This window comes from Panthera tigris, chromosome X (genome assembly GCF_018350195.1).
Source record: "Panthera tigris isolate Pti1 chromosome X, P.tigris_Pti1_mat1.1, whole genome shotgun sequence".
Lineage (NCBI taxonomy): Eukaryota > Metazoa > Chordata > Mammalia > Carnivora > Felidae > Panthera > Panthera tigris.
In genome coordinates this window covers 19,776,432-19,920,610 of record NC_056677.1, presented here as the reverse complement: position 1 = coordinate 19,920,610, position 144,179 = coordinate 19,776,432, and the positions used below count along the sequence as shown (strand labels likewise).

The window sequence follows — 144,179 nt, the reverse complement described above, 5'->3', positions numbered from 1 at the left end:
CTCCCTAGCTAGCCTGCCACACAGAGCCCTTCATCTTTTGCTACCTTTGTACCTGTTCCGTCTTTTATACCCCATACTCTAGCTAGGCAAACTACTTGGAGCTCCCTGAATATACCATGTTTTCTCCAGCCTCTTGGACTTTGCACATGCTCCTCCCCTCTTCCTTGCCCGGCTAAGCCTTCCTTGGCCTTCAAGAACCAGCCTGGACATGATGGCCTTTGTCAAGTCTTCTTTCACACCTTGGGCCGGATTAACTGTGCCGTTGGTCTTCCTACAGCATCTTGTGGATGCCTGCATGCCGCCACCTCTGACGCTCAGTTATAACTCTTCTCCGTCGTGCCCTTAACTGTACTCCTTGAGGGCAAATACTGTGTCTTTATTTACCAAGAGCCTTACTTAAGCCAGGCACATGGGAAGTCCTCCTTAAAGAAACACAGAACCCAGAAACTTGGAAGGTTACCAATGAAATGCTCCCGGTGAGGACGGGCAGCTGTATTAGCTTGATTGTCCACAGAAATTGACCTCACTGAGGGATTTCCCTCCATTCATTTCCACTACCACCATTCCCATGTCTAGAAGGTTGATGCATCCAGCTGTCATAGTTGTGAACATACTTCTTCCCCTAACATCTCCGTATTTCTTACCCAGGCAGAAAATTTCAAGTAAAACACACCGAAGGGTATTTTGAAGATCGGCAATCCCTTGAAGTGGGGGGGGGGGGGGGGGAAGTTCATTGGTCACAGTGTTGAGAAAACACTACCTATTTTCTTTCCTAGAGAATCTCAACAAACAGCATATTAAAAGGCTCTGAGAAGTCCTGATGTTGACTCCTTTTGATTTTGTTTAGCTTAACGTAAATCAAATGTTGACCATAGAGCTTTTTTTCTTTTCTTGGAATGTAATGATCCTTGAATGCTAAGGAATAAGTGGAAGAAAACAAGTACGGAGGACCACTAATCCAGGTGCTCTGGTCTGCACAGTTGGACTTTCTCCTGCAGATCCCGTTAGTTTCCAGGCTGAAGACACTTTGCCAAGGTGACATTACCCTGGGGATTTCATGTCCCAAGGAAGGTCCCACTTTCTCCCTCAAGAAGAAGGATGAATTTGTATAATTTGTACAACTTGTGTGGTTTACAGAGCAGGACTTCCAGAGTGGCCAGTTAAGGAGCTCAGCCAATCCTCTCCCTTAAAAGCAATGGTAAAGTTAAGCAAACTTGTCCAAAAAATGTAGACTCTGGAAATTGACCAAAGGCATACAACAAATCAGAGAAGCATTTATTCAAGATGTGCTGAACCTGTAAGAACAGTGGGAGTCTGGGATGTTTCAGCCAGGGGCTGTTCCCATCTCAGCTCCCCTTCCCCCAGCCATGTGGCACAGAGGTTCTACCAGGCCCTCAGAGGGGCCTGCCTTTATTTGGTATGGACAATCCCATGTCATTGTTGCCAACTCTGCAGCTAGCCTGGGGGTCTCAGTAGGGATTGGTTTTGAAGAGTGGCAGAGAGACCAGCCAGAAATTTAACAGACCTTGGGAATGAGACAGCCTACTTTATCCCTGGTGGTCCAGAGAAGGCTGTGTTCACGGACAAGGCTGTGTGCACCTAACGGGAGACTGAAGAGGGCCCTAGCGAGCTACTGGTCCGCGAATGGATGTGAAACCTTGCAGACCCAAAACAAAGACTGGAATAGGGTTGGAAACTACTCAGAGTTTGAGTGCATTCCCCAGGCCACACACAAATTCATTAGCAAAAGATGGGAGCCTTACTGGCTCAAGGTGTTGAAGTGTAGCTTCTGCTTAACCGCTGGCTGACCACTAAGCTATGCAAACTCGGGCGGTGCGTGGGAATCCAGGCTTAAAAATAAAAAATTTAAAAACCCAAACTGAGCAGACATAAATCAATGGCCATACACCGTAGGGGAGGGGAAAGGGTGGGGAAAAGACCACAGAATTCGTCGAGGCAAATCACAAAACACACTACAAACCAAAAAATAGCAAAAACACCACACACAATCCAGAGTTGCTACGATACATTATCTAAAATGTCAAGTTTCCAACAAAAAATTATGGGACATGCAAAGAAACAGGAAAGTGTGACCCAGGAAGATAAGGAGCCAATAGAAAACTATCCCTAAGGGATCAGAGTGTTAATGGAAATCAGTATAATTATAATTTTGTATCCCGTATTTCACGTAAAATTGTATTAGAAATAATTTCACCAGTCATTGAAATTTCTTTGAAATTAATATTTTTAGTGATTGTTTAGTGTTCCATAATATAGTTATACCATAATTGATCTAAACATGCCTCTGTTGTGAGACGTAACTACATTTTTAAACTTCTTTACACACACACACACATGCACACACTGTCCAAATTTAGGATTATTTCCTTAATATAATTTCCTAAAGATGAAGTTTTAAAATGAACCATTTAAAGTCCCTGGCAAATATTACTAGAATAAGCTCCAGGAAAGTTGTACAATATTATACCCACATCAGCAGTGAATATGAGTTTCTTTATTACACCTTGACACCTTGTACTTTAATAAAGAGGAATAAGCAATGTAATAGGTGAACACTGTAGTTTAATTTCAGCTTTGATTATTGTGATTGTTGAGTAATTTTTCACATCTATTTGCTATGTATGTCCTATGACCTTTTTCAATGTCATTTTTTTCACTGGCATTTTGATATTTGATTATGGATTTGGAAGAATTCCTCATCAACTATGCCTTGCCACACTTGAGCATATTATTCCAAATGATGACTAGGTATCTTTAATTACTGGGGCAATTTAAAAAACCGTACAATCAAATTTCATTAAATGTGAAAAGCAAAACAGAATTTAGAGAAAAGAGATGGAAATTGCACTGATGGAGCAAAATGATTAAGAATCGAATGTATCTGAGAGATAGCAGCTGATAAAGATAGTGAGAGGCATGGTGTACATTACAGATTTTTAAAAACCCATTCAAAAGTTAACAAATAGCATTCTTAGATCTGGAGTATGAGAGGTTTCTCTGTTATGGAAACATACATTCAGACTTTTACTGAATACCTGCAGTGTGTGCTGGTAGGAGTGGAGTTAGGTGGGAGTGAAAACAAGATCCACTCTGCTCTCAGTCTGATGGGGAAATAATTAAAAATCACTTAAGGCAAGAAAAGGTGCTAAATAGAGGAAAAAGCAGGCTGCTATCAGAGCTCAAAATTACAATTACTATTGATGAGAATCAGGAAAAGGTTTATGGAGGAACTGGCATTTCTACTTCATTATAGAGATTAAGATTTCTCTAGGTGGGGAATATAAAAAAGGGTTCTCAAGAAAGGATGTGCAAAAAAAAGTACAGGAGGTCACATGAGGCAGGAGGTTCTGACGCAGGCATGCACCCAAATCAAATCTATCAGTCTTCAAGTGGATTCTAGTACTGGTAGGAATAAACATAAAAGAGCGCCTACAATAGTTGCTGTGAATGAACAAAAAAATGGCTGAAGACTCATTTTAACTCAGTAACAAAATGTTTGACTCTGAGAATTTAAAAAACCCTGACTGGGTGCCTGGCTGGCTCAGTGGGTTAAGCGTCTGACTTCATCTTAGGTCATGCTCTCACAGTTAGTGGGTTCGAGCCCTGCGCCGCCGACAGCTCAGAGCCTGGAGCCTAGAGCCTGCTTCCGATGCCGTGTCTCCCTCTCTCTCTGTGCCTCTCTCTGCCCCTCCCCCGCTCGCACTCTGTCTCTTGAAAATAAATACATGTTAAAAACGTTTTTTTTACAACACCGACCATGGAAGATTTAGACCCCATAAAAATAACACAATAAAACTGTCAATAGCAAAACTTTATACAATTACATTTGTAGCCTTAAGTTGGGGTCCCTGGAAGCTGACTTCTAGAGGAGAATCAGAGTATAAGTAATTAAGAGGTCATTTCAGAAAGCATCAGTAGGGTGGGGGAATTAAGACAGATGAGGATGAGCCAGTTAAGGGTACATCATCAAGCAGCTTTCGACCAGAGGTAACTGGCTTCTATACCACCCCCCCCCCCCCGGCCCGCCCCACCCCCACACCCCAGGGAACTAGGAAAAACCAAGTAGAACATAGCTAAGAGTCATCCCCCCACCCCCAGGACATGGAAGCTGGGGTGTTTACCCTCCAACTTGCCTCTGTCATTGGCTGATTGTCCCCGGGGCACATCAGCTCCCCAGCACTTCTGGCCTGGCTGGGGTGTCGGGCTCTGAGAACGCCCGCAGGTGGGGGGTCGCAGGTGTTTGCACTCAGAAGCCAACCACCGTTCCTGTGTACTGAAGGGTGGGTGCCAAGGGGGCCTGGGGGGGGGATCACTACTACCTGCTACATTTGTTAGCGATTCAAAACACTTGGAAGAACCACATTTTCTTGGGGCGCCCGGGTGGCTCAGTGGGTGAAGCATCCCGACTCTTGACTTTGGCTCAGGTCATGATCTCCGGTAGGAGAGTTGGGAGCCCCTCTTAGGTCTCCGCACTCACAGCCTGCTTGGGATTCTCTCTCTCCCTCTCTGTCCTTCCCCAGCTTGCACCCATTCTCCCTCTCTCTCTCTCTCTCTCTCAAAATAAATACAGAAACTTAAAAAACTCACATTTTCTTAAAAAATTTTTTTAATGTTTATTTTTGAGAGGGAGAGAGAGAGAGAGAGAGAGTGTGTGTGTGAGTGGGGGAGGGGCAGAGAGAGAGGGAGACACAGAAGCAGAAGCAGGCTGCAGGTTCCGAGCTGTCAGCACAGAGCCCGACGTGAGCCTCGAACCCACAAACCGTGAGATCATGACCTGAGCCGAAGTGGGACGCTCAACCGACTGAGCCACCCAGGCGCCCCCAAACTCACATTTTCTTGACAAAATTTAGGCCCACAAAATTCACAACATGGGAAACTGGCAGACCTAATTGCCACAGAAGTAAACTCACTCGAAAGAGGTTAAAATGTAAAAATTTTGATTTAGACAAGTTTTCAAACAGATCACAGTGACATTTTTATGAATAAGAATTTTCCAGATGAAAATAATTTCATTCACATAAAAGCAAATAAAAAACACTAGAAATGCTTTATCTGCATTAGGTAGAAAATTGATATTAAGGAATTAAAGTGATTTGAGATTGCTTGGGAAAATATGTTCTTCATAAAATTTCTTCAATGTTGGCGCGATTCTGATTAGAATGTTTGTACTAACAAACATGGAGTCACGGTGTCCTCGGGCTCAAAACAAGCGGAGGATCGAAACATCCTGTTCTTGAGTTGCTAGAGGCCAAAAACTGAAGAGGATTTGTGCCAGGGGAAATTGCACGGGTAAATGCAGAGTGGAAAAGCATATGGAATGCTTTGGGAATGATGAATTCCTTACTGACAGAGCTATGGGAGCAGATGTGAAGCAAAAAAAAAAAAATTATATTCATGAATATTCTGTAGATCTGCAGATTTCTTTGTTGAAGGAGGAGAAGAGAAAAATTGGATCTACAGTCCACCAGTAAACTCCTCACAGCTTTCCATTAAAACATCCCATGTCCTCATAGAAAAATAATAAAAATCCATTAAAATAATGAGAGTTTGACAGACAACATAATATAAAATTGTGAACGGCCTTGAAAATAATTGTAAGGCAAATAGAGTTTGAGAAAAAGGGACACATACTTCACCGAATGGAGCACTCGGGCTTCCTTTCATGAAAGAGAGCAACTGGGGATAGATTCAAACAAACAAACAAAAAGGTACATTGTTCTTGCTACACCTATTGTGTCCTGACTCAGAAATTGGGGCCTTTACTCGCCAGAAGACTGCGCATTCATAGCTCTTGATCCCAAGGAACTATACTGTCATGCAGGAAGTCTTGTTCCTGAGTTTTGCCCCTTGTCTGGAAACCCCTCTGTGTCCTCTGCCCACCTCGAGTCCCCATCCTCTCTGTCCCCTCTTGTCCCCCAGTCCCCCACAACCTCCAGTCTACCCACTGCATTTTTACATTTTTACATTGAAACAGAACGACCTTGGGGAATTTTTTTGTTATTTATTTTTTTAACGTTCATCTGTTTTTGAAAGAGTCAGAGTGTGAGCGGGGGAGGGGAAGACACACACACACACACACACACACACAGAATCTGAAGCAGGTTCTGGGCTCCGAGCTGTCAGCACAGAGCTCAACGTGGGGCTTGAACTCAGGAACCTCGAGATCATGACCTGAGCCAAAGTTGGACGCCCCACCGACTGAGCCAGTCACCCCGAAACAGAACAACCTGGTTAATCAACTAGGTAGGAAGTAAGGGCAGACTGGCTGTGGCATAAAACGTATCCTCCCCCATTACTCACTCACTGTAGGTGACCACAGACATAGGAAGAACCGTTTCGCTTACTGTCATTGGGTTCCAGTACCACAGACGGAGACAATAAGAGGAAGGTGATAACCACAGGAGAACAAGGAGGTACAAAAAGGGAAGGCCTGTTAGAAGCTGGAACGTGGACAGGAGGCCATGCCCATCAACTAACTCACTTTGCAGCCGCAGATATCAAAGGGTTGGAAGCCCTGCCCAAACGCATACAAGCTGGGACTAAAGGCAACCCGCACATTCTATTGACACACTAAGTCTGGAAGGGTCTTAGATCTACAACCAAAGACAATGGGATAAAAGAAACAGTAGGAAGACTCAAAGAAAGGAAAGACTTGTGGAAAATTATTGGCTTTCAGAGACAGAAGGAAAAATCAAACTATTTGGCCTCTTCAAAAGATTGCAAATAACCATAACTTCTGTGCATGAGAAGCAAAAGGTCATAGGTAGACGAAGAGCAAAAGTTGACAAGGTAGTTGACTCAAAGAAGACTGGAAGAAAATTCGTAAGGCATCAACAAAATTAAAAGCCATATAGTCAGTAAGGAATAGAAAGGCTGACGTGAAAAACATCCTTGAGATACTTTCCCAGAATGCAGGTGAAAATGACAGAGACGATCCGTTCTTCACCACACGCTTCGTGAGCACCTACTAGGTGCCAGTTACATCCAGGTACTGGACCCAAAGACCCTCACGTTCTTTGTCATCAGAGTGGGAGAGGCAGCATTTGAACACAAATTAACATATAACTGCAAATTACGGTGGTTGCCACAACTAAAAACTGGCACTATGAAGATTGCCTGGGAGAAGCTAGTTCTGATGGGGGGGTTAGGGAGTGTCTCTCTAAAGAAGGAGTAGATAAAAAAAAAAGAAGGAGTAGATAGCTGGAGATACAAAGGATGAGTAAGAGAGGACGAAACAATAGAAAATGGGCAGGGGTGTGTAGCCTTGCAGCAGAAAAGCATGTGGGGCAGCAGAGAGACTGAAAGGGGACCGGGGCACCTGGCTGAGGAGAGGAAGGCGGGGAATGTGGTGCAAGGTGTGGCGGACAAATACGAGGGCCACATCACACAAGGCCACCGAGGCTGGGTGAGAAGTCTGTATTTTACTCCAAGGGAAAAGGGAAGTCATCGAAGGGCTCTAAGTAGGTGGCGGATGTGATTTATGTTTTCAGAGGTCCTCTGGTCCCTGAAAGGGGGCAGCATAAAATCGGAAAGCTCACCGAAGCAGGCAGGGCCGTGTAAAGGGTGATGGCAACTTGGACGATGGTGGTGGCTGACACTGCAGGCAGAGAAGAGAATGGCATTCGGACACGCTCTGGAGATTACAGCTGGCAGAACCTGGCAGTGAATTGGTTATACGAGGTAACAGAGAAGAGATGGCACCCAAACGACTCCTGGGTCCCTCTTGAACACAGGGAGTGTGATGATGCTCTTAGCTCTGGTGGGAAAGACAGGAGAGCGGTTGGGGAAGGGGTAGCAGGAGTGCAGGTCCCGGCCCATCAGGTCTCAGAAGTCTGTGAGGTGTTCAAGAGTGAAGAAGTCAGAAATGTCACCAGATATGCCAATCTAGATGAAACGGAGAAGGAAGTCCAGAACTGGAGAGATACATTGGCCAGCCATCTGCCATGACAGATAGTACTTAATCGTTTTGACTCCGTGTCCCTTTCCCTTATGGAAATATTCAAAGAAGTAGACAAAATAGTACGCTGAATCTTTACCCATCAAAGTACAAATAATATTTTGCCATGAGAGTGCTAAGTGTCCTGAAGAGAATGAGAAAGATTCCAATTCCCACCGACTGCTCCAGCCTGAGCTTCCTCGTCTGAAAAATGAGAATATTTCAGCCCACCTCAGGGAGTTCTGGTGACAATAAAAGAGAGGAATGATGTCAACGGTGTGTGGTAACCAATGTTAAACATTAATATTGTAAAAAAAAAACCCATTAATATTGTTATTGTTGAGTGGGCAATATTGATCCAAAGTACATCAAAGTTCGTGAGTGGAAGCTCAGGGGAGAGTATTGAGATCAGGGAGCTCTTACGGAGAGAAGAACGAACAAAACAGAAGCTGCGGACACAACTCTGGCAAGTTTGGGGTTCTCTGAGGGGTGAAGGGAGCCGAGGACACGGCAGGAATGTGACGGAATAAAATTAAGGTTGCAATGAAGTGTGAATTGTGCACGTAAGACTCAGGCGATGGGCAACGGAGTCCCCAGTTTATGGTCATGAAACTCCACATGAAAATGCAGTAAGAAGTAGTCAGAGCCTGACATGATCTGGTCTGGTGAGGAGTTGGGAAGGTTTTCCCCGTAAAGAAAGACCCCGTGAGTAGCCAGAAAACAAACGGATTATGAATCAAAGGGTTACCGAGTCCCGTGCTCTGGAGCACAGCCTCTGCAACTTTAAGGCGCACACAACCCCCACCCCGCACCCCCCCCCCCCAGCCCCCACCACCGGGGGCGTCGTGAACGTGCTGTTCCGCTGCAGCAGCGGGGCCAGGACCTCCCGGAGGCTCTGCATTTCCAGCAAGCCCCTAGGCCGGGCCTCTGGGCTGAGCAGCGGGGGTTCCTGGGATCGCCCGCGCGGTCGGTGGCTCCTCGCGCTGACCGCTCAAGCGTGTCGCTGAGAAGTCGTGTGCCGCTGCCAGAAGGACAGTGGGCCGGGCGAGGGGCAGAAACTCATTCCCTAAGCGGCCGGGCCGGGGGCGGCCGGTGCCTTGTAGGCCCTTCCAGGGCCTCAGGGCCCAGGAGGCTGGGAGGAAGCCCTCCGGAGATCAATACCGGCACCCACGTCCCCGCCCCCGGGAACTCAACGTTCGGAGGTGGGGAGGGATGGTAGAGACGGGGAACACAGACCGTCGCCCACAGGCAGGTGCTCGCCGCTCCTAGCCAAGAGGCGCAATAACGAAAGCTCGTCGGGGAACCAAGGTTTTCCTAAGCTTGGGGAAGATCTCTCTCTCTCTCTCTCTCTCTCTCTCTCTGTGCAGGCTGAAAGAGCTCCCCGCACTTCGGGGAAAATCACCTACCCACGCACAGACACAGTTGGCAACAATCTGTAACCACAACTTGGAACTACAAAAAGCCCCGCAACCACTGAGGCGGGAGGAAACCGTCGTTCGCTGAGGGCTCAGCCCGTGTTCTGCACGCTACTCGCGGCTCTACTGAATTCTCTCCCCTAAACCTCACGGCTTCCAACCAAGCCGCGCGCGGCGCCCGCCTTGACGTCGACTGGCCTCGGGAACCCTGAGCGAGTCTGGCGGGAGCCCTGTGCGCTCCAGCCGCCTCCGCTGTCCTCCAGCCCTTGCCGGAGCAGACGGGCGCCTCTGGGCTCCCCGCGGCCCAGTCACCCTGGACGAAAGAGAGTGTGTCTTCGGTCTCGCCGCGGAACCGCTCGCTCGGTTGTCTCTCTGCCGCGTGCGTGCCCTCGGGTCGGTGGCGGAGGCCGAGAGGCCGGAGTGAGATGACTGGCCAGAGGCTGAGGCCGCTACGGTTAGAAGCCCTGGCAGAATGAAAAGGTCGGAGTGAGGGAAAACGAGCCGATGGAAGGGAGGAAGGATGGCTTGGCCAGCATGTGCAAAGGGCCCAAGGCGGGGAGGCCTAGGACTTGCCCCGCTTTACACACGATGCGGGCAAGGACTGCAGAGGTCAAGTAACTTGCCCAGAGTCACACATCCAGAGCTCTCCACCGCTAGGCTAGAAGGCAACAAAGTCAGTTTGATGTCAGGCTTCTCTGCAACATCAGTCTTCGGAAGAAAATGGACCAACAGCTAGGGTTTTTAGAGAACAGGGTTATACCGGAGGATTCCTACTCGCGGCCAAATGGTCTTTCGCAGTAATGGCTGGCAAATCCTAAGCACACACTGGCAGGCACTCTTCTAAGTGCTTTGTATATATTGACTCATTCACTCCACCAACCCCCGTCATTTTACAGAGGAGAGAGCTGAGAGTTTAGGGAACTTATCTAAGAGCCAGGACGGGGCCCAGGCAGTCAGGGCGTCTGCGCCCCTGCTATGAACTGCTCTTCCCTACTGCCAGGGTTCAAATGTGTATCATCAACACCCACTTCCTGAAAAAATTTAATACACACCATAATAACAAGAGATTAAAAAATAGTTCAAAACTGAGAAAATTGTGTGAAAATGACAGTTTTTAAAAGTCTAAATGATTACTCTGTATCAAAATCTAACATTTTAGTAACAAAGACAAGAGGGAGGAGAGTAAGAGTGAGCTCAACTTGGCCAAATCAGGAGGAATGAAAAGATGACCATTTTGGGGCACCTGGAGGGCTCAGTCAGTTAAACGTCCAAGTCTTCATTTCAGTTCAGGTCGTGATGTCACGGGGGTGATGTGGACCTTTGTGCTGGGTGCAGAGCCTGCTTAAGATTCTCTTTCCCTCTCCCTCCTCCTCTACTCATCCCCTGAGCACACACTGCCATTTCGCTTAAAAAATACTGATAATTTGGGGCGCCTGGGTGGCTCAGTCGGTTGAGCGCCGACTTCGGCTCAGGTCATGATCTCGCGGTCCGTGAGTTTGAGCCCCGCATCGGGCTCTGTGCTGACAGCTCAGAGCCCGGAGCCTGTTTCAGATTCTGTGTCTCCCTCTCTCTGACCCTCCCCCATTCATGCTCTGTCTCTCTCTGTCTCAAAAATAAATAAACATTAAAAAAAATTAAAAAAAAATACTGATAATTTAAGAAATATAGGCCACAGAACGCTTTTTCAAACTGTTGTCCCATGTCAATATTTTATTTAGCAGTTTTCCAAATACAGCTGGTGCCATAAACTCCTCTAAAGGAAAACAATAAAGTTTTTGTCTTTTTTTAAGGGTAGATGGTAAGGGTTTTTTTGTTTTTTGGTTTTTTTTTTTTTTTGGTAATATGGACTCACAGATTTACCCTTATGTCATGTGTTTCAAACCACTGCAATTATGTTTACTGATGCTCTAATTATCCCAACTGGGCAGGGGGTACTTTGAGTCCTTTTGCCATGTCTTCGTGTCTCTGATAGATTTATTGCCATCAAAACATCTTGTATGTGTTCTTCCCCAGACCCACAGAAAGCTTAAAGCCCATACCTACCAGTCCTAAAAGGAGTGTATATGCCTTCCAAAGCAATGAAGTAGATAAAAACAAAGAAAATACTCATGAGAGAGAAACAAATCATAAAACAAAGGAAATGGCAAAGAAGCATTTAAAAACAGCATAGAAGAAGATGAAACGTAATATACTAAATATATTCATTATAATGATAAATATCAATGGAACCTACTTTTATATTTAAAAATAAAATTTCCCACACTGGATTTTTAAAAATCAGTTCTATGTTAATTTAAAAAAATCACACAACTGGGGCGCCTGGGTGGCTCAGTCGGTTAAGCAGCTGACTTCGGCTCAGGTCATGATCTCACGGTCCGTGAGTTTGAGCCCCGCGTCAGGCTCTGTGCTGACAGCTCGGAGCCTGGAGCCTGCTTCAGATTCTGTGTCTCCCTCTCTCTGACCCTCCCCCGTTCATGCTCTGTCTCTCTCTGTCTCAAAAATAAATAAATGTTAAAAAAAAAAAATCACACAACTGGGATGAGCACTGGGTGTTGTATGGAGACCAATTTGACAATAAATTTCATATATTAAAAAAAAAGAATATTAAAAAAATAAAAAATAAAAAAAATAAAAAATCACACAACTGCACAAAAAAGATCAGTGTAAGAGAATGGGAAAAAATACGAGAAGCAGACACAAAGGAAAACAAAGGATCAAAATACTTAAATTAGTAGAATTTGAGACAAAAAACTAAGCAAAATGGCATGAAATGTATACAATCAAAATATGAAGGACAGAGATTCACTCACTTACTGATAAAATCAATGTCTTATTTAAAAGCTTCCTGGAAAAAAGACATGTATATGTACTAGACAATATGACTTTTTTCCTAGTGCCCATGGGACACTTACAAAACTTGAATATATATGTGCACTAACAGTGGCACTTAACCGGGGTTCAACTGCTGAAGAATATACGCAGGTCCCAAAATGACAAAGCCTACAAAGGTACAGTTTATTACAGGGAAAAGACATGCTATGGCAAAAGCCTGAACGTCAGAATATACATCACAGCCTATGGCTCACAGTAGGGGTCTGCCGCAGCCAGGTGCAGGTTCCTAACGTCCCCTTTCTGTAATGGCCAGGCCAGATGTCTCCTGGATTGGGAACCACTGACGTGTGCACAGAACCCTTCAGACCCAGGCAGACTAAAATGAAGTATCTGCTGACGTTGTGTATTCTATGCTGGTCACCGAGGCACATTCTGGCTGCAGAACCAGCAGAGCCCTGGGGTGGGGGCTGGGGAGGATCACTCCAAGACCAGGTGCAAGTCTTCAATCTCATTGTTATTAATAAACAATGCCTACGAGCTGTGTCAGACTGCTCTGAAACTCTTTGGACTCATGGTTACAGAGACGCTCTACATCATTGTTTCGTGCTTTGACCAGGAGTCGTGTCAAGCAGGAGCTTTAATTTAAGCAAACAGCTCAGGTTAATTACAGAACTGCTGTGATTAACCTTTACAGCACAGTAGCAAAACACTAAATGTATCTCAATAATTTGCAACATGCTGAAACCATACAAACCCTATTTTTGGGCCATAATTCAAAAAATGAATAAATGTGATGAATACAAAGTAATCAAAATGCTGATTAAAACCAGGTACTTTTCAAAGAATGCAAGTCTGATGGAAATTAATAAGAATGTTAATATCGAGGGTCAGCAAGGATCTAGGGGAACTAGGCCTCTTCAATCACTGCTCCTGGAAACATACATTAGTAGAACTTTCCCTGGTACGTCATGGTAATCTGTATCTTAAAAAGGTACATTCTCTTGACCCAGAAGTCACATATTTGGCATTTCATCCTGAGCAAATAATTGAGGATATGGGCACACTTGGATGTTTATCACAGCGCAGTGGATAATAGCAGAATATTGGCAACGATCAAAACCTCCAGAAAAATGGGCCTGCTTCAGTAAGTTATATCCATATATCATTCAAAATAATTTTGTAGAGATCTATTTGTGGCAGGCTATGTTAGATGCATGTGTAAATTCCTTTGTATCTTTTCTATACTAACAGAACCCAGATACTATTCATGGGAGCAATGTTCACTGCTCCAGGCACAAAATCATGAAAATTCAGTCCCCACCTTCCCAGCTTCCCTCTTACCTGGCAGTGACCATGTGATACATTTCTGGTCAATGAAATGTAAGGAGAAGTCTACTACGGGCTTTGAGAAAGTTTTTTTTTTTTTTTTTGCTTTCCTAATGAAAGAGAAAGATGACGTTGATGCCAAAAATCATCTACTGCAGACCTTATATTAAGTGAGAATAAGTAGCTATTTGTTAAGCAAGAGTTGGTTGGATTTTCTGTTATTTGGAGCCCCAAGTGTCCCTCGCTGGGGTGGACATTATGACGTTCTTCCCCAGATCCCCCTTGGGGACTTCCAGATTCTGAGAGTGCTGCAGGCTGACAATCGTCATCTGTCTGGTGTCTCCAGGAATTGCATGCAGTAGAAGTTGGCTGCCTTGCCTTCCCAGGGACAGCCCACATCAAATTCCACAGGAGTAAGAAGGCCCAGCCTTCTTTCTTCAGTTTAGGATAAGGCTGCAGGGCCCCTTCCAGATTCAGAGCTGAAGCCTTGGGACTGATAACTGCATCACTGCCTAACGTCCCCCTGAACCGACTTAACTCCTTCCCTGGTGGCGTTGATCTTAAAAATACTCCTTAATAAACTTCCTGCACTCAAGTCTCTGTCTCAGAGTCTGTTTCCTGCACCCAGAGCATCAGTGACACATTTATTTACATAAACAGTTGTTCAAAATATGTTGCTAAATGACAACAGGTTAGAAAGCACTATGCATGGTGTTTTCTTATTATACAAATCATACATCTGCATAGGAAAATTTTCTGCAAAGGAAAACACTAATATTTTAACAGTAGGACTTGTGTTTGCAACAATATGCTGGCTAGATGTTTGGAGAAACTTCCTTCTAGTTCAGAAAACAGTAAATGCCAAAGAAAGGAGTTTTAATATTTCAGTCTGTAGAGTAGTGGTGGGAAAGTAAAGGAATTCCTGGGAGGGGGGTGGGGCAGAAATGATAGGAAAGCACAAATCCACAAGACCTACAGATCATATTTTCTCTGGAAGCATCTGCTGATTCGTGGTAGTCTAGAGCCAGGTTCTGACAAGCTATCACTGTGGGGGACAGTCGACAAATCACAGAGCCCAAGCAGTGTGAGAGGTCAGCTTGGAGACCCTCTCATAAAGGCAGGAGAGCCCAAGAGCACCAGCTTCAAGAAGTTCAATTGGAAAAAGCCCACCCTGCAGGCAGAGCCATAAGAAGCAAAGTCTATGGGAATATCCAAATACAAGCAAATTGACACAGGTGTGGGCCAGGTCCAAACCAGAATCTCTGTGACCCAAAATGAACCCTGTGTCAAAAGCAGAGTTCAAAGTGGACCTTGGTAGTACCCATAGAAAACTGCCAGAAGAAAACAGAAATTTTTCTTTGGAGGAATACATTTACAGACTTCAAAGAATTACCATAAAGTTACAAACTCAGAATTTAAAAAAAAATCACTAAACCCCCAAGGGTCCGCATAAACATCAAACATCAGCATCAAACATCAAACAGAATCAGGCACGCAGACACAAACACCAAACCATAGACAGTGGGATATTCAAATACAGAGTATAAAACAACGACGTTAATTGTGTATAAGGGATTCAAGATAGGGTTGCTAGAATAAGGATGCAGGGAGTATGAACACTGGACAGATTTGAAAGAACATCTAATAGGAGTTTATACGATAAAAAGTAATAATTTAAGGTAGAAACTCAAAGGATGCTATAAGTAGCAGACAGGACTAAAAGGAAAATTAAAGAATTAGAAGATCGATCTAAATAAATTACCAATACAGGGCAAAAAGTCAGAATGATAGAAAACAGTATTAGGAGTGAAGAGAAATAGAGTATAGATAAGGTTCAATGTATGTTCCAAGTAGAGCTCTAGAAGGAGAGAAAAACAATCGAGGAAAAGGCAACATACAAAGAGGTAAGGTTTCAAAAATTATGAAAGACACCAATCTTCAGATGTAGAAACCCAAGAATTCCAAGGAAGGTAATTAAAATAAACCCATATTTAAGTACATAAACCTGCAGGATAACAAAGACAAGCAGAAGACTTTCCAGTAACAGTAGCCGGGAGACAAAGGAATGGTATCTTTGAAGTGGCAAGACGAGTATCAAGCTAGAATGCTAAACCCAGCAAATAAACTCTTATGAGTGAGGGTGAACTAAAGGTATTTTCAGACACAAAAAGATGTCATTAAAAGAACTTTTTATTTTAGAAAGAGCACGTGCCGGGATGGGGGACAGAGAGAGTGAGAGAGAGAATCTTAAGCAGGCTCCAATCACAGCTCTGAGCCCGTCGCAGGGCTCGATTCCACGACTGTGAGATCATGACCTGAGCCAAAACTAAGAGTCAGACGCTCAAGCAACTGAGCCACCCAGGCGCCCCATCTTCCAGAAGGCTAAAAATGATTCTGGGAAGAGCACCTGAGACATAAGAAGGAACAGTGAACAATATTCGACACTGGACCGGGAGTCCTAGCTACCAAAAAAAGGCAAGAAAAAGAAAAGGCACACATATCAGAAAAGAAATGAAACTTTCTATTGACAAACAACTTGCCTATGTAGAAAAATCCAAGGAGTTTACCAAAAAACTACTAGAACTAAAAAGTGGCTTTACCCAGGCCATAGGACATGAGGTCATTTTTGTATACAAAAATCAACTGCATTTCTGTATGCTAGCAATTAACAATTTGAAATTCTTTGAAATTCAAAATTTTAAATAGTGTGGGGCACCTGGGTGGCTCAGTCAGTTAAGTGTCTGCTTTTGGCTTGGGCCCTGATCTCAGGGTTCATGAGTTCAAGCCCTGCGTCAGGCTCTCTGCTGTCTGCATAGAGCCCATTTTAAATCCTCAGTCCCACTATCTCTCTGCCCCTCCCCACTCGAGCACTCTCTCTCTCTCTCTCTCAAAAATAACATAACATAACATAACATAACATAACATAACATAAAAATTTTAAATAGTGCTATTTACAAAAGTACCAGAAACATGAAATCCTTAGGTATGATTCTTTTTAATGTTTATTTTGAGAGAAAAAGAGAGAGAGCATGTCCGAGCACATGAGCGGGGGAGGGACAGAGAGAGGGAGGGAGAGAATCCCAACCAGGCTCCACGCTGTCAGCATAGAGCCCAATCCGGGGCTCAATCACACAAACTGTGAGATCATGACCTGAGCAGAAATCAAGAGCTGGACGCTTAACCTACACAGCTACCCAGGTGCCCCCTCAGGTCAGATTCTTACAAAATACGTGCAAGATATGTATGCTGAAATTTCAAAACATCAATGAAAAAAATCAAAGATGACCTAGACAAATAATGTCTTCATACATTGTAAGACTCATTGTTAGAACGTCTGTGGTAGGCAGCCTTTGAGATGGCCCATAATGGGGGGGGTCCCTGGGTGGCTCGGTCGGTTAAGCGTCTGACTTTGGCTCAGGTCATGATCTCACGGTTCATGGGTTTGAGCCCCACGTCGGGCTCTGTGCTGACAGCTCAGAGCCTGGAGCCTGCTTGGATTCTGTGTCTCCCTCTCTCTCTGTACCCACCACTGCCCCCCCCACCCCGCTGGTGCGCTCTCTCTCTCTCTCAAAAATAAACATTAAAAAAATTCTTTTTAAAAGATGGCCCGTAAAGGTCCCTACCTTCTGGCATTCATGCCCTTGCATAACTCCCTTCCCTGGAAGGTAAGCTATATCTAGTCATGCACTTCTACTAAAAAAAAGTTGGCAAAAATGATGTTGCTTCCTAAATGAGATTGTAAAGGGTCTATGACTTTGGCCTTGAGCACTCTCTCACTCTCTTGCTCTCAAGAAGGCTAGGTGCCATGTCGTCAGCTGCTCTGCTCTACAGAGAGGCCCACAGGTCGAGGAACTGAGGTAGGATTCCAGTCAATAGCCTTCAAGGAACTGAATCTTACCAACAACCATGTGAGTGAGTTTGGAAGCAAAACTTCCCCTAGTTGAGCCTTCACCTCGGCCCTGGCTGACAACTTGATCACAACGCTGTGAAAGGCCTTAAGGCAGAGGCACCCAGCTAAGCTACTTCCAGATTCCTGACCCACAGAATCTGTGAGATCATAAATATTTTCTGTTGTAGACTGCTTATTTTGGGGCTCGTTTGTTATGCAATAACAGATAACACACTGTCAATTCTTCCCAAATTGATAGGTAGATTCCATCCCAGAAAGATTTTTTGTAGAAATTGTGAAGCTGCCTCTAAGCTTTATATGGTAAAGCAAAGGAACTAGAAGAGTGAGAACAGTTTTGGAAAAGAACAAAGTTGGAAGACTCACAGTGCCTGATTTCAAGCTGTGATATAAAGCGGGAGTAATCAAGACAGTGTGGCAAAGGTAGACCCATGGGTATGTGGAATAAAACAGAGAGTCCAGAAATAAACACACACATATATGGCCAAACTGATTTTTGACCAATGTGAAGGTGCAATTTCTAGAAAGATAATGTCTTCAACAGATGTTGTTGGAACCACTGGACTTTCATATGCAAAACAAACAAACGAGAACTTCACTTGGCACCTCACATCACGTGCACAGATAAACTAAGTATAGATCACAGACGTACGTGTAAAACCCAAGACGATAAAACTTTTATTTACGTACTTATTTATTTATTTATTTATTTACTTATTGTATTTATTATTTATTTATTTACATCCAAGTTGGTTAGCATATGGTGCAACAATGATTTCAGGAGTAGATTCCTTAATGTCCCTTACCCATTTAGCCCACCCCCCTCCCACAACCCCTCCAGCAACCCTGTTTGTTCTCTGTATTTAAGAGTCTCTTCTGTTTTGTCCCCCTCCCTGTTTTTACATTATTCTTGCTTCTCTTCCCTTATGTTCATCTGTTTTGTATCTTCAAGTCCTCATATGAGTGAAGTCATATGATATTTGTCTTTCTCTAATTTCACTTAGCTTAATACCCTCTAGTTCCATCCATGTCGTTGCAAATGGCAAGATTTCATTTTTTTTTTTGATTGCTGAGTAATAGTCCACTGTGTATATATGTCACGTCTTCTTTACCCATTCATCCACTGATGGACATTTGGGCTCTTTCCATACTTTGGCTATTGTTGATAGTGCTGCTATAAACATCAAGGTGCATGTGCCCCTTCAAAACAGCACTCCTGTATCCTTTGGACAAATACGTAGTAGAGCAATTGGTCGTAGGGTAGTTCTATTTTTAATTTTTTAAGGAACCTCCATACTGTTTTCCAGAATGGCTGCACCAGCTTTCATTGCCACCAACAATGCAGAAGAGATCTTCTTTCTCCGCATCCTCACCAACATCTGTTGTTGCCTGAGTTGTTCATGTTAGCCATTCTGACAGGTGGGAGGTGGTATTCTCATTGTGGTTTTAATTTGTATTTCTCTGATAGTGAGTGATGTTGAGCATTTTTTCATGTGTCTTTTGGCCATCTGGATGTCTTCTTTGGAGAAGTGTCTATTCATGTCTTTTGCCCATTTCTTCACTGGATGATATGTTTTTTGGGTGTTGAGTGTGGTAAGTTCTTTATAAATTTTGGATACTAACCCTTTATGTGATATGTAAGACAATAAAACTTTTACAAGAAAACACAGAAGAAAATCTTTGTGACTTGGGTTGGACAAAGATGTCATCTCTGACACTATAAGGACAGTCCATGAAAAACTGATAAATAGGGCTTCATCAAAATTTTGCTCTTGCAAAAACAGTTATTAAGAAAAGGAAAAGAAAAAATAAGAAAAGGTAAAAGGCAAATCACAGCCTGAGAAAAATCTTTGCAAAACACATATCTGATAAAAATGTTGTAAGCAGAATACATGATGAACTCTCAAAACTCAATAATATGAACCCAAACAACCCAACTGAAAAACAGTAAAAAAAACAAATTGTAACAGGGGCGCCTGGGCGGCTCAGTCAGTTAAGCATCGGACTCTGGATTTTGGCTCAGGTCATGATCTCACGGGTTTGTGGGATCGAGCCCTGAGTGGGGCTCTTCACTGTCAGTGCAGAGCCCCCTTGGGATTCTCTCTCTCTCCCTTTCTCTGTTCCCCTCCCCCACTTGCGCTCTTCCGTATGCACACAAGCTCTCTCCCTCTCTCTCAAAATAAATAAACATTTAAAAAGCTGTAAGAGATAACTTCACTAAATAAGATGTATGGATGACAAAAAATACCAGGAAAGTTGCTTGACATCATTAGTCATTAGGGAAACGGAAATTAAAACTGTAATGAAACACCACCCCATTCCCTCTATAATGGCTAAGATGAAAAAACTGATAATATCAAGGGCAAAGCAAGGATGTAGGGCAACTAGAACTTTCATATGTTGCTGATGGGAAATGCAAAATGTTACAGCCCCTTTGGAAACCAGCTGGGCAATTTCTTACAAAGTTAAACACACGTAGGCTAAATCATAGCCCCCCAGATATACCCACATCTAATCCCTGGCCTTTGTTAAAGTCCCTTTATATGGTAAAAAGAACAAGCCGCGGGTGTGATTCAGTCAAGGATACTGAACCGAGGAGATTATCTTGGATCATCCGGTGGGACTGATGTAATCACAATGGTTCTTATAAGAGGGATACAAGGAGTCAGAGTAAGAGGAAGTGACGTGATGACGGAAGCAGAGATTGGAGTGATACGCTGTGAAGATGGAAGGGTCTCCATTCATCCTCCTGTGTATTCCACCTAAAAAAGAAATGCAAGTGACCACTAGAAGCTGGAAAAGGCAAGGGAAAGGAGTCTTCACGCAGAGCCCTGAAGGAATCAGCCCTAATGACACCTGGATTTTAGCCACTTAAGATTCCATGCTGGACTTCTGACCTCCAGAACTGTAAGAGAATAAATTTGTGTTGCTCGAAGCCACTAAGTTTGTGGTAATTTGTTGTAGCAGCAATAGGAAACTAATACACCTTGCCACACCACTCAGCAATCCCACTCCCATTTATCCAAGAGAAATGAAAACGTGTTTAGACAAAAGGCCGCACGCTAATGCGTATGGGAGCTTTATTCAGAATAGTAAAAAACTGGATACAACCCAGATATCCTTCAACTAGTGAGTGGGTACACACACTGTGGTACATCAGTAAGATGGAATAATATTCATCATTAAAAAGGAATGAGTTACTGAAGCATGCAACAATGTGGAAGAACGTCAAATACGTTATGGTAAGTGAAAGAAGCAAGGCTCGGAAAGCTGCAGACTGTGTGATTCTATTTACGTGGCACTCTGGAAAAAGGCAAAACTATAAAGACAAGAGAGATCAGTGGTTTCCAGAGGTAGGGAGTTAAGGTTGGACACAAATATTCATAGCAGCACTACTCCTTAGAGTCAAAAAGTAAAAACTATCCAAATGTCCATCAGCTGATGAACAGATAAATAAAATGTGGTCTATCCAGACAATGGAATACTACTCAGATGAACCATTGATATGTGCCACGACAAGATGAATCTCAAAGTTCTGTTGAGCGAAAGAAGCCAGACCAAAAAAGAGCACTTGCTATTTGATTCCATTTATACAGAACTCTAGAAAATGCAAATTCATTTATACTGACAGAAAGCACATGAGAGGCTGCTTGGAGGTGGGGGCGGGGAAAGGCAGAAGGGAGGGACTAAAGGAGCACAAGGACACTTACGTGGATGCTGGAGGATATGTTCACTATTTTGATTGTGGTGATCGTTTTATGGCTATGCACATATGTTTGAAACTTACCGAATTGTGTCCTTTCACTACATGCAATTTACTGTATGTCCATTACACTTCAACAACGCAGTTGAATTTTTTAAATTAAAATTTGTATATTGTGTATTATGTATTGAGAATATTTTTCCCTGGCCCAATTTTCTATGTGAAGATTGTAATCACAGTCATGCTTGACTAGGCACCCACCATTTATCAGTTATCAGAAGCAGAAAAATAGGGATTAAAAGGCTGTTATGTTTCTTCTCTTTGAAAACTATTCACCTTTTACTCACAGAATTAAATTTCTTCAGTCACTGCCCTTCAACTTTTGGCTAAGATGTGTACCGTTTTAGTAAAGTCAGGGAGGAAATAAATAAAAGGTGAGAAAACATAAAACTTAAATTTAAAAAGCCCTTTCAGTACTGCTTTGTCCGTTATCATCGTTGATCTCTCATCTCAGTCTGACCAAAATACTATTAAGTATTATTAATTTCACCAGGATGGACCTTCAAGTCTGAAACCAAAGGAGAGAAAACATGGAGTTTTGTCAAAAAAGTAATGTGACTCTGTAAGTCAGCCCCTGTTCCAGCTATTCTTCATGGGCAAAGGCAAACATTTTTGGACATTTAAGCAGTCATGTCCCTTCTTAAAAGATTACTGGAAGCACTATTAATGGCATATGAAAAATTAACGAGAATGAGACAAGCTCCAAATAAGAGAAACACTGGTGTGAGGTCCAAGTTAATGTTCTTCCCCACCCCCGTTACGGATGTCCAGTTGTTTAAGCACCATTTGTTGAAAAGACTATTCTTCCTCCATTGAATTGCTTATTCCTGTTTGGCAAAAACCAATCTGGTGGATTTTTTCGGTCTATTTCTGGGTTCTATTCTGTTCCACGGATCTGTGTGTCTCTCCTCCACCAACATCACACTGTCGTGAGTACTGTGGCTATAGAGCGTATCAACATCTGATACAGCGATTGTTCCCACTTTATTTCTCTTTTTCAAAATTGTTTTAGCTATTCGAGTTCCTTTGCCTTTCCGCATAACTTTTAGAGTGAGCTGGTCTATATCTATTAAAAAGTCTTGCTGGGATTTTGATAGGAATTGTGTTAGACTTGTGTATCAGTTGGGAGAGAACCGACATCTTTACTATATTGTCTGCCAATTCATGAATACGGTATGTCACTCCATTTATTTAAATCTTTGGTTTCAGCAACATTTAAAACCTTTCAGCATACAGATCCTTTACATGTTTTTTGGTTTTTTTTGTTTTGTTTTGTTTTTTTTTTAGATTCCTACCTAGTTTGGGTTTTTTTTTTTTTTTTTGAAGGGGTAGTGATTTTAAGCAATATATATTTATTTTGAGAGAAAGAGAGAGAGAGAGAGAGAAAACGAGTGGGGAAGGGACAGAGAGAAGGAGAGAGAGAAAATCCCAAGCAGGCTCTGCACCATCAGCAAGGGACCTGATGCGGGGCTCGAACCCATGAACCTTGAGATCACAATCCAAGCCGAAATCGAGAGTCAGACACCCAACTGACTGAGCCACTCAGGTGCCCCTGTTTTAATTCTCAGTTTGCACATGTTTATTGCTAGTTTACAGGAATAGATGGATTTTTTTAAAAAAGAATAGATGGATTTTTGTCTGTCTCGTACTCTGCAGCCTGGCTGAACTCATTAGTACAAGTGTTGTGTAAGAGTCCTTCGGATTGTATATGTAGACAATAATGCCATCTCAAACAGCCCAGTTCCAATCTTTCTTTTTGATCTTATTTCTTTCCTTTTCTTTTTTTTCAGTAAAGCACTGGCTGGGACTCCCAGTACTGTGCTTAATAAGAGTAGTGAAAGTGATCCATTCATGATAAAAACCCTCAGCAAAGTAGGTTTAGAGGGAACATACCTCAACATAATAAAGGCCATCCATGAAAAACCCACAACGAACCCATCCTTAATGGGGAAAAACTGAGAGCTTTTCCCCTAAGGTCAGGAATAAGACAAGGATGTCTACTCTCACTACTTCTATTCCACATAGTGCTGGAAGTCCCAGCCACAGCAATCAGACAACAAAAAGAAACAAAAGGCATCCAAATCAGTAAGGAAGAAGTAAAACTTTCGCTATTTGTAGATGACATACTATATATAGAAAACCCTAAAGAGTGCATAAAAACAACTGCTAGAACTGATAAGTTCAGTCAAGTCGCAGGATATAAAATCACTGTACCGAAATCTGTTGCATTTCTGTACACCAGTAATGAAGCAGCGGCAAGAGAAATTAAGAAAAACAATCCCATGTACAATTTCACCAACAATACTAAGATACCTGGGAATAAGCCTAACCAAAGGGATGAGAGACCTGGACTCTGAAAACCATAAAACACTGATGAAAGAAATTGAAGAGGACACAAAGAAATGGTAAAATATTTCATGTTCATGGGTTGGAAGAACAAATATTGTTAAAATGTCTATACTACCCAAAGCAATTGACGCATTTAATGCAATCTCTGTCAAAATAACAACAGCATTTTTCACAGAAGTAGAACAAATAATTCTAAAATGTGTATGGAACCAAAAGACTCCAAACAGACATAACAATCTTGCAAAAGAAAAGCAAAGCTAGAGGCGTCACAATTCTGAACTTCAAGTCATATTACAAAGCTGTAATTATCAAAACAGTATGGTACTGGGGGGCCTGGGAGGCCCAGTCAGTGAAACGTCTGACTCTTGATTTCAGCTCAAGTCGTGATCTCATGGTCCATGGGATCAAGCCCCACATGTGCTCCATGCTGACAGCATGGAGCCTGCTTGGGATTCTTTCTGTCTCTCTCTCTCTCTGTCCCTCCCCCATTCTCTCTCTCTCTCTCTCTCTCAAAAATAAATAAATAAATAAATAAATAAACAAACAAACAAACAAACTAAAAAAACCCAGCATGGTACTGGCACAAACATAGACACATAGATCAAAAGGACAGAATGGAAAACCCACAATTATATAGTCAATTAATCTTTGACAAAGGAAGAAAGAGTATCCAATGGAAAAAGGACAGTCTATTCAACAAATGGTGTTGGGAAAACTGAACAGCAACATGCAAAAGAAAGAAACTGGACCACTTTTTTACACCATTCACAAAAATAGATTCAAAATAGATGAAAGACCTAAATGTGAGACCTGAAACTACAAAAATCCTGGAGGAGAACACAGGCAGCAACTTCTCTGACATCAGCTGTAGCAACATTTTTCTAGATATGTCTCCTGAGGCAAGGGAAACAAAAGCAAAAATAAACCATTGGGACTACATCAAAGTAAAAAGCTTCTGCACAGCAAAGGAAACAATCAACAAACCTAAAGGCATCTATGGAATGGGAGAAGATTATTTGCAAATGATGTGTCTGATGAGTGGTTAGTATCCCAAATGTATAGAGAACTTATACAACTCGACACCCAAAAAACAAATAATCCAATTTAAAAAATGGGCACAAGACATGAATAGGCGTTTTTCCCAAAAAGACACACAGATGGCTAACAGACGCATGAAAAGATGCTCAACCTCACTTACCATCAGGGAAGTGCATATCAAAACCACAATGAGAATCACTTACACCTGCCAGAATGGCTAAAATCAATAACACAAGAAACACCAGGTGATGGCAAAGATGTGGAGAAAAAGGAACGCTTGAGTAAATGCAAACTGGTGCAGCCACTGTGGAAAACAGTATGGAGGCTCCTAAAAAGTTAAAAATAGAACTATCCTATGATCCAGCAATTGCAATGCTGGGTATTAACCCAAAGAATACAAAAACACTAATTTAAAGGGACACACACACCCCTATGTTTATAGCAGCATTATTTACAATAGCCAAGATATGGAAGGAACTTAAGTGTCCATTAATTGATAAGTGGATAAGGAAGATGTGGTATATATACATATATATATATATATATATATATGCACACACATACACACACAATGAAATATTATTCAGCCATAGAAAAGAACGAAATCTTGCCATTTGCAATGACATGGATGGAGCTACAGAGTATATTGCTAAGTGAAATAAGTCATTCAGAGAAAGATGAATATCATATGATTTCACTCATATGTGGAATTTAAGAAACAAAACAAACGGAGGCACCAGGGTGGCTCAGTCATTTAAGCATCTGACTTTGACTCAGGTCACAATCTCACAGTCCATGAGTTTCAGTCTCGCATCGGGCTCTGTGTTGACAGTGTGGAGCCTGCTTGGGATTCTCTGTCTCTCCCTCTCTCTCTGCCCTTCCCCTGCTCTTGTTCTCTCTCTCTCAAAATAAATAAATAAAGTTAAAAAAAGAAACAAATGAGCAAAGGGGAAAAAAACAGAGAGAGAAGCAAACCAAGAAACAGGCTCTTAGCTATAGAGAACAAACTGATGGTTACCAAGGGAAGACAGGTCAGGGGATGGGATAAATGGCTGATGGGCATTAAGGAGGGCACTTGAATGTCTGGAAATGTTGAATCACTGTATTGTACACCTGAAACTAACATTACACTGTATGTTAACTAACCGGAATATAAATAAAAACTGTTTTTAAAAAAAAAAGAGTGGTTAGGGGCACCTGGCTGACTCAGTCGGTTGAGCGGCTGACTTCAGCTCAGGTCACGATCTCATGGTTCATGAGTTCCAGCCCCGCATCAGGCTCTGTGCTGACCAGCTCAGAGCCTGGAGCCTGCTTTGGATTCTGTGTCTCCCCCTCTCTCGCTGCCCCTCCACTCCCCCGTCTCTCCAAAGTGAATAAACATTTTTAAAAATGGTGAGAGTAGACATTCTTGCCGTATTCCTGATCTTAAGAGGAAAGTCTTTTACCATTAAGTATGAGGTTAGCTATAGAATTGGGTTTTTTTAGAATGCTCTTTATGAAATTGAGGAAGTTCCCCTATTTCCTAATCTGCTCAGAGTGTTTATTATGAATGAGTGTTTGATTTTGTTAAATGCTTTCTCTGCATCAATTATGTCATCATGTAATTATTCTCCTTTAGCAAGTTGATATGATAGATTACACTAATTGATTTGTGAACACTGAACCTTTACATAAACTCTACTTGGTCATGGTGTATTCTTCTTTTTATACATGGCTGGATTTGATTTGCTACTTTTTTTTTGAAGATTTTTGTGTCTAAGTTCATGAGCGATACTGTTCTGTAGTTTTCTTTTTTGTACTGCTTTTGTGTGGTTTGGCTACTCTATTGTCCTCGAAATGAGTTGGGAAGTATTCCCTCCTTTTCAATTTTCAAGAATAGTTGCTATAGAATTGGTGCTAAGACTCATAGAATTTTAAATCTGGAGGACACCTGTGAAACCACCAAGTGCTGATTGCGACCTTGATATGACTATAGAGACACCAGAGACTCCATTTTTTTTTCTCTCTAGGTAGCCAAATCCAATTGTAGATATCTATACCTTGGAGGATTAGCAAAGGAATTAAAGTGACTATTTTTGACACAGAGTAAAAAGAAGATAGGATGGTCAGAAGGAGCTGAAGAGTCATTTCCTAACTAAGTTGACATTTGCTCTCTTCACTGCCTTATAAACTCAGGAAATGACAACTGAATTCAAATACTGAGGAAAGAATGAGCCAAAGCAGTAACGGCTGGTGAGCCTTAGGTCCGTTTTCCCCAGAAGCTGACTCTAAGGATTCCAGTGCAAGTAGTTTATTTGGAAGGTACAAAAACACACAAACGAAAATCTCAGTAGGGGAATGAGGAAGTTACTAGAGAAGTAAGACAAGGAAGACAAGACAGCCAATAGTATGCGTTAAGTTTGTTACCACTAAGGGTGACTAGAATTTAATGTGCTGGGGAGGTTCTAAGAACCAGTATCTCACACACACACACACACACACACACACACACCCCTCAGTTACTCCACCGAAGACAGAAAGAGCTGGGATATTTACACACCGACTCATTTCAAGCACTGAGGGAGAGCCCCTCCAGAGGGGTATAAATTGGCACTTTGTGGCTTGCTGCGTAAAAACCAGAAGCAGTGGGCTCCAGTGGGAAAATGCCCTGAACAAACGTTGGTCTGCTTACCACCAACCACACCAGTTTTACCGTTGCTCCCAGTATTTATTTCTTTTCCAGGTTTTGCATTTGTCTTTCAATCCACTCTTGTCTACTTTTTGTGGCTGTCTATGCTGACAATTTACAAAATCACAATTTCCCAGGTTTAAACTTAAGAGCGAGGCCATTAAATATGTATACAGAATTTTATGAATAAGGAAAGAAAGGCAGCCAGGGCTGGTAAGCTGGCAGTTAGGCTGTGTGTACCAAAGTAGTAAAGGCAGAGGGACATGGGCAGCATGTCTACAGCACCTGCCCCAGCTGGGTAGGGGAATTGCATTTTGGAGACAGAGAGAAAAATTACCTTCCAGGGGAAGAGTTGTATTTTTTTAGGAGGAAAATATGAGCACCATGATTTCATTTATTCCGAAACTGTTGAAGCTGTAGAGATATATTCCTAGGAGTGACACCCTAACATTTTTGTCAAAAATAATATTCATTTGATGCCATGCTTTCAGAAATAATTGGGCAAGGCAAAAAGAGACTGGCGATGCATGGTCTCTGCATACAGCATTTTTTCTTACTTGAAACTGATATAACCTGATTATCATGCTCTGATCCTACTGTCTTTAGTATGTTACAAGAATTACATTAACTTACTTGTGCTAAATGAGAAAGCATTCTCAATGAGAAAAAAAAAGTAATGGATTGCATGCTGAGAATAACCTAAGGATTAATATTTAAAGTTTCTCCAGAGATGATGTCATAATAAACCTCACCGGGACAGATAGTATCATGGCACTAGTCATGGACTTCCGGAAATGCTGATCCAACATCTTTGAACACTGGAGGCCTTTTATTTATAGAAACCCGTAATAATTATTGATCCCAAATAAGCTCAGGTTGTGTTTGATTCTTTCTTAATATTCCATGATGGAATGGTGTAATTTGTGCCATTTATTTTTTCAGTCTGGTCCATAACTATCATATCTCAATATTTTCACTTTCAGAAGTTTGCATATCTCTGCACGTGTTAGAGAATTTTGGAGAATATAATTTGACAGGTTAATTTGCATGCCAAGGATTGTCATAATTTAATATTATGAGGCAGAAATGAATATTCACTTTTCCAAAAATACAGAAGGAAATGACTTCCTCTTGGAGAACTTTAAAAAATGATACACATGAATATTTTAAACTTAATGTCATTTCTATGAATCATAGCTGAAGATAATACTGTAAAATGATAGAGTAGGGTTGAAACATTTGAGGTTTTGGGCAATCTTCACTCTTTCCTATCTTCTCAGTCCACAAATCTGAACATCTTACCTTACTTGCAAGCAAAGATTTAATAGTACAAGTGAAATAAGCTTGTGTTCCTAAAGCCTCATTAATTTTATAAACATTATATATGTATATGTATACGTATATGTATATGTATATGTATATGTATATATAAGATACTCACTAGGAAACTGCGAAAATAAGCCAGAAATCTATTTTAAATTAAACTACAGTTAAAATACTTTACTCAAGTACTGTTCATAAGCAGGAAGCCTTGATGTTTGATTTTAAGCAAATCAACGTTTCTTCAAGTTGTATTATTCTAGAAGTAATTAGCATTAAAGAGACTACTATTGCTTTATCATAGGAAAAAGTTGTAGAGAGCAGCAAGTTATAGAATCTTATTATTCGGTGTCCTTTTTTAAACTTAAGATTCTGATTATTTAGAAATATATAATGAAATTTCCTCCTCTTCTTTTTTTGTAATTAAAAAAAATCTTTATTTATTTTTGAGAGAGAGACAGAGTGTGAGCGGGGGAGGAACAGAGGGAGAAGGAGACACAGAATCTGAAGCAGGCTCCAGGCTGTCAGCACAGAGCCTGACGCGGGGCTTGAACCCACGAACTGTCAGATCATGATCTGAGCCGAAGTCGGACACTCAACCAACTGAGCCACCCAGGTGCCCCTCCTCCTTTTCTTTTTAAAAATCCTTTATTGCTGAGTCCCTACAAATAGTTCCTATGAAATTTGCAATCATCGGCAGCAGTGCCTGGCAAATGTACTAGCGCTAAAATCAGCCTTGAAAACAGAGGTTTCTGTACAAGCGGTTCAACAGTTAATAATTTCTTCGGGGAGGCATTGCTGCACGAATTCTATACTATTACCAAGATTCCCTTTGTTAGTTAATATATGTTTTGCACATAAGGCCTACCGCTTTTGGAGATGCCTTCTGATTTGGCAACCAAGCTAACGTTACAGCGTGAACTGTAACAATTTGTCCCTCAAGAAGATTCTGTCAGTTGCCTGAAATAATGAAAGTCTTTAAAAAATTACTTAAAAAATAAAAAGATTTTCATAGTGCCCCATTCAGACATTTAATAAATGTTCAGTACATAGTTGCTGAATTAGTATTTTGGTTGTCATTGTTGTTAATAATAAAGAGCAAGTGTCTAGAAACACCTACCAAGTCACCGGAAACACAGAGGGCAGAAGAACATGTTAAGCTATCCCAGAAGAATTCAATCAGCAAAATTCAGATCACGGGAGACGCTACAGATAAACAATCCAGTTTGTCAATAAACTGTAAGGGGGGAAAAGAGGTGGATGGGGGACCCACAGATTAAGAAGAGGTAAAAGCCATATAAAAATAATAGGTGAAACAAAAGCGTAGTGTTTGTCATTTGTGGATGCATGTTTACATGACGAAACTATAAAGCAATGACATGATTACCATCAAAGTCAGAATTGTGACTACTCGCAGGAGATGGGGAGCAAGTGGGGAGCTGCCGGGGTGGTCAGCCATGGTGCTTTTGCCGACATGGGTGGCACTTACAAAGTTCTGTTGCCTTACAGTAATTCATTAAACTGTGTATTTGTTTTACACGGTTTTCTACAAATGTGTTATACTTAACTAAAAAGTTTAAGAAATCAGCAGCCAACATGAGAGCACAACACAGAAGGGAGAAGAGATGTCCAATAGCACGCTGTTTTGGCATTTCTACCAGACAGATGCAATACATATAAACGACATTGAGATTAGAGGGTCATAGTAAAATGTAGTAAAATAATTAGCAAGTGATGAGTTTTGAATAACTAACTGTTATTTAATATGATAGTTTACTTCATTGTAAGTTTATACAATGTCATTTTTAATAATGGCTGTATTTAACAAGTGGCTTATGAAATTTCCAGAAGCTTCACAACCAGCTTGAGCCAGCTGAGCATGACCTACTCTGGCACACTCATGTCTTCGTCCCAACAATTCTGCTTTCTTGTGTTAATTTTTTTTTTGTTTTTGTTTTTAAAATCAAATGCATACTTGCAGAGAGTTTTAAATGTCAAACAGCTCTACGATGATAAGTGTAAAATCTACTAGACTCTGCCTCTCTTTCCACCATTTCCTGATCCTTAGAGGCAACCATTTCAATTCCTACTTTAACTGATTCTGTTGAAGATACCAGTCCTAATGGATGAGGGGCCCACCCTACTGTAGTATGACCTCATCTTAACTAATGACATCTGCCACACCTCTCTTTCCAAGTAAGGTCACATTCTGAGGTAATGAGGGTTAGGACTTCAAAATATCTTTTCTGGGGGAGAGGACGGGACACATTTCAACCCATAACAGGGACTTGGAGTTCTAATTGCTTACACAGATTTTCAGCCAAGTCCTTTTCCTTCACCCTTCACTTCCAAAGGTAACTAGTTTGTTACTGCCAATTCCTGAGTCTTGCGGGGGGTCCCATGGTATAAAGTGCTTTGTTTCTTAGCTTTCCTCAAGGTCAGTTTAAGATAGAGTTTCTCAGGCCTGCCACGTCAACTACCACTTGTAAGTTTTCCAACCGACAAAATTTTGTCGCTCTTCTCTCTGCTATTATTATTGAAGGTTTACGCCTTAAAAAATCTCTTTACTGTTATTTTATTGGGGTTTGAGGGTGGAGCTGAAACTAAGATAGATAGTAAAGCCAGCATTATTAACCAGAAGTTCTTCTATATGCATCTTCATTCTCTCCTTCTCAAATGATGCCTTCTTTCGTAATTCTCTCGCATCTCAAAGCACAACAAAACTTTTTAGGAAAGAATTTCTCTAATCTCTATACGTGTGACTAGTGGATGGATAGATAAAGATGGGATGAGGAGAGGGAGAGCCAAATTTGGTTGACTTAAAGCCCATCTTCTTTGATACCACTCTGCCTCCGTGAAGTGGATAAACAAACAAATATAGTGGTCACCACTCACAAAGAGAATGGCTTGGAAAGCCATCCGACAATGCGTATGAACAGCTATAAGAATGTTTAAAATCTCTGATGCGGTAAGTAGTGCCACTCTCAAGATTTTATCCTGAGGATAGAATTCAATAGAATGAAGCGACGATGTGGACTTTCACTAATGAGAAAATGGTGGGCTAAATATTCTGAACCATTCCACCGCAAAAACCATAGAAAGTCAAAAAAAATACAGAAAAAAAACCCATCTTTTTTTTTAAAGGTCAACTTTTCTTTTTTAACGTTTATTTATTTTTGAGAGACAGAGCACGAGCAGAGGAGGGGTAGAGAGAGACGGAGACACAGAATCCAAAGCAGTCTCCAGGCTCCAAGCTGCCAGCACAGAGCCCGACACGGGGCTCGAACTCCTGAACTGTGAGATGAGGACTTGAGCCAAAGTCAGATGCTTAACCGACCGAGCTACCCAGGCGCCCCCAGAAAAAGCATCTTTTAACATGTATTGTTGGGCTTGTAAAGAAGGAAAATCCTCAGGAGTGAAAAAAACAGAGGGAGCTCCAAACTAACTATGGTCATGACTGATGACTACAAACACATTCGCCACTCTCAGGAACCTAAAGTCTTGGGTTTTAATGACCTCATGTGTGTGGGAGACAAGATGCTGGACTCAGGGAAGGTAGTGAATTGGGATGGAGACTTCTGCATAAAGGACCTCTGTCTCAAAGGACAGTAAAGTAAGACAAAATGGAGGTAGAAGAGAGAGAATGCAGAAGAATCAATCTGTAGCATAACTGAAGAGCACAAGGTACAAACAGAAAAATTTTAAGCTTGTCAGAGAGAAAGGAGAGATCATCTAAAAGGAACAATAACTAGTCTGGCAGCAACAACTAGACTGGTTTGCTGAGAGAAAACCATTGTCTAGGTAGAATTTGATACCTACTTAAATTATGTATTTAAGAATAGGGTGAAATGAAGGCATTTTTCAGAAAACCCAAACCTGAGAGTTATCACCAAAAGAGGCTCATTAAGGGAACTTTTAAAAGTATACATTAGGATAAAGAAAAACACGATCCCAGGAGGACAGTCTGAGATTTGTACAACAACAATAATGTCTGATTTGGAAGTTAATAAGATGGCTAAAATATTGAGTAACAATAACTTTTAGGACAAAAGGATGGTGATTAGCCATCCTAAGGCCCCTGGATAGTTTGGGACGGAGGGCGGAGCTGTTGACTTAGATTTTCAGTACACATGCTGAAATTTAACAATAATCACTAACAAGAGAAAAAGAGTGTCTTACTTCCAAAACAATAGAGGAGAAATGTGGAATCAAAACAATAATCTAAGAGAAAATAAGAAGGGGGGGAAGATATAGAAAAAGCAGGATAGAGATTACAAAGTAAATTGGCAAACAGAATTCCACATACCGACAATTAATTAAAACCACAAAAAAGTGTAAATGATCTAAACTCACCAGTGAAAAGAAAGATATCCTCAGATTGGACTAAAATGAAACAAAACAAAACAATCCAGATATCTGCTATATCCTAGAGAACTTAAAATACAAAGACATTGGTATATCAGAAATAATTAATGGGGCACCTGGGTGGCCCAGTCGGGTAAGTGTCCGACTCTTGGTTTCGGCTCAGGTCATGACCTCACAGATTGTGAGATCAAGCCCTGCATCGGGCTCTGCACCGGCAGTGCAGAGCCTGCTTGGGATTTTTTTCTCTGCCCCTCCCCAGCTCACGCTGTCTCTGTCTCTCTCAAAATACATAAATAAACTCTTAAAAAATTAAAATGTTTTTAATGTGTCTTTATTTTTTTTGAGAGAGAGAAAGAGAGAGAGAGCATGAGCAGGGGAGGGGCAGAGAGAGAGGGAGACGCAGAATCTGAAGCAGGCTCCAGGCTCTGAACTGTCAACACACAGCCCGACGCGGGGCTCGAACCCACGAACTGTGAAATCACGACCGGAGGTGAAGTCGGATGCTTAACCAACTGAGCCACCCAGGGGCCCCTAAAAACATTTTTTTTTAATTAATATTACCTGCTGGAATAAACAACCCCTAAGATCACTGGGGCTTAACACAACAAGGTTTAAGTTTTGCTCACATCATAGTTCATTAGGCCAGGTTGCTGCTCTGGCTGTCATTCCTTCCATCAGTGACATAGGAATCTGGGATCTGTTGATCCTAGTTCTGCCATCTTGGAGTTCTTTGCCTTTGCCTTGCCTTATATGAGAGAGCACATATAAGTCTATGCATGACATTTTAGGGGCCAAGCCTAGAAGTGGCATAGATCTCTTCTGCCCACATGCCTCAGTGGTCCCAACATAACTGCAGAGAGCTGGGCAATGTGGTCCTGTGTTTTCCCAGGAAGAAGAAATGGAATGGGTGAGCGTCTAGCCAGGCCCTGACACATAAAAAGGTTGAAAATACAAAAATATGGAAAATGATATTCCAGGTAGACACTAAGCAGAAGAAAGCTGGAGTGACTGTCCATATTTGGCAAAATTGTCCTCAAAGCAAATGTGTTATTAAGAATAAAGATAGTAACTACATAAAGATAATGTTCAACTTGCCAGGAAGAGACACTCATTCTGAAATTATAGATGTATCCGATGATATCTTTAAGTAACATAAAGCAGAAATTGACAGAATTATGAGGAGAAAACACTGATATATACCTTGCTCACTAATTGTTGTCATGCAGACCAAAAATTAGTAGTATATAGAAAATGTAAATAATACAATTAACAACCTCAATCAAAAGGACACAAATAGAAACTTGTATCCAACTACAGAAAATGTGCACTTTTTTCTTTTTTTTTTCTTTTTTTAACATATATTTATTATTGAGAGACACAGAGAGACAGAGCATGAGCAGCGGAGGGGCTGAGAGACGGGGAGACACAGAATCTGAAGCAGGCTCCAGCTCTGAGCTGTCAGCACAGAGCCCGACGCGGGGCTCAAACTCACAAACCGCGAGATCATGACCTGAGCCGAAGTCAGATGCTCAACCGACGGAGCCACCCAGGAGCCCCTGCACTTTTTTCTTAAGAGTGCAAGAAACATGAATGAAAACTGACCATGTACTTGGCTATAAAGTCAGTAAGTTTCCCAGAATTGGTATCAAATTATGTTCTCTGATTACAGGGCAATTAGGTTAAAAATAAGTAACAGAAAGATAACCAAAAGTAAAAAGATTGTATGAACATGTTCACTCTAGTGTTAATCACCAACAACAGTGAAAAATTAGAATCACTGAAATATCCAATGATATGGGTATGGTTAAGTACATTATGCCACATCAACCCAATGGGCTACCATGTGGCCATTAACAATTATTTTTTAAATGCACCATGTTTAGATATAATATTAAGTAAAAATTTTAAATCTGTAAGTTACTTATGATTACCACCATGTGAACATATGTGTGTATTTATTTTGTAAGTTATTCATTTATTTTGAGAAAGAGAGAGAGAGTGAGAGAGAGTCCCAAGCAGGCTCCTCACCACCAGCACAGAGCCCTATGTGTAGCTCGAACTCACAAACTGTGAGATCATGACCTGAGCTGAAACCAAGAGTCACACACTTAATCTACTGAGCCACCCAGGTGCCCCCAAATATGTGTGTATTTAGATTAGAAAGATAAAAGCAAATGAAAACAGTTGTTATAGTGATGAGATCATGTGTAATTCTACCTTTAAAAAGATTTTCTGTGATGTGGTTACACTGTTTAATGTGAGTTAAGATAATCAATAGAAGACATGATCTCTGTCTGGCAGCTGATGCTACTTATGCCTTAATATCCATTATCCTTTTCTTTTATAACAATAGAATTTTAGTTGGGTACATATCTGCCCCAAACAAGTGTACATTTCCCAGTCTCCCTTGTAGTGAGGCATTGCAGTGGGACAAAGTCAGAGCCAATGAAATAGGAGAAGTGGGTGCCCTGAAATGTAAAGACTCTGTCCTTCCTTTGTCTTCTTCTTTCATCTTGTTATCTCAAATCTTCCTTAGTTTTGTTGTTACACATACTATGGATAGACTGAACCGGATATACATTTGATTGAATGAGGGACTGCCTCCCAATTTAATGAATGACAGTACATATGACTCATGAGGACAAATATGTGTTTTCTATTCAACCAGTGTCTAGTACAAGGTCTGAAAACAAGGGGATTGTCCATCCTAATTTTGGATATCAAATGATAATATATTATAGTGAAGAGTACATGTTTATATTAAATATATTCTAGTGGGAATCATATGCATTTACTCCAATATTCCTTATCATTTAAGAGAACGTTTTAACAGGGGTACCTGGATGGCTTAGTCCGTTAGGCATCCGACTCTTGATTTTGGCTCAGATCATGCTCTTACGGTTTGTGACTTCGAGCCCCATATCAGGCTTTGTGCCGACAGCACGGAGCCTGCTTGGTATTCTCTCTCTCTGCCGATCCTCATCTCGTGCTCTCTCAAAATAAGTAAATGAACATTTAAAAAAAGAGAGAGAGAATGTTTATGGGGCACCTGAGTGGTTCATTCCGTTAAGCATCTGACTTCGGCTCAGGTCATGATCTCGCAGTTTGTGAGTTCGAGCTCCCCGTCGGGCTCTGTGCTGACAGCTCGGAGCCTGGAGCCTGCTTTGGATTCTGTGTCTCCCTCTCTCTCTGTCCCTCCCACACTCATGCTCTGTCTCTGTCTCAAGAATAAACATTTAAAAAATTTTTTAAAAAGAGAGGATGTTTTAAAAGCAAATGAGATCCATTTATAGGCTGCTTTGCCTGAGTTAAATCAGCAGTCGATCTTCACATTTTAAATTTTAAACCAAATAAAAAATTGTATTTTTATAGTTCAATAAAGAATACACTTTGTTTAATTATCATAGCTGCTGGTAAGGTTTGATATAATCCAATAGCCTAGATCACAAGAAGTATCAATAATTTATACTATATCAGGAATAAAATTATCAATTCAAAAGGAAATTGATGAATATTCCTCAAAACAATTTTAATATTTGAAAAATATTCACATACAACTTGAAAGCATGCACAACGTTCTGCCCCAGGTCCTTAGGATCCTGGATAATGATTAGATATGCTATGTCATGCCTACTGTAGCAAAAAATTCATTATTATTTTTATTATAATTTAGAATAGGTCTATCACAAGGTGCTCTGTGAAGACAACATGCCAGTTTAAAAAAAAAAAAAGGAACTGGAAGCTGACTCAAGAGCAACCTTTTCTTCTGTGAATTCTGATATTTATGCTAAGCATGACCTGTTCAGATGCTTTTCAAAAATGAAGGAAAATCAAAATTGAATAAAAATTCCAGGGACTAATTTGCACATCATTTCTTGACTCAAACTGTATACAGCTAGTTCGAGGGCATCTACTAGAAATAATTTATTCAGATTAAAATTTTGTCAGTAAAAAATATTTGTACTTCTAGTAATACAAAAAGGGCTTAAGAATCGGTCACACATTTATTTGGTTAAGAGAGCATCCCGAGGGCTTGTGGACATTTCATTGTCCTTTAATACTCATATTAGCAAGACAAGCACATTGTTAAATGATTTGGGTTTCTATCAGTTAGCTGTGCATTGATATGATGGAGAACTATTAATACACAAGCCTTGACACCAGGCAAATAATTCCTTTTCTTCTTTTTTCAATTCCTCATCTGACATGGGTTCAACTTTCATGATGTCAGAAGATGGGGAGGAGAAGATGACTGTCTTTTTTTGCTTTGTACGTGATGTATCTGTCTGTGGTTCCTAGGAAGAATTATAAATAAAAGACGGAAAAAAAACTGGTTTTTACTACTTTGTTTTTATAGTGACTGTTTATACTTAGCCTCCTGGTAAAAAACTTAGAGCAGATTCTTTAAGAATTACAAAGTAACACATCAATACGTGCTGGTAGGAATATACTGAGGGCGACTTTACACATACCGCTTTTGTAAGTTTAGATAGAAATGGATTTTGTTTTGACAAAATCACCATTAGCATCGTGCTAAATCGACAGCGTCAACGTACAGAGACGACAGTTTTTCATTGCTGCTGTTGTCGTTCACCACCTCATACTTATGCGGAGCCCAAACAGCCAATATTTATCAGGTTAGCTCTATTGTTGAAGAATTTTTAAAACATGGGGCACCAAGAGGAACATAGCTTTAGACTATCTAAGTAGATACCAAAGGCATTTCAACCTTCACCTTGGAGATAAGGAAAATTCTACTTATAGAAGTAGAATTACTTACAGTTTGAATAGTGTACAAAACAATGAATTCAGTACAAGTTCAACTTACAGTCCCCACAGAAGCATTTTTTTCTTTAGCCATCTTGTAAGCTTTTTTCATTTTTTCAACCTTCATTTGAGCTTGCTTAGATCGACGACCCAGATGTTGAATTTGACTCTGCTGTTGGTAGGGCCCATACAAAGGTTGGATAGTTGGAAAGGATGAAGGGCATCTAGAAAAGATTTGTATTATAGACAGAAAAAAATGCACAAAATAACATTTAAATGTAAAGCAAGTTCCCTATTTTTTTAAAGCATCTTCCAGCAAATGTATCATAGACCTCAGTTTTTGGAGCAGTACTGCATGTAACTTTTTAGGCCAAAGTTATCATTTCTGCTTAAATTCCACAGCACAGTTCCTTATCTGTCACCTATGAAGGTGTATAAATGAGGACGTGGACCACAATGATGGTGAAAATGATAAAACATGGTATCAATCTAAAATCCGTTTTCCTGGAAAATAGCATGTAGTAGCCACTTGAATCTTTTTTAACACACCATATACTAACACCAAAAAACGAGTAAATTTCATAATGGCCGAAAACAAGCTGTTTTTATCAGTGCTGGGATCAGATACAGGTGGTGCCACGCCCTACGCCTTACCACTGCAAAGCACATAGGCCCAGCTTCCAACTGACAGCATTGGCCTCACTCAGCCCGAGGGCTTGCTTGCGAAAACAAGAGCCCATGTGTGGAGAAAGTGCCCCAGAATTACTACCTCACCTCCTAAGCAGTCCTTAGCCAATGACTGCTGCACATTGGCGTATACATATCCCAGCTCCCTTGCCCCTGCAGGATAAGTTGAGTCACGTGTTCTACAATGGCTTGGACATTCCCGGGAGGGATTAAACTCCACTTACCCGCAGAGATAACCTATTTGCTGACACACACTGTTTCGGCAGCCTGCCCCTCCCTGTTTCCCTTCCATGGATGGTTCTGGGGTCACCTCCCAGATAAGCTACTCATATTCAAATCTTTGATCTCCCAGGAGATCCCAAACTAATACTGCGTTCATAGAAACCTGTAAGAAAATACTTTTACCTCTTTAATTGATTTAGAATTTGGCTACTTAATTTGGCTCTTCCAGTGACTCATCTTAGCCAATCAATGGCAAGGGTTCAAATAGCAAGGAGCCGAGGGTATACATCATTTATTTGGCCTTGGTGGTAATAGGGTTAAGTTCTATATTCAGTGTTTATATGGATGAGTTAGAGAAAGTCTATTTCATGATGACAGACTGCCCCCTACACCAGGCCATCTGTCTGGCAAATGTATACCCTTGATCATAAAATATATGGGCTAAATTATATTATTGGGGCAGCACCACTCATCTCTAGCCCTGAAAAAATCCAGCGCATTTGCCTGATACTGGGTCACCAGTGTCTTCTTCATGTACTGAGTATTTTTTTCCTTTCAAGTATGACTCTGTGGAAATTGACTACCAATACATCCTCTTCAATCTGATTACCTCTTTCTTTTTCTTAAGAAAGAAAGCTCTTCACTTGTAAATAAGATGGGCTAGGTGAAACTTGGAAAGAAAAAAGGAATATAATGAGAGCAGTCGTATTCTGTCCATACTGTTTCAGATCATAATACAGTCTATTTTGCTACAACATGAGTTTCTATAATGTGAATTGGCTCACATGTTATTGCTAAAGAAGGGAATAATGTCACTGTAATTTATATGCAATTTGTCCTCAGCAAGGAGAGCCGGGATAGCAAGAGAATTATAACCTTCGGCAGAAAAGGAAAGAAGGTCCTCAGCCCTGTGTGCCACAGGCAACGGGAGCCCTTTTGGCTGTATTTATGAAAACGAGAATTAGCACCTGCATCTAGGGCCTCTCCCCAGAGTGGCACCCCTCAGCCCACGATCCACCCTTACGGCGCTCCACCATACTCCCCACCTTGAGGGGGTTTCGGTTATTGGCAGGTTGCCCGGCCTCTCGTGTCCGCTTACAAGGCAACCACACTAGCCCAGGGCCACACTTCCGTCTGCGCTAGCACCGTGCCCACTACCCGCTCTAATTAAAGAGATGCCAGCATTTCCACTCGATCGTTCTACATGTTTTATATTTTCTGTGCTGGCCTCCAGCCATCCTGAGCTGCCTGTCTGCTGGTGCAAGTTATCTCCCCAGGTTCCAATTGTCCTTTTTGTTAGTGTTCTGTTTACAAAGATGCAGAAGTTTGGAGCAATCTGCCCCAACCCTGTTTTTCCCATATGCCATATTATGATCTTTCATGAGCTATTTGGCAGAAAGTGAACATTTTCAGAAATGCCCCTAGTATCGCAACCCAGGTAAAATGTCACTTTTACCTAACTTCAGAAACAATCCGTAGCTGGTGCTTACGCATCTCTTCCGTTTGTGGCTTCTGTAACAGATACTTCATTTCTTTTTGTAGACGGTGTGAGATTATTCCAGACTCTGCAAAATGAACTATGTCATATATTATCATCGTCCTGGGGATGTTTTTGAGGTTTAATTTTCGCCAGTAGTTATTTCTGCCACCATAGGATGCAGGAGTCTCATCCAGAAGACTGGAGTACTATATGGAAACAACAGGTAAGAATGATTGGTTGTGGGTACTCTAGAATGTTTTTAGACACATTTCTCAAGGTTCACGTGTCCAATGTCACTTCATCAAAAAGCATTCCCTGATCCCATCTCTGAACCTTATCAGCAACGTTCTTCTATGGCTTCTTACCGACTACTTGATGTTTTAGTTATCTGTGTACTTAGCTCCCCACCGGAAGTGCGCAGGGTCCTTGTCACGCAGCATCATGTACACAGTACCACACTCACTAACTCTTTATTTAATGCATAAACATTTTAATGGCAAATATATGATCTGCATACCTGGTGGTACTTGTTCCTAACATGCTTAGGTTGAGAGGACATTTGCATAAGCCTTTTCAGAAATAATGAGTTCATCTCTGGTACTAAGGGGCGAATTTCACTATTTTCATTTATAGTATTCGTAGAAATCCCACTGCTATTTATTTTTTGAATTTAAAATATCAAATTAGGAAGGTTAAAATTCAAATATATATAATCAATTCAACCTTATAAAATGTTCATTTAAGAAATAAAAATAGGGGAGATGCTCTAGCAACTGCCCGTACCACGGCAGCCATGATCTCCCTAACGGACACCCAGAACGTTGGAATGGTATTAACAAGATTTGGAGTGTTTTTCCTGTTCTTTGGAATGATTCTCTTTTTTTTTTTTAATTTTTTTTAATGTTTATTTATTTTTGAGAGAGAGACAGAATGCGAGTGGGTTAGGGGCAGAGAGAGAGGGAGACACAGAAGCAGAAGCAGGCTCCAGGCTCTGAGCTGTCAGCACAGAGCCCGACGCGGGGCTTGAACTCACAGACCTCGAGATCATGACCTGAGCCTAAGTCGGACGCCCAACCGACTGAGCCACCCAGGCGCCCCATGATTCTCTTTTTTGACAAAGCACTACTGGCTATTGTAAATGGGCTTCTTTCCTGTGGTCACTGGCTTTATTAGAAGAGTGCCAATCCTTGGATCCCTTTTGAATTTACCTGGAATTAGATCATTTGTAGATAAAGTTGGTAGCAACAATATGGTATAACAACAAGTGAACTGAAGACTCATTTAAAATATTGTATTATATATAAATCCTTTGAGGAATATTCAGCACAAAATGAAATGACATGAAATAGCTTGTAATGTTCTTTACAGAAGTTTAAAACGTACAGTCTACAAAGTACCCATAGCAGTTAACAAAGAAGAACTGAGAACAGGCTTCTAATCAAGTGATTTGAGAAGTCAGCGAGCAAACTAAAGGAGATTAAATCTATGTTACAATACTTATTGAAACTCTTGAAGGCGATTTTTATTGTTTATCCACAATGTGTGAAACACAGCTGTCCTTGGAGAACTGCAGTGCCTGTTTCTTTCCTTTTTATTTTGAGGGTGCAGGAACACGCACAGGCATTTGCTTTTTAGAAATATCCACTGGAATGGCAAAAATATTTCTAGTTGCACTGTGTCTCTGAAAGTGATGCATGAGTTAGCTTGGATTATGTCATTTTAATGTATTAAACCCAAGGAAAACCCAGTTTTGATGGATGAATCACCTTTTTTAAATATATAAACGTATGGCTAAAATAAAACATTGGTGGTTCTTCTGATCCCTAATATTTTAAAGCCAGATGAAAATCTGAACTAGATATTCACTGTTGGAATACACAAAGGTCATTTATTCTTTATAAACGAACACTCAGAACTACTCATGTGTCTTGAGAGTCTGACTTGAATATCTGTATCCTACATTATATGTAAGCATCTAACAAAAAGAGTTCTTGACCATGAAGTAGTCTGTTACATTGGATAGTCTTTTATTTAAGATACTAAATGATGCAAACCTAATGGATTTTTCCATGTCACGGTGTTTTCCTTCCTTTCTTTCTTTCTTTTTCTTTCTTTCTTTCTTTTTTTATTTTAGCAGTGGTTTTACTATTTTGCTTTTCATAAATCGAATAACTATTGGTAATGTTTACTTTAAGATGTAATATGTTAAAAGGTTAAACTTATAGGTATTTGTTAAGGGCTTTTCATGTAAGGCCGAGTTTTCCTTTATTTTTAGCCTTTTCATAACATAAAAATCAATACACATGATGAATGCTTCATAAGATGCTTCGTCTTGAGTTCATGGAGAAAATATCTGAATTCACATGCTAAAGTTAGTTTACAGTAATTAAATGGGCTATAGTTTCTTAAAAACATGACACTAAAAAAATGTGTTGTTTTTTCTACTATTGATGCTTGACTGGCAGTAAGAAACAGTAGTTGTTTCTTGGTAGTTTTCCAAGCTGGCAGCTTTTCTGGTAGATGTAAGAACACATTTCAACAGCCATAGTACTGTTTGTTTTACCACTAATGACTGCACTATTTACCTTTTTTTTTAACAGTTGCAAAGCTTTTTAATGCACAAAATTATAATTTAAATCTGTGATTTTTATTTACAAACATGTCTAAAAAATATATCATAGATTGCATTATTTTTGTATGCACAATGCACAAAGAACTCCCATTTTTGCTTGTCAAAAGAAGGAAAGACTTGGTCCACAGTTTAATAGTTCAGTCTTGTGGATTACTGTCTTTTGGTACTGGCATTTGACTTATGACATAATCAGTGAAACTAGATGATATTGACAAAATGAGACTCCTACCTCAATAGTTCATGGAATAATAAAAGACCTAGTGTTGTGTCTAATGTTCTTCAAAAAAGTAATATCCTCATTTGGAGAGTGTCAGATATATACATATTTTGGGGATCGACTTAAACAAGTTGCCCTGTAGGACTCTTCTACATATTTTTGACTGATCCATATTATTTTCAGTGGCTAGATAATTCTACCTTTTTAGAACAAGAACAGTATCTGTTAATGTAATGAACATTTGTATTATTTAGCTCCTTTGTAGACATGAATTTCTACCAAAATGTTCTTTGCACCGTAACAGATAACTTTTTCAAAATCTTATTTCATAAGCATTATTAGAAGTTGTGTAAAGGATTTGATAATTTCCCAGTCCTTAGTAAGATCGAGGGGCTGGAGCAGTTTTCAGTTTTCAAAGAGCCAACAGTTAATCTCAAATTTGAGTTTGGGACTGCTTGGCAGCGCTATTTCTTATTCAGAACCACTGATGAGGCTCTATTTTTAAACATATTAGTCTTCTGACAGAAATCACTGTACATTGTATTGTTTCTTCCTTTCCAAAATGAGCCTTCTTTGTGACAAAAATGTACTTTGATTATTGCTATACAGATGGAGGAAAAGGTCTAATACTACCTAGCCTTAAGTGTACCTGGCACTGTTCAGATGTATTTTCTGTAACACAAACATTCTTGCAATGGTTTTCTTTTCCCCTTATAAATTGTAATTCCTGGAATAGTGCTGCTTTAAAAAGTCTCAGAGTCATTTTATATGATCTAACAATGGAATATTGTAAATACACTAGTCTTACCTCTCAATAAAAGGGTACTTTTCTGTCAAAGAAAGAAAGAAAGAAAGAGAAAAAAAAGAAAGAAAGAAAGAAAGAAAAATAGGGCCAGGGGAGCCCAGGTGGCTCAGTTGGTTAGGTGTCCAACTTTGGCTCAAGTCATGATCTCGCGGTTCGTGGGTTCGAGCCCCGCATCAGACTCTCTGCTGTCAGTGGAGCCTGCTTCACATCCTCTGTCCCCCTCTCTCTCTGTCCCTCCCCAACTTGTGTACCCACACTCTTCTCAAAAATAAATTTAAAACTTAAAAAAAAACTTTAAACAAACAAATAAATAAGTAAATAAATGGAATAGGGCCAAAGGATCTACAATGCTGGGAAATAGAATATCAGCTAGGCATTTAGGGTATCTCTCTCTCTCTCTCTCTCTCTCTCTCTCTCACACACACACACACACACACACACACAAGCAGTCTTTCTTTTGATTATTTAGGCAGGTACAAATTTTAATTACTACCATTTGATTGAATAAGCCCAGTCCTCCAACAACACTTTCAATTTCAGTTTCCATAGTGTAAGTTAGTAATTGTATAAAATGCAAACTTTGCTGAGAGCTCTTCAGTCCATAGGTCACTACATAAATAACAGATGTGTGTAGTGATTAGTGACAAATCAGGTCGCTTCTTCCAAAATGTGTCACTGATTGGTCACCGAGGATCTGTTTTGTTCAGTTCACACAGAGACAGCAAAGTATGTAGTTGTATCACCTCTTTGTCTCCCGGTGATAAACCCATGTGACATTTACCCAAAAAATATATATATAATAAAACAAAAATAAAAGATAATCAAAAGAACAGGCCAACAGAGAAACACAAAGTGATAATGTTGGAAATGTAAATGGAGTTCTACAAGAAATAGGTGACCAAGGGGATACTGACATTGCCATCATTCAAGAGCTTGTGGCTGGGCAGCTAGAGGAACTTGGTGAAGGTGAATTTACCAGCATAAATGAGGAAAGTGGTTGTGACAACAAGGATGAAGCTGGCCCAGAGGAAGTGACACTGAAAAAAAGATACTTCACATTACAAGAACTCTGAGATTTCACAACATTTAAAGCGTAGGGGTGCCCGGGTGGCTCAGTCGGTTAGGCGTCCGACTTCAGCTCAGGTCATGATCTCATGGTTCATGGGTTCATGCCCCATGCCGGGCTCTGTGCTGACAGCTCAGAGCCTGGAGCCTGCTTCAGATTCTGTGTCTCCCTCTCTCTCTGCCCTTCCCCCATTCATGCTCTGTCTCTCTGTGTCTCTCAAAAATGAATAAATGTTAAAAAAATTTTTTTAAAGTGCAAAGGACAGGGGCACCTGGGTGGCTCAGTCGGTTGAGCGTCTGACTCTTGATTGCAGCTCAGGTCGTGATCGAGCCCCATGCCAGGTTCTGCGCTAACAGTGTGGAGCCTGCTTGGGATTCTCTCTCTCTATCCCTACCCCGCTCTCTCTCTTTCTCAAAATAAAGAAACAAACATAAAAATTTTTAAAAATAAAGTGCAAAGGATAAAATGTTGGTAGGTAATCTAAACTTAGGAAGGAGTAGGACAATTCACCAAGGCATAGAAAAGATGCTCACTCCGTATTGTAAGTTACACGAGAAGAAGAAGAGGCAAGTGCAGTTGAAACTACTGCTGATAAACTGTTTTTTAAAGCTTTATTGGGATTCACATCCCATACAATTCACCTATTTAAAGTATATAATGCAATGGTTTTTAGTATATTTACAGTTTATATGTTTTTTACAAAGAAATGAAACACTCTTGATCCTCAATGTTCCTAATGTTTTAAATTATAGGGTGATAAATGTTTTGCTTTTTTTCCATTTTCCTATATAACAGATAGCAAGAGAGTTTTTAATGTTTTGATAAGATTTAAAAAAATTTTTTTTAATGTTTATTTTTGAGAGAGAGAGAGAGAGAGAGAGCGCAACAGCAGGGGAGGGGCAGAGAGAGAGGGAGACACAGAATCTGAAGCAGGCTCCAGGCTCCGAGCTGTCAACAGAGCCCGACGAGGGGCTCGAACCCACATACTGTGAGATCATGACCTGAGCCGAAGTCAGACGCTTAACCAACTGAGCCACCCAGGTGGCCCATTGAGAAGATTTTTTTTAAAGGCATGGCACAATCATGATTTTTCCCATTGATTATTAAATTTGCTTTGCACAGTTTCAGCTTGCACGATCTTTTTTTTAAAAAGATTTTATCATTAAGAAATTTCTACACCCGATGTGGGGCTCGAACATACAACCCCGAGATTAAGAGTTGCATGCTCCACCAACCAACCAGCCAGGCACCCGTGCATGGTCATTTTTAGGGCCCCGCACTACGGTGTGAAGTGAGCACTGTTTTACTTGCTGAGAGTGGAGCAGTAAAATGGGTAGACACCTCAGAACCATCAGTGACCTGCTCTAAACTTAGCTATGTGACCTTGGGCAAGTTTTTAAAAATCTTGTTAAACTCCATGTTTCTCATCTGTTAAAGGGTCACATAATTCACAAATTTGAAGATTGAAGGAGATAATAAGCAAATGAAGAGCTAAAAACAGTGCTGTGTCCATAAAGGGCTCAAAAAATGTCAGCAATCATCATGTCTCTCTCTCCCAATATGTCTATCTGGGGACTTCTTTCTATGACACCAATCCTTGGCTTAGCCACAGTCTGCAAGTACGTGACCCACGTCCTTAGCAAAGACAGTCGGCATCCCCAAGCACTACTTATTTCCCGGTTCAATTCTCTCATTTTCCAGGTTAAGGCTCTAAAGGAAAGAAAACACAACTGGGAGTCTCTAAGGCACGGCAGTAATTTCATGTGTCACACTGACACAAGTGAGTGAATAGTTAAGTTATTATTATGAGCCAGAATTTTGGGATCCCTTGTTTCTTTAGGACTTGTAAAATGGCGGTAATAATAGTACCTACCTCTTAGGATTGTTATGAGAACAAAAGGAGTTGGTATTACAGTAGCGTTTGCTATTATTATTATTTAGGTATCTAGTTTACGTTCACTGATTTAGCACTGCTGTCCAACCTGTTATGCAGACCAGAAACCGAGGAGCCATGCCCGGCACCTTCCCTTAGCTTGCCTCCCTGTCACCAAGGCTCCACTCATTTTATTCTCTAACTATCTCTTGTGTCTCTAGCCTCACGGCCCTCAACCAAGAGACCACCATCTCTCCTGAAGTACAGCAGAAGCATCCAAACTAGGAGAAAGCTCTTGCTGTCTGTCCTCAAATCCATCCTGTACACTGCAGCCGCATGGGTCTCTTCACTTACTAGATTAGATTACCTCATTTCTTAACACACTGTACCAGCTTCTAGTTGGACACGGGATGAAAGAAAAGAAAAACACCTCACTATGGTCCAAAGGCCTGCCTGAAGCTCTCTTACCAGCCCTCCGGGCCACCGACATACCAAACCCTCTGCTCTCTCTTCTCCAGCCCCACAGACCTGCTTTCAGGCCCTGCATTTCTTCCTGCCACAGAGTCTCTGCCTGGGGCGCAGCACCTGCTCAGCCCCAGACTGAGGCTGTGACACATTGTTGATTGCCTGCCCGTCAAGCATTTCCCACTTCTCCCTTGCCTCCAGAGCCCTGTTTTGTTTTGTTTTGTTTTGTTTTGTTTTGTTTTGTTTTGTTTTGTTTTTCCAAGTATGGAACAGTAATATGTTCCAGGAAGGAGGGCCCCAGCATATGAACCATGATTGTTCTAAGTCAATCATGGAAAACGGTCCCAAGTCCCTTTATCAGTGATTAGTTTAGGGGGAGCATGTGATCCAGTTCTGACCAAAGAAACCAGAGGGGAAGTCTGCTGGGGGCTTCTGGCAAAGATTTTTCTTCTTGAGATAAAAAGGAGAATTACGCTTAGGAGTCCCCTTGTTCCTGCCTTTGAAGGAGGTTGAGAACGTGATAGGCATCTTGTTACCATGTGAAGGAAGAGAAGAGCACTGGAATGAGCTGACCCAGAGCCCTGACGTCCTGGGGCTGCTGCATTAGCTAGCCCAGGACCCACCTACCTGTGCACTTCGGACATGGGACAATAAACGTCCTTTGTTGTCTAAGCCTCTTGTGGCTGGGAACATTCTGTTACTAGCAGCACACAGCATCCAAACAATAATCGGACCATTCATTACCAGGCCAAATCTCCATCTTGCACTATTTTAGCACCATGTATTTGAGTTTTTGACTTTTTTACTGAGATAAAATTCACGTAATCTAAAATTCACCATTTTAACCATTTTAAACTATACAATTCAGTCTAAATAAACATTGTATCACTACTATCTAACCACAAAACATTTCCATCACCCCCAAAAGAAAGGCCACATTCAGTAGCTATCACTCCCCAAATGTAAAAAGCCAAATATTATACGATTCCATTAATAGAAACTACCCAGAATAGGCAAAGCAGAGACAGGGAGACAGAAAGCAGATCCGTGGTTGATAAGGGCTGGAATGATGGAAGAATGGGGAGTGACAGCTTAATAGATACGAACTTTCCCTTTGGGGTGACAAAAAGGTTCTGGAACTAGATGGGGGTGGTGTTTGCACAACATCATGAATGCACTTAATACCAGTGAATTGTACCATTTAAAATGGTAAATTTTGGGGGTGCCTGGGTGGCTCAGTTGGTTAAGCATTCAACTCTTGATTTTGGCTCAGGTCATGATCTCACAGTTTGTGAGTTCAAGCCCCATGTCGGGCTCTGCAATGACAGTGTGGAACCTGCTTGCAATTCTCTCTCTCTCCCTCTCTCCCTGCCCCAACCGCCCTCGCTCACTCACACGCGCTCGCTCTCTCTTTCAAAATAAATCAACAATAAAATGATAAAATGGTAAATTTTATATTGTGTGTATCTTGTTACAGTGAAAAACATGTATGATCCTTTCTTCTTGGAGTACAAGGCCAGAGCCTTTTTTTAATTGTTGTTTCTAATATCTAAATCTCAATTCCTTACTTGCATGTAATCTTGCAGGGTGACAATATCAATTTCATCAGTTATTTTGAACTTCTGGAAAAAACGTTCCTCTTCCATAACTTGATGACAAAATCTCCTTTTCCCCATTATTTTGCAAGCATCGGCCACTGCCTATAAAGAGAATAGAAAATAGACTTTTAAAACAGTAGTATAATAGCAGTAATTACCAGTGCATGATTCACATATTGCTTCTGACAAACACATCAAATGTTGTTCCTTCCTTCTGGCAGCTTTCTGGTCAATAAAAATACTGTATTTACAAAGAAAAGACTGTATAGGAATTTTTAAACCACTTAAAATTTGTTTCCATAACCATGTCTACATAGTTTTAAAACGTAGGTGGAGCAGTAATGAGTTTACAATTCTCAGAGAAACACGTTTTTTTTTTTAATCTGTTTTTCCCCCTCAAAAAAACCCCATTCTTTTCCCTTAAAAAAACACAACAAAACAAATCTCTAACGTCACTCATGCTGTCAAGGCAAAGAAAACGTCCTTGGTTGTTACATAGGTCGCCCTGGGAACTGCTCTGAAAGGTGTCACCGGGTGCCTCTCTTTCATGTGTTAGCTAATCCCTCACCCCCAAATGGAAACACGGACGTTTCAGATTGCTTAGACTTCCCTCTGTTTCACACTTCATTCTCAGGGGCCAGAGAGTAGCAAAGCAGTTGTTTTTCAGTCCGAACTGTCAGCATTTTATACTCAAGGAAAGCACCTGAGAGGGCAGAGGTACAGGAATGACAGTAAGTGCAGAGGACCAGATCCCATCCGGCCCTATTTGCACCGTACCCTTCCACATACACCCATCCTTTGCTAAGCGCTATACATAGACTGTGAGTAGAGACTTAAGTACTCCCCACCCTTGTTCCCACCCCCCATAAGTATGTGCTGACTCTTCTAACACATATTTATATTACATATCTGTGCTTCTGGCCACAAAGCATATGCTTATGAGAAGGGAGACTGGTGTAGATGAAAATCCAAATATCTTTAGATTCCAGATTAGTCTCTCCTTTCCTTTGTATCTCAGGATGTGTATTTGTGAAAGCATGGGAACTCCGTGTTATAAGGCTGATAGGAGGGTGGCTGAGATGAGATGGAAATTTGGAATCTCTGTTCTTTTTTACTTAACATACAATGTAACAATGAGCCTGAATGTATTTCCCATTTCAATTTTTACTTTTGGTATTGAGAATATTCCTTTTTAAGTTTTTCTAATTCCAAAGCTTAAAACACAGACACGTATGGAAAAGGAAAGAATATTCAAATGGTTGTAGTTTTATTCCTAATGCGCTATCTGCAAGGGACAGAAACAGCTTATGTGATGGAACCTTCCTTTAGGCAGATCATCTTTGTTTTCCATTTCATTAGTTTCTTTATACACCATGCCTCTAAAGAGAAGGCAGTATTGGCACGTATCTCCATTATGCTTTCTTGCAATTAATTTCCTGTGGGTTCTCATTAACCATCCTCACAGTGATACTAGAGGTAAAAGCAAATAAATTGTACAGTGAACAAGTCTGAAAGCCATATAATTTCTGCTCTGAGGATTTCTTTAGATACAACTATATTTTACTTTAGCTCAAGTTACTTAGTAAGGGTATTTCTTGTCAGTTCTTCCCCACTCTACTCCACTCAGCCACCACCCACAATCCCTCCCAGCCCTGGTTTCCTTATTTGCACAGCGCCTCAGCTGTGTGGCTCAGCTGTGTCGGGCCCAGCCCAGTATCCAGCCAAAAAAACCCTATGCCTGGCAGCGCAGGGCAGGCTCGCTGCCCACTTGCGACAGGGGTTTGAAAAAAGTTTGCCCTCCGACGGCCAGGATGTTCTTTCTCAGGCATCTGCCGCGTAAGGCCAGATTCGGGAAAGTACTTCTGGGTAGGAAGGGATGGGAGAGAAGAGCCCAGACCCAGGTGAAGGGGAAGGGCGGAAACTGGGCAAGAAGCCCAGGACAGCAGCCAATCAGACTAGAATTCAAGAGGCAGGTTCCATTCTTAGTGGGTGACTCAAAAGGCCCAAGAGGGGCATCTCTAAATGTGACACCTCCCCTGATACCTGGCATCACTGTGGCTCAGAAGCCCCCACAGCCCTGCCGCTGGCCCAGATCCACACCTGCGCTTGTCAAGTTACTCTGCTATCTGAAGTCACTTCCCCGGCCGCCTGGAAATTGACACTCTCGAAACTAGCAAAAGCTGGCATCCCTGCACGGGAACCGTGTTTCTGGTTTGGAGCAGTACAGTGATATACAGGCTCAGAATTGATAAAACCACCACAACCGCTGGTGTTGTTTCAACCTCAAAGTGTGCACAGGGCAGCGGACAGACTGAGAGTATGCAAGCCTCAGCTCTGCCCCTGACAAGCCCCTCCAAGTTCCAGCTTCGTTGCAGTCAGAATGGGAGTAACATGCACCTCACCAGAGTTATCGGGGGGCCGTGGAAGAGAACACATTTAGCAGGCCTCCTGACTCAAGATTGGTTAAGAACGCAGGCTCTGGAGTCAGGATTACTGGGTCTTGATAACGGTTCCTTCGCTTTCTAGATGTGGGACCTTTGGCAAGTTACTTAGTCTTTTAAAACTGAGGATAACAACAGGCTGTACATTCTAGAGTTTATGAGAATGCAATGATAATGCACACGAAATGTTTAACATAGTACTTGATAGTGCTCAATAAGGGCAGCTAATATTAATAATAATGTTTTTCCTTTTTATCTAAATGCCCAATCCTCAAAAAGAACAGGGATCTTCAGTTGAAACTAATGGTTGCTGGATATTAATGTGTGAGAACGGGCAATTACTCAGAGGCATTCCAGGCCATGGTGTGTGCAGCGGGCAACTTTAGTGCTTGTCAGACTCCATTGTACGTAGGGTCATCTGGGGGTGGGGGTCTTGTTAAAATCCAGGTGTTGATTCAGTGGGTCTGGGGTGGGGGCTGACATTCTGCATTGCTAATAAGTTCCAGGGGATGCCGGTGCTGCGGGTCTGTAGATCACACTCTGAGTAGCAAAGCTTTAGAATATTCTAAATATAGTTGGGAGGATGAACTATAGTGACAACCCTCTGAAAATAAGCATTGCTCTGAAAATAGATCATCGAAGTAGGTAACTGAAATGAGATCTCTTTTTGGTACACGTGGCTATCTGATTGTTCTAGCACCATTTGAACTGACTTGGTACCTTTGATGAAAATCAATTGATCATCTATGAGCGGGTGTATTTCTGAATTCTCTATCTTATCTCATTGATCTGTGCATCTCTTTATGCCATCACGACACTGTCAGGATCATTTTAGCTTTTTAAATCTTGAAATCAGCTAATGTAAATCTTTGTCCTTCTCTAAAGTGGTTTAGGCTATTCTACATCCTTTCACTTGTTTTTACTTGTGTGTGTGTGTGTGTGTGTGTGTGTGAGAATACGTGAGAAATACCATTGGGAAATGGTAAGGAAATGAAACTAGAAATGGAAATAACAACTAGGGAAAAGACAGAACAATAACAAAACTCTGTGAAACTCCCCTTCTTCATAAGTGAACTTAGATTACATGTCTGAACTAAAACTGACTTGTTTATTTCATATTAAGAAGTAAGTGGGGGCACCTGGCTGGCTGAGTTGGTAGAGCATGTGACTCTTGATCTTCGGGTCATGGGTTCGAACCCCATGTTGGGTATAGAGATTACTCCAAAATAAAATCTTAAGGAGCACCTGGGTGGCTCAGTCATTCGAGTATCTGACTTGGGCTCAGGTCATGATCTCACGGTGAGTGAGTTCAAGCCCTGCATCAGGCTCTGTGCTGAGAGCTCAGAGCCCAGAGCCTGCTTTGGATTCTGTGTCTCCCTCTCTCTCTGCCCCTCCCCCGCTCTCTCCCTCTCTCTCAAAAATAAATAAACATTTAAATAATAATAATAATAATAAAATCTTTAAAACAAGAGAAAGTGAACTTAGAAAAGTTGGATCAGTTTGCTAAACACACAATTTCTACATTCAAAGGACCTGAGTAGACTTATAGTGAGAAAAATTCTACTCCTACAGGTTTTCTATCAACCATGTATCCAAGTGTTAGCAGAGTTTGTTACAAAGTTGAACTAAAGGGAAAAAGGAATTCTAAACTGTTCTCTTGTGTTCTGATCATTTAAATCCCCTTAGAATATTTAGTGAAAAACTCAAACTAAATAGTGCTATCACATTTTTATAATAAGATCAAATATTTTTAAAAATATATTTGTGTGAGTATTTTTTATGGAAAAAAAGGAGACACAGTAAACTATTAACAGTGATCACCCCAGGAAAGTGAAAGTCACAGCACAGAGAGAAAAGGCATGAGGTGGTTTTCTTTTTAAAAAAATCTCTGTGCTATGGAGCGCCTGGGTGGCTCAGTCGGTTGAGCGTCCGACTTCAGCTCAGGTCACGATCTCACGGTTCGTGAGTTCGAGCCCCGCGTCAGGCTCTGGGCTGATGGCTCAGAGCCTGGAGCCTGCTTCCGATTCTGTGTCTCCCTCTCTCTCTGCCCCTCCCCCATTCATGCTCTGTCTCTCTCTGTCTCAAAAATAAATAAACATTAAAAAAAAATTAAAAAAAAATCTCTGTGCTATTTCCTTTTTCCCCCAACAGTTACTTTGTAATTTAAATAAAAATTGAATTTATTATACAGCATTTTAATGAGTTTTAATATACACACAGTGCTTTCCAGTCACGAACTCTAAGTTTTTCATTTGCTCCAGCTTGTGGACAGTAGGGGCCACCAAGGGCAGATCCAAGAGAATTTCAGTTCCTGGAAAAGTCTCATTATGTAACCTCAGAAAACCAAGAATTGATGATATTTTATAGGAACAACGACAAGCTCATTCTGTACATAAATGTAGCACAACTTTATTCCTCAAGATGTAGGATAAATATCAACTTTTGCATTTGAAGTTATTCTATATAAATGAACAAATATTGTTTCCGGAACACCATATTCCATATGAAAACACACAGTCCATTTGATACATTCTGAAACTGAATTAAATTTTCTCTGATATTGCCTGAGAACACAGAGAAAAGCAGTCTCTTTTTATTTTCTTTTTTTTTTTTTTCAACGTTTTTTATTTATTTTTGGGACAGAGAGAGACAGAGCATGAACGGGGGAGGGGCAGAGAGAGAGGGAGACACAGAATCGGAAACAGGCTCCAGGCTCCGAGCCATCAGCCCAGAGCCTGATGCGGGGCTCGAACTCACAGACCGCGAGATCGTGACCTGGCTGAAGTCGGACGCTTAACCGACTGCGCCACCCAGGCGCCCCCTCTTTTTATTTTCTAATATTCTTCAGAGAATAAATGCCGTACATCCTGAATCTGATCAGAAACTCCCAGGGGCACCTGGGTGGCTCAGTTGGTTGAGCATCTGACTCTTGATTTCGGCTCAGGTCATGATCTCACAGTTTGTGGGTTTGAGGCCCGCATACGGCTCTATGTTGACAGTGCAGAGCCTGCTTGGGATTCTCTCTCTCCCTCTCTGCGCCCCCCCTTCCTCAAAATAAATGCATAAATATATTTAAAAAAAAAAAAAAGAAAACTCCCAGGCTGTATGGTCTTCTATCCTGAACACATTCCATTACTGACGATTTCAGATGGACCATACTTTTCATGTAAACTATTTCCAGAAGGCTACAGGAAAATAACCTTTGATGTATGGTTTATAAAAGGCTAAATATAAGAATGCACATGTTTTTCTCAATCATTGTCGTGTATAAAGGCCAAAGGAGCAAAACCTACACTGTAGATCCTTGTTATTAAAAGTAGGGTCCGTGGGCCAGCAGTAGTGGCAGCACCTAGGAACTGGTTAGAAATGCAGAATCACACATCCTGTCCCAGAGCTAATGAATCAGAAATTACATTTTTGAAGTTTATTTATTTATTTGGGGGGGAGAGAAGAAGTGGGGGAGAGGTGGAGAACGAGGGGAACAGGGGACTCAAAGCAGGCTCTGTGCTGACAGCAGAGAGCCTGATGCGGGGCTCAAACTCACAAACTGTGAGATCATGACCTGAGCTGAAGTCAGACGCTTAACCAACTGAGCCACCCAGGCACCTCAGAAACTACATTTTAACAAGATTCTCAGATGATTCCTATGCTGTAGATAGAATTACTGTATATATACTGGTATATATACCCAGAACTCAGGGCATTGCAGGGCTCGAACCCATGAACCGTGAGATCACGACCTGAGCTGAAGTCAGACGCTTAAGTGACTGAGCCACGTAGGCGCCCCCAAAATTTTAATACAAAGAAAAGTGATGAGTATTTTTAGAGCCTTATATAAGGAATTCATTCCAAATATTTTTTAGCTGATAAACAGAGACCCTCTTGAAACATAATGCTTAAAAAAATATTACCCGCCTGCTGGGCTGTTTAATGGTGAAATAACTTAGTCTGTACATTTCAAGGGCAATTTAGATACTACATAGATGTTAAGAAGCTAAAGCAACATAAAATGTATATTGTGAAAGAAACATCACCTCACTCGATGGCTTTAAGAATTTTTTTCCACTGAAATAGTTGTAACCATGTCCTTCGGTATGAAGAAAAATTTTAAATACGATGACAGGCGGAAATGTTTCACCACTAAATCTGAAATAAAGACCCAACATTAGTCATCTGGCATCAGGCTTGGGGCTGAGTTACTTCTCCTCCGTAACAGGTAACAAAATGGATTACAGAGGTGAAAGAGTCACACTTTGGTGTGTGGGCTCACAACTATTCTCATTCGTGTGTCAGATTGGATACATCATGGAAAAGGAGCCACTCTCAAGGCAACTTGTGGCCCAAGAGTCATGTCTCTGTTTCTCCACATAATAAATGAAAATAAGAACAACACATTTACTCTGTAATTATACCCTGAGAACTTATGAGGACTTAAGAAAATAAATTTCTAAGGTTTCTTCATTTTAACTAAGTACTTCTTGAAATAAATCAGTATAGAAATATTACCTGAATCTAACTTTACACTTCATGCTAGGATCTTTCACAAGCTCAGCCTCTAAGGGGCTCACTTCCTTCAGTATTTGATGTGTCACATGAAGTTCCTGAAATAGATGATGATGCTATCAATGAAAAATGGTACCCTGCCCAGACGTAATTTACTGAAAATAACAGAGGTGGCATGGTGAAGTGAACAGCACACCAGACTTGATGTTCTAAAGACCCAGGTTCTAGTCTTGGCTCCTCCGTTTATTACCTGTGTAGCCTTGAGTCAGTTACTTCATCCTTTTAGCCTCCAAGTTTGAGTAGGTGTCCCTCCTTGAGATCCCAGGCACTGTTCTTTCCCTCTGACAACACTTTTCACAATGTACTCTAATTAACTATAAACTAATCTGTGTCTTCCACTAGACTGTAAGGGGCGTGAAGGTACGGGATACTGTCTTTTTACTCTATCATGTGTTCTCAGCATTTAATACAGTCCTTGGAATACAGCAGGTGGTTAACAAATATTTGATATTGAATGAATCACTGTAAAATGAGGAAAATAACTGTAATGTCACTAGCTTTTAAGCACCTTTTATATACCACATGCTCTGTTAACGCCTTATATACATAACCTCATTTAATCTTTACACCTCAGCAATATTATTCAAAGATTATTGTTCTCAGCTTTCCAATGAGCAGGCTGAAACTCTGGGAGTGTCTGTAATTTATTCAAAGGCACGCGGGTAATAAATGGACAAGCCAGGATGCAAACATAGATCTCTTTGGCTCTAAAGCCCCCACCCCCTGCCCCCATATGACCCGGCCAACCTTTATGCCTATGACAATCACATAAAAAAGTACACCAAAGGCCTTTTATAATGACAAATCATTATTAATGTAAGGTAGGATCTTGAAATGTCAGGACAACAGATTTTTTTAAAAAAGAATTAATTTCCTTTTTTCTGTTACCCTAAGCATCTACAGTTATACCAAAACCAGTATTATGATAATTAAATGCCAGTGCCATACATGAAGACAATGAACGGGTAATGGACCTGAACCGGCACCCACTTACCTGAGTGGGTTTTCCCTGAGGTATTCTGCTTACTGGCATCAGAAATGGGTCTGTGGCTCAGATGGTGAAGAAGTGTACAAGCTGCTCAGAGCTGCTAAAACTCCCTTAATGTGACTATCACTAATTACAGACTACTGTAATCAGGGGTGATATGCTTAGAATACTTGGTACTGCATGAAGGAAAGCTTAATACTCCGCTGGCGTTGCCAGAGTTGTTCTTTTGGAGAGTGGAGGTGGGGCATGCCCACCTTTGGGGTGTTTTTGTTTTTGCTTTCGTTTCTGTTTTGTACTTAAATAGGACCATATTACTCACACTGCCCTGCACTTGCCTTTTTTCACTAATGAGCTATCTTAGCTGCCTTTGTTTGTATTGCAGAACCACATGCGAGGCTGCGAGGTTTAACACTACGAAAGCACCAAGGCTTATTTAACTAGCATCCCACAGGTGAACACTCTATGGTTTACTTTCTTTGCTGTTACAAACAATACTGCGATGAAACTGTACACGTGTTGTAGAATGCATTCCTAGAAGTGAGATTGCTGGCTGGAAGGTAAGGGCACTTTTAATTCAGAGATTTTTCTTGTTGATGATCACTGGCCCACATCTTCAAATAAGAAATCGAAATTTTTAAAAGATCTTATTTTGGTTTCAGAAAAGGAAATGATAGGCACGTCATTTACAAATAAATCCAGAAATATTCATTTAGGGCAATCCTAGAACCGCATGCGTTATTATTAGGTTCAAATAGGACATCAAAAAAAGGTTACATGTTCTATCTTTACTTCACACACCTTTTAGCTTGTAAGTAATTAAATCTTCCAGAGAAAACAAAAAGCAAAATACATACTGCTGCACGAATCGTGTGCTTTAGGAGTTGAAATATTGTTTTGTCCATATGAGATAACCAAGCTCTCTGTATCCTTTGGGCTGAAATATCTTTATTAGTTCTGAGAGGGAACAAAAAGAGGTTAAGATGAGTGAAGTAGTTTCCATTTTCCTAAAATCTTGGGGAACTATGAATTTCTGCTTCTTCCCCCTGTACCATCCCATCCCCCACCCTAAGACTGACCTATGAGGAACATTTTGATGTGGTAATTGGAACTGGTCATTTGCAGAATCTAGTCAGAATGAGGATATAAAATATTTGAGAATATTTCCCTTGAGATCAAAAAAAAAGTCCCAGCTAAAACTGTATCATCAAAAGCATATATATTATAAATAAAAACGTGTGAAGGGACAAATCTGCTTTCTTGAAACATCCATGACCTAAAATGATTCCATTACAGTTAGTTCTTTAAAACACTGTCCAACTAGTCCAAGTCAATGAAAATAGCATGCGGAATACTCAAAGTTACGGTAGGTCCAATTTTCTTCTGGGAACAGACAACCATGCCCCAAAAAGAGAAACTCCCTTCTTTGATCTTTGCTTGAACCAGGCTCATCCCGTCAGGTCAGGTAAAAGAATTATTTTACTTTTGATCATGTGTCAGTACTAGCGAATTGTAGGGACCACCCTTTCCCAACCCCCACCCCCCCATCCCATCATTACCCCTCACAAGGCTTCATGTAAAGAGAAGCAGGTACTCTTATATAAAGTCACCATTAGCTGGCGAATGCAGACTACAAGACGCAGAGTTGAAAAGGCCTGGAGTATGGAAACAAAGCTTTAAATCCTAGCTGATGCCATTCATTAGCTAGTTAACCTTATGCAAATCACTTACCTTCTCCCAGTGGCTGCTTCCTCACTTATAAAATGTAATAATAAGACTGCTTCACAGTTGTCAGGATCAAAGAAATGTGTGTTAGCATGCTTTGCAAATTATGAAATACCATAATTATTATAATTACTATTCAATTCAAAAGTAATTTTAAAACAGACAAAAAACCCCTCTAATTTATAAAACAAGAAGTGTTTGATGTTAGCTGGGTAAATACCGTATGGAAACTGACCCGTGGTGGAAAATGATAAAGGACGAAAGACAGCTACTTACTGTTGTGCTGCCGTTCCCTTTACAGTATTTGACAAATGCACTTTGTGGTCTTTTCCTGAGCATGGCTTATCTGGTTTCAGAACATCAGTAAGTGATGCCTTTGAGAAGCACTTCCAGTGCTTCATTTTCCTGACGAAGTACTCTGAAAGTACACAGATTCGGCATTTGAGGTCATAATCTATATTATTGCACTGTTTGGACAAAACTGAACTGCCATATGGTTGTTGGGCTAATAACAGAACCCTTTACAAAGGAAGGCAACATGGATCTTAATGTTGCTTACAGTTTGCATGCTTTATGTACTGAAAATATTGAGGTATATGGAAAAGACAAGTGGATCTATCCATAGCCTTCTAACTGGCCTTCAGTCTCCAGTCTGTGTGTCCTTCTGGGTTCCTCCACACTGCAGCTGAGTTAATCCCGTAGAGCAATAATCTAGCCTTCTCACTCCCTAACTTAAAATCTTTCAGGGACACTTCATTTCCTCCACATTGAAGTCCACACTCCTTAGAATGGTGTTCCAGACTTTTCTGTCTAGTGTCCAATCTCTCAAACATCAAAATACCAACTTTCATCAGCATTCCTCTCTAGACTGTGAGAACAAGAACTTGTCCCCAAAATTAGTCAATGTCTTACACACCTGTACCACTGATCATGCCATTTCCTCTCCCTGCAGTGACGTCTCCACCACCAGCAAACATGAACTCAGGCTCCAAGACGCCAGCTAATTGATGCCTCTTCTCTGAAGTTTTCCACCCTCTCTTTTTCATACAACTGCTCACCCTGTTTCCAAGGTCCCATAATACCATACACGTTTTTCTTTTACAGTACTTCTCATATTGCATCATAATTTGTTTTCTTGGCGGTCACCCCAATAAGTTTGTTGAGGGCCGGAGGCATCTTGCTAACTATGGAATCTTCCGTGCCTACCGAGAGTGCAGGGTTTTTACATGCTTGCCTGAGAACTTTCTGTCCTGGTTTTATCATGAAATAGCAGTGAGACTTTGGGCAAGTTCCTTAACCTCTCCATAGCTGAGCTCCCTCCATGGTAAAGTGAGAGGGTGTATACTAAATGATTCCACCTTTGGAATCATTGTCAAAGGTTTTCCATCCTTTGACACATTACTCCAATTTGAATGTAGTTCTGAAATTTGAAGTCACTGCTTAGTCTCTTCTACTGAAGCAGGGACTCTTTATCCTTTCTTCTGGTGCCATGGACCCGTATGGACAGACTCTTTTTTTTTTTTTTTTAGAGAGAGAGACAGAGCATGAGTTGGGGAGAGGGGCAGAGGGAGAGAGAGAGAATTTCAGGCAGGCTCCATCCCATGACTCTGATATCATGACCTGAGTCAAAATCAGGAGTCAGATGCTTAACTGACTGTGCCAACCAATCGCCCCTGGACAGACTCCTTCTAAGAATTATGTTATTTTTTTTAAGTTTATTTGTTTTGAGAGAGAGAGAGTGTGTGCACACGTGGAGGAGCAGAAAGAGAGAGAGAGAGAGAGAGAGAGAGAGAGGAGAGAGAATCCCTAGCAGTCTCTGTGCGTGGGGCTCGAACTCACAAGCCATGAAATTATGACCTGAGCTGAAATCAAGAGTCAGTTGCTTAACTGACTAAGCCACCCAGGCACCCCTAAGAATTATGTTTTATAAATTTATAACATAAAACACGTACGATCACAAAGGACTCCACAATTATATTGAAATCACTGTCAAAACATTTTCAAAATCAAAACTATAGGAATTTGTCCTCTTTATGCATTAAATAAAATGAGAGTTCTCAAAACTACTGTACTCGTCAAGAGGTAATGAGCAGAAATGCTATGTCAAGATGTCTGCTACGACTGTACCATTATATGAAAATATCTGTACTTTCTACTGGGGAGAAAGTCGCCAGTACTGCTGATGCTACTGTGCTTTACTGCCTACACTATAATTGAAAGAAATGCTAAAGTTCAGCTACAGATGAGTGAAAATAAAGTTGTAATTTTTTCCCCATCTAAGTTCATACACCCCCTGAATTAAGAACTCCTACCCTAATTTATCACTATACTTCACACTTTTATATACACGTGACATTCCATTACTGATACAGAGCCTTCAGAGGCTTTTCAATATTTGTCCTTGGGGATATGGATGGGGATGGCTTGGAATATACAAATGTCTGGATCAAGAGAAAATCAGCCCATAACATCTGGGAGTTGGCCTGACACTCACAGCTGGGCTTTGGTGTTACCCTGGCTTCCTAACAACACCCATACCAGAGCAAAGCCGGGCTTCCTTGAATTCGCTCCCACATGACCCAACCAAAGCCCAAATCTTATTATACATCTTTCTAGCACCCCCTTAGTGAGATGCCCCGTTGTGCCAAGTTGTGAGTTTTCCTCGCAGCAATCAGAGATATACTCAACTTGTACAACTACAAGTGGTTGAACACTTGTCTTTGGTCTTGGGCTGGAAGGCAGCGACATGCCACCACACAAACCACAAAAATCTTCCAGATGCCTGCCTGGATGAATTTACACTTTCTATGGGGTGAGGAAGCATAATACAGATTGAAATATGAAACCCTCATTATGAGACACTATAACAATTATTAGGCGAGATCACAGGTTTTAAAGGCAGACTACCTAGGTTTGGATCCCGGGTTCCCACTTTTTCGGTGTGGCCTTGTACAAATTACTTCTCTGTGCCTCGGTTTCCTAATCTACTAAACTGGGACTAATAATCATACTCATCTACCTGGGTTGTTGGAAAGATTAGATGAATATGTGTAAGGAGCTTAGATTAGAGCTGAGCACATAGTAAACACTACGTTAGTTTCTGCTATTCTTGTTAATAAGTATTCTCATTATTACCTATTTCTAGTAGTATGAAGGGACATGTGATTCCCAGGGACGGGTATACGCTTAAGTATTTTAAAGGGAAAAAAGTCAGGGCCTTTCGAGGGCCTAAAGGACATGGCAAATTATATTAGATTTAAAACCTTAGGAACTTCCACCCCACGGTAAAAAAAAAAAAAAAAAAAAAAATCTGAAAACCTTTTGTGAGATAAATCCAGGCCCCAGAGGTCGGCGACTTCCGGCCATGAGACTTTCTCGAAGCCGCTCGATACCCGTCGAGCGCCCCCGCCCGGCGTCCTCGGAGCAGAGGATTCCCAGCCCAAGTCGCTGGGCGCCCAATCGCGGCAGCGAAGGCCGATTCCCAGCGCGGCGCGGTGCCCGGCACCTCCCTCCTCGCGCCCCCGCGTGTCGCCCACACGGAGCTCGCGCTTTCCTGCCGCCTAGCAACGGCTGGCGCAGGGGCGGAGCCTCCTGGAGGCGGGGCTTGCGTTCCCAGGCAGTCTGAGGAGCGACGCGCTGCAGCTCGGCGACGCCGCTACCAGACCAGGCTTCCGAACTAAGCCTTCGCGGGATCGAATTGGCTGTACGGCAGTCACCCGAACCGCGGCCCGCTTGCGGTCAGAGGAATCAGGGCCCTACCCGGCCGCCGTAGCGACCTCTCTGTAGTGGGCGGGGCCGAGGCCGGGGTGACCCCGCGGGAGCCACCTCTGCCAGCAACATGTTCAAGGTGAGAGCGTGGAGCCGGGTCACAACTGTCACCGCCCTCTCCCGGCCTTGTGGAGCCCTGCCCGCGCTCTCGTGGGCCTCTCCGGGGGCCAGGCCCGGCTCGCCCTGAGGCTTTTCTCGCCTCTGGGCCAGCTGCGTCCCGACCCAGCGGTTCTTTCACCGGTCACCTAGGAGCGAAAGGTTGCTGGGCGGAGGCGTGAGATCCCGGGATGGGTGGGTGGGCCCTGTGGGTCTTGCTCTCGGGAATAAAACACTTTGAAAAGTTAAAGTCCCCCCCAAAATAATCACACACACCCCCGATGGTGCCCTCGGGTTCGTGTGTAAGGAGAGGCCAGCTCAGGGCACTGCAGAGTTCGGCTTTGGTTGCCTGGCAGGATCAGGTTTCAGAACCTGACGTGTGAATGGGGGAGGGTCACCTTCGGAGAAGCTGCTGCAGGATTTGGGGAAGCTAGTATGGCAATGTGGGAATGGCTGGAAGGGTGGTATGCTGCAACTTTGTTCCCCTCTCAAGTGAACATTATTTGGTACAGACAAGTCGACCCCATTGTTTTACATTTTACAAGTTCATTTCCTTTGAAAGAGATCGCCTTTCAGAGTGAAGACTTTGTTTCAAAAATCTGCATTTTAAACTTGAAGCCATCATTCTATTTAAAAAAAAAATAAATGATGTTTTCTATCGTGAAAAACAAATCATAAGCTCCCAGAAGTTAGTGTACAACATTGAGTCTTCAAGAAGCACAGCACCTGTAAAATAGTGCTAATGAAATCTCAAAATTGTATTACTCATTTAGAAGTTTTATTGTGCTTCTGCAATGTGCTTAGGGCACATTAGGACACGCTATAAAATCAGAACATGGATTCAGCCTTCCAGTCTTGGCATTGCCACTTTCCAGCTGGGTGACCTTGGGCACATCCCTTAACCTTTCTGTGCCTGTTTTCCTGTCTGTAAAGTTGGGGGAATAGCATATACTTCATAGGGTTGTTATAAGGAGTAAATAAGTATGTTTAAAGCACTTGGAAGAGCCTTTGGCATATAGAAGTGCCATCTAAGTGTTTGCTTTTAGTTTGTTTTCAGGCAGCTCACAGTTTAGTTACGGGACAGATCCCATAAGCAGTTTACATTCATTTGATAAATTTGTGTTGAACACCTATTGTGTGCAAGGAGTTCAGCTCAGTTTTAGTGTTGCAACAACAAAAGATGTGCTGTGATCCGTTTATATGGGTATCACCAATCTACTGTGGTAGTAGAAAGGAGAGCAGGATCTCCTCTGCCTCGGGGGTTCCCCTCTGTACCAAGTGTTCTTAACCTGTGGTCTTCAGCCCCTCCGAGGGTCTGTAGATAGAATTCAGGGAAGTCCCTAAACGCTGATGTGAAAAAACTTCATTTTCACCAATTGCCAACTGAAATGTAGCATTTCCTTCAGTTACAAGTGTATGTAACTGTATCAGTTAGCTTTTGTTAGGTAACAAGCCAATGCAAACCAGTGCCTTAAAAGTATAATGATTTGTTATGTCTCACGGTCAGTGGGTCTGCCTGGGCGGTTCTGCTGGCATCCCCCATTGGCTGAATTCGGCTGGTGGCTAGACTGTAAGGTGGCCTTATTGTCATGTGTGAGGGCTTGGTGCCTCCATTGTGCCTACCTTGGGCTTCCTCACATGGTCACTAGGTCCTAAGAGGGCAAGTCTGATTGTGCAAACACTTACCTGCTTGCATCACATGTGCTGATGTCAAAACAAGTCACGTGGCCAAGCCCAGAGTCAATATGGGAACATTACTCAAGAGTCTGGCTATGAGGAGATGTGGTTCATTGGGAGCGATTAACTTAATAAGCTAGTACAGCAATAAAGCACACTAGTATTAGCAATACTCATCATCAGTGGAAGTCACAGGACCAATACATATCATAGACATTTTCGTAGCACAGTTATTGCAGATCTCAAGGTATCAATCATTTGTGATCATCACGACTTCAATATTACAGTAGTTATAAGACTCACTGTTAAGTCTTTTTATTTAATGAGCTAATAAGCCTATATTCCTATATCTGATTTTGAGTTTTAAAAATGTTTTTCTAACTATTGAAGTATAGTTGGCATTTTATACAGTTAGAAGCATTATTTTGAGTAGTGGTCCATAGGGCTCACCAGACTGCCAAGGAGATGTATGGCACAACAAAAGGGCATAGAACCCCTGGGGACTTCAGGGGAAGCTTCACAGAAGAGACATTTACATTTAGGTTTGAAAGCCAAGTAGGAAGTACTAGTATATCTCAGGTTAAATTAGTCAAACACATAGTTTGAGTAGAAAAGATCACAACAAACCTTGGCAGACACCTAAGTGTAAGGAATAGGCAGAGGAAGAGGGGAGGCTAGAAATCTGGTAAGTAGGTGTACAAAAGGGTGACGTTTAGAAAATCAAGGGAAAAAAGTTTCATGGACAGGCTATGTTAGGATGCTTTCAGCTGGGAGAACCCACTTGGTTAAATAGTAAGGAGAATTCTCTCACAAAGTCTAGAGGATGGGTGGACTCCAGTGGGTCAACAATGTCATCAAGGACCTGGTCCTTTTCTTGGCTTTTCATAGTAAGATTGATTTCCCTTATGGTTGCAGCGTAACAGGCAGTAGTAACACGTTTTCTCATTCACTAGAGCAAGGGAGAGGACAGAACTCCCATGCTTGGGTCACCCTCTTCCTTCAGTCTGATTGGACCAACTTCAGTCACATGTCTGCCCCTCAGCTGATAACCATTGCCAGGGCAATGCCATGCTCTGATTGGCCGAGACTAACAAAATCAACTGGGGATGGGGTCAATTTATCTCAATCACCGGGGAGAAAAATGAATTTATGAACACAGCGGGGAATGGAATTCAGATGTGCAGTCAACAATGTCCATTACAGAGAGATAAGTTCGATGAATTTGGAGAAGTGCTCATTAATTTGGGCAATTTGGAAAGCTTCCATGACCTTTATACATGTGGGTTTACTGATAGAAGTGAAAGCTATATTAACGTGGGCTGGTTACTGAGACATGAGTAAATGGACACATTGTTGGTGGGGTTGATAAGTTTGATTTTCTCCTTTAAGGGAAGGAGAGAGGAATATGGTAGGTAACTGGAGAGGCCTGTTAGGTCAAGATTATAGAGTTGTTTTTGTGGTTGTTCCACTATTCAAGATTTGACAGTGTTTATGGCCTTAGGGAGGAATGTAGGGAGGAGCCTTTTCTTTTTTTTCTATATATATAAACTAAAAAAATTTTTTTAATGTTTATTTATTTTTGAAAGAGAGAGAGAGAGAGAGAGAGAACATGAGCGGGGGAAGGACAGAGAGAGAGGGAGACACAGAATCTGAAGTGGGCTCCAGACTCTGAGCTGTCAGCACAGAGCCTGACACGGGGGCTTGAATTCACGAACTGCAAGATCATGACCTGAGCCGAAGTTGGACGCTTAACCGCTTAACTGAGCCACCCAGGCGCCCCAGGGAGGAGGCTTTTCTAAGAGAGAATCCCTCAGCTTCAAAAAGGAGGAAAGATGTTGCCTTCCTCCTGTGAGGTAGAAGGAAAAGGGTGGGAGTGATGGTGGACCAGTGGTTCTCAGCTGGACAGGACCACCCAATTGGGATACATTTTGGGAACTCGGATTGTGCTGCACATGTTTAATTTAGTTGTGTTGAGCATTTATATACTGAAATATAATTCCTATTATAAATCTTTTCCTTTTGTTCTCCATTATGTTACCATCAAATCAGGATACTGGCCTCTCTTTTTTTCGACTTATGCGTGTAGTGGGTGATGAATTTTATTTCAAGATAGCAAAGCAGTCACTTAGAAAAATAGTTGTCATAAAATGGCGATGTCAGGTTTAGTAGTTGAGGAAGGTGAGAACCAGTGCCTCTCAAAATTTAATGTATGTGCAACTCTGATTCGGTAGATCTGGGGTGGGGCCTCAGAGTCTCCCTTTTTTAACACACTTCTGGATGGTATAGATGCTGCTGCTCCCCCATCATACTTTGAATAGCATAAAGTGAGGCAGGTTGGTAGATGAATGGTTTCTTGTGTTTTCCAAAGGTGAGTGGTTTTATGAATGTGGTGGGATTTGGAAGAGGCAGTGACCAAGGAACAAAAAAGATCAGTAAGAGGCTTTGATTGCTCTGCTGAGAGCTGCTTTCGTGAGCTCTATCATGATTGCTTCCTGGGAAGTGGAGACTAGCAACTGGTAGGATTGATCTGGGTTTGAGAGTTATCAGCTTGGGTCAGCCAGGACTGAAGGGAATAGGGATTGATAGTATAGGTGTTGGTGGAAAAAGTACTGTGTGTGTGTGTGTGTGTGTGTGTGTGTGTGTGCGTGTTTGTGAGAGACTAGTTGTGCACACATACAATTAAAATATTTGAACTGTAACCATTGTTTTGATTTAGTTATCCATCTTCAGGTCAGTAGGGGGCACTGGTGGATTAAAAAAACACGTTTGAAAAGCTGCCCAGTGCGTATTTTCATTCTATTCGAGGAAGTACTTTTTCTGGGTGCTGCTGCTGGAATTGAATATATACACCCCATCCCCAGATTCGTGTTACTAGATTTCATTCATTACCCAAATGTTTATCATAGTCCAGCTATGGTGAGCACCGTGCTACACCCTGGTGGGTACAAATGAAAACTCCCAGTTCTTACCTAGGAGACAATTTGCAGATTTGGCTGCACACAAGAATTATTTGAGAGACATTTTCCAGGGCCCTGCGTCCATGGGTCTGATTTACCTTTTTTTAAAATTTTTTTTTAATGTTTATTTATTTTTGAGAGAGAGCGTGCGAGCGGGAGAGGGGCAGAGAAAAGGGGAGACACAGAATCAGAAGCAGGCTCCAGGCTCTGAGCTGTCAGCACAGACCCTGATGCAGCGCTTGAACACAAGAACTGGGAGATCATGACCTGAGCCGAAGTCGGACACTTAACTGACTGAGCCACCCAGGCGCGCCAAGGGTCTGATTTACTTTTTAAGTGAGGTCCTGGAACCTCTGGTTGAAAAAGCTCCATCCCCACCCCAACCCCACCAGGTGAGTGAAACTTAAGGTTAGTGGCTCAGAAACTGCCCATTCTGATGTCTTGTAGTAAGTGCTCTGATGTAAAAGGGTTGGGAGAGATAGAGAGCAGTAGATCACAACTTTGGCTCCACATTAGAATCATCTAGAGGGCAAGTCCTGCTGCCTGGGCTGCAGCCAGACCAATGCCATCAGGATCTCTAGGACTGGGATGTGGGCACCTACTTTGTAGGGTTAGTAGCCAACTTTGACAGCTACTAACTTAGAGGAATGAGCACCAGCAGGGGGCATCAGGAGACTTTGTAGAGGAGTACATGCTTGTTCTGACCTCTGGAGCTGGGCAGAGGGACACAACTTGAAGGGCCTTCCCAGCAGAGCAGAAAACCAAGGACACAGAAGTAAAAGTTCCGCATCGTGTTAAGACAGGTTTCCCCGTGTTAACTATGGGCAAGAAAGATACTCAAGTTCTCTGTAGCTGTCTCCTCGTCTGTAAAAAACAAGGCTAAGACTAGTACCAGCCTCACATTTTTGTGCGGATTAAGTTAACTCAGACCCAGGCACAGTGCTTGGCATAAAGTAAGGGCTTGATAAATGTGAGCTGTTACTTTTAGTTGGCTTCTTGTAGGAGGCTGCTGCAGTAGTGTTATGGTGGTGCACAGTCTTGGGGCTTTCCAAAAGTATTTTTTAATTTCAAATTTTGGTTGTTGATTAGATGTGGCACAGGAGGGAAAAGGAGAATCTAAGGGTGCTGCCCAGGCTTTTAGCTTGGAAAATTGAGTGGCTGTTAGAACTACTCAGGGAGATGGGAACGTAGAAGAAGGCTGATGTGGATTTGGGGGAGGGAGGTGATCATTTGATTTTGAAGAGATTGGACTCGTTGAAGTGTCTGGACATTATTATGCAGTGACCAGTTGACATGGAATCCAAGGGTATGGACATTGGTTGAGAGACGAGGGTTGGAGATGGAATCATCAGACGCCTTGAGGGAGAGAATTTGGCCTCCTGAAAACTGTGGCAGTTTCTTCCCGAAGGGCAAAAATGTGACCTGCCCTCAGAGCTCCCTGCTTAGAACAGCCTGAGGTGACTGTGTCCTTAGTTGTAGGGCATTATTACCTCACATACTCTTTGTGACTGTTTGGTCTTGATGTAATGCCTCTATTGCCCATCTTATTTTCTGAAATTAGTTTTCTTATCATGAATAGTATATCAGTAGTACAAAATGAGGGGAGTGGGCACCTGGGTGGTTCATTCGGTTAAGCGTCTGACTTGATTTCCACTCAGGTCAGGATCTCATGTTTTGTGAGATCGAGTCCCCAGCCCACACAGTGGGCTTTGCACTCACAGTGCGGAGTCTGCTTGGGATTCTTTCCCTCTTTCTCTCACTGCCCCTCTCCCCACTCTCTCAAAAATAAATAAATTAAAAAAAAAAAAACTGAGGGGAGAATACTACTACTAAATGGAAAAGGAAAATCACCTGTAGATTATAAAAGAAATGCTGCAACTTTATTTTACTTGAATATTATTTTAAATGGCACATATTTTGAAAGATAATAAAGATTCCCTCCTACAATTTAAGCATCTCCAAAGGTCTTCTTGAGAAATTATAGTGAATACATATATTTATACATACACACATATATATTTACTGTGTACATATGTATATATATAATGCATACATATTTACTCATGTAAATACATATTTATGTGCAAGATTAATTGGATTCTTTCCCGTTTGTTACCCTTCAAAGATGTCACATGGTAGATCACAAAGAAGAAAAACTACCCAGCCCTTGATGCAGTCAGAAAGCACGGGCTCAGGTTCTAATTTATCGTTGTTTCTGGTTTCTGGCTAATCAATTTGAATGAGGTTTCTTAGTTTCTGAGTCCCCTTTTCATGGTACTGTAGGGACAGTAATATGCCCCTCCATTTTGCACATGATTGTTGGGGGCTTCAAATAAGATCACGTGTGACAAGAATGGTAAATGAAGCGCTGTATGAACGTAAGCTGTTTTCAGCCCCTCCTGTATCACATCTGTCTACTGAAGTGATCTAGAGTTTCAGATTAGCATCCTGAATTTAGGACTGTCACAAGTAGATGAAACTTGGATAAATTCACTTCTCATTTAGAACTGAATTCTGCTCAGGACACTGTAACACTCTTCCTTCTAAAATGCTAATGGCCCCCTGTATGCAGCTAACACTGGAAGAGGAGAAGGAAGAAGTAGATGAATTGTACCTTAAAAGAATGGGGAGCAGAGACAGAGAACAGTAGATAATGGACTAGACATTTATGATAAATGAATTTATTACCCTGTGAGGCCTATGCAGATTTGTAGACATTTATGATTAGAGGATCTCTATGTATACCTGCTCAAGACCTATGTCTTTTCTAGGCTACACTGGAACTTTTTAGAAGCTAAGAAATGAACTTTGACATTTGTTTATATGGTACGTTTAAAATTACTGCAAGTAATTAGATGCATAAGACATCTCTATAGCAAAGAAACGTATCTGTTTCCAAAACTTGGCACTTGACTTATTTATAATATGACAGGAAAGTGCCAAAAGATTTTTGAAATGAAAGAATTAAAGAGTTGATTTTCCCCAATAATGCTTAAGTGGAATTTTATGGTTCGTGCATGCAACATGAAGGTTTATGTAGATATTTTCGGGGGAAAGACATTTCAGTCTGAAGTTCAGTCAGACTTAGAATTTGGAAGTTACTTGTTTTTTTACTTTGAGTTTTTCCTAATTTGTGCGTGGCTCCATGCCAGTTCTATTAGAAAACAGTGCCAACTTCTTAACGTAGCGGGTTTTAAAACTTGTGTTCGTTGTATACTAAAATAGTTGTAGAAGCAAGAATTTAGAGCGAGGGTTGGAGAGTTTTTGACATGCTAAGAGACTCTAACTTTGAATATTAAGCTGAGTTTTTATGATAATAGCATTATAATACAGTTGTATTTTGAATATTGTTTTACAGGCACTTTAAATAGTCACCCTTTGTCTTCCTACTTCTTTCTGACTCTTTGAAGCAACTCCGTGTGTTTTATTCAAAGCCCACACTGGCTCCGACTTAAGGATGTCTTTGTTTGGCTGGGTGACAATGAGGAGCCAGAGATAGATTCACAAGTGTGTATTAATAGCTCCGGTTGGGAAGGGATATCCATCGGTTTCTTTTTTCAGATATGTCTGTTCATTCGTTTAGCGGTCTTTTTAAATAGGATAAATGAAAATAGTAAAGGTTTCTTTTTCTTTTCTCCCCCATCCCACAGATGTCAGTCCTTGTGAAATAACAGAATGTTTTTCTTTGTGCTTGCTGAAATGAATCTTCTCTCCCCTTAGAGGTGCTGATTCACGTGTCGTATTATGACACGGGTTAAACTGGCAAGTAAGTAAGCACCAAATGATACGAGGACTCCAACAAGCTTCCTGAATCCTCTGTTGATGACTTACCTCACTTGGCAAATATTGACCCTGAGCCTGTTTGTGGACTTGCCTCGTTGGGGAGCACTGTTAGAAGTTGCTGTGTATAGTCCAAATATTGACTTTTCTTGTTTTTGTTCCGTGTTTTTGCAGAGATTTTCATTATGAATCCGGATTATCATCAGCTGAATAGAGCCTAACACAGCAGCTTTTTTTTTCCCCCATAAAACAGTTTTGCAGTTTTTCCCTTAAGGACGAAAATGCCGTGAATAAATGAGATGAGCTTGAAGGCAGTTGTCGTCAGTGGGTTCCGGTGTCCCTCGTGCGCACAGTGGTTTCTGAGGAAATGAAACCTGGGTTTAGATAGACTTTGCTTTGACAGAATAGCCCTTCCTCTTAGAAAGTGTAGATTTTTTTTTTAGTTACTTTAAAACAGAAGCGTTTGAAAGACAATTCTTGAAATAAATTGTTCCCTCTGATTTTTTTCTTACCTGTATCCCTTTAACTTGGGATTGAAAAGATTCATCTTGGGGTGCCTTCCGAGAGAGAGAGAGAGAGAGAGAGAGAGAGAGAGAAAATATCTATGGGGGTTTAGGTAAGCAGTGGTAAATTTCTGTCTGAATGAGGAAGTTCAAGATAAATTTGAAACGTGGTAGATTACATGTCATGTGTGTTCTAAGACTCAAAACCTGCCTGAAGGAACAGTGATCTCACTCATTGGCCTTGAGGTTTCCTTCCTATTTATCAGACAAGTTTATTATTTTTGCATGAATTTAACAAAAACCGGTAACTATTTTTAAAGAGTAGAATATGAAACAGTTGCCAATGAAACATAGTTGCTTTGCTGACCTAATTTTGTGGTGAACTCTACCCTCCAAAGATAAAATAGATGTTGGTTTTATGTTAGGCAAAGATAATGTTAATCTTGAAGAAGACAGCCTTATCTCCTTGGATCACAGTTTGTTTATAGTGGATGAGGAAGAACTGGGAGATACCAGTTACTCTACTACAGAATTACAGAAATGAGTTTCTCATAAAATAGTTCTGTGTTTGTCATGGTTGGAAAACCTTTTTTCTCTTTGTAGGTTCAAGTCTGAACTCTTAAAATACTAGCTTCCTAACCCGTTTACTATGAAACAGACTGAAATGATTGCGGTTTCTGTTGTTGGGAAAGTGTAAACGCTCCCAAATTTATACATGCAAATAAATGCCCATCCACGTGGCCGTTTTGGAAGGACAGATTCATTTCTCCTGTCAATATATTTCTTCCAAAACGTGGCATCACTGATCGATAGATTTATTAAAAAAAATGTCTTCACGGATCAAAATATTTTTGTCCCTCTTCATTTGGAGTTACCTTCATCCTTTGTGGCAAATTCTTTAGAATATACTCAGGAACAGCCACTTTTGTTCTTTGCATAATACCAAATAAACCAATGTATGTTGTGAAAACGATAGGAAATACAGAAAATACTGAAGAATCACCCTTAATCCCACCACTTGTACAGCTAACCACTGTTCGCATCTTTTCAGATCTGTTTCTGGGCATACTTACACATTCCCTCAGTTTCACATTTTCAAAACACTGACAAATCCCTCTTCCCCTTTAAACAGTGCCATTTTCTAATCTCCTTCTCTCGCTTTTATTTCAAATATACAGAGGCTGCTTTTCCTTCAGGCTCACAATTTGATCTGAAAGCATTTAGAAGTGTAAGCCGTATGATCATATATCAAAAGTAAATTCCCTTTATTAATTTCTTATATAAATAGTTGCACTAAATTCTCACTCACTATTTGACCTGTCAGAGTTACTACTTTGAAGAGAAAACATTTTTGAGGAGGCATACTGTTTATTTTTCTTTCTGGCTGCGTTGATCTTCTGTAATTAAAAAAAAAAATTTTAATCTGTATTTGTTTTTGAAAGAGAGAGAGAGAGAGAGTGAGAGTGGGGGAGGGGTAGTGAGAGAGGGAGGCACAGAATCTGAAGCAGGCTCCAGGCTCTGAACTGTCAGCACAGAGCCTGACGCAGGGCTCGAACTTACAAACTGTGACGTCATGACCTGAGCCAAAGTTGGACCCTTAACCAAACTGAGCCACCCAGGCGCTCCTGATTTATTTATTTATTTATTTATTTTTTATCATCTTAACCAGTTTTTTTATTTTCATTTTTTTGGTATTGTGGTAAAAAAGAAACCCCACACATAACAAAAACCCTACCTTCCTAACCATTTTTAACTGTACAGTTCAGCAGTGCTAAATATATTCACATGGATACATAATAATCTCCGGAACTTTTTTATCTTGGGAAACTGGAAGTCTATATCCATTAAACCATTCCCCATTTCCTCTTCCCCGAGCCCCTGGTAACCACCATTTTACTTTTTGTTTCTGTGAATTTGACTACTCTAGATACCTCGTATAAATGAAATCATACAATATTTGTCTTTGGTGACAGGTTTATTTTATCTAGCATAATGTCCTTGACAGTTGGGTTGCTTCTACTTTTTGGCTATTGTGAATAATGCTGCTGTGAACGCCGAGTGTGCAAGTATACCCTCGAGACCCTGCTTTCACTTTTTTGGGTTAAATATCCAGGCATGGAATGCTGGATCATATGGTAACTCTATTTTTAATTTTCGTGAGGAACCTCCACACTGTTTTCCTGAGTGGTTGTACCATTTTACAGTCACGCCCAGAGGGCACAAGGGATCCATTGACTCTATGTCCTTGCCAACATTTGCTGCTTTCTTGTTTTTTGATAGTGGCCATCCTAAGGGATAGGGGGTGAGAAAATACCTATTTTTTAAAAATAGTGTATAAGTTAATACTGAGTAACTGTTCCTTTTATTTATTTTTTTAGATGTTTATTTAGGAGTGCCTGGGTGCCTCAGTTGTTTAAGCATCTGACGCTTGATTTTGGCTCAGTTCATGATCTCACTGTTCGTGAGTTCGAGCACCACATCTGGCTCTGCACTGTGTCAGTGAGGAGCCTGCTTGGAAGTCTCTCTCTGTCTCTGTCTCTCTCTGTCTCTCTCTGTCTCTCTCTCTCTCTCTCTCTGTGCCTACCCTGTGTGTGTGCACTCTGTTTCTCAAAATAAACTTAAAATTTTTTTTTAAATAAGATGTTTATTTATTTTGAGAGACAGCATGGGAAATGTCCCCACATGCATTTATTTTCCATGGTGACAGGTATAAAAATGGTCTTGTGTATTAACTTTGGAAGCAGTTGCACATTTTAATGGATAGGTTATATGACCGCTAATTTATAATAGCTAAAAATGTAATAATTAAAACATCAGGTTTATTTATGCAGTTTTCTAAAGTTTATTTATTTATTTTTGAGAGAGAGAGAGAGAGAGAGAGAGAGAGAGAGAGAGCATGAGCAGAGGAGGGCAGAAAGAGAGGAATAGTGAGAATCCCAAGCAGGCTCCATGCTGTCAGTGCAGAGCGCAAACAGGGATCGATACCACAAACCCGTGAGATCATGACCTGAGCTGAAATCGAGAGTCAGACACTCAACTGGACTGAGCCATCCAGGCGCCCCAACTGTTCTTTTTCAAGTCAAAACAGTAAAGATAAATTTCAGGATCCCATTGTCTGTATTCTTCTAGCCCCTTCTCAGAGAAAGAAAGCCTCTATTATCAGTTTGTGTGTGGCCTTTCAGATGAGAAAGGATTGCTATATAAAAGCAGGTACTATAGAATGCTCATTACGGCAAGAAGACATTTTTTTTTTTATTTCACGAATAAAGACTCATTTAATTTCTCTTTATTTGTAATTCAGTTTACAACACATTACTAAGGGCAGCAATGTAGCCTGATTTGGGCAAAATTGTTGATTGTTTTCATCATTTTGTTTTACCCTAAATTCTTTCACATAGTTTATTTTTCATTTTATGTTCTTTTTTTTTTTTTTTTGAAACAAGAATTTCCTCAAAAGTATTGTTAGTTTTCATAGGCCTTTTTTAAAAAATCCACTTCAGATTTTTATCTCTGAAACAACTGAAAAGAATCAGATTAAAAGCATTTTGTTTTTAATGAAAAATATTTTCAGATGGAAATTCTTGCAGAAAGGTTGATCGAAGATCAAAGAGCTGGTGTAACTTTTGGAGGAAAAATACATAATTATGCCTCATTTCCTATAAATAGGAGAATATCTAATTTTAAATGACATTTACTGTAAAAATGTCCCCACGTGCACTTATTTTCCACAGTGACTGGTATAAAAATGGTCTTGTGTAATAACTTTGAAAGCAGCTGCACATGTTGGTGTACAGGTTGCATGACCCCTGAGTTATATAATAGCTAAAATGTAATAATTAAAACACTGGGTTTATTTATGCAGTTTTTAAGAGTTTACTTATTTTTGAGAGAGAGAAAGAGCATGAGCAGGGGAGGGGCAGAGAGGGAAGGAGAGAGAATCCCAAGCAGGCTCTGTGCCACCAGCGCAGAGCCCGACATGGGGCTCCAGCTCCCAAACCGTGAGATCATGACCTGAGCCGAAACCCAGAGTCAGATGCTTACCTGACTGAACTCCAGTCACCCCTATTTATGCAGTTTTTGATGCCAAATTATTTTGAGTATGTTATCAAAACCACATCTGACTTTGATATTAAAAGGGAACTTCTTGATATAGAACATTTTTTATATTATTAAAGCAGCAGCCATGGTTTATGGTTCTGTATTTGCTCTGTTTAGAGATCATATCTACTCATGTGTATAGCTGGAAAGATAGTAGTGTGTCAAATCATCTGCACGTTCCAAACTTTTGATTTCTTTTGTTACTACTTTTTACAGAGGCTGGTCCTAATCACAGTAAGTCTTAAGTCTGTTGGGTGGCTGCTGAAGGAAAGAAATGTGTAAACTTTCTGATTATTTAGGTTGCCTTCTCTCTGCAGTGGTTTTCCAGAATTTCCAGTTGTGGTACATTATTCTTTTCTCTGTGTTCCTCCTGTCCTTTGTCGGTTAGTATGCTCATCACAAGTGGTATAATTATTTGTCCACTGTTTTAGATTGTGGAGGCAGCAACCACATCTTACCGTCTTTGAAGTCTGTTTTCATTGTTTCATTAAAGAGTTGCTTTGATGTTATCCTTCGTGTGGCTTGTAGGACCATTAAATGAGGTGGGGAAACTCGGAGAAAAACAGGGTTTTGGAGAAAGGACGTTCATTATGAGGTAGCAATGAAACACTTGCTGAAGATGTTCTTGGGGAGTCCCACACATGCCTGAGGCTTAGTGAGGGGCTGGGATTGGGAATACAGATTTGGGCATCAGTAGCTGTAGGGTGGAAGTTAAATACTTAGATTTAAATGAAATTGCTCTAGAGCGAGAAGGAGAGAGGGTTAAGGTTTTACTCTGACTGACCAACCTTGAAATGGGCAGAGGAAGAGAAGGTCCAAAAGAAGAGGGAAGGAGTGCCCTACAAAGCATGTACAATGGAGCTACATTAGAATCCTGGCAACTGAAGGAAGACAGTATGAAGATGATGGAGGGGTCACCAGTTTCGGGGTGCATCCAGGATGCCAGATGTCCATTGGAGTTTCGTAACTGGGAGGCCACTGGTGGGCTTGGGAAGGACAATTTCAGGTACCTTGCATAGTAAAGGGAGGAGGGAATGGAGTAGAGGAAGCAAGTAAGAGTCTATTTTTCTAACTTTGTATTGAAATCTTACATACAGAAAAGTGCACAGATCACAAGTGAATTTCTACAAATTGACCATACTAGCATACCTAGTACTCTAGAAGCCCTCATGGCCCTTCTGGTCACTCCCCATCTTGCTATGGGTATCCACTGTTCTTTTTTTGAAAATATTTATTTAAGTAATCTCTATATCCAACATGGGGCTCGAACTCATGACCCTGAGATCGAGTCGCATGCCCTTCTGACTGGGCCAGCCAGGCACCCCAGTGGTATCCACTATTTTGCCTCCTAACCATAGACTGTTTTTAAAGTAAATTTGTCAATGAAGAAAGAGAAGGATGGGTGGTAGAATGAGAATTAGGGGTGGAGGGTATTGGTTGTGTGGTGTTTAAGATGGGAAACATTTTCTTCAATGTAAAGAAATTCCATAACTTCTCCAGTAGGTGGCCAGTCACTGTTTCTTTTTATGTTTAGGACAGTTTTCATTTAATTCTTTCAAATGTTTTTAAAGGTAAGTATATTTGAGTGTTTATACAAACTTAAGTTTAATAACTGTTCCCCAAACATCTGCTTGTGAAATACTGATTTCCTAAACTTGGCTGATTGTGGGAATAGATTCTTCAGCCCCCCAGAGGTTTACTGAATCAGACACTGGGTGGGGGGCAGGGCAGGGAGGGAATGTGTTGGAATCTATACTCCTAAAAAAAGACTCCCCAAGTGATTCTGAAGTCTCTTGTGTACACAGGCCTGCAAAGTGAGGCTTACATTTTATCAAAAAAGGAAACTGGTATATATTTTAAATGAAGAGCCTAATAAAATAATAGATCTGTAATTTGGGAAGAAGGGAAGATCACCCTTCTCAAAAATGGGAGAGACTATATACTGGATTCTCCATAAAGTTTAAAAAGAAAGTAAGTTGTCAGGGTGTGAGCCCTACCATTCATGAGCACGCTTGAGTAATTCTCAAAGTGGCTTATTTAGCTTGAGGTTTTTATTTGTCTTTAAAGCAGTTTTAGGGGCGTCTGGGTGGCTCGGTCGGTTAAGTGTCTGACTTCGGCTCAGGTCATGATCTCACAGTTTGTGGGTTCAAGTCCCGCGTCAGGCTCTGTGCTGACAGCTCAGAGCCTGGAGCCTACTTCAGGTTCTGTGTCTCCCTCTCTCTCTGTCCTTCCCCGCTCACACTCTGTCTCTCTCTGTTTCTCAAAAATAATAAATTTAAAAATGTTAAAAAATAATTTAAGGCAGTTTTACTGGGACGCAATCAGAAAGTGGTTCTGGAGCTACAGAGTCCAGGGTAGTCCACTTTTATTTGCAAAACAAGGACAGTTTAGCTTTCTGGGCACCCATTATGAGCTGAGTGTTTATGACCTCACCAGTTTCATATTTTGGTTGACTGTGTCCAAGAATCTCCTTTGCTGCTGTAGCTGAAGGATAAACTCAATCTTAGGCCTGAGGGGTTTTGTTTTTGTTTTGTAATTTATTTTTAAAATTGTGACCCTAGTCTTTTTGAGTAAACTCATTACCTTCCCGGAAACTCTGTAAGGCAAGGACCGTGACTGCTTAAGTGTTGTGGCATATTTAGCACTGTGCCTACATGGAGTAGGTATGCAATAAATACTTGTTTTTGAAATAAGATCGTCGTTGAGCTCCTCTAATCGTTAGAGCTCATGTACCCCTGCTTCCGCAACCAGATTTGTTTTGCTCTCCTCTGTTTTTGATGACCTTCAGTGGAAAGAGTAAGAAGCAGAAAGGCTGTAAGGCAATGGTGGCCCTACCCCATTTACAACACTTCTTTGTTAGGGCCCCATCCAACCAACTGCCAATCCTAGTGGTCAGTTTACATTGATGAGTAACCCTCTCTGGGCTATGGAAAACCAAATGTTGAAAGACAACGCAAATGTCTAAGTTGGAGAATATACCTTAATGAGGGAGAGTTTAAGGTCTCTTGCTGGGGAGGGGCACCTGGGTGGCTCAGTGTCCGACTCTTGACAGTCGGCAGTTTGTGGGTTTGAGTCCTCCATCGGGGCTTTGTGCTGACAGTGCGGAGCCTGCTTGGGATTCTCTCCCTACCCCCTCTCCCTTCCCCTACCTCATGTGCTCTCCCTCTCTCAAAATAAATAAATAAACTTTTTAAATAAATAAATAAATAAATAAATAAATAAATAAATAAATAAAATTTAAAAAGATATCTTGCTGGGGAATAGAATCAGAAAGAAGGTTTAGCCGCACGAGCCAGGGAACTCCAAACCCCCCTGAGGTTTGCAAAGCTAGGGGTCACTAGCTCACCCTTATCTGAGTCAAATTTTAGTTTTCTCTAAGACTGAGGGTCTCTTACAGCTGTATTCAGAACCTCAGACAAGCCAACACATTGCAGTCCTTACTTTGAGACCCCCATCTAACAGGATAGGTTGGATCTAAAGCAGTGAAGCTATTGCATCTAGTTAGTCTGTAGCTCTAGCTTAGTACTCATTGAAGAAGCAGCTCTAACAGAGTGGGCTTGACTTCAGTTTATCAAGCCAAAGTCATCTAATCTGAATTAGAGCATGTCTGATCTCTTGGAAGGGGCATATGTACCCATTTTCTGAGCTAAGCTGTCTGCCCTGGGTAGAGAGTGAACCTTGCAAACAAAATTCTCGAGGACTCTCACTTGGGACAGTGGTGCTTAGGCCAGGTGTAGGTACAGCCTAGAGGTTCCAGCTCCTCGTCAGAAAAGATCCACGGAGGATCTCACTTCTCAGGAGGTATTTTCAGTCTGGTTGTACCATAATGGGTCCAGACCTGTCATGGAGAGAGAATACGTTGTGTTCCTGTCTCACACGAGGCAACCCAACAGTAGTGTCTGTGGGAGAAAAGGTGATAAAGTCAGAGCTTTAGTGATTATGACCCAGACCTTGGAAGTTGATTACACCTTTCTTCAAGACACCTAACTTCCAGATTAGTGTTCTTTTTCTCCCTTGGGGAACAGAAGATTCTTCTTTGACTCCTCTTTCGCTCTTATACTTTCCTGGAGTGATCTCTGCCCACTTAAACAGCCTTTCCCTTCTCAAATTCTTACATCAAATGGGTTGGCCTGAATACTCAATATGAGCTCTAACAAGTTATGACAGCCACCTGGCAGCCCCCCCTCCAGAATCCCCATATGTGATAACATCTGGTCTGGACAAGGCAAGATGGGGTAAGTCTCTCACTAACAGGAGCATCAGGCTCGTCTGCCTGTGCACCTGTTATCGAGGCTCCTTAGGTGGGTTTGTGTCACAAAGGTCACTAGCACCTGGTTCCTTACCATGGTCAGATATCCTTAGGAATCGCCCTTGGCCCGCAGTTCCCACTCATTTTGGCACAAACGTGGTGCGGTTTGGGTGCACGTGGGTTTTTTGAGATATAGTTTACATATAGTGAGATGCACAGATGTTAAGTTGTACGGATCTTACAGTAATTTGAGTTTTAACAAATGTATATATACCTTTTGTGACCCAAACCCCAGTCAAGGTATGGATCATTTCTGTCATCCCGGAATGTTCCTTTGTACCCCTTCTCAGTAAGTCCATCCCCTCCCCATGCTTCACCTCCCAGGCAAGACTATTCTGATATCTATCACTGTGTATTATATCTGAGGCCTTGGCTTAAAAAAAATGTTTTTTTAATGTTTATTTATTTTTGAGAGAGTGTGAGTGGGGGAGGGGCAGAGAGAGGGAGACACAGAAATCCGAAGCAGGCTCCAGGCTCTGAGCTGAGAGCACAGAGCCCGACGGAGGCTTGAACCCACAAATGGTGAGATCATGACCTGAGCCGAAGTCAGACGCTTAACTGACTGAGCCACCCAGGTGCCCCCGAGGCCCTGGATTTTTAACATACGGATTTTCTTGAAGTCTGGTTGGTGAGAGATGTCAGAAAATAATATTTGTTCCAGCAAATCAGTGCTTCTCAATGTGGTGGTGGGGGCTGTGAGGTGGGATGCCCCCCAGGTGTCTCTCGCAGTGTCTGGAGACCGTTTTGAGTCATGACTGGGAGGGGTGCTATTGGCATCCAGTAGGTAAAGGCCAGGAATGTGGAGAAGCCCATAGTGCACAGGACAGCCCTCACATCAAAGAATGATCTAGCCCCCAGTGTTAGTAATGCTGAAATTGAGAAACCCTGAAGTAAATTATGTGCTCTCTGCTAAGAGAATTGTGGCCCTAGGGAGTGTTAATCTGTAGATCTCCCAAGTCTCCTGGGGTGAGGTTTGTTTTTTCTTTGTTTTATTTGTTAAGACCCTGGGGGAAACTGAAAGAGCAGCTGCTGGAGGGGCCTTGCTTGGTTGCTACACCCTTGTGTCCACAGTGCTTGCTGTGGGATGGGTGGGAGTGAAGGTGGTTATGGAGGGGGCGGAAGACTGATGGGAGAAGAGGAAGAAAGCAACTTGAGCAATAAAGAGCCAGTCTTTGCTTAATATTAAAACTAGAAAAGTGGATGAGAGAGAAAAATAAATAAAGTCAGAGTAATCAAGAGTCCAATAAAATGTTAAAAAGTAAACACCATGAGATTGAAAAGATGAAAGGGAGTGATAATAATCACTGAGAACGTAAAGGTGGAGACCCGAATTGAAACAACAGAAGGCCAAGGGGTGAAAAATGAAATATGTGAGAGGTAGATAGGATTAAGGACTGAAAGCTGGAATTTAGAATTAAAAAGGTCAACGTGAGGCATTACATCAAACAAAGATGAAGGTAGAGGACAGTATGAACCCCAAATGCTTGGAGGCCCCAGTGCTGGATGGGCAGTGGGAAAGGGCGAGGCACCAGCTCTTGCCGATAGGAAGGGAATCAAAGTCCGGGGTGGGGCTGGCTGGCTCAGTGGAAAGTCCCCAGTTCAAAGTAGCATTGTCAGACCCAGGGGGCAGAGAGCACTGAGTTGGCACCTCCAGATATCAGCAGCCTAACAGTCACTCTGCTGGGGTGCCAGGAGCAACCACACTGACTTTTACCCTGGAAGCAAAAGAAATTTGTGGCAATATTGCCTTGAAATTAAGCCCTTTCAAGGTGAATACTTAACTACTTCAGGGTATGTTAACTATTTTTAAACCAGTTAAAGTCACAACATTCTTTTTTTATTTTTTTTTTTAAATTTCATTTTGGAGAGAGTGAGAGTGCGAGCAGGGGAGGGGGCAGAGGGGGAGAGAGAGAGACAGAGAATGAATCTCAAGCAGGCTCCACACTCAGCACGGACACAGGGCTTGATCCCACCACCCTGGGATCATGACCTCAGCTGAAATCAAGAGTAGGGTGCTCGACCAACTGAGCCACTCAGTCGCCCCATAGTCACTCTTTTCAATAGCGCTTAGCTCTTTATTTGCTTCTGAAATGTGAGAATTTCCCTTTTTGTGTATAACTCCAGGCATACATTTCAACAGGTATTTTTGTTACTTTTTTAGCATCGTATGTTTTGTGAATATTATGGAATAGCCTAGTCTTTCACATTGCAGGCACTGCAAATCTCAGTAATATGATTTCCATGTGGCTAAATCATGCCTATGTAGTGAGAACAAGTCAATCACTCTTTTTTTTCCCACCTCTCTTCCATCTTTTCATGCAGGCAGTAAACAGTTACTGAGCATTTCTTATGTCCTAGGCACAGTCACGGGCACTAGGGAGACAGAGTAAGACACAGCACCACAGTGAAAGGGCTTCTAATCTAGTAGGGAGAACTTGGTAGACATAAATAAATGGATAAATAAGGGGAAAAGAAAGAAAAAAAGCTATGTATCTCCCTGCTGTTAGGCAGTTGTGCAGAAAGACACAGCAAATATAAGACATTCCAGGTAGAGCAACCAGCGTGTTTAAACCCAGGAAGCTGGGCAACAGCATGGGAGAAATCTAGGGAGTTTGTATGCTGCGGGAGAAGGCAGAGTGGCAGAGAGATGAAGTGACAGAAGGTCGTTAGGATTGGATCATAATGGGCCTGATTTGGCCCCATAGAAGTCCTAGATAATAAATAACAAAGGATCTCAAATAAGAGTAGAAGATAATCAGTTTGTAGTTTACAAAGATCATCCTTGTGTATTGTAGTGGTTTGAGTCATCAGAGGGCTAGGTGAGTAGTTAGAATGCAGCTAAAACCATCCAAGAAAAAAAATGAGGGCCCAAGGGAAGATTGTACCGGAGGGGATAAAGTGGAGAGAGTGAATTGAGATCATTTAATAGTCAGAATGAACAGGACTTAATGACCAATTGGATGGGCTGGTGGTAGTGAAGATGACCTCATAGTTTCCAATCGGGTGGTCGGGTTAGGTGGTGACACCATGCCTGAGAGGAAGTAGGGGAAGAAGGGGGCAAGTCTGGGGTAAAGATGCTAGATAGTCAAGTGCTGTGTAAACGTAGGGGTTTATTACTGGGGGAAAAAAAGCCTTCTGACTTCATTCCACAGCAGACACCCGTCAGGCCAAGTGTGGAGTTGGAGACACAGACACGATCCTGACGAGTCCATTTTGGACCTGCTTGTGAAAAAGTAGAAATGTCCGGGAATAATCGGATAAACTGGTTGGGAGCTCGGGAAGGAGCTCTGGGCTGGGACTGCAAATCTGGGAGTCACTGGCTTCACGTTGAAGCCCCGGGTGTGAGTGACCCAGTGAGGGAGAGCAAGGTGCAAAAAGATACTGAGTTGGGGAACTGAGATCAGGGGAGAATCTGAATGGGAATGGAAAGGGAAAGCTTGTCAAAGTTTACTTATTAGAATTACAGAAATAATCTTTGCTGTGCTCAATGAATCACTAGGTAAGATCATTAGAAACCTCTTCCATTGTTCGGACGCCTGGGTGTCTCGCTCAGTTGAGTGTCCAACTCTTGATTTCAGTTCAGGCCATGACCCTAGGGTCATGGGATGGAGCCCCACGTCCGGCTGTATGCAGAGCATGGAACCTGCTTGGGATTCTGTCTCTCTCCCTCTGCCCCTTTCCCCCAGCTCACTCTCTTTCTCTTTCTCTCTCTCTCTCTCTCTCTCTCTCTCTCTGTCTGCCTCTCAAATAAAGAAATCTAGAAACCTCTTCCATTGTTGTTGGTGGAGGGTACATGTATGTGAGAGAGACTATTCTATAATTTTAAATTCATTCCATAGCATTTCTCTGTTATTTTTTTTATGTTTTATGTTTCTTTTTTTTTTTTTTTTTTGAGAGGTGGGGAGGGGCAGAGAGGGAGGGGGACACAGAATCCAAAGCAGGCTCCAGGCTCCAAGCTCTCAGCACAGAGCCCGATGTGGGGCTTGAACCCACAAACCGTGAGCCATGACCTGAGCCAAAGTCGGACACTTAATTGGCTAAGCTACCCAGGTGCCCCTCTCTGTTATTTTTTAAAGTGCACACGTGTGTGTGTGTGTGTGTCTTTTATTTTACTTGACAGGCTAAGTAGAAAAACTTAGGAACTACTGTCTTGGAAATTAAGGTAAAGGTGAGCTAAAATTTGAAGTCCATGAGTGCGCATTTTTAGTTTCTGACTTCCATCAAACTTCAGGAATACGTCTATTTCTCATAAAGCACAATAAGCCTTCCGGGGGCAGAAGTTGCTGAGTTTACAAAAATGCTCATGTTATGCACATTCAGTTTGTTGCATTGATAGAAGGCTTAAGACTGCTTCTGTGTTTCAGGTAATTCAGAGGTCTGTGGGGCCAGCCAGCCTGAGTCTGCTCACCTTCAAAGTCTATGCATCACCTAAAAAGGATTCACCTCACAAAACTTCCGTGAAGGTTAATGAGGTAACATGCCATTCGTGTTGTGATATATTTTGAACATCTGCTTTAGTTACCATAGGAAGTATGCAAATGGTCTGTCAGGAGATCTGACAGTTCAGAGGACATGTAAAAGGAGGAAATATATTTCCTTACAGCTTTTCTTCATGGGAAGCTACTAAAGTATAGCTTTTTCAAAAAATAAACTTTAATTAACGGTACTTAGCTAAGGGCATAATTAAAGAATAGTGCCTAATTTTTTTTTTTTTTTTTGTGGGGAATCTGCTATGTCCCAGTAGATTGTAAGCACAACTCGGCTCTAAGTGATCTGCCTCATCCTAGACTGCTTTACAAGCCAAGAAAACATTTGCATTTTTCCCTTTCTAACAAATTAAAGACCTGGGTTCATTCTTCTTCGTGGCCAGATTAGTGGCTCATAAATAAATGCTTAATAAATATTGGATAAATAAAACAAGAAATCTTCTCTCCATTGTTTATATTCTTTTTTGTCTTTACTTCCCACTGATTATTTTGGGTATTTGGTTTCTGTTGACTTAGTGTATAGTCACATAAAGATATACCTCTAATCATGGGCCAGGTTACTTGAACGGTATTTACCTAAAGCTAATTAGTTTATCTTTTGCCCTTTACACTCTTCTTCTCAGACCTTGGGACATTGGCAACATTGGCATTTTTTGAGGGTGAAGAAGGCAACCATTGTGTGGGGCAACCCCATTGGGTAGGGAAGAAACTTACTGTCCTGCTTAGATTAGCACCAGACTGATCACTTGAACTCAATTTTTAAGCGCCCCCCCCCCCACGTTAGAGTAATAGAACTGTTTTTCCAAACTGAACCTAAGGTGAAATCCCAAATGCCAGTATGTAAAATGGATGAAGGGGGTTGCTTTGTCTGCCACCGCTAGAATGGGAGGAAGGTAGGGATACCTCATAGTCCTGTCTTCTTGGCCTTGTCCTTACTCATAAGTGCGAAGATCCTCTGAAGGAAGTTTCAGGGCGCATGTAACCCTTAGAGCCACTGCAGTCTGAATTATTAGAAACATGATGTTTACCAGGGCACCTGGGTGGCTCATTTGGTTAAGTGCCTGACTCTTAATTTCAGCTCAGGTCATGATCTCAAGGTTTGTGGGTTCAAGCCCCACGTTGGGTTCTGTGCTGACAGTGAAGAGCCTGCTTGAGATTCTCTGTCTCTCCTTCTCTGCTTCTACCCCGCTTGTGCTCATTCTCTCTCTCTCTCTCTCTCTCTCTCAAAATAAATAAATAAACTTAAGAAAAATGTTTTTAAAAAGAAAAAAGGGAATATGATGGTTACTGATTTGCCAACTGATTACATTCTCTCATGGCTGTATGTACCTTTCTGTTTCTATTTGTTTTGTTTTTTAATATATGCAGCTTTCACTCTACTCCGTTCCTGAGAGTCCATCTAAATATGTGGATGAGCCAAGGACCCAACTTGAAGAAAGCATCTCACATATCCGACATTATTGCGAGCCATACACAAGTTGGTGTCAGGTACAGCTGTTCTGAAAGTGGAGTGACGCTTTATTTAGAGTCAGTAGTGAAATCTCTAGATTGTCTGCGTGTTTTCAGAAAAAGGCACAATAGAGGACTCTAACTTAGGATGCCTCACTGACAGCGTTCACCAGTGCCATCTCTGAGGGGGACAGAGAGCCCTAGCTTCCTGGTGGCAGCTGTTGCCATAGCTGCAGAGAGGATTTCCCTCCTACCGGGCAGGGTGTAGGACCTTGGCTAGAGAGTGGGCTGGCAACTATCTTCTTGGTCACAGCTATGAAAACATCATTGTCTCCCAGAGGGAGATTTGGGGCTGGAACTCGAGTAGAAGGAAAAGGATATAGTGTAAACATTTATATCAGAATTAGAAAGTTTTTCTCCCCCTCGAGATTCTACAAGTGAGTACCATTTTAACAGGAATGGTTACACAACATCTTGAATGCTATAATCAGAGGGTAGATAACCAAAAATGTGTGGGATTACATATTTGAGTACTGAACTGTTTGCCCCAGCCACCGAAGAGCTACATATGCAGATTGGCTTCCGTCACTGCTCAGGTTTTAGATCAGGCCCTTGTTATTATGTTCGTGGAAGCACTTTTGCAGTTTTTAACATCTGAGATGAAAGTTTACACTCTACAGAACACTTTTGTGGGCTTTGATACTTAAAGTATTTGTCATACGTGATCTGGATTTCAAAAATTGATAATAGATTAGTAGAAAGTGTGTTAGATGTGTGTGACATGGTCTAGGTTTACTTTGCTTGAGATTTACAAACTGAAGTTTCATCTAGAACGTGTTTTAAAATTTTTAATTCCACTGTCTGTGCCAGTGCTGAATTCTTTTCACCAATTTAGAAGAAAATAGTAAGCATAGACTCTATCACCAATATAAATTAAGCCAGTATACTTAAGTATCATAACCATATTATTGAGTTATGAATATCTGAAGACTTTTACATAACATGTTGTAAAAAGCTTAGACTTTATTCTCTTGTTCTAGAAGATTTTTAAACCATCTGGTTAAGATAAGGTCAGCAAATTTGTGCAAATATTTTTGTATCATGTAGACATGACTACTCTTTTTTTAAAGCTTTTTTTTTAATGTTTATTTTTGACAGAGAGAGAGAGACAGACAGACAGACAGACAGAACATGAACAGGGGAGAGGCAGAGAGAGAGGGAGACACAGAATCAGAAGCAGGCTCCAGGCTCTGAGCTGTCAGCACAGAGCCCGATGCGGGGCTCAAACTCACACTGTGAGATCATGACCTGAGCCGAGGTTCGATGCTCAACCGACTGAGCCACCCAGGCGCCCCACATGACTACTCTTATTTCATGCTCTTTTTTTTTTTTTTTGGTTATAAAAGTACTTTGTCTCTTAACCTTTCAACTTAAGATTGCCTTTTGTTTTTTACTTTTTCACCTGTGCATGATGCTCAGTGCAGCAAAATACCTCTCTAGATGATAGAATAGTTATCAACATGTTTGTTTGCATGACTTCTATATAAAAAGACTGTTTTGTGATTACAGTAGCTTTATTTTTATACAGAATGAAGCCTTATTCAATAAATATATTTCTAATTCCTGGCTCCTTTTTCAGCCCAACAATTTCTAGTCCCTTTATTTAAGAACAAATTTAATTTTCCTTAATGGTGAAAAGATTATGTGAACAAAAGAAATAGGTCATCACTCTGGATATTTATCTATAGCTGTTCTTTCTTTTTATGGGCATAAAATACCAATAATTGATTTTAATGAAGCAGTATTCAACTTTTTCATGTTCTTTATGTCCTCCTCTGAATTCAGTATTTATTGTTTTTTGTTAATTTTCCTACTAATCTGTAAGTATATTTTATTTATTTTTCTTCAAATTTTTATTTAAATTCCAACTAGTTAGGGGCGCCTGGGTGGCTCAGTCGGTTGAGCGTCCGACTTCGGCCCAGGTCATGATCTCGCGGTCCGTGGGTTCAAGCCCCGCATCGGGCTCTGTGCTGACAGCTCGGAGCCCGGAGCCTGTTTCAGATTCTGTGTCTCCCTCTCTCTCTGACCCTCCCCTGTTCGTGCTCTGTCTCTCTCTGTCTCAAAAATAAATAAACATTAAAATAAATAAATAAATAAATAAATAAATAAATAAATAAATAAATAGATTCCAGCTAGTTAACATACAGTGCAATATTGGTTTCAGGAGTAGAATTCAGTAGTTCATCACTTACTGTTTAAGGGCATTTAATAGTATTAGGTTAACTTGTTCTGACTTGGACCAAATTAAATAAAGCAAATCCTTTTCCAGGTGGCAGCTGGTTCTGATACCTTCTGATACCCCTGTGTCTCTTTTCCTGTCTTTATTGTAGACTTCTTAAAGGTGGGGTACCTTCTAGCTAGTCCCTTGTTTTCTTTAGGATATATGATGTTCATGTACAAAGCCATGTTGTTGTTGTTGTTGTTGTTGTTGTTGTTGTTGTCATTGTTATTAAGAGAATGTTAATACTTCATTTACTCCAGGATTGGGGTGTCTCTCAAAACATGGATACAGACTCCCTTGTCCTTTTCAAACTGGTCATTCCTGCTCCAGATGGGCAGTTTTCACATACAGACTCTAAAATCATAGTGTATCAGGAAATGGACTTAATATGAAAGACAAATTTAATCTCACAGGAAAAAATTGCCACTTTGATTATCAAGGGGATTGATTTTTGCCTGTCTCTCAGAATGTAATAGAAGAATAAAAAGGCTGGGTTTGTTGAAATCACTCTACGTGAAATCTCCTTCCTGTGGTAATAATAAACTGTTCTCCTGAACAATTTGTGGTGAAGGGGAAATTACAAAAGAAAAAAAGAACATAAAAATACCCAGATGGACACTATATCCCTTTGTTCAAAAAGTGTTATTGGGGCAGCAGGGTGGCTCAGTCAGATAAGTGTCTGACTCTTGATTTCAGCTCAGGTCATGATCTTGCAGTTTGTAGGTTCAAGCCCCACATCAGGCTCTATGTTGACAGTGCAGAGTCTGCTTGGGATTCTCTTTCTCACCCTCTTTCTCTGTTCCTCCCCTACTTGTGCTCGCTCTCTCTCTTTCTCTCTCAAAATAAATAAATAACCTTTTTTTTTTTAAAAAAAGAAAGCTTCTCTTTAAAAAAAAGTGTTATTAACATGAGAATTTATTCAGTAAAGACGATTATATTTGTTGCTTCTCTGTAATCAGCATATCCTTCTCACTCATTTTCTTTTCACCTCTTTAGGAAATGTACTCACAAACTAAACCCAAGATGCAGAGCTTGGTTCAGTGGGGGTTAGGTAAGTTGATTTTTAATTAGGCATAATCAGTTTCTTCATTAACATTGGACTTTTTAACTGGGATCCCATGGATGGGCTCCAAGAGATCTGGAATTCCTTAAAGTTGTATGCAGAATATTAGAGCTATGTGGATTTTTCTGGAAAGAAGATCTATTGTTTTCATCAGATTTCAGAGAACTAGTGTCCCGTAAACATTTGGGAAGTCTCTTCAGGATCTCTTCAAGGATCGTTGGGCTAACAAGTTCAGATACACTGGATTTTACTTTTTCTTTACATCTGTTTCCAAGTGCAATGCCCTAACTCACACTAACCCATACTGACTCATCAGTAGGTTTTCAGAATCAGGTTAGCTCCTGTGTATGGCTGTTAATACATGTTACAGAACTTTAGAGGCAAGAAGGAACTAGACTGGTGTGCCTAGGGAAGGCCTTATTGCATAAGTAGTGTTCTTATATTTTTTCATTGGGTTTTTATTGTCCTTGATTGTTTTTCACATCAGCTTATGCCGTACACTTATAAACTAGGTTCATAGTCTATATTCTGACTAGTGTCCATCAGAAACCAGTGAATTAATAGACATTGATCTTATTTCATTCTCCTTACTGGGCATCTCAGCAAAGAAAAACTCATGTTTTTGCAAGTGTTTGTTTCTATGACTGAATAAAACAAGCACGAATATGGTTTATTTCCTTGAGAGGATCATTGTAGAGTGTTGATGTGCTGATATGTGATTACTAACATCCATGAATAATATCATGTATGAGTGACATCTTAATTTTATTAATTTTATAAACACTTATTTAGTTTTTATTACATGCCAGGAACTAGTCTAAGTGCTTTAAAATATTAATTAATGTATAATCCTCATAACCCTAACAGTTGTGTGCTTTTCTTATCTTCATTTTTAATCTGAAGAAACTAAAGAACTCCTGTGATTGAGGAGATCTTTCCATTGTTACCTGTCACTTCCCAGTGACTCATAGCAGTAGGCATTATTGGCAGCGTAAGTCTTGTTTTCCTTCTCTTGGACTGGTTACTACAAAAGCTCTTCAGAAGAAACATTCCATTATGAGTTGTGTTGTCGTCTGCCAAGGCGATCTGTCCATTTCCCGGCAGTCGCAGCCAAGACATGTTACCAGAAGCTGGGCTGTGGCTTCACTGCAGTCTCTTAGCTTATCTCCTTTTCCGTTTCTTTGTGATTTACCCACTTCACCTCAGCTCACCAAGGCCATCTGGGTGCCCTTCTATCAACTGCTCCGTGTGCACATCTCAAATTGAAAACTCCGTGCTGGTAGGCAAAAAAAAAAAAAAAAAAAAGGGAGGGGGAGTAGAACATTGCTTCAGATGACCCAGACAAAAAGATGGAAAGTGAAAACTAGGTTAAAGGCAAAATAAATAAAAGGCCAGACAGGAATCCATGCAAATAGCACAAGCCGTAGAGTAGTATTTAAAATGATCACTGCATTTCCCAGATAACCTAGGAAATGGAAAACTGGCATGTATCTGCTCTTTTTCGGGGGAGAAAATTACCAAGTGTTCTGGTTAGTTCAGTTCCGTGTACATTTACTAAGTCACCATCACAGCAGGCATTGAAGATCACGGCCAATTAAGACAGTGGTCACAGCCACTGAGGCACATATCATCAATTACTCACCACTGGCACAAATACAGAGACCGTCACAGAGCACTGTTGAAGGGGCAGAGGAAGGAGACTAGTTTGGTGGAGATTGGAGGGATGGGAAGAGTCAGGGAAGAATTTCTGAGATGAATCTTGGAATAGAGTTAGCCACACCAAGATGTGCGGGTGGAACTTGGGTAGCATTCCGCACAGAGGGCACAGCATGATCAAGGCTTGGAGGAGTGACTCAGTGTTCCATGTCCCGGAAACCGGAAGCAGATAGGGAATGCTCTAGATGGGGTTGAGAGAGAGACGTGAAGGCTTTTTAAGTTACAGCCTCTCTGAAACCCATTTGCTAATTCATTCAGTATCCATCAACACGTAGCAGTGCTTTTAGTAAATATCTGTGGGATGAACATCCACTATTAGCACTGAGGGAATATAACATAGAAGTCTAAGCGATCCACCATTCAGGAGCATACGTTCTCCTTGAGGAGACATAAAACACACCCCTGAATAATTAAACACAAGGTGCCGTAGGATTACGTACCAAATGATGATGGTACAGAGAAAAACTATGATGGGATATCAGAGGAGAGAGAGAGGCGTGGTCTGATAAGTATAATAGGAAAGGCTTTTCTGAGGAGGTTAGGAATACAGATGGCCCTTATTTGGTGAGACTGGCTCAGTGGACAGGAGAGGAAGCATCATTTCAAATGAAGCCATAAGGCATGTTGAGGCCTGACACACAGGCTCACATATTGCATTTATTTGTGTTCGTTTCTTCTATCACCATTGACTATTTCCCACGTATACTTGCACTACAAGTGTCCTTCATTGTCCAAATGTATTCTATACTTGAGTTCAGATAATGAATTCACATAGCAAAGGACACATTAGTCCCTGAGAGTCTCATGTGTTTGGTTCCTGACTTTTAGAGAACTTGAAGCAAAGCTTCAAGATAGCGACAGATCTGTCCAAGTCTATTCTGTTTCTGTGTTTGGACAACAAGGAATCCCTGTATTGGTATTTCTTCCCTTGTGAATAGTTGATTCAAATCTGTTACATCCAGGGATATGAAGGTAATTGGACATTTCTTTATTGTCAGTAGGTCATCAGACCAGAAGTGTTTGAAAATTGAATACTTGCCATGTGAATAGTAAATCACATTTATATATCGCATAAAAAGAATGTGTTGGGAAAAAAAAGCATATTAAAATAAAGCAAAGAACACATTATCTGAGAAGCATTTGATACTATGTATACTAGTTATATGTAAGATTTTTTTGTTTTGTAATGGGCAATTTATGGAACTGTTTCCTGGTCTGATTCTATTGTAGACAGCTATGAATATCTCCAAAATGCACCTCCTGGATTTTTTCCAAGACTTGGTGTTATTGGTTTTGCTGGCATTCTTGGACTTCTTTTGGCTAGAGGTAGGTGCAATTTTGTGTGTGTGTTTTTTAAACAGCTCATAAAGGATAGATAAGAGGTATTTGGTTCTTTCTTTTCATTTGCCAGTTGTCAGAATAATGAGTTGGTTCCTGAAATATATATATGTAAATTTAAAATTCAGTTGGTTCCTGAATATATAATATAATATAATATATATATATAATTGATATGGTTATTTTCTCCACTATATTTGATTTTAAGCATATATGGAAATTATAAAAATATGAAATGGAAGAAATTATATACTCTTGGTTAAAAAAAGAATATCATTATCCTTTATAGGCACATTTTCTTTTTCTTTTTATTTTTTTTAATGTTTAATTTTGAGAGAGAGAGAGAGAGAGAGAGAGAGAGAGAATGTGAGCAGGAGAGGGGCAGAGAGAGAGGGAGACACAGAATCGGAAGCAGGCTCCAGGTTCTGAGCTGTCAGCACAGAGCCCAACCTGGGGCTGGAACCCACGAACTGTGAGATTATGACCTGAGCCGAAGTCAGCTGCTCAACTGACTGAGCCGCCCAGGCGCCCCTATAGGCACATTTTCTTGATCAGATTACTGTCTTTCTTTGCTACACAAAGAGTGAATTTTTGTTAACCGAAGTCTGTCACACCTGAGTAACTGTTTCTGTTTATTTCACTATTGGGTATGGGTATTAATCACAGTATAAATAGAACAGTGATTTTGTTAATTTCTTGATGTATCATAGTTTTGGTTATCAGTGATGCTATTAAAACTTTTAAAACTTTAAAAACATTTAAAAGCTAACGAATGTCAACTGAAATATATTACTACACCATACTGCTGGATTGCAAAACATTTATAGGAAATAAAGGATGATAAGGTACTTCACTATAATGAGATGAATGTGTTACAAACTACTGAAGTTTCACTGACTATAAAATTCAGACTTTACAGAATTTCCAAAATAGAGAGTTTATGAACCCTATGATCAGACCCTCATAAAAGATTAACTACAGTGACTGCTTTGGTACCCATTCCTCCTATTTTAAAAAGCTTTTCTGGGGGTGTCTGGGTGGCTCAGTCGGTTAAGTGTCCAAATCTTGATCTCAGCTCAGGTCTTGATCTCACGGTCCTGAGTTCAAGCCCCATGTTGGGTCTGCGCTGGGCATGAAGCTCACTTAAAAAAGAACCATTTAAAAAGTTTTTCTGTACATGCCTTGACTGTCATTTTAGAATCTAGAGACAACCTGTGGAATGAAGTCCTGTTGTAGTTTCCATGCCTTCCTCCCATCTTGTGCAGAATATGTAAGAACTAAAGTTAGAGTTCATTTTTACTAATCGACTTGAAAAAGAGTTGAACCAATTTTTTTCCCCCAAACTTCTTTCCCCTCCTTTTTGTAAAGCTGTCCAAAAAAGCATTCCTGTCTTATTTAGACAGTGTTTGGAAATTATGAAGATCCCAAGGCCAGGGTTCTGGAATCTTGGCTACTGTTAGGGAGTCAGGAATGTGGAATCAAGTGAGATTAGCCCCCCGCCCCCCACATGGTTAGAGCATGGCCCTAAATAAAGCCTCCTCCGCCGGGCGTGTTGCTGTGCTCCCTAGCGTTTATCCCCCTGCACATCCACTGGGATGATCATCCCGAGGAGAACTGCGGACTACGCTCTCCTGGGCACAACAGCAGCATAAGGACACCCACTGCTGCGGGTTCTATTCCTTTGTTTTTGCTTGCTGGTTTGTTTGTTCTTCTCTCCTTTTCCTTCTCCTGGGAGGGCTCAGTAGGTTTAACATAATGTGACACCCTAATTCGTTTTCAGAAAAGTACATGTGCACGTACACATTCCCACACATGTACTCGACAATGGGCCTTTTCCTCAGGGTGCTGGGGTAGAAGGGCCTGACGTGAGCAGTATCAGGTGGTCACTCAGTAAGATGAGCGGGATGGTAGGTATGTTTAGTGGATGGTCGGTGGTTTGGGGCCCCTCGGGTAGATGGTCCCCTATTCTGGCAGCAGCAGGGTGGGCCCAGAAGAGCCCTCCTGGTGGGATTTCTTTTCTTTTCTTTTCTTTTTTTGTCTTTTTAAAAATTTTATTTTTTAATAAAAATTATATACATTCAAGGTGTACAACATGACATTTTGATAGATTTACATGGTGAAACGATTACTCCATTCAGGCTAATTAATATATCTTCTGTCATAATTACCTTTTCTTGAGATGAAAGCACCTGTAATCTCTGTTAGTTAATTTCCAAGGTTCAATATTATTAACTATAGTCATTATGCCGTACATTACTCTTTAGACTTATTCTTTCTACGTAACTGCAACTTTGTACCCTGTGACCAACATCTCCCCATTTCCTCCACCTTTCTGCTCCTAGTAACCGCCCTTCTGCTGTCTGCTTCGATGCATTTGACTTAAAAAAAAATTTTTTTAATGTTTTATGTATTTTTGAGAGTGAGGGTGTGAACCAGGGAGGGACAAGGAGAGAGGGGAACGTAGGATCTGAAGCAGGCTTTTTGCTGACAGCGGCAAGCCCCATGTGGGGCTCGAGCTCACAAACTGTGAGATCATGACCTGAGCGGATGTCGGACGCTCAACCAACTGAGCCACCCAGGCGCCCCTGCATTTGACATTTTAAGATTCCATGTATCAGTGAGATCATGCAGTTTTTGTTCTTTCTCTTTTTGGTTTATTTTACATAGTATAATGTCATCCAGGTTCATCCATGTTGTTGCAAATGACAGGGTCTCTTTTTTTTAAAGCTGAATAATATTCCATTCATATGGTTACCACAGTTTCTTTACCCACTCCTCCATTGACACATTGTTTCCACATCTTGGCTGTTGTGACTAATGCTGCAGTGAACATGGGAGCCCAGATACCTCTTTGGGCTCCCGATTTCATTTCCTTCAGGTGTATACCCAGAAGAGGGACTGCTGGGTCATATCATAGGGTTTCTTGAGCATAACTGCTAAGATAGTCCGCCTCAGCTGATGAGGATGGCCATGGCTGGTGGCGACAAGAGGCACCTCTCTCGGAAGAGAGGTGAGTGGTTGATCGTTCAGAGGAAGTGGACTTGGCCTGGTCACTCACGGGTGGCAGGCAGTCATTGCCCACTGTCATTGCCTTCTGTGGCTCCTCCCTGCACCCTCAGCTTTGGCAGACATTGCTTTTCCCCTGGCAGTGCTGATAGTTACAGCCCACACCACTGGCCTCCTGGGAGCTCTGGGCACGGAGACGAGGGCGGAGGCAGGGGATCGTGCTTCCTTCATGAACTTCTGGGGCCCTCAGCTCATTGTGGGTTCCCATCAGGAGCTAGAGGTTCAAGAGCTGCCGCGTGCCAGTTTTCCCTAGATGACCGAAAAATGGCTGGATGTCGGGTTTGCTGCCCTTCACCTGGTCCCCATTTGTGTGAGCTGCTCGGGAACTTAAAGCTTCGAGCTTACAGGTGGGACACCGGGGATATAACAGCATTTTCTCTTCTAGAGTTATTATGTCCTTTCAATCCAAGAAGAGTCTATATTAATAACATTTGTCTCCTGTGACCCTAGTTCCATCTTTGGAGACATGTCTTTTTAAAGTTTCAAACCAATAGGGGCGCCTGGGTGGCTTAGTTGGTTGGGCAACCAACTTCAGCTCAGGTTACGATCTGGCAGTTTGTGAGTTCGAGCCCCGCGTTGGGGGCTCTGTGCTGACAGCTCAGAGCCTGGAGCCTGCTTTGGATTCTGTGTCTCCCCCCTCTCTCTGTCCCTCCCCTGCTCACGCTCTGTGTCTCTCAGTAATAAATAAACATAAAAAAAAATTAAAGTTTCAGACCAATAAGCAACACTTAGGTTATTCTTACTGCATAAGTGTCAATAACATACATTGTGCTTGCATCTATCCGTGGCCCTTGTCAAAAACCCTGTGCCTCTCAGCAGAGACTTTCTAGGTCCAAGTTCATTTCTAGAGAATTCTCCTGTTTCACTCTCCACTAGTTTTCTTAACCTCATTCTCAGGTTTCTCCCGGTTCTGCATGCTGCTTCTATTCTGCCCGTTCCCCTTTTCCCAGGGCTCTACGCGTAGCCGGGACGCAAGGGTGCAAGAGTGCCTGTCTTCGGGGGTCATAAACACACCAGGTTCAGTTACTCTCCACTGACAAAATCCATAGGAAGAGAGATGAACGGTGGTGAAACAAAGGAATTTATTTAAGTGAGGCTGACACTGGAAAGATAGCAGACTAGCATCTCAGAGACTGTCTCCAAAGTGCTGAAAATGCTTCCAGGTTTACGTAAGGGAAATGTGGAGCAAAGGTCGGTGGATAAGTGCAGGTAGTCAGTAAGGGTCAAGGCGGTGTCTTGCGGTCAGTCACATGGGGTCTTGCTGGCTCAGGGGGGTCCGTATTGCTTAAGGGGGTAGCTTCCATATTCCCATCAGAGGATGCTTTGCTCAGAGTCTTTTGCCTGAATTAAGAGATAAGCTGGAAAGAGGAATTTAATCAATTAGAAAGTGCAGGCTGAGGGTCACCTGGCTGGCTCCATTGGTAGAGCATGTGACTCTTAATCTCAGGGTTGTAGTTCAAGCCCCAAGTTGGGTGTAGAGATAACTTAAAAGCAAAATCTTAAAAAAAAAAAAAAGGCAAGTGCAGACTGAGGTCAAAATGGAGGTAGTTGAAGGCCTCTCTCATACATCGTCTTGCAGTCTGGACTGAAGCTCAACACAGCTGTGGTCTTGGGACATGGCTTCCTGCTTTCTTGGATTTGACCCCCTTTTTTTGGGTTCCATGCCATCTTCTCCTTGGTTTTCTTTGCCATGTTGTTGAACTACGTGGTCAAGTCACTTTCAAAAAAGCCCTTGTTGGAGGGAAACTTTCCAAATTCTTCCAAGTCTGAAAATTAGTTTCTCTTTACTCTTATTCTTTTTCCTCCCTGAACTCATTAATTAGCAGTGGAGCTGTTTAAACAACCCTAAATATCTCTTTTATTATCTTATTATTTTATTTTACTCCTTTTGATTTTTTTTTTACTTTTGTCATTTCCAAGTACCTCTTTCTTGTTCTCTGAATGTTTCTTTTTCATAGAACTCTTTTTTCTTTTAATTGGGGTAGCTTGTTGAATTTATCAAATTCATTCAGTGATACTTAATAACACGTTTAGCTTGGTTTTTAAGTTCTTTTGTTTCCTACCAGGTCATTTTTTCCCCCTTCTTGCTTGTCTTGATCTCCTCTTTTATGTTGCAGGCTTTCCTCAAATGACTGGTGGTCCTTGGTTGTACAGTCATGTTTAAGAGCAAGGTGATTGAAATGCTATTAAGAACTTTTAGGGTAGGGGTACCTGGGTGGCTCAGTTGGTTAAGTGTCCAACTTCAGCTCAGGTCATGATCTCGCGGTTTGTGAGTTCAAGCCCCACATCGGGCTCTGTGCTGACAGCTCGGAGCCTGGAGCCTGCTTTGGATTCTGTGTCTTCCTCTCTGTCTGCCCCTCCCCAACTTGTGCTCGCTCGCTCGCTCTCTCTCTCAAAAATAAATTTTTAAAAATGTAAAAAATAAAAACAAGAACTTTTAGTGTATAGATGAGGCTTGCTGGCCAGCAAGTTCTACCTCAGGGTGAGCTGGAAGGGAACTGCCTCTCTATGTAGGGTGCCTCTACCCAGGGCCCACCTGAGGAGGGCTCTACTCTTGGGCACAAACTGTCATGTGCACGCACACGAGCTATCTTGGTTCTCAGCAGGAAACTCATGGCATTCCTTTAGAGATACTTCTCCACCTTTCTGAAAGTCTGCCTGGTTAGACTGGCCACAGGCAGTTTTGCACTAAGATGGCACGGAGGAAGGAGAGAGTCACCTAGGCTGTGCACAGGACTCGCCTTTGTGTCTGTCCGAAATCCCCCCATCCCCCTGCCCCATCTCTCCCGAGCCCCCACCCCCGCATCTTGATGCTTGGCTGCCTTCTCCATCCTTCACAGGACCTGCCATGTCTGGGCTGCAGGGGACACTCTGCTCCCTTCACTGCAGCGCCTCCTCAGGACTTCACAGCCGTGTGTCCTCTTGCTTCTGTTCGCCCACCATTTCTGGAAAATTAGATGACACTTCGGGAATACTATGAAAAATTATATGCCAGCAAATTGGACAACCTGGAAGAAATGGACAAATTTCTAAACACCCACACTCTTCCAAAACTCAATCAGGAGGAAATAGAAAGCTTGAACAGACCCATAACCAGCGAAGAAATTGAATCGGTTATCAAAAATCTCCCAACAAATAAGAGTCCAGGACCAGATGGCTTCCCAGGGGAGTTCTACCAGACGTTTAAAGCAGAGATAATACCTATCCTTCTCAAGCTATTCCAAGAAATAGAAAGGGAAGGAAAACTTCCAGACTCATTCTATGAAGCCAGTATTACTTTGATTCCCAAACCAGACAGAGACCCAGTAAAAAAAGAGAACTACAGGCCAATATCCCTGATGAATATGGATGCAAAAATTCTTAATAAGATACTAGCAAATCGAATTCAACAGCATATAAAAAGAATTATTCACCATGATCAAGTGGGATTCATTCCTGGGATGCAGGGCTGGTTCAACATTCTCAAATCGATCAACGTGATACATCACATTAACAAAAAAAAAGAGAAGAACCATATGATCCTGTCAATCGATGCAGAAAAGGCCTTTGACAAAATCCAGCACCCTTTCTTAATAAAAACCCTTGAGAAAGTCGGGATAGAAGGAACATACTTAAAGATCATAAAGGCCATTTATGAAAAGCCCACAGCTAACATCATCCTCAACGGGGAAAAACTGAGAGCTTTTTCCCTGAGATCAGGAACACGACAGGGATGCCCACTGTCACCGCTGTTGTTTAATATAGTGCTGGAAGTTCTAGCATCAGCAATCAGACAACAAAAGGAAATCAAAGGCATCAAAATTGGCAAAGATGAAGTCAAGCTTTCGCTTTTTGCAGATGACATGATATTATACATGGAAAATCCGATAGACTCCACCAAAAGTCTGCTAGAACTGATACATGAATTCAGCAAAGTTGCAGGATACAAAATCAATGTGCAGAAATCAGTTGCATTCTTATACACTAACAATGAAGCAACAGAAAGACAAATGAAGAAACTGATCCCATTCACAATTGCACCAAGAAGCATAAAATACCTAGGAATAAATCTAACCAAAGATGTAAAAGATCTGTATGCTGAAAACTATAGAAAGCTTATGCAGGTAATTGAAGAAAATATAAAGAAATGGAAAGACATTCCCTGCTCATGGATTGGAAGAATAAATATTGTCAAAATGTCAATACTACCCAAAGCTATCTACACATTCAATGCAATCCCAATCAAAATTGCACCAGCATTCTTCTCGAAACTAGAACAAGCAATCCTAAAATTCATATGGAACCACAAAAGGCCCCAAATAGCCAAAGTAATTTTGAAGAAGAAGACCAAAGCAGGAGGCATCACAATCCCAGACTTTAGCCTCTACTACAAAGCTGTCATCATCAAGACAGCATGGTATTGGCATAAAAACAGACACATAGACCAATGGAATAGAATAGAAACCCCAGAACTAGACCCACAAACGTATGGCCAACTCATCTTTGACAAAGCAGGAAAGAACATCCAATGGAAAAAAGACAGTCTCTTTAACAAATGGTGCTGGGAGAACTGGACAGCAACATGCAGAAGGTTGAAACTAGACCACTTTCTCACACCATTCACAAAAATAAACTCAAAATGGATAAAGGACCTGAATGTGAGACAGGAAACCATCAAAACCTTAGAGGAGAAAGCAGGAAAAGACCTCTCTGACCTCAGCCGTAGCAATCTCTTACTCGGCACATCCCCAAAGGCAAGGGAATTAAAAGCAAAAGTGAATTACTGGGACCTTATGAAGATAAAAAGCTTCTGCACAGCAAAGGAAACAACCAACAAAACTAAAAGGCAACCAACGGAATGGGAAAAGATATTTGCAAATGACACATCGGACAAAGGGCTAGTATCCAAAATCTATAAAGAGCTCATCAAACTCCACACCCGAAAAACAAATAACCCAGTGAAGAAATGGGCAGAAAACATGAATAGACACTTCTCTAAAGAAGACATCCGGATGGCCAACAGGCACATGAAAAGATGTTCAACGTCGCTCCTTATCAGGGAAATACAAATCAAAACCACACTCAGATACCACCTCACGCCAGTCAGAGTGGCCAAAATGAAGAAATCAGGAGACTATAGATGCTGGAGAGGATGTGGAGAAACAGGAACCCTCTTGCACTGTTGGTGGGAATGCAAATTGGTGCAGCCGCTCTGGAAAGCAGTGTGGAGGTTCCTCAGAAAATTAAAAATAGACCTACCCTATGACCCAGCAATAGCACTGCTAGGAATTTATCCAAGGGATACAGGAGTACTGATGCATAGGGGCACCTGTACCCCAATGTTTATAGCGGCACTCTCAACAATAGCCAAATTATGGAAAGAGCCTAAATGTCCATCAACTGATGAATGGATAAAGAAATTGTGGTTTATATACACAATGGAATACTACGTGGCAATGAGAAAAAATGAAATATGGCCTTTTGTAGCAACATGGATGGAACTGGAGAGTGTGATGCTAAGTGAAATAAGCCATACAGAGAAAGACAGATACCATATGGTTTCACTCTTATGTGGATCCTGAGAAACATAACAGAAACCCATGGGGGAGGGGAAGGAAAAAAAAAAAAGAGGTTAGAGTGGGAGAGAGCCAAAGCATAAGAGACTGTTAAAAACTGAGAACAAACTGAGGGTTGATGGGGGGTGGGAGGGAGGGCAGGGTGGGAGGGAGGGCAGGGTGGGTGATGGGTATTGAGGAGGGCACCTTTTGGGATGAGCACTGGGTGTTGTATGGAAACCAATTTGACAGTAAATTTCATATATTAAAAAAAAAAAAAATTAGATGACACTTCTTATCTCCCAGTGGCCCCTCCACACATTTCCTTTTTGTTGTGGATTTATTATCTGTATTTTATTCTTTTACTGTTATTTTCATGGAGCATTAGAAAGAAGAGGAAGGCAGTAGTTGTGTTCGGTACTTAATAAGAAGCCAGTTTACTGTAAAAGAACATAAACCTTAGAAACCAAAGTGCTGTGTGCTGCTTTTCAGATCAGTCTTTGTTTCTGCTTCCTTAGAAGCGGTGGTTTTCTTGAAAACATTGTGCAGATGAAAGAAGCCAGTCACAGAGGACCACATATTATAGCTGCATTTATGTGAAATGTCCAGAGTAAGCAAACATGTAGAGACAGAAAGTACATTAGTGCTTCCCTAGGGATGGGGATAATGGGGGAATATGGAGAGTGACTGCTAATGGATATGGGGTTTATTTTGGGGGTGATGAAAATATTCTAGAATTGATTGTAGTGATGGGCTGCACATCTCTGTGAATACATCAGAAGCCATTGAATATACACTTTAAATGGGTGAGTTGTGTGAATTATATCTCAGTAGAGCTATGAAAATGTGTGGTTCTCTCCAGTGCATATGACATTTTGGGGCACATTCTCTGTTAATGTAGGACCAAAGAAAAGAAGTCATATTCAGTGTTAGATATCCAGGGCAAATTGTGATGGTAAGGATAATGACTCATCTGATGGTATCTACAACTTTTATTTAATAGGTTCAAAAATAAAGAAGTTGGTGTATCCCCCTGGGTTCATGGGATTAGCTGCCTCTCTTTATTATCCACAACAAGCCATCGTGTTTGTCCAGGTAAGTAGGCCCAGTAAGCTGGGGTGTGCTTTATTCTTGCTTATGTCTGTTTAGGTTTATTGCTTAATTTTCTTATTTTGCAGCTTTTATAGCAGTAGGCTAAAATTTCTTTGCACACATAGATGAACTACCACCAATTTAAATGTTTTTCTCCACTACATGCCTCAGTTCTGGCCCTCCTTCCAATCACGTCACTGTTCAGAGAATGCACACTCATTTGAATATTAGTCAAAGAAAATGAGGATAACTTTTCTTGGCATAGTTACATGGAAGTCTAAAGACTCAGACTCCAAAGCTGATAGTTACGGGTCATTCTCCATTTGGATGTGTCTGGTCACAGCCTGTCCTCCTTGGAGCTGCAGGCATAAGCCTGTGCTCTGGCCCCCCGCACCCTCTTCCTGGTCCTGGTGCCATCCTCCCTTGCCTTGCTGGAGGCTTCAAGCAAGGCAGTCCCTTCTGCTGGGAGTGCCCTTCCCGGGGCTCTCAGTTGGCTGCTTCTTTCTTTCCCTTCAGGCCTCAGCTTGGTGGCATCCTGTCAAGTAGGAGAACAGAGTGGCAGGCGAGATGGGTAAAGCTACGTTTTAGTCTTCTCAAGGTCCCATAACAACATACCATAGACTGGAGGGCTTGAACAACAGAAACTTATTTTCTCACTGTTCTGGAGGCTGGAAGTCCAAGATCAAGGTGTTGGTAGGATTGGCTTCTCCTAGATCCTCTCTCCTTGGCTTGCAGATGGCCACCATTTCACAGTGTGTCTTATAATGTGTCTTATAATAACACCGTTCATATTGGATTAGAGCCCTACTCTTATTACCTCATTTAACCTTAATTACAGGCCCTGTCTCCACATACAGTCACATTGTGGGTTAGGACTTCAGCATGAATTTTCAGGGACACAATTCAGTCTATAACAGCTAGACTAGCCACTTGCAAAGTGTGATTCCTAGACCATCAGCATCAGAATCACCTGGCTCGTTAGAAATACACATTCCCGGGGCGCCTGGGTGGCCCAGTCGGTTAAACGTCCATCTTTGGGTCAGGTCATGATCTCATGGTTTGTGAGTTCAGGCCCTGCATCGGGCTCTGTGCTATCAGCATGGTGCCTGCTTCAGATCCTCGGTCTCCCTCTCTCTCTGCACCTTCCACACTTGCTCTCTCTCTCTCTCCAAAATAAACTTAAAAAAAGAAATGTACATTCTTGGCCCCAACCCTGACAGACTGACTCAGACACTCTGAGTGTTAGGGCCAGCCACCTGTGTTTTAGCAAGCCCTCCAGGGGATTTGAATGTCCGAGATGTTTGAGAACCACCGATGTAGACTGGACTTCCTCAGGGTGGTAGTGTCTGGACTTAGTGGAACTCTAGACATAGAGTCTCTTGGAAAACTGGAAAGAACAAGACAGGCTGTAGGTTTTCAACTCCTCGACAGCATATGGAGACGGGGACCCAGTTGCTAGAGGTGCCCTATCACGTGGAGACTTAGTCCCAGGAGGAGCAGCAGTACGGTCATTACATTTGGGCTCTCGGGGCTCTGAGCCAGACTGATCTGACGTTGAGGTTCTGGAGTAGTCTTCATGACAGGACTGAGTCTGGATTCCTGGATTGTGCTGCAGTTGTAGGTGGGAGGCCAGTGCCTCCAGCTATGAGAAATTGGTGGCTTTAGGAGCAGATGCCAATAAGATCTCTCTTTTTTTAAATGTTTTTATTTTTGAGAGAGTGCACGTCGGGGAGGGGCAGAGAGAGGGGTACAGAGGATCCAAAGCAGGCTCTGTGCTGACAGCAACAAGCTCGATGTAGGGCTTGAACTCATGAACTGTGAGATCATGACCTGCGCCACCCAAGTGCCCCCAGTAAGATCGTTACAGCATGGGCTTGACATTGTTTATAGCAGTCCTGGAGGCAGACAGTTAACATCCCTCTGCCTGCTTCAGCTCCAGCTCAGGAACAGTGAATTATGTCTGCCTGCCCTGTGTCACAAAAACAATCATATATCATCTCAGTCTCTTGTGGTTTCAACAGTAAATGGATAGGGTCTGGACAGTAGGCTTGGCTGCTGGTTGAGAAGCATATGTGGCTTCCCCCTGAGTAGAGGCCTTTTTTATCTTAGGTGCCACAGCATATGTTGCAAAAGATCTTTTGTATTCACAGCCAAGATAGTGGAATGAAAATATGAGTTGTATTCTAATTTATTTTTAAAGTCAGTGGGAAGGAGTTTTGTCTTTTATTTTGTGCTTAGAGTAAGCCAGAACAAAACCATTGACTTTATTTTCACTAGATATAAAACATTAGTGATCTGTTTGAGGTGATGAGAAAGTTCTGGAAATGGATAATGGTGATGGTTTTTAATGGTTAAAATGGTAAATTGTACATATATTTGGCTATAATAAAACAAAAAGAGACACCAGTGATTGAAAGAGATCTTCTGTAACTGTTTTAATGTCATTTAATTCTGCTTTCACAGTTTAAAGTTTGTGTATGAATACCCTGACCTTGGACCAGCCACTTAATTGCTCACGTTTTTTGTTCAGTAGCATTTGGGTAGAAGTACTGTAATAAAACCCTTTTTAAATGGCAAATCTTGTTTTCCTCTCAGAAATTTAAAACACCAAGAATTGTGTTATATACATGGTAAATGCTCGATGGGTCTGAGAGTATCATATATTTTAAGAACAATTAGAAGAACTAGAAGACTCTAAGTTATAAGAAACCAGCTAGTAAAACCACTGGATTTCCTAACACTGTGACCTTAGTTAGACAAGTCACTTGGCCTCTGAATATTTCCTTAAAATCTTTGCCTATTTACTGCACAGGGCTATTATTTAGAATAGAGATAATTCATGTGAAAGTACTTTGTAAACTAAAATGCTATACGTAGATCAATGATTATAACAATTAGAAAGGGAATAATAACTGCTTTCAGAAATTTGAAGAAGAAATTTCACGTGGAAGAGTAATCAACATCATATGTCATGTATAGGACCAATGAATGCAAATTCCTAGAAGCATATTTTTTAAGTAGGCTCCACACCCCACATAGGGCTCGAACTCACAACCCTGAGGTCAAGAGTCATACCCTCTACTGACTGAGCCAGCCAGGTGCCCCACTAGAAGCATTTTTTAAAGAAAACTCAATACTAGGGGCACCTGGGTGGCTCAGTTGGTTAAGCCTCTGACTTAGGCTCAGGTCATGATCTCACGGTTTGTGGGTTTGAGCCCCGCATCGGGCTCTGTGCTGACAGCCCAGAGCCTGGAGCCTGCTTCGGATTCTGTGTCTCCCTCTCTCTCTCTGCCCCTCCCCTGCTCACGCTCTGTCTCTCTCTGTCTCTCAAAAATAAATAAAAACATTTAAAAACAAAAAAGAAAACTCAATACTAGGGGCATCTGAGTGTCTCAGTCATTTGAGTGTCTGACTCTCGGTTTCGGCCCGGGTCATGATCTCACAGTTCATGAGTTCAAACCCCACATCGAACTCCACGCTGATAGTGTGGTGCCATGCTATTACAATATCATATTAAGTAGTGAGTTCCTTGGCCCCAAAGTATTTTCTGACCCTGGGACCTACCTCTCAGGATGTTGTAGAAGGGATCTTGGATCAAGAGGCAAAATCCCTATAGAAACTTGAAGCCTTTTGTTTTGGGTGACCTGGAAGAACTATGAACATCTTTCATTGGGCTCACCTATTTTTTACCTCAGCCCCTACAATGAATGAGTGATTTTCAGCTGGGCCAATGTGACTTGGTTGGCCATGATGCACTAGATGAGATAGGCAGAAGCCTTCTTTCTGTGTCTCACTTTCAGGAATTTCATATACCAGCAGCTGACCTCCTACATTTTTGTCCTTATACGCCTGTAATTTATGGCAAATTATTTTAAACAATAACTGCACAACCAAACTATGTTTTCTTCTTATGCTACAATTCTTACTCGTTTTATTTGCTTATGTTGCACAGTTTTAATGTGTATGTCCAAAGACTTCTGGGGTCGTCATATGCTTAAATACAGCTCTTTTGAAAAGAGTAAAAAGGAAAATGGAAGATTCTGGTTCTAACCAGTCATGTATGGAATAGCAATGGATCTTTTATATTTTGTTTCAAGGTCAGCGGGGAGAAATTATATGACTGGGGTTTACGAGGATACATAGTCGTAGAAGATTTGTGGAAGGAGAACTTTCAAAAGGTGAGAAAGATCTTTTTCATTATCTTCCTTTTGGTGTAAATATATGGTTTTCTAGGATTTTGTAAAATTCTTGATAACCTGGGTGCCTGCTCTTGCTTCTGCTGTTTGTTTTCATTTTGCTTCTAGCTCAGATTCTCTTTTGGTGGCCTTTGTCGGAGAGCAATAAAAATCTCCGTGCATCCGGCTATTATCAGCAGGGCTGAATAAGTGGTGACCATAAAATGCATTCCACTGCAGTCTTAGATCATAATTTCCACTCTATCATATTTATAATGTGCTCAAAGTGTAGCGTATTATCTGAAAGTTTTATCAAAACTGCATTCAAAGGGAACATACTGTGCTCCCAGGCAAAAAACAACTAACCAAACAAGGCTCCTCCTCTTGCTATTTCACTTGTTATAGGCCCCCTCCTTTCCCTGAGCAGGACTGTATCCCTTCATCCCCTAGCCTTCTTGGCCCAGTTCAGGGCATGAGCTGTGGCGTAGTGGGGATCAGCCTCCAGCTACAGACCAAATTCTCTGTGCTGACTCATGGGTGGATAAGCGGAAGAGGAAGGAGGTTGTGTAATTGTAAGGTGTCGTCTTTCGTCTCTTCTTGCAGCTACATAGCTGACTGAATGTTGCCCATGTTTGCTGGAACACTCTACTCTGATAATGAAGAACGGGTATAGAACAAGGCATGGTGTTTCCTCCAAGCTCTTGGAGGCATTGCGCAAGAAGGAAGAACTAGGGTTCTTACGTTAATAGACCTTCTACATTATAGATTGAAGAATGTTCTTTTTGACTTCTCTCATCTCAAATAAAAAAACTCTTTGAAAATATGAAGAACTATCTCCAAATTGAAATCCAGAATTTTGAACTGGAACTTGGATGTAACATTATAGAATAAATTATAAGCCCCTCTCGTTGTTTACATAAATCATCTTCCAATGAAATCTTAAGACTTATTTTTGTATTAGTGGTATCTACAGGAATTAGTCTCTATTGAGCCTGTTCAAGCTAGCTTTGGCGAGGAAGTTCTGTATTAATATCAAGTGCCTTTTGGCAATTCCCTTTAAAGAATAAACACTCTTAGTTTTGTTTTCATTCCTCTGATATTTTTTTTGGAAGCTTGCTTTCCTGTTTAAAGAATTCCTTAAGTCCACACTGAGTTTTATATGGGAAAGGAAATAGAATGTCAGGTAAGCTATACACAGCCCTAGAAAGAAAGGTGGAAAATGAAACTCATCCTCCGTTCCAAGTGGTCACTGTGGTGTTAGCACAGATACACGTGAACTGAAGCCATTGGGGGGGGGTGTCTCCTGGGAGCCTCCGAGTGCTCACTTGAGGTGCCCGTTGGCAGCCCAGACTCACTGCAGATGAAAGCCGAGGAGGGGATCCCCACAGAGCCGCTAGCTTGGAAAGAGCTTTTTCTGCTCTAGAATCCAGCCCAGGGCAGAAACAACGGGACTGTGGCTGGAATGCAAGTCAAACAGGCCAGCATTTTATGGTAATTTGAAAACGTTAGATGTTAACACTACTCACATTTATATGCGAGTCTTTGGGGAGTGAGATAGTAAAGATGTGTAATTAGCTCATGGCTGGTCTGCCTTTTTACCTCTGGTCTTCTGTGCCCTTGCCCTCTCCAGAGTCCTTGAGAATGTAATGTTCTTGCATTTGTTTACTCTGAAAGCCTAATTTTCCTGATGGTTGTCTTTTCTCAGTAGAAGGTAATAAAATTGATGTTGACTCAACATTTAACACCAATTGTAGATGAAGAACAGAAGGCTCTAATCAAAATTTGATATACTTAGATTTCGGGAACTGTTTGATAGTGAAATGCCATTGTTTTTCATTGATTGCTCTTCACCCTCCTTCTTGGATTTTGTGGCTTTTGGTCGTTTTTGTTTTATTGCTGAGAGCAAAGATTTAAGCTACTCTGGAAGAGGAATCCTTTGGGGCTCAGGGACTGTCTCTTTGAAGGGACCTGGGGCACACTTTATGATTGAGTTTTTTGTTTGTTTATTCCTTAGCTTATTTGGAAATTGGTTTTCAAGTCAGGCTTGAAATTAGCAGTCTCAATTAGATGTAGTCTTATGCATGGTTGTGCTTAGTTATCCCTGTAGTGATCTCACAAATGTACGTGCTTGTGATTCTTTTTGTGTTTTTTTTTATGTTTTTATTTTATTTTTGAGAGAGAGAGACACAGTGAGAGCAGGGGAGGGGCAGAGAGAGATAGAGACAGAATCTGATGTGCTTGTGATACTCAACTAGTCAAAGAAATTTGTGGACATTATATTTCAAACAGGGCCCTGCAATCTTCAGTGGTATTAATGATGGATGGCCCAGTTCTCCATTATATTATTTGCCATGGAGCTGTCTTACTCTCAAAGACCCTAAATAAGTCTGTGGTATTTTTCTGCTCTCCTACATCCCTTTTGCCTTTTAGGAATTAATACTAAGTGTTTGCACTGAGTCTTCGACCGGTAAAGTTTAGATCAGGTGGTCTTTCAGTTTTGTCATTGTCTTTGGTCAGTTAAGAGAAATTTATCGGCTTCAGCTAAAATAAACTCTCTGTCAGAACTGTGCAGAAACGACGGGTGTGTCCAGAAATAATATTATCATCCTAGTGTGGTCTAGGGTGTTGTTTTTTGTTTTCGGGTTTTTTTTTTTTTTTTGAGATAGACAGTATCTGTTGGATTTTAAACTCTCTTTACAGGGACACCTGGCTGGCTCATTTGAGCATGCAACTCTTGATCTCGGGGTGGTGAGTTCGAGCACCACATTGGGTATAGAGATTACCTTAAAAAAAATCTTTGGAAAAATAAATAAACTCTGTTTACAGACATGCACACAGAGTTTAAAATCCAACAGTATAATGACCACATATATACCAACCATCCATCTACCTTTTAAAAGATAGGAAATTGCCCATGTCTTCCAAGTTCTCCATGCCCTCCATGTCCTGCCCTGTCTCCCCAGAGGGAACTACTCTCCAGAATTTTGTTTTTCATTTCCTGTTTTTTTTTTAATTTTTTTTTAACATTTATTTATTTTTGAGACAGAGAGAGACAGAGCATGAATGGGGGAGGGGCAGAGAGAGGGAGACACAGAATCCGAAACAGGCTCCAGGCTCTGAGCCATCAGCCCAGAGCCTGACGCGGGGCTCAAACTCACGGACCGCGAAATCGTGACCTGAGCTGAAGTCGGACGCTTAACCGACTGAGCCACCCAGGCGCCCCACATTCCCTGTTTTTCATAAAACACTGTAGTTGAACTTGTCTGTTTTTTGCCTTTAAAATATAAAGATATCAAATATACATACAAATAAATATAAAGAGTATATCTAGATGGAGTCTTAACTATATGTACTCTTTTGTAACTTGTTTTGTCCCCTTATTACGGGCCATATATAGCTATAGTTTATTCATTTTCACTGCTGTAGAATATTCCTTTGGGGGAAAATACCTATGTTGATGACTAGTTTGGTGGTTTTCAGTATATCGTTTCACACACAGCTCTGAACATTTTTGTACATGTGTCATGGTTTATTCAGAGCTTTCTTGGTTCATAGGGTCTGCACATCCATTTTACTAGATGATACCAAGTAGTCTTACAAAGCGGTTGCCACTGTGGTAGCTTTAAAATAGTTCTTCACTCTGGGGTGTGTGTGTGTGTGTGTGTGTGTGTGTGTGTGTGTGTGTTGCTTTATTCTCCAATTTTATTTAAAAAAATTTCAAAACTACAGAACAGTTGCAAAAATAGTATACAATGACTCTACCCTTGGTTTAGATTTAGCAATTAGCATTTTGCTACATTTGCTTTGCCTCTTACTTTGCATGTGTGTAGGCACTCACACATGCCTATATTTTCTTTTTCTGAACTATTTGAGAGTTGGTTGTAGTTATCATTGCCCTTGCCACTCATACCTAATTCAGCATGTATTTCCAAATAACATGAGCATTCACTAATATAATCACAATATCATTATCACACTGAGGAAAGGTACATAAATATTTACATAAATACTACCTAGTTATGCAGTCCATATTCAGGTTTCCCTGGTTGCCCCAATAATGTGTGTTCTTGCAACAACTTTTCAGTTCATTTCTTATAGGGTGTCAGGATGGCCGAGTGGTCTAAGGCGCCAGATTCAAGGTGCTCAATTCATTTCTTACAGCTTAGTGAGTTAGTATAAGGCAAACACCCTTGTGACCATCATGTAAGAACAAAAAAAAAAAAAGAACTTTACCAACCACCCCAGAACCCCCTCCATGTAGCCCACTCCAGTTACAGTCCTCTCCCTCCATCCAAAATTACCTAGTACCCTTTTAGAGTAATAACTTCCTTATCTTCCTTTGTGGTTTTATCACCTTGTCACTTTAGTTTTGCCTGTTAGTGTTTCTGACTTTATATAAACCCTTTTAAGTCTTTTTCCCCCCCTCTTTTTAAATCACTTTAAATCTACAGGTTCCCCTTCCACCTTTTTATTTTCCTAACAACATATCTATTAAAAGAACCTGGCAGGGGGTGCCTGAGTGGCTTAGTTGGTTAAGCATATGACTTTGGCTTAGGTCCTGATCTCACGGTTCATGGGTTTGAGCCCCACATCGGGCTCTGCGTTAACAGTTGAGAGCCTGCTTGGGATTCTCTCTCCCTCTCTCTCTGTGTCCCTCCCCCACTTGTTCTCTCTCTCTCTCTCTCTCTCTCTCTCTCTCTCTCTCTCTCTCAAATAAGTAAACTTAAAAGAACTTGGCATATTGGACCTAAAGAGTTTCCATTGGTTTAAGCTTTGCTGATGTCACACATAAGGTGCAGTTGACCATGTTCCTGTCTTCTCTGCACTTCCTGCAGATTGGCAGCTGGATCCAGATGATTGCTTGATGAGGTTCGTGTTTGAACCTGTTGGCAAGGCTGTAGGTCTATGTAGGCACATAAGTCTAGTTTTTGCTTTGCTGTTTTGGTGTTAGCAATGCCGAGACCCTTTGATTCACTGGGGGTTAGAAAATGGCTATATTCTACCTCTGCCATGTCATTTTTCACATATTAGCTGGAATACTTAAATAAAGAACCACTTCCCTCATCTACCATTTAGTTACCCAGTTATAGGAAAGACAGGACAAATGCTTCATTTTTTGTTATGTTTCCAATTTTCAAAATAATGAATTGGTTCCCACTCATCCTCAGAAGGTCACCAGTTAGTTGGGGTTTTTTTAAATATAATGTATTGTCAAGTTGGCTAACATACAGTGACCAGTTAATTTTTTTAATATCATCATAAATTTATTGCTTTATACATTTTTGATTTGAATGTTTTGTAATTCTTATTCCTTATTAAAATTCAAATCGTCCCTCTGGCTAGTAGAAGTTGGCTTTGAGCGCTTTTGACATGAGCCCCAAGTAGTCTGTGATAGTTTCCTTGATATCTGGCATGTCAGAATCATCTCAGAATTTCTTTTTTTTTAATGTTTGTTTATTTTATTTCTTTTTTCCTTTTTTAAATTTAAATCCAAGTTCGTTAACGTATAGCATAATAATGATTTCAGGGATAGAATTTAGTGATTCATCACTTACATATAACACCCAGTGTTCATCCCAACAAGTGCCCTTCTTGATGCCCATCTCCCATTTAGCCCATTGTTTGTTTATTTTTGAGAGAGAGTGAGTGCAGGAGGGGCAGAGAGACCGTGAGACTGAGAATCCCAAACAGGCTGCACTGTCAGCACAGAGCCTGGTGCAAGGCTAGAACTCATGAACCAAACCGTGAGATCATGACTTGACCTGAAATCAGGAGTCAGACGCTTAGCTGACTGAGCCACCCAGGCGCTCCTCAGAATTTCTGGTTGTAGTTTTAATGTACATTTCCTTGATCACTAATGAGGTTGAGCATCTTTTCACGTTTATTGGTTTCTTCTTCTTGAAACACCTACTCATGTCTTTTGGCCATTTATTGTATGACTGATTTGTTCCTTTCTTAATGATTTATAAGGGTTCTTTATTTTTTTCCTAGATGCTAATGTTTTTGGTCACATGTTTGCAGATGTCTTCTCCTAGTTTGAGGCTTGTCCTTTCAGTTCAGGTGTCTTTTGAGCATCAGAAGTTCTTAATATAGTTGGTTTTATTGACTTTTTTTTCCCATTGTGGTTTTCACTCTTTGAATCTAGGAGCTTAATAAAAGCCTGCAACTATTTGCTGATTGTCCATTGCTAATATGAAACCCTTTCAGATTAGTATCAGCCCAACGTCTGAGTGTCCGAGATGGAAGCCAGTCGTGGGTGCGAGGCCCCAGGCCCACAGATGGCCCTTTTGGAGTTCTTCTCTAATTAGCCAAACACAGCAGTGTGTCTCGGCAAATGGCATGTTTAGTTTTCACTGGGTTTCTAAAAAGATGTAACAAGTTACTATGAAGGAATTGTAGAATGACTGTTAAAGGCCAACAATAACTAAAAAGTAAAATCTTCATAATTCGTTAAAGGGCAGGAAAACACATGAAGAAATATAAACCTGTTACTAATGTGAAAACTGAGCAGAACTTCTGAACTGGGCTTTTAATAGTTGTGTTCAGTCCCCTGCTGGCTCAGCAGGAAAATGAAAGGGAAGCAGCAACCACCACCCTGAGTAAATATGCCCTGCTTTCTCTTCCTCCATTCCAAATTCCTCAGCTTGCTAAGCACACTCAAGTCTTGCTCTGAGTAAGTTACGTGGTTTCAAAATGATCCTCTTGGATATTTCTATCACTAACGGAGAAATACTGCATGATTCAACTTATATGAAGTATCTAAAATAGACTCGTAGGACCAGAGAGCAGAATGGTGGTTGCCAGGGGCCGGGGGGGAAGGAAAATGGGGGGGTCACTCTTCAACGGCTATAACGTCTCAGTCACCCACGATGAATATGTTCTAGGGATCTGCTCTACAACATAGTGCTTATAGTCAACAGTACCGTATCAGACACTTAAAAATTTGTCAGGAGGGGCGCCTGGGTGGCTCAGTCGGTTAAGCGTCCGACTTCGGCTCAGGTCATGATCTCACGGTCCGTGAGTTCGAGCCCCGAGTCGGGCTCTGGGCTGATGGCTCAAAGCCTGGAGCCTGTTTCAGATTCTGTGTCTCCCTCTCTCTCTGCCCCTCCCCCATTCATGCTCTGTCTCTCTCTGTCTCAAAAATAAATAAACGTTAAAAAAAAAATTAAAAAAAAAAAAATTTGTCAGGAGAGTAAATCTCATGTTAAGTGTCCTCAACACAATAAAATAAAAATAAAAATAAGGGCAATATGGTGGGTTTTCCATAAAGCTAAATTTGTTCTGATTTTGTGCCTTCTTTAGCTTTTGCTATTAAAAATTCTAAGAAATAAAAGTACCAGGCACTGATTTTTCTTTTTTTTTTTTTTAAGCTTCATTACTTAGCAAAATAAAAAGTTGGAAATACTGGGTGGTGGGGAGCATCTCCTTTTATTGAAAGGCGTAACACTTTGGTATCAGAAAGGTGGACAAGGCAGAATGCAGCATAGCCTGATGGCCAAGAAAGTGGACTCTGGAGTAGGCACTCCAGGCTCCGCCCTGCCCCGCCTCGCCCCGCCCCGCCCTGCCTCTTACAAGGTTACCTTGGAACCTTGGGAAATAGCTGCGGCACTCTGGGAAATGGGAGTAGTATTTCATGGTACCATTTTGAGGACTAAATTAATTTATCCATGTCAGAAACCCATCAAATAACTCTAGCACATGCTAGCCATGATAGATGTCATGTGACACTGCACATTTTTGCTTCTGCTTGAGAAGATAGTATCTCTTGATGGAAAATGGAACCATTGGGCTTATGTGCATTAGCCAAGAGACCCCCCCCCCACCAGTGTTTTGGTTTCCTATTCCTGCCACAACCAATGGCCACAAATTGGCTCAAAGTAATACAGATTTACATTATCTTAGACTCCATAGGTCAGAAGTCTGGCGGCTCCAGGGGAGAATCCATCTCCTCCTTCATTCAGGTTGTTGACAGAATTCACTTCAGTTCCTTGGGGTTGTAGGATCAAGATCTGTTTTGCTGGCTGCCAGCTGAGGGCTGTTCCTAGCTTCTAGAGGCTGCAGCTTTCTGTGGCTCACAGCCCTCCTCCTCCATTTTCAAAGCCAACCAACTGCAAGTTGAGTCCTTTTCACGTTCCATTTCTCTGACCCTGTCTCCTGCCTCCTTCTTTGACTATAGGAACCCATGTGATAATCCAAAATAATCTCCCCATTGAAAGGTCAGCTGATTAGCAGCCTGAATCCCAATGCCATGTTAATTCTCCTTTGCTGTGGAAAGTAGCAGTCACAGTTTCTAGGATTAGGATGCAGACATGTTTGGGGGAGGCATGATTTTGCCTATACCATATCCAGTGAACTGGAATGTCACTGGAGTCTTTAACAGGTCATTTATCCTTACCTTTTATTTCTTCTAAGTGACCTTTTACATAGGATAGGTAATGATTATTGAGCACTTGCTGTGAGCTTGGCCCTGGGTACTAAACTCTTTATGCACAAAGAGTCTGTGAGGCAGGTTCTATTATTATCCCCATTTTACAAATGAGGAAACTGCATTTGGGGAAGTTAAGTAATTGATCAAAATAATCAACTGACGAGGGGCTCAGACATTTCAGTGGGCTGCTGTACCCTCGAGGTTTATCTGGAAATCTCTTTTCACATGGCAGTGCATACTAATTAGCAATGCATGTTTTGATTAAAATAAATGTTTTGATTTTGGTAATAGAAATTAACATCCATGTTCATGGATGTGGTAAGAAAATTTTCTTCTGTAGCCTAGCCAAGTTGACACATAAAACTAACCATCACAGTGCTATTTAGTTTATTCCTCTAGCCCTATATTGTCCAATATGGCAGCCACTAGCTATTGAGTACTTGAAATATAGCTGGTCTGAATTGAGGCGTGTGCTGTGAATAGAAATTCACAGCAAATTTAGAAGACATGGTACAAATAAAAAGATCGTAAACTATCTCATTTTTGTGTTGATTATATGATGAAATGATAGTATTTTAGATATGTTGTCTTAAATAAAATGTATTAATTACTTTAAAAAATATTGAAACCTGATAGGTATTAAAATTAACTCATAAGGAGAATGAGTTATAAAATATTTCAAATACAGTTGTCCGAAAATGTAAAAACAAATTTAATTTCTGGCTTGTGCTAAATCACAATCTGTCTTTTGAAGTCAGCATGTTGTTTTTTTCTGAGATCATGGCAGTTACTGCCAAGAGAGGTCTGATTTGTGATAGGGTGGAAGGCCTCAATATTTCTTTAGTCATGTTTTGTTACACTGTAAGTGATACGTAACCAAACAAGAAAAATTTCCTAGCAACAGAGTTGTTTTCCTCAACTAGAAGAATATTTTATGTGCTCCTTTTCTTAATGTCCAAAAGATAAAAAAGCTTATGTATTTAGCATCTTAGATTTTTGAGATTGAGATGTTGGTGAATATAGATAGTAGAATGTATAAGACTATCACTACAAGTACTTGGCGAGCATTAGGTTAAGGTAATTCAGACCTAAAATATATTTAACTAGGTAGAGAACTCTTTGGTTTTTATGACAGACCCAATTGCTGGACATGGTACTTAGCTTCATAAGCCTCTTTTTTTTAAGTCTCTTTTTGTTCTTCATTAATTACATACCCAAACTTTTTTTTTTTACCCTCATCAGATCACTAGGTTCTACTGCATTTCATTTGTTTATTCAACAAATGTTTGAATACTGTGTGCTAGGAGGTCCTAGGGATATTGTGACCCCACGAAGCTTATATATTAGTGAATGATTCAAACATGAATGAAAGAATTATACAAATTAGGAAGCACATGGGTGCTATGAATGTGAATAAAAGGTTCTCATCTAAATGGAAGGGCAGGTGACAAGGGAAAGCCTTGATCTGAAGGATGAATAGCATTTAGCCAGGCAGAAATTGGGATAGACCAGTCTAGGTCAAGGGATACATTTATGAAGTTCTCATCCTGGGAAAGAGCTTGGCAGATTGGAAGAGCAACAGCAAGAAGGCCTGTGTGTGTGTGTGTGTGTGTGTGTGTGTGTGTGTGTTAGCGTGCCTCTTGAGGAATAGAGTAAGGTACACAGTACTGAGTCCTATAGAGCTCTGTTTGGAGCAACAAGTAGACATGGTTTTTGTATGATGATCCACCAAGCAATACATAGGGCCTTGTTTCCCACAACTCCATTGTCAAGTGGATGTGATTTGTATATAGGGTAACTGTATAATTTATCATCCAAGTCAGGATCATACACTTGAGAGTGAAAGGGGGTACCGTTAATTATGCTGGGACAGTGGGTATAAACTAGTATGACTTGGGCAAGCCAGGATGTATGATCACCGTGCTTAGAGACCAGTTTTCAACCACTCCAGTAAGCCTGGAGTTGCCTAGAAGCCATGCTCTGAAATAACGGGGTTAGGTCTGTGTTCCTCCTTTCTCCTGGCTAACTACAAGAAGGCTACCATCAGAATCTGCACCAAGTCTAGACCACAGAACCCCAGCCCCATCACCTCCTCACCTGTAGCCTGCTGTCTTCAGGTTGCCATCTCAAGAGAGCTCTGCTCCTTGATGGACATCAGTTCTTATTAACATGTTTTCACAGTTAAAGTGTTGAAAACATATAGGAAAGAAGGGAAAGCCTTAAACATTTAGCACATGAACATTTCCTACTAGAAACTTTCCTCCATCACTTCTGGTGGTTGACGTGACCTAATTATACGTTCCCAGATGGTGGCCAGGCAGAATGGGTGTGGTCCAATTATAACCTCTTTCTCAGTAAACATGTTGTGTGATTTGACCCCTATGGTGGATGATACACAGAGAAGAATAGCCTTATTTTATTTTATTTTATTTTATTTTATTTTATTTTATTTTATTTTATTTTATTTTATTTTATTTTATTTTATTTTATTTTATTCTTTAACAATGATGGTGGCATGAAGTAGTAAAGAACTCGTTTCACTCTTGATTTGATATTTTATAGAATCAGCCGTTTGGCTGACTCTCTGTGCTGAGGATTAATAGCGATTTATTACAGCAGGGCCCTCAGGGAGCCCTAGCAATTGCTTCAGTTAACTCAGAAATGGGTCATGTTGCCTTATAATAATATTTCATGTTGTATTCAGCCAGATACTGAAGATGAGCACTTTGAGACATTCCACTCTTGTTTTAAACGTTTTATTGTTTCTTTTTAAACTGTATTAATATTCTTACTTTTTGTTTCATAAGCCAGGAAATGTGAAGAATTCACCTGGGAATAAGTAGACTGCTCCATGGCTCTGCCCATTTTAATCAGGTAAAGAACAAGGGAACTCTGTAGTTCTTTTCACCATTGTTAGCACCAGCTGAAATGACTTGTCCATAATTTAATGTAATCAATTATAGCGGTTTCAACTTCATGTAGGTACATAGAGGTCAGGGTGTTGTTTTCTTCTGTCTTTAATTGTGGGCTTTGGTGCCTTCACTTATGTGTTCATTCCTGAGAAGTATCTGGGTTTTTGGGCAAGCTAGAACTTGACAGTTGGTATTTGGCTACAAAACTACAAAACTATTTCAAACAGTTGAAAAGTGCCATTATTTCTTAGCTTTATGTTTTCTCAAATAACACTTTACTATGGTAGGCACCCTTGTATTCATATAATAGTCATTATATAAACATTTGTTGAATGCATGATGGTTGTAGAGAAACTCAAGATTATATAGAGATATTATAAGTGCCATTGGGAAATCATAGGTATAATTATTTTTTCTTTAAAGATTGAGTAACCTGAAGCTGGAGAAAATTAGGATGCCAAATGAAGCCAGAAAAATCAGTGTGATTTCTTCTGGTCTTATACTCAATTCGCTGTTTATTTTCATTCATTTGGTCAGCATTTACTCATGAGTACCAGCTAAGTACAAAACATTAGTTATATTAATATTACTTTTTTTTGTATTAAAAATTATATGATAGCACTTGCAATCTCCTGATAAGATCATACTGAGTTTGCAGATAGTCTAAATACTCAGCTATAAAAAGTGACTTCAGGGATGCCTGGGTGGCTCAGTCAGTTAAGCATCCGACTTAGGCTCAGGTCATGATCTCGCAGTTTGTGAGTTCAAGCCCCGTGTTGGGCTCTGTGCTGACAGCTCAGAGCCTGGAGCCTGCTTTGGATTCTGTGTCTCCCTCTCTCTCTGCCCCTCCCCTGCTCACGCTCTGTCTCTCTCTCTCTCAAAAATAAATAAACGTTAAAAAAAATTTTTTAAAAAACAAAAGGGACTTCATTCTGGTATATCCATAAAGAGGAATGTTGTTATGTTTCAGTAATATTTAATTGCATGGAAACTTGTTAAATGGAAAAAAAAATAGCATAATACACTTTTAGAAAGGATAAAGACCAGGAAATACAACAAAAAAATTAAGTATATATCTTGGGATAGTAGAATTATGGATGTTTTTTATACCTTTTCTTCTTTTTTTTTTAAGTTTATTTATTTTGAGAGAGTGTGTGAGCAGGGAAGGGGCAGAGAGAGAGAGGGAAATAGAGAATCCCAAGCAGGCTCCACGCTCAGTAAGGTGCCCAAGGCAGGGCTTCATCTCACAACTGCGAGATCAGTGATCACAACCTGAGTCAGTATCAAGAATTGGACTCTTGGGGCACCTGGGTGGCTCAGTCGGTTAAGCGGCTGACTTCGGCTCAGGTCATGATCTCGCGGTCCGGAGTTCGAGCCCCGTGTCGGGCTCTGTGCTGACAGCTCAGAGCCTGGAGCCTGTTTCGGATTCTGTGTCTCCCTCTCTCTGACCCTCCCCTGTTCATGCTCTGTCTCTCTCTGTCTCAAAAATAAATAAACGTTAAAAAAAAAAAAAAGAATTGGACTCTCAACTGACTGAGCCACCCAGGCGCCCCTGTAGATTTTCTTCTATATAACTTTCTATATTTAAAAATTTTTTTTAATGTTTTTATTTATTTTTGAGAGGGAGAGACAGAGCACAAGCTGGGGAGGAGCAGAGAGGGAGACACAGAATCTGAAGCAGAATCTGTGCTGAGCTGTCAGCACAGAGCCCAACACTGGGCTAGGACCCACAAACCGTAAGATTATGACCTGAGCCAAAGTCGGCACTTAACCGACTGAGCCATCCAGGTGCCCCTAACTTTCTGTATTTTAAAACTGGCTGCAGTGAATATGAATTTTCTTTTATATCTTTTTTAAAAAAAATCACTGCTACATTGATTATAAATCATGGCTGCTATTTACAATCCACAAAAGCCCTCAGCCTGAGGTTTTTCTTTCTCAGGCTGTCTGCATAGTTTTGGAGACACAGAGAGTCATAAGATCTTAGAATTTGAGAGGAGTCATCTGGCCCCCCAGCCAGCCTCAAGCATAAATACCCTGTAGCCCTGCGTGTTCTAACTTTTCATCTCCACTGATAGGCAGCTCATCCCTCAGGGCAGCCATCTTTGGACAGTTCTGATTTTTAGGAAGCTGTTTGTTATACTAAGCAAAAATATGTCCTTTTGTAACTCTTATGCAATGGTCCTGATTCTGCCTTAGGGGTCACAAAGAACAAACCCAGATCCTCTTTCACATCTCGGTCCTTCATATAGTAACCCCAAGCCGTACTTCTCAAATTTTGTTATACGAACAAATGACTGCAGGAGCTTGTTAAAAGGCAGAGGCCTAGGCCCCACCCCACCCTAGAATCAGCCTCTCTGGGGAGCGGCCCTGAAGGTGCATCGGATGGACCTGCCGTTGGAAGAGAGACTGGAGTGTGAATGGCCAGGAAGCCACCTATGCCCTCCAGAGACTTTACATTGGATACAATTATGTTTCTCTGCAGGGACAATGAGACTTGAAATACCGGGAAACTACCTAAATATCTATTTCATCTTTCCCAGATATTCTGGGCCATAGTTCAGCTTACTGTACATACAACCTTGATTTCATTCTTTATTTTTTTACATCTCTATTGGAGATGTTTTTTTCAATTATAAAAGTGGTGCCTATTTGTTGTAAAGAAATTAGATAAATATTTTTAAACTTTGTCTTGACCTCTGTTCCTTTCCCAGAGATAATTTCTGTTAATAGTTTGGCATACCGTTCCAGACTTTTTTCTCTGTGTGTAGATGTGTGCACATCCATACCTGCTTTTGGTTTTTTGACACAATGCACTTATATTCCTTGTACTGTTTTGCGAGTACACTGAAACCTCCATGAGGGAAAACATCACAATTTTATCATCACACCTAAAGAAATTAACACTGATTTGTTAATATCATCTCATATTCAGGTAGTATGCAGATCTCTCTGATTATCTTTTTGCATTTGTTTGGTTTGAATCAGGATCCAAACAACATTTCCCCATTACATTTGACTGATAGGTCCCTGAAGTCCCCTTTAAACTATAATAGTGCCTTCTCCTTCATTTTCCCCTTGCCATTCATTTTTTGAGAAACAGACCTATTTATCCTTTGGAGGATCCCACATCCTGGCTGTGGCTGAGTGCATCCATTTAGTGTCGTTCTGTTTATCTGTTGGTTCTGCTCTTCTCTGCATTTCCCATAAAACGATAAATCTGAAGGCTTAATCAGATTTACATTCACTTTTGGTAAGAATACTTCATAGACAGTGCTGTGTTTAGCTGTGTTGAACAAATGAGATAACTTGCCTTGTTTCGCTTAATATATTATGTACATATTTTTCTCTTAGTACTTAGAGATCTTTCTTTCTCATTCCTCCTCTTAGCTGCTTACTAATTTCCTAGTATGGACTACCATGGCCTTTTGAATCCTTATCAATATAGGTTGTTCCCAGTTTGTAGTTCTTTTTTTTTTTATTTTTTAAAATGTTTATCTAATTTTGAGAGAGAGAGAGAGAGAGACAGAGCACGAGCAGGGGAGGGGCTAAGAGAGAGGGAGACACAGAATCCAAAGCCTACTCCAGAGTCCGAGCCTGATGCGGGGCTCTCAAACTCACAAACTGTGAGATCATGACCTGAGTCAAAGTCGGATGCTTAACCGACTGAGCCATCCAGGCACCTCAGTTTGTAGTTCTGACAGTGCAGTAAATGTATTGAATTCTTAGACAAGTCCAAAACACATGAATAAACGGAGATAGAAAAGGTAAGCTAGAGGGTTACATGTTTAACTTAAGAATTTTTGGTTTTATATTAAAAGATATATTTATATCTAAAAGATATATTTATATCTCTAAAGTATTTATAAACCCAAAATTGCTAAGTAGATTCATTACATATTAGGAAAAGAAGCAATCTGGAGAAGAATTGGCTTGGTCTTTGGTGTGTCTTTGGAGGATGTATCTTCCACTCCAGAAGAGAACAATGGGGTGATGTAAAGAAAGGTACACGTCAGAACAACAGTGATAGAATCATGCTCTCCTTCATCACGTGGGCGGAAATGTAATCATTTGGTTTTCCAGAAGGGGAGAGATGTGTGTGCTGTACCACTTAGGCATTTAATCTTTATTCATTTATCCATCCATCTGTTTCATTGTGCTCAGGTACACAGCCAGTGGAGAATCTGAATGTAGTTTGGAAGAAACACAAAACCTTTCTGATTTGTAGCTTATGCATCTGTAAAATGGAAATAATTATAGTTTTCTCTGGCTCATTATGATCCTCACGGTCATATGATGGTAATGAGTAATGTAAATATTTGATATGGCTTCTCAATTTAAACCTAATGAATTTTCAAAAAGCAAAGTTTTAGAGTTCCTCTTTTTTTTTTTTAGCAGTTTACTTATGGTTTTCTTTTTCTTTTAGTTATAGGTAAACATTGGAAACTCCGTGCGGTAAACCAGTATTTCTACAGAAAAAATGGCAGAGAAGTCAGTACTGAATGTAGTAAATTGGCTTTCTTCTTCAGGAAAAACTAAACGAGACTTCTTTGTTATCTTGGGTGATACCATACTCCAAGTGGACTAATTGGAAATCTTTTCACCTAGAGATAATGTCCAGCCTTAGAGCTCGTCATTCTCATGTTGCTATTTATATACATAATTAAAATTCCAAGTTAAAAAAATTGTTCTGCGTTTTTTTTTTTATATTATTGATTGACAGTTCAAGCATATCTGGTGCCCATGTGTGTGGTATGCGTGGTGTATATTGGTGTATATGCATGTTGTGTCGTGTCTCTCTGAGTATACATGTGTGTGTGCACATGGGTGTGTGTGTGTGTGTGTGTGTGTGTGTGTGTGTGTGTGTTTAAGAAAACCATTAACTTGGTTGCCTGGGTGGCTCAGTCAGTTAAGGGTCTGACTTTGGCCTAGGTCATGATCTCACTGTTCCCGAGTTCAAGCCCTGCATCAGGCCCTGTCCTGACAGTTCAGAGCCTGGAGCCTGCTTCAGATTCTGTGGCTCCCTGTCTCTCAGCCCCTCCCCAACTCATACTCTCTCTCTCTCTCTCTCTCTCTCTCTCAAAACTAAATAAACATTAAAAAAATTTTTTTTAATTAAAAAAAAAAAAAGGAAACCATTAACTCCTCTCAGAGCAGTACCAGCTGGCAATCTTCACAGTCCAAGCCCCGCAACTATCGAGTCGAGCAGGGTGGCTCTAGAGCTGAGAGACGATGCTCCGATGGCCAGTATGAGAACAAAACCTGTAAGTAATAGTTGGCATGACAGTAATTAGAACACATACAAAGGAAACAGTAACCGTGACCCCTTGTTGTGTTCCTTTGCCTCCCAGCTTATCCAGATCTTCCGCTTCTTGAATGTCAGCGCAAGAGGCGTAACGAAGTGGGCTCTGTCCTCTGTCGGTGGAGGAATGGTATGTGGTTGCGTGTGTGGGTTCTGTGTATATAGGCCTTGTACTCACTTTTGGAGCCCCTGCCTGTGCAGCTCACTGAACTGTATTTTCAGTGCTGATGGGACAGCAGGGGAAGAGCATGTGAAAGAGAATTGACAATTTCCAAATTTCAGTCAGATTGGAAATGAAAAGTTGTCTTTGTATTCTTGTAGTGTCAATTTAATTCCTAATTGGTGACCGTCCAAATTTGACAGCATTTGGTAAGATAGCAATACAGAAACAAAACGTGCTCATGTTAATATTAAATACATTTGATGGAGCCAAAATGGCAGGAATGTTGCCAGCATTGTTACCGGACTAATGAGCTGAAGCATATTTGTCCCTAGAATAATCCCTGTAGTGACCCAGAAATCTTTATTTCCTTTTTTTGCCGAAATACTTTTGTGTTACTGTGCCAGTCATCCAAATATATTAAAGCTGTGCCTAAATTTAATAACTCATAAATATACCATTATTATTTCAGGCTTTTCCCATTGGCTTGGCTTCTTATATCACCCCCAGAAAGCAGAGACTCCACAAGTTTCCTCATTCTTAAGATTGCTTGATCTAGAGAAGATGAAGAAATGGCTCACACCACAGCATGCTCTACAGATCATTAATCAAAAGGTATTTGAGTGCCTCCTAACTGTAAGGTATTACTTCCGATTTTGAACACTTTAGTTGATATTGAAACACTGCTTTGAAACCTCTTAACTCTTGCAAGATGGGAGACGGACGTGGGGGGTCACAGCGCCGGCTCCGAGTAGTTTGTAGCCTGCATTTACGACAGCAAGCTCATGACTTTCCAACCAGGCTGACTCAGTTGCCCTTTATGCTATGATCTTTTCCTTCCAGGGTTATTTGTATCCAGTGCCGTCTGCCTTTTATATTTTCATGCCTTCCACGAACCCTGAACTGTAGGGAAGAAAAAATTTGCATATTGTAAGATCTTGCATTTCTCTAGCTCTTTATACTTTTCAAAGTGTGTGTTTGTGTCTTCTTGGCTTATTCCTGATCTCAGTACGTTTATATTCTGGTTTTCTCTGTCCTGAGGTAATGCTTTCTACTTGCATTTACACTTTTTATTCTGTTTCTTATGACTGGTTCCCCTTATGATAAAACTATGAATCTCAAGGGGCGCCTGGGTGGCTACATCGGTCTCGGCTCAGGTCATGGTCTCACGTTTTCTTGAGGTCGAGCCCCACATAGGGCTCCAAGCTGACAGTGTGGAGCCTGCTTGGGATTCTCTCGTCTCCCTCTCTCTCTGCCCTTCTCTGACTCACACTGTCTGTCTGTCTGTCTCGCTCTCAAAATAAATAAACAAATTTTTAAAAAACACTATGAATCTCAATCCAGTTTAGCTGCAACTTAATCGGCACAATTCTATTTGAATAGCGTTAGAGACTTGAGAGGGAATGTTCTCTACCATACAGAGTGATTTAAGTTCCCCTGAAGAGACAAATGTGGTGTGGTCTGTTCTGTGAGGATGTGGTAGCTGGAGTCCTAACAGAGGTTGCTTTGTCATAAATCAAGATTGCAAAGCAATTGTTTCAATGGGGGGAAAGGGAGCAGAGGTGGTAAAGAATGCCTTCATCAGTCTTACCACCTGTGGTACCCCTTTGGACAAAATCAAAACAGTAGTAGATGGAAGAACCAAGGCCAGCTGAGGGACCACCCACCTTGGCAGTGCAGTAGCAGGTGCCTGGGCCACTGGGTTAACAGCTTTCATTGTTAAGTGCACTGCCAGATCCCAGCCCAGAGGGGGCCTGTGTAATGTGAAGTACTTGCCTAATTGATCATTGACATTATATTCATATGGCCTCAAGGAAATTCAAACTGTAGGTAAAATGTTTGTGTTCACATATACGGATGGAATAGTGTGCCTTGCTTGTGGTTAAATAGCAAACCGACAGTTAAAATTAGGCCATGTAGTGAGTACTACTGATTTTTATTCGTTTAAAGATAAAGTTCAGAATCCTTAATTTCAGCCCAAAAGAGACAGATTATGTTTTCCTCCTTGTCCTACATTAATTCACTTTGCACTCATTTTCTGGGAAAGGTTTGATGTGTAGAGAAACGCTTTTCCTTGCGACCAACAGTATTCATGCGTATTATATAAGCTGAATGATTTAATGTGAGTGTAAAAGTTTTCATTTTTTAATCCAATGCACCCATCCAGTCTAATGCAAAAACCTCTGTCAGAGGGACCAGCAATATATTTGGGGGACTAAATTCTCATCCAAAGCTTAATTTTAATTAAAGGTAAATCTTTGAAATAAGAGGAATCTAAACTGGTAAGGAAGAAGTAAAATTCTCACTCTTTGCAGAAGACATGATACTATATATAGAAAACCTTTAAGACTCCACCAAAAAACTACTGGAACTGATAAATGAATTCGGTAAAGTCGCAAGGTACAAAATCAGCGTACAGAAATCTGTTGCATTCCTGTACACTAATAATGAAGCAGCAGAAAGTGAAATTAAGAAAACATTTACAGTTGGACCAAAAACATAAAATATCTAGGGATAAACTTAAAACAGGTCAAAGACCTATACTCTGAAAACTATAAAACACTGATGAAAGAATCTCAAGATGACACAAGGAAATGGAAAGACATTCCATGCTCATGGGTTAGAAGAACAAACATTGTTAACATGTCTACACTACCCAAAGCTATCTACACATTTAATGCAATCTCTACCAAAATACCAACAGCATTTTTCACAGAGTTAGAACAAATAATCCTAAAATTTATATGGAGCCACAAAAGACCCCAAATGGCCAAAGCAGTCTTGAAAAAGAAAAACAAGGGGCGCCTGGGTGGCTCAGTCGGTTAAGCGTCTGTCTTTGGCCTAGGTCATGATCTTGCCATTCCTGAGTTCGGGCCCCATGTCCAGCTCTGCGCTGACAGCTCGGAGCCTGGAGCCTGCTTCGGATTCTGTGTCTCCCTCTCTCTCTGTTCCTCCCCTGCTCGCTCTCTCTCTGTCTTTCTCTCTCAAAAATAAGTAAAGATTAAAAAATATTTTAAAAAAAGAATAAAAAGCTTCTGCACAGCAAAGGAAGCAGTCAACAAAACTAAAAGGCAACATACAGAATGGGAGAAGATATTTGCAAATGACATACCCTATAAAGGGTCAGTATCCAAAACATATAAAGAACTGATACAACTCAACACCCCAAAAAGAAATAATCCAATTTAAAAATGGGCAGAAGAAATGAACAGACATTTTCCCAAAGAAACATAGAGATGGCTAACAGACACATGAAAAGATGTTCATCATCAGGGGACTACAAATCAAAACCACAGTGAGATATCACCTCGTACCTGTCAGGATGGCTAAAACCAACGACAACACAAGAAACAACAAGTCTTGGTGAGGATGTTGAGAAAGGGGAACCCTCATGCACTGCTGGGGGGAATGCAAACTGGTGCACCTACTGTGGAAAACAGTATGGAGTGTCTTCAAAAAAAAATAAAAATAGAACTACCCTACAATCCAGTAATCACACTGCTGGGTATACCCCCAAAATACAAAAACACTAATTCAGAGGGATACATGCACCCCTGTGTTTATAGCAGCATTATTTACAATAGCCACAGTATGGAAGCAGCCCAAGTGTCCATCAGTAGATGAACGAATAAAGAATACGTGGTATATATATTCAGTGGAATATTATTCAGCCACAAAAAAGAATGAAATCTTGCCATTTGCAACAACATGGATGGAGCTAAAGAGTATTATGGTAAGCGAAATAAGTCAGTCAGAAAGAAAGACAAATACCATATGATTTCACTCACATGTGGAATTTAAGAAACAAAACAAACGAGCCAGAAAAAAGAGACAAACCAAGAAACAGACTCTTAACTCTAGAGAACAAACTGATAGTTACCAGAGGGGAGGGGGTGTGGAGGGATGGGTGAAACAGAAGATGGAGATTAAAGAATACACCTATCATGATGGAAAAAATATAAAATGATTTTTAAAAAGAGAAATAATGGTTTCATTCACCACCAGCTGAAAGTAACTTGCTTGCAGTTTTGGTTTTCACCTTGGACACCTCCTGTCTGATGTTTTGTTTCCCTTTTGATAGGTTCAAATTTCAAGTCCACAATCAGCTAAGCACATAGTTCTAAAGGTACAGTTAGGGCAGACTCTAGACATGACCAAAGTTCAGCCTTATTTATGTTTAGCAAATGATAGCCAAAGAAATTTCTGGGTGGGGGCACCTGGGTGGCTCAGTCAGTTAAGTGGCTGACTTCAGCTCAGGTCTTGATCTCACAGTTCCTGAGTTCAAGCCTCATGTCGGTCTCTGTGCTGACAGCCCAGAGCCTGGAACCTGCCTTGGATTCTGTGTCTCCCTCTCTCTCTGCCCCTCTCCCACTCCTTCTCTGTCTCTCAAAAATAAATAAATGTTAAAAAAAATTTTTTTTAAAGAAATTTCTCTGTGGAGCAAGTGTTTCACCGGTTTACGTCTTGTTCTTTTGGCAGCGCTGAATGAGTGACCTGTAGCTCACATTTAAGGGCCTTTGTTTTGTTAACCAATTCTAGAGCTTTGTTGTTACACTTTAGCTCTGACTCTGGAAAGCAAAAGAAGAGCTAAGGAAGTGACTCTTCTCCTGGCAGCCCCCAACCTGTGAAATAGTCTGCAGACTCAGCATCTGCGGAGCTGGGAGCTCTCTCTTCTCAGGTACACGTTGGAAGACTCTCCCTTCAGTGCTGGCTTGTCTTGGGAGTGTAGAGGACAGGTGGACAACAGAGTAAAGGCAAAGATGGAGAAACAGAGAGGATCCAGAGATGGCTCTCCACACTGGAAAGGGAAGTCGTAGCAAGTCCTTCAAATGTTTAGATGATGCAACGCTCGCATTTTCAACACCTTGTTCACTACAGGGAAAATACCAGCTTTTCAGTATCAGCTGTCTGGTTTATTTTCCCTATCTCTTCTAAATTAGGAGAAAATGGCCCTCAGTTAATGAGTGTCTGAATCCACATGTGACTTTCTCCTGAGACCCCAGAAAGACAGTAAGAGAGGGATTTCATTTTATTTTTAATTTTTATCCGCTGGAACAGAGGGATTTATAAGTTGGCATTAGCACACAGGGAAAGGATAGGGAGAGAGAGACAATGGGACTCCTGGTTTTTGCAACATGCTTAGTGGAACCGTTTGACTCCTGAAACTGTGCCCATATAATATTGACCCAAATAGAAGTAACAAATATTTTTAAAAAATTTTTTTGACGTTTATATATTTTTTGAGAGACAGAGCATGAGCATGAGCAGGAGAGGGGCAGAGAGAGAGGGAGTCGCAGATTCTGAAGCAGGCTCCAGGCTCTGAGCTGTCAGCACAGAGCCCGACGTGGGGCTTGAACTCACAAACTGCGAGATCATGACCTGAGCTGAAGTTGGACGCTTAACCGACTGAGCCATCCAGGCACCCCAACAAAAATATTTTAAAAAGAATTCCAAGAAAAGCAAGGAAGTTAACATTAGGATCTCATATTTACTTTGTAAACTTTGGTTCTGCGTGTTCAGTGGGGCCCTTCCTGTAATGAACGCAGTATGATACACTTCTCTCCATTTTCAAAATTTTTAGAAGGTTATGGTGTCACTTTCATCTATGGCATTTTGTGGGTCATATCTCTCTGATTTATTTTCTGAATCCTTCTTCAGGCATGCAACCCTCCATTACAACACTACTCAAGAACGTTTGGGGGCATGTTCCCTGGGATTCAAAGTCATGTTGTTTCCGTGAAGAAAAGCAGACTACTTAGTGTACTGTGAGACTTCCTGCTGCTCTTTCGAACCAGAGGTGGTCATAGTGCCCCTGGGGCCTTCCCTGTTTTGTGTACCCCGCTTGCCTCATGTTGGTGAGGGTGGTGACGGATGTGTCCTCCTTTCTACATCCCCTTTCTATCCTATCAGGCAAATGTGATGTCTGCTCCTCACTTTGTGTTCCTGGCTCTCTGTGGACCCCACTGACCTAAAGATGCTTAACCTACTAGTAATAGATGGCTTTGTGTGATTGCTGTGTTTCCTTTGGGACACCTTCTGTTTTTGTTACTCCTTTCTAGGCAGGCTCTGAGATTGACAAAACCTTTTGAAGTTGTTTCTATTCCTATTGAATTCACCGTCACTCTTACATTTCTAAAGAACTAAATTTCCAGACATGAAAACCTTTTCTCTCTGAACTCCCAGATCGCCTTCTAGATTTCATATGTCCTCGTGCATGTTGTGCCCTTGTTAGTTCACACCAGTTCTACTAGATCTCTAGTAGACTACTCTCCCTGAGGTCAAGACAAGTATCTTTTCTTCATGTTCCCACAGTGCTGACCTAAGGTACTGACATATCATAGCAAAATGTGTGCTGAGTGTATTCTTTAAAGTTCAAAATTGCATTATGATTTGGTTTTATTCAAGCCTTTGAGGGAACCCATAAGCACTGGATTTGTCCGAGAGTGTGTGTCCCTCTGTTTCTGACTTCCAGATCTAAAAACAGAGGAGGTTGAGCTCTGTACTCTCTAAAGGCTTCAGTCTCTGTGACTCTTCCCCTTTGGATAAATTAAGCAGCCATTGAGTGCATGGTCTAGGTATTGTGTTATAGTGTGCAGGGAGAAGTAATACAGTTTATGAAGACAAAACAAGCACACTAAACAATCAGAATAATTATAGGGCAGCCTCATTAAAAAAAAATTTTTTTTTTTTACAATTATTCATTTTTGAGAGACAGCACAAGCGGAGGAGGGGCAGAGAGAGAAGGAGACACAGAATCCGAAGCAGGCTCCAGGCTCCGAGCTGTCAGCACAGAGCCCGACACGGGGCTCGAACTCACAAACCCTCATAAACTGCGAGATCATGACCAGAGCCAAAATCAGATGCTCAACCGACTGAGCCACCCAGGTGCCCCAGGGCAGCCTCATTTTAAAGTACAGATTAACTGGGGCTCCTGGGTGGCTCAGTCGGTTAGGCGGCCGACTTCGGCTCAGGTCATGATCTCACAGTCCATGGGTTCGAGCCCTGCATCGGGCTCTGTGCTGACAGCTCAGAGCCTGGAGCCTGTTTCAGATTCTGTGTCTCCCTCTCTCTGACCCTCCCCCATTCATGCTCTGTCTCTCTCTGTCTCAAAAATAAATAAATGTTAAAAAAAAATTAAAAAAAAAATAAAGTACAGATTAACTATCTGATAGTAATTCCATATATTGATCTTATGCAAAAAAGCACCCAAGGATATTTGTCTAAAATGTGAACATACTGTACCTAGGCAGTGGTTTTACATTTTTTGTGTACACGAACATTTTTAGAGAAGGAAGAAGAGTAATCAGAGGAAAGAAGCTTCTTAAAACGGGACACTGGTTTTGGATGGATGGTTTTACTTTTTTTTTTTTTTTAAGTTTATTTATTTTGACAGGCAGGGAGCAGATTGAGAGAGAGAGAGAGAGAGAGAGAGAGAGAGAGAGAGAATCCCAAGCAGGCTCCATGCAGAAGTATGTGGACCGTGGTGAGATCATGGCCTGAGCCACCCAGGCACCCTCCCCCCAGCTCATTCTTAATGTTTTTGCAGATTTAATATCCTATTACTTTAAAGTACAAATAGGAATTTAAACATCTGCCTTAGAGTAGTACCAGATGAGATCCTTCAGGCCCTGCTTTAATGAATAGATATGTTTTATTTAAAATTAATACCTATCTGCATAATAAGGTGTGCTACTGACCTTTAAAAATCTGTTAGTAGCTTAAACATGCCGCTATACAGTATTTACTATAGTCATATACTTACTTTTTTTTTTTTAAATTCATGGATAAGATAAAAAAATTAAAAAAAACAAAGGGAGCACCTGGGTGGCTCAGTCAGTTGAGCATCCGACTTCGGCTCAGGTCAAAATCTCACAGTTCGTGAGTTCAAGCCCCATGTCAGACTCTGTGCTGACAGCTTAAAGCCTGGAGCCTGCTTCCGATTCTGTCTCTCCCTCTCTCTCTGCCCCTCCCCCACTTACAGTCTGCCTCTCTCTCTCAAAAAATAAATAAACATTAAAAAATTTTTTTTTAATAAAATTCATGTTTAGGATAAACTTCAACTCACTGAAATGATAATAAATCCTGAATATTAGTAGACACCAATTCGAATGTTTCCTTAAGTAAACTTTAAATTAGAGCTTGAATGAGTGCCCCGGCCTCTGTGAAGAAGAGAGTTAACATAGCAAGCACAAGACTGCCATCTTTAGAAAGGCCTGCTTACATGCTTGGCACTTAGGAAACTCAGTTTCTCATAAGTTCCCAAGGCTGGTAAAAAGCTGGGCACCAGACCTGACACATACATTGTTTGTGCAAATGATGTGATTTATGACAAACACCTGATGTCCTTCTAGGAATTGGGAATTTTGGTAGTTGCTGGGCCAGGGCTGTCTGTATGACCAGCCCCCAATAAAAAGGTTGGGTCCTGAGTCTAATGGGCTTCCTTAGGTAGAAGCATTACTTACACAGGTGTGGCTGCATTTTTTCTGCTGGGAAAAGGAACATCTTCAATGTATCCCCTCCCAGGCAGGGAAGGAGAGAGCCCATGAAGCCTGTGCATGGATGTCCTCCACCTCTGCCTGTGTCTTTTTCCCTTGCCGGTCTTGTCGTGTACTCTTTGCTGTAATAAACGTAAGCCTAATCCCAACTATATGCTGAGTCCTGTGAGTCATTTTAGTGAACCTCCAAATGTAGTAATTTGTACATACTCCAAATGTAGTGATTACCTCCAAAGGTAATCTTGGGTACCCCCTGAAACAGCATGTTGAGATGGTATTTGTTTCATCTCTGTTATGCTATCTTCCCCTCAGCTTTAGAGGAAAAATATAAATAAAAGGACTATTATATTTATATTAAATATTTCCAGGTCACAAGACATTAAAAAACAGTTTTTATTCATCTTTTTCAAGCAAAGAGAAAGTAGCTTTTGAAAGCCACAGAAAGCTCTAAGCTCCCTTGTTTAGGCCAAATTAGTGATTGGATTTTTTCTGATTCTTACAATAGAGTCTTTCTTCCTTCGCTCACGCTATGGAGGCAGGCTGTTTGGGCTGGTTCATAAGTAAATAGGTCATAAACTGCACTCCATTGAAAAGTGACGTACTTATGAAAGCATTTCTTTGTCCTACAGAGAGAGTACTGGCTCATCTCAAATATTGTTCTCAGCCTAGATTAGAATGCTGAGGAGTACACATTGCACATTTGGTTTTAAACACAACAGTGTAATTGTCTTTTGACGGTGCCATAAATATTTTCCTGGGAAAGCACTACCAAATAGGTAAGACTTTTAGGAAACTGTGTGGGATCACGGACCTGAATGTAAGAACTAAAACTGGAACTCTCAGAAGACGACAGAGCAGCAAATCTCGGTAAAAGAGTAAATCGTGACGTTGAGTTTGGCAATGGTTTGTTAGTTACAACACCAAAAGCACAAAGGGGCAGAACAGATCAATTAGACTACCTCAAAATTTAAAAACTCTTGTGCTATATATAAATAGTAATATCAAGAAAATTAAGAGACAACCCTTTGAGTGCAGGAAATAATTGCAAGTCATATATCTGATAAGAGACTCTATCCAGACATATATAGAAAGAACCTTTACAACTCAACAATACAAAGCCACCCCAATTAAAAGTGGGCAAAGGATTTGAACAGACATTTTCCCAAAGAAGATGTGCAAGTGGCCAATAAAAGAACGTGAAAAGATTTTCAATGTCATTAGCATTACAGCAGTACAAACGAAAACCACAATGAGATACCGCTTCACGTCTACTGGGATGGCGATAATAGGAAAGACAATAACAAGTGTTGATGAGGATGTGGAGGAAATGGTCCCGCGGTTCTTCACAATGTTAAACATAGAGTTCTCCTATGACTCAGAAATTCCACTCCTCAGTATATACCCAAGAGAAATGAAAATACGGTCCACATAAAAACTTGTACACAAATGTTCATAGCATCATGATTTATATCTGCCCAACAGGAGAAACAACTAAACGTCTTATCAAGAGATGAATGGATAAACAAAATGTATTTTCATACAGTGGAATATTACTCAGCCATAAAAAGGTATGAAGTACTAGTATATGCTACATCTGAAAACATGATGCGAAGTGGAAGAAGCCAGTCACAGACTGTACGGTAAGACCACAAGTTGTATGATTCCATACATTTGAAATGTCCAGAAAAGGTGAATACATAGAGCAAGCAGATCAGTGGTTGCTGAGCATTCTGGAGGGTAGGAGTGGAGTGGAGTGGAGTGTATCCATCAGGGTTCACCTAGGGAAGCAGAACACGTGGGAGATAGATACTGAAAAGTTTCCTGCGAGGAACTGGCTTAGGGGATTGTCGGAGTTAGCTAGACAAGTCCCAAATCCATAGGGTGAGTCATCAGGAAGGGTATGGTGGGACTCGGGCATGAGCTGGAGCCACAGTCCACACGTGGAATTTCTTAGGGGAAGCCTCAGTTCTGCTCTCACCCCTTTCAACGAATTGGACCGAGCCCACTTCGATCAAAGTCAGCTGATTATGGACTTGAATCAGATCTACGAAATATCTTCGCAGCAGAACCAAGTTGATACATAACACCGGCCGTCGGGGGGCCGAGCCTGGAGGGAGTGTGACTGCTAATGGTTTTCTCCTTGGGCTGATGAAAATGTTCTAAACTTGTGATGGTTGCACAGCTCTGTGAATATAGGGAAAACAATTGAATTACATGCTTTAAATGGGTGAATTGGTTTGTGAATTATATCTCAGTGAGGATGTTAGTATAACAAATAAGGTATAAATACTGTATGTGTACTGGAACATCCATGTTTGTAGCAGCCAGGAAGTAGAAGCAACCCAAACGTCCATTGACAGATGAAAGGATAAACTAAATGTGAGATCTCCATACAGTGGATTACTCAGCTTGAGAAAGGAAGGAAACCCAAAACAAACAAAACTTAAAAAAAAAAAAAAGTTAAGAAACCCAGCACACGCTGAGACGTGGATGAACCCCTTGAGGACATTATGCTCAGGGAAATAAGCCAGTCACGAAAAGACAAGTGCTGTGTGCTTCCATGGATACCAGGTTATGTAAAGTAGTCAAATTCATCGAAATAGAAAGCATGGTTGGCAGGAGCTGGAGGGAAGGGAGTTCTTGTTTCATGGGTATAGTTTCAGATTTGCAAAATGAAAAAGTCCTGGAGATCTCTTGCATGGCAATGTAAATATATTTAACACTACTGAACTGTACAGTTGGAAATGGTTAAGAGGGTAAATTTTACATGTTATTTGTCATAATTTAAAAATTGGGGGAAAAAAAGACTTTGTGTCCTGCGTTGCAGAGCAGCACCCATTACCTCAACTCTGTCTGCCCTGACGTCCTGTTCTGTCCCATACAGGGCTGTATGGTCTCTGCAAAGATGAGGGAATTTCTCAAAATGCCTTTAAAATATACTTAGGGAGTTCACGTGATATTGGCACAGTTGTTTCTCTTTGTGGCTTATTTTAAGTTTATTTTGAGAGAGAGAGAGAGAGAGAGAGAGAGAGAGAGAGAGAGAGATAGATGAGGGCAGAGAGAGAATCCCAACCAGGCTTCACACTGTCAGGGTGGAGCCCGACGCGGGGCTCGAACCCACGAACCTGTGAGATCATGACCTGAGCCAAAGTCAAGAGTCGGATGCTCAACTGACCAAGCCACCCATGTGCCCCTCTTTGTGGCTGATTTTAATCTCATTAACCTAGTTCTAGGAAGCTGATGATATTTAGAGATGGTGAGTTTAGAGGATAAAAATTTGAGGTAGAACTGTTCACATGTATTTTTTCTCATTAACTGCAACAACTAAAAGCAACTGAAAATCAGGTCTTGAATGATAGGAATGTGGCTGCCCGGCTTTTGTCTAACTTTGGTGCACAGCAGGGTGATCTTCAGGGAAGTGGAGTGGTGCCCACCCAACTGAATTCTGGGGCTGTCTGGCCTGTTCAGGCTGTGAGTGGGGAAGCGAGCAGCCAACGGCCCAAGTGTTGGACTGGAAAGCATCCTCGCTTCTTGGTTTATCTCTTTCCCCTCTGAGATATACTGCCTCTTGTTGCAGTTGACAGACTCCCCAGGGGGAGGGACAGCTGGAACTGGCAAAGGCAGGCAGCCTGGGGACCTTGTTGCTTCTGCCAGGAAGGCCCAGGCCTTAGCCCAGAGGTTCTCAAATCAGGCGGTTCTGCCCCCAGGCAACACTTAGCGATGAAGTCTGGAGGCATTTTTGGTTGTCTCAACTTGGGAGCATGAGTGCTGGAGGCATCTTCTGGGGAGAGGCCAGTAATGCTGCTAAACTTCCTCCAAAGCACAGAACAGCCCCCCCACCCCCCCCCCCCCCCACACACACAGAATGATCCAGTAGTGCTGGAGGCAAGCAACCTTGGACCTTTGCAAGACTAGCCGTCACCCGGGTCTTGATGGAAATCCATCTTTGCTCGGGTGGGTTTTGATCTGCCAGCGTAGTTTTCTTTTGTTTGTTACATTCTCACTATATTATGTTTTGTTTGTCTGTCTTTTGTCTGCACCATCTCCCCCCCCTCCCCCCCGCCCAGCAGGTGCAATATACTAATGACTAATACAAATTCCAGAAGTCTGCAAAGATTAGAGACCTCCTTCCTCCTCACTGCTCTGGCCCGAGAGTCTCACATAAGTTGTGGGTCCTAGTGAGATACAGCCAGTATTTATTTCATCAAAGACTGAAAAGGATTTAATTTGCTCTAGTAACTGGGCCTCCTCCCTGCCCCCCAGGGCTTGCCAACTCCTCTTTCTGTCTTTGTCCTGAAGTCTCTTACCCCTTCCTGCCTCCCCAACTCCTCCTACTGTGGTGGGAACAGGCAAGGAGTGAAACTCCCGGGGCTGGCCCCTGGGAAAAGCAGACCTGCAGGGCTCAGGGAAAGTCCCTGGAACCTTTGGCATCGGAGGAGTGGGTACAGAGGAAGGACTTCTGGAAACTTAAAAAGCTGAATGGGGAAGGGCAGGCGGGGCGGGGCGGGGGTGGGGGGTGTCGGGTGTCCCAGCGTACCTGGCCATTCACCATTTTTAGTGGAAAAGAAAGGAAGTGTATTGAATGCCTTCTAGGTGCAGGGCATAGTAATCTTATTTAATCCTTTTAATAATTCTGAGATGAGGACACTCAAGTCCCGCACAATCAAATAAGTGGCCGAGTTGAGATTTAAATCAAAGGTGCGATTCCAAAGGCCAAGCTTCTTGTTGAGTCTTTTGGTGAGACCAGATAAGAAGAGTCCTGTCCTTGGGCACCTGGGTGTCTCGGTCAGTTGAGCGTCCGACTTCGGCTCAGGTCATAATCTCGCGGTTTGTGGGTTCAAGCCCCACGTCAGGCTCTGTGTTGGCAGCTTAGAGCCTGGAGCCCGCTTCGGATTCTCTGTCTTCTCTCTGTCTGTCCTCCCCTCTCATGCTGTCTCTGTCTGTCTCAAAAATAAATAAACATTAAAAAAATATATTAAAAAAAAAGAGTCCTGCCCTCGAGAGGGCTTCCAATCTGGTGGAGGGGCAGACAGGCCCACAAATTAGTATACGGAAGTTGTATTAGGTATGGCCTCTTTGTCACTTCCCTGTAATCAAGTTAATTGCTCAAACACTTACATATCCAAATTAGTAGGCAATCCAGTACTGTGTGCTCCTGTCCCTGTCTCTCTTTCTTCCCCTCCTCATCGTTGTTTTCCAGAAGCCCAAGTGTTTGAACCCCAGGGCTTTAGGTCTGAATTGATCAGTTCTGAGTGAAAGATAGCTGTGTGGTTCTTATCACCTGATCACTACAGAGATTCGTCATTGCCAGCGCTGGAGTGGTTACCAAGGTTACCACTCTTTACACTCCTATAGCAGCTGTTTATACTCCCGGACCCAGCCATCGTCCCAGAGGGAGTCCCCACGCGCCAAGGCGGCTCCGGCGTCAGGCATGTACTGCCAAGCCTGCTGTGATCAAATAGGGCCACGGCAGTATTTCTGGTCCCACGTGTTCTTGTGGAACCTCCATCCCTCCGCCAAAAGGTGGGGTCTAATTCTCCTCCCTTTGAATGTGGGCTGCCCTCAGTGACTTCCTCCTGTCGAAGTGGATGCAGTAGAGGCAAGGCTGCTTGACTTGTGAGGTCAGGTCGTAAAATGTGATGTGGCTTCCTTCCACCTGGTTGCCCTGCTGCGCTCTGGCCCTGAGGACCCAGTCACCCTGCTGCGAGGAAGCCCAGGTTGTCCGGAGAGGCCACATGTAGGTGTTCCTCTGACAGTTCCAGCTGCGGCCTGGGCAAGCGGCCAGCATCAAATGTCAGACGTGACCGAGCCAGCCTTCGGGTCTCCCGAGTCACACGATGACCTGTCCCTGTTGTGCCATGCCGGAAGTGACGATTCACTGAATCCACGAGCGTAATAAATGCTTTTTTTTTTTTTTTTTTAATGCCACTGACTTTTGGGATCATTCGTTGTGGAGCCGTCACAACTGGAATACCCGCACCTGTGAGGTTTTCGCCCTGCCGTTGAGGTCACCAGCCCAGATACCTCTGTCTTCATTGCTTTTAAAGGCTTTGTCAAAGGTCAACCTTTGTGGGGGCACCTGGTGGCTCAGTCAGTTGAGTGTCTGACTTCGGCTCAGGTTATGATCTCACTGTTTGTGGGTTTGAGCCCCCATCGGGCTCGCTGCTGTCAGCACGGAGCCTGCTTCAGATCCTCTGTCCCCCTCGTTCCCTGCCCCTCCCCTGCTTGTGCACACTCTGTCTCTCAAAAATAAATATAATCGCTTTTTAAAAATGGTCAACCTTTGTGTCATTCTGACACCTCCTGGAGAGAATTCATCTGCATCACCTATTTTGACATAAGATTCAGCATGTTATGTGAAAGCTACTCGTGTCTGCATCCTGGGTCAGCTCTGAGCTGTCTTGGAGAACAGGCCCATGTGTTCTCTGTCTTCAGTGGCACCTGATGTGTGGCAGGGCTAACAGTTCCTTATGTAATCCCTGAACGAACCAGAGACTCAAAATTCAGACCCGTTGTACAATATCAGATGTATTTAGTAGTTCTGTTTATGTGTGTGTGTGTGTGTGTGTGTGTGTGTATTTAAAAAAAACAATTCTTAGAGGCTCTTGGGTGGCTCAGTCTGTTGAGTGTCCAACTCTTGATTTCAGGTCAGGTCATGATCTCACGGTTCATGAGATCAAGCCCCGTGTTGGACTCTGTGCCGACAGCTTGGAGCCTGCTTGGGATTCTCTGTCTCCTTCTCTCTGCACCACCCCCCCCCAACTCTCTCTCAAAATAAATAAACGTTTACAAAAAACCCAATTCCTATATATATCCATACAATGGAACGTTATTCAGCCTTATAAAGGAATCAAGTTCTGACGCAGGCTACAACACGGATGAACCCTGAAGATATTATGCCATGTGAAAAATAAGCCAGACAAAAGGACAAATACTATAGGAGTCTACATATATGAGGCAGAGTAGTCAAATGGTCAGATTCATAGAAAGCAGAAAGTAGAGAGGTGGTTGCCAGGGGCCAGCAGGGAGGAGAGGAGGGGTTAGTGTTTAATGAGGATTGAGTTTCAGTTTGGGAAGATGAAAAGAGCTGTGGGTGGTTGATGGTGATGGTTGCACAACAGTGTGAATGTATTTAATGACCGTGAACCATATGGTTAAAATGGTAAATTTTATGGTCTGTAAACTTTACCACATTGGGAAAAAAAGATTTCTGTATAACCTGTTATTTTTGAATATCACCAAGACTACATGGGACCCATTACACAAACTCAGCCCTGGGAGAAGCGATAGAGATGCTTTCTAGACAATTTCATCTCTTCCTCAGAAAACTTCTGTGCGAGAGCTACATAGGAAAAGAGGTCAAGTGCACGCATTGTGAGCCACTTCCCTTTCCTATCATGTGCCATTGAGAGCCTTTGCGTTGAAAGTTCAGCCCGTGATCCTCCCCACATGCTTCCCAGTCCTGTGGCTTCGGCTCTGTCATCAGACTCCAACGTGGCAGAGCTCCTAAGGCGCACATCTCGGCCACACGCTCCTTATGGTGCCCGTGGACTCAGCAACACCAATTCTCAAATAGAGCCCCCCAGGTATACGGCCCCTTGGCCTGAGGGAAAGAGCGCTGAGCCAGAAGCTAGAAGGCCTGGATCATTCATGTCCCAGGTCTGCGCCTCACTGCCTGTGTGGCCTGGACAAGTTGTTTTACCACCCTGTTTCACTCTTACTGCCCCCCACCTGTCACAAATACTTCCTGAATTACATCCTCATACAATGTGTGCTCGCCTACTCTTCTCTGATTAAGACCATTAGTCGCTCTCTTACTGTCAGTTTAATCAGATTGTGAGGGGGCACTGGATAATTTTGCTGTGTGAAGAAGGCAGGCGTAGAAAGGGTCAGGAGTGAGGGAGGTAGATAGGCCAAGGGGAGTCTTTGGTGAGTGCCACAGCAGTGTGCTGGCTTTTAGGGGCAGGGGAGAGAAGTCGGGAGCTGGGAGATTGCGCCAGGAGATTGCCAGGCAAGTTAAACCACCTTTGCAGTTTTATGGGGATATATCATAAAAACAACCTAAGCTGGGATGCCTTTATGAGGTAGAAGACTGGTACCCTCCCTAGACCGAGTGTGATGTCTTGAGGAGAAGAAGGGGAGAGGGGATGTATATTTCTGAGACCTTTCCCCTAATTCTGTATTTTCTGACAGCTGTGTCGGTTAGGATTGGGTTCAGCTGCGAGTAATAGAGACCTTAAAACTAAGGGCTAAAAATACACAAGTTTATTTCTCAAATAAAAGAAGTTTAGAAGGTTGTAGTCCAGGGCTGGTTTGAACGCTCCATGGTCATAAGGGACCCAGGCTCCCTCCGTGCTCTCTACTTTGCCATCCCTAGGATATGGTCATCATCCTTATAGTCTAATATGGCTGCTGGAACTCCAGCCATCACATCATACTCCCAAGCTGCAGAATGGAAGAAAAGAAGAAAGAACACACATGCCACCACTCTTTCAAGACTTCCCAGAACTTCCACCCATTACTTAAGCTTACTTGTGGACTGTTACTTAACCTTGCTACAGTGGAGTCTGACAAATGTAGTTTTTTAGCTTGGAAACAATATACCAGCTGAGAAACTGGGATTCTTTTAATTTGAAAGAGAATTGGAGAACAGACATTTGGTAGGCATTTAGGCCTATCGTGGTCATTAGGAAATCCAGTTCACTGAACCACATGTTCCTTTAGCATTTATTAAGGGGTTGTAAATGTAAGAACCACTTTAACCTTAAAACTTGAGGCTCCTTTTCGTTTGCAACTACGTGGATGGAACTAGAACCACTTTAACCTTAAAACTTGAGGCTCCTTTTCATTTGCAACTACGTGGATGGAACTAGAGGGTATTTTGCTAAGTGAAATTAGCCAGTCGGAGAAAGACAAATATCACATGACTTCACTCACGTGAAGACTTTAAGAGACAAAACAGATGAACATAAGGGAAAGGAAACAAAAATAATATAAAAACAGGGAGGGGGACAAAACAGAAGAGACTCATAAATATGGAGAACAAACTGAGGGTTGCTGGAGGGGGTGTGGGAGGGAGGATGGGCTCAATGGGTAAGGGGCATTAAGGAATCTACTCCTGAAATCACTGTTGCACCATATGCTAACTAATTTGGATATAAATTAAAAAAAAAACTTTAAGCTCCTTTTGATGTGTTGTGTATAAAGATACTAAAGGTGTGCTATTCATTCAACAACATTTGCCAGTAAATGGCAAGCATAGCCCCGGAGATGAAAAGATGAGTAAGGCACAGCTTTTGAGCCCGTCCTCCCTTTATCACTACTGCTCCCGCTGTATACATTTGGGCTGTTTTGGGGCGCCTGGGTGGCTCAGTCGGTTAAGCGGCCGACTTCGGCTCAGGTCATGATCTCGCGGTCCGTGAGTTCGAGCCCCGCGTCGGGCTCTGTGCTGACAGCTCAGAGCCTGGAGCCTGTTTCGGATTCTGTGTCTCCCTCTCTCTGACCCTCCCCCATTCATGCTCTGTCTCTCTCTCTGTCTCAAAAATAAACAAATGTTAAAAAAAATCATTTAGATTTGGGCTGTTTTGCCTGGCTCTGCACACCCATGTTCTGAAAACAGCCGTGACTCCCTGCAGATGGGGAGGTCTCGGTCATACCTCGCGGGGGAAGCAAGCTGGTCATGACATTTTAGGCAACACTGAGATCCCAGAAAATAGGGAATGCAGTGTGAACATCTATTGTTTCAAACTGAAGAGAGCTGTTTCCCTTGAAGGGAAACAGTTAGATTTAGCACTAAGAATAGAGCAAAAGAAACATGGGCCCAGTGCCTTAAGCTGAGAAATGAATTTCGTTAGAGTCACATTTATTGTCTATTGTCTCCATTGGTCGTTCTGGTTGGGCTGAGATCTGATTTCCACCTCAGTTCTCACAGTCAGTGCTATTACTTCCCTTTGTGTGACTTTTGGGAAAAACTTCAATATGAATCAGATTGTGTTGTTAGTTCCCACCAAAGAGAGACTTTTTTTTTTTTTAAGGCAGGGAGAATAGACTCAGACTTAGATCAAAATACTTACATCACAATGGAATGTCTTTTAGTAGTACTGTTGAGTCCTCTGCCTTTCATTGTTTCAGAGGCTGCAGCTGAGTGAGTGTTCCTGTCCTAATTTAGAACAGAGCGCACCTGCTGCTTAAACCCTGAACTTCCTTAAGCTCAGCCTTCCTTTTATAGTTTTTTGTTTTTATGTTTTTTTTCTTGATATTTACAAACCTGAGATTTATTATCGGATGCTTCCTGGTCAAGGGAACGCAGAAAACTCTCCAACTTAAAGGGAACATTGAATTTCTGGATTCCCAGCCTTTCTCATTCTTATAGGCTAACTATGGATCTTCAGGCTTCCCAGAGGTTCCACGAGCGATCAGTCTTCCAAAATGTTCTTCCTTTAAGTTGCCAGGATTCTATTTTTGATATTTGAAACCAAGATTTTTTTTAAATGTGTGGTAAAAAAAAAACCCCACGAAATGTAAATTTACCATCTTAACCATTTTTAAGTGTACATTTCAGTAGGATTAAATATATTCACGTTGTGAAAAAGATCTCCAGAACTTTTTCGTCTTGTAAAACCGAAACTGAAACCCAGTAAATGACAACTCCCCATTCTCTCCTCTCCCCAGCCCCTGCTACCACCCTTCTACTTTCTGTTTCTATGGATCTATTTTAGATACGTCACATAAATGAAATCATACGGTATTTTTTTCTTTTTGCAACTGGCTTATTTCACTTAGCATAATGCGGTTTATCCATGTTTTGGTATATGACAGGATGTCTTCTTTTTTTTTTTTTAAGTAGGCTCCACCCCCTACGTGGGGCTTGAACTCACAACCCTGAGATCAAGAGTCGCATGCTGTACCAACTGAGACAGCCAGCTGCCCAGGATGTCCTTCATTTGTTAAGGCTGAATAATATTCCATTGTATATATCTACTACATTTTGTTGTGCATTCATCCATCACTCGACACTTGGGTTGCTTCCCTGTGTTGGTTACTATGAATAACGCTTCGGTGAACATAGGCGTGCACACATCTCTTCAAGATCCTGCTTTGAGTTCTTTTGGATAAATACCCAGAAGTGGGATTGCTGGATCATGTGGTAGTTCTACTTTTTTTTTTTTTTTGAGAAACCTCCATACTGTTTTCCTCTTTCGGTTTTAACCCGGAGGTATGGATATGTTAATCTCTTCGCAGGTTCAGAAATGTACATCAGGGAAACAGCAATGTTATTGTCAGCCACTTGAGAAAAAAAGAGTGGAGCCAAATTTATGTCAAATCGAAATTATCAAAATGAAGTTACAGCAAAGTCACAGCAGTGAGCCTTTCATTTTGAAATCAGACTCTGGAGTGCCTTCATTTTCAAGCTGATTTTCACTTCTTTATACTTTTTTCGGCCTTGTCTCATTAAACCTCATTCTCCATTACTCGGATGAATTCTCAGCAGAGTTAGCGATCACTTTTCTCCCCTAGTTCTCTTGCAGTGTTAAGTAAAACAAAACTGGACAGAAAGCCAAGCCCTTGCATGTGCACCACTACATAAATATTTTTATGGCTAAGGTTATGTGCACATTTGGTCAGAGGTGCTAGCCATAAATTTGATGTTCAGCGCTGCTGTGCTACACACGGCCACCAATTTACTCTGTTGTTGAAACACGGACACACACAGGCAAAGGAGATAAAGAGGATAAACTTCTAGTTACAAAAAAGTCATGAGGATGAAAAGTACAGCAAAGGAATATAGCCAATAATATTGTAATAACTTTGGTGACGGACGGCAATTACACTTATGGTGCGCATTTCATAATGTATAGGATTGTGGAATCACTATGTTGTACACCTGCAACTAATATAATAGTGTATGTCAACTGTACTTCAACTAAAACGTACTCTAAGAGGGTCTCATATCATATCAAAAAGTCTCAGTTTGAACATTTTTGTTGGTCCAAACTCAGCCTGAGTGGTGGAGTTGAGCAAACCCAGTGCGACAGCTGGTAAGCATGCAAGTCTTCCTGTATACCTGTTTTTCCCCCCAAACATCTGAAATAATAGGAAGGTTAAGAGGTGCTGTTTGAAGCCTAGATTTCTTGTAGTAGAAACACTCTGAGGACACTTCCTGGAGTGGAGGGTGCTAAGCTAAAGGGTATGGAATCAAGACTGTGGATTCTGCCTACCTCCAGAAATTTCCTTCCTTCTCTCGGCAGCTGCCTTGCTTCCTAAGAAGCCCTGAGACAGTGGTTCTTCTTGCCCTTAACCACACATCTGAATCACCTGGGGCAATTTAAAATTTTTGGGTATTCGCACCAGTGATTTTAGATCCTGGGCTGGGGGCGGGTGTGGAGTGGGGGGTGGGACCCAAGCAACAGTATGTTTTGAAAGCTCCCCAAGGCTGAGAACCCTTGTGCCAAAGAGAAAGAACAGATTGCTACTGCTTTCTCCCCAGCAGCATGATTTGTAAATTTGCCATTTTTGTTAACGAACAGCACACAAACTTATTTCAAAGTTGAAGTGCCACGTAATCGGAAACATTTATGGTCTCAAATATAATAGCAGGGTCCCTCAAGGAATGTTCTCTGTACAAGAAGTAACAAATGGATGAAACGTATACGTGCCCAATCAGTATGTCCCCAAACTAATTTCCATTACAAAACCATTTTTCCATCTTATGAGCATTTGCCCGAACTATGGAGTATGTGTTATTTCTCCCATTTGTGTGGAACTTCGCACTTTTCAAGGAGCACCAGCTCTGTTGTGTTTGGGGGGTCCACTTGGAGGGTCCCACACATGGTGCTGCTTGTGATTCTAGTGAGTACTGAATGGGTGTGACTCACTGGATTTTTTACCCTTTTAATTCTTTTTCACAGCCGGCCTCCTGGTCTCTTACCTTTGATGTTAACTGGATAAACTGTGGTTCGTTTCCTGTTATTTGCAAGTTTGGGAATTAAACACACAAATGAAATCAAAGCAGATGAAAGGCCCAGAT

The 144,179-nt window shown here is 41.4% G+C and overlaps 2 protein-coding genes across 3 annotated transcripts; one reads left to right on the top strand and one right to left on the bottom strand.

Moving 5' to 3' along the window:
• Positions 1 to 36,925: 36,925 nt before the first annotated feature.
• CXHXorf58 (chromosome X CXorf58 homolog) lies at positions 36,926 to 62,807 on the bottom strand. Of its 2 annotated transcripts, XM_042974660.1 has the most exons (9): positions 62,607 to 62,807; positions 58,743 to 58,884; positions 57,599 to 57,698; positions 55,700 to 55,794; positions 55,228 to 55,339; positions 48,723 to 48,854; positions 40,073 to 40,302; positions 37,769 to 37,931; positions 36,926 to 37,235 (listed from the first exon to the last, which is right to left on the bottom strand). In XM_042974660.1, the coding sequence occupies exons 2-9, from the start codon at positions 58,865 to 58,867 to the stop codon at positions 37,047 to 37,049; spliced, it is 1,146 nt and encodes a 381-aa protein (XP_042830594.1). In that variant the 5' UTR covers positions 58,868 to 58,884; positions 62,607 to 62,807; the 3' UTR covers positions 36,926 to 37,046. The 2 variants fall into 2 exon arrangements, with proteins under 2 accessions (XP_042830594.1, XP_042830595.1); XM_042974661.1 differs by lacking the exons at positions 36,926 to 37,235; positions 62,607 to 62,807 and adding an exon at positions 61,785 to 61,992 and having other exon boundaries at positions 37,760 to 37,931.
• Positions 62,088 to 121,865, top strand: APOO (apolipoprotein O). The gene is made up of 9 exons (XM_042974663.1): positions 62,088 to 62,313; positions 84,019 to 84,126; positions 85,510 to 85,629; positions 88,868 to 88,922; positions 91,881 to 91,976; positions 101,592 to 101,683; positions 105,778 to 105,858; positions 117,091 to 117,157; positions 121,622 to 121,865. Exons 1-8 carry the CDS (start codon positions 62,305 to 62,307, stop codon positions 117,124 to 117,126), a joined length of 597 nt encoding a protein of 198 aa, XP_042830597.1. The 5' UTR covers positions 62,088 to 62,304; the 3' UTR covers positions 117,127 to 117,157; positions 121,622 to 121,865.
• Positions 121,866 to 144,179: the final 22,314 nt, after the last annotated feature.

What these genes read in the sequence shown, in the direction of transcription:
- CXHXorf58 (XM_042974660.1), bottom strand. Translation starts at nt 58,867, where the DNA reads ATGAAGCACTGGAAGTGCTTCTCAAAGGCATCACTTACTGATGTTCTG. An exon ending in AAGGGAACGGCAGCACAACA is followed by an intron (nt 57,699 to 58,742) that starts GTAAGTAGCTGT and finishes GTTCCCTCTCAG; the next exon opens with AACTAATAAAGATATTTCAG. An exon ending in CGGATTGTTTCTGAAGTTAG is followed by an intron (nt 37,932 to 40,072) that starts GTAAAAGTGACA and finishes AATCTTTTCTAG; the next exon opens with ATGCCCTTCATCCTTTCCAA.
- APOO (XM_042974663.1), top strand. An exon ending in CTTGGTTCAGTGGGGGTTAG is followed by an intron (nt 88,923 to 91,880) that starts GTAAGTTGATTT and finishes ATTCTATTGTAG; the next exon opens with ACAGCTATGAATATCTCCAA. An exon ending in TGGACTTCTTTTGGCTAGAG is followed by an intron (nt 91,977 to 101,591) that starts GTAGGTGCAATT and finishes TTTATTTAATAG; the next exon opens with GTTCAAAAATAAAGAAGTTG.